The sequence below is a fragment of the Ornithorhynchus anatinus genome, chromosome 5 (assembly GCF_004115215.2).
Source record: "Ornithorhynchus anatinus isolate Pmale09 chromosome 5, mOrnAna1.pri.v4, whole genome shotgun sequence".
Classification (NCBI taxonomy): domain Eukaryota; kingdom Metazoa; phylum Chordata; class Mammalia; order Monotremata; family Ornithorhynchidae; genus Ornithorhynchus; species Ornithorhynchus anatinus.
In genome coordinates, this window is record NC_041732.1 from 66434131 (window position 1) to 66573373 (window position 139243).

Below are 139243 nucleotides of genomic sequence, written 5' to 3' on the forward strand. Positions count from 1 at the left end.
ACTCCCAAGCCCGGGCTCTTTCCACTGAGCCACGCTGCTTCGTGGCTTTGCTCGCCAAGTAACCAGGACAAAGTCACTTCGATCTTTTCCTCTGCCTCCTCACTGGGTGGGTGCAGTGACCCAGATGGGGATTGGGAGAGAAACGGAAGCAGTGTCTCTGGCCCCTCCACTCATTCATTCATTTATTCGATCATATTTATTGAGCATTTACTGTGTGCAGAGCACTGTACTAAGCTCTTGGGAGAGTTCAACAATAAACAGACACATTCCCTGTCCACAGTGAGCTTACACTCTGGACTCACACAACCCCTCCTGGATACAGAACACCCTCAGATGAGCTCCATGCACATGACCCTTCAATTCAATACGCGGCCACCTCTGATCCGTGTGCCCGATAAAGTGGGGCCGGGTCCTTCCTCCAAAGCTTCATGGAGAATCCCACCTTCCTCTTCCCCAGAGCTGTTCCTGGTCAGAAGATAGGGTGCAGAATGGTCTAGTGGAAAGAGCAAGGGCCTGGAAGTCAGAGAATGTGAGTTCTAGGTGTCAGAGAATGTGGGTTCTAAACCCAGCTCTGCCGCTTGTCTGCTGTGTGACCTTGGGCATATGACTTCACTTCTCTGGGCTTCAGATATCTCAGCTATAAAATGGGGATTAAGACCTTGAGTCCCGTGTGGGACAGGGATTGTTTCCAACCTGACAACCTTGTACCTACCCCAGGGCTTAGAACAGTGCTTGGCACACAGTAAGCACTTTAAAAATACCACATTTATTACTATGCGTCAAGCACTATACTACATCCCAGGGCAGGTACAAGATACTTAAGTCGGACATAGTCCCTGTCCCCCATGGTGTTCACAGTCTAAGAAGGAAGGAAGACAGGGATTTGATCCCTATTTTTCAACCGAGAAAACCGACACACATAGAGGTTAAGTGACACTTTCCCAAGATCGCGCAGCAGGGGAATGGCAGAGCCGGGATTAGCACCCAGGTCCTCTGGCTCCCACTGTGTGCTCTAGACTGTAAGCTCATTGTGGACAGAGAATGTGTTTGCTTATTGTTATGTTGTACTCTACCGTGTTTCTACTCCAAGGCTTAGAACAGTGCTTGATACATAGTAAACGCTTAACAAATACCAACATTATTATTATTATTATTACCAAGCACTTAGTACAGTGTTCTGCACATAGTAAGTTCAATAAATATGATTGAATGAATGAATCCACTAGACCACATTGCTTTTTGTGAGTCAGGCCTTCTGCAACTCACTGCCCCTTTACTTCATAACAATAATAATGATCATGTTGGTATTTGTTAAGCGCTTACTATGTGCAGAGCACTCTTCTAAGCACTGGGGGAGATACAGGGTAATCAGGTTGTCCCACGTGAGGCTCACAGTTAATCCCCATTTTACAGATGAGGGAACTGAGGCCCAGAGAAGTGAAGTGACTTGCCCACAGTCACACAGCTGACAAGTGGCAGAGCTGGGATTCGAACCTACGACCTCTGACTCCCAAGCCCGGGCTCTTTCCACTGAGCCACGCTGCTTCTCTAAGGCTAAGGCTCCCACTGATTGTCTCCCTCCCACTTTCCTCTGGGTCAAGTCGGCCCAATGAACTCTGCCATGTGTCACATGTCCGAAGCTGAGTTCAGCAGGGCCCTGCACCTGCCAATTGCAAGAGCTGGTCCAAACTGGCTGGGCCTCGAGGTGGCATTTCATTGCCCCCATGCCCAGCTGACTCAACAGTCCTGCACAAAGGCCAGGCACACACTTCGAGGTGGCCCGGCCCCCGTACACGGCATGACCACCCCGCACTCCTGCGTCTGAGCCCGGCCAGATAGTAGTGCGTCGACTCCCGACGGCTGGTTCTGGGATTCAAATCCTTTTCCCAGTGTGCCTGCTGCCTGCCTTGCAGTCCTATTTAGGACATTCATTCAATCATATTTCAATCGCATTTTTTTGAGTGCTTACTATGTGCGGAGCACTGTACAGAGCACTTGATCATTATGGTACTTGTTAAGCCCATAGTAAGTGCCAAGCACTGTTCTAAGCACTGGGGGAGAGACAAGTTAACCAGGTTGGACACAGTCCTTGTCCCATGTGGGGCTCACAGTCTTAATCCCCATTTTACAAACGAGGTAACTGAGGCACAGAGAAGTGAAGTGGCTTGCCCAAGATCACACTGCAGACATGTGGCAGAGTCAGGATGAGAAGCCAGCTCCTTCTGACTCCGAGCCCGTGCTCTATCCACTATACCACACTGCTTCTCAGCTTTTAAGAAGACAGTTCATCTTCTTTTCCATGGAGTATCAGGTGGAAGGCTCAAGTGAGGTGCATTAGTGGGGAGCACTAGCCTTTTCGTTTGAGCTCTCACTTCCCCTGATCTCTGCAGGATCTTTTCTGCCACTTGTCAGCTGTGTGACTGTGGGCAAGTCACTTCACTTCTCTGTGCCTCAGTTACCTCATCTGTAAAATGGAGATTAAGACTGTGAGCCTCACGTGAGACAACCTGATGACCCCGTATCTACCCCAGCGCTTAGAACAGTGCTCTGCATATAGTAAGCACTTAACAAATACCAACATTATTATTATTATTCTCTATCAGTAGTATTTTTTGAACATCTAATCTCTGCAGAGCACCGTAGTAAGTATTTAGGAAAGTAAGCTCGTTGCTCGCTGGAAACGTGACTGCCAACTCTGTGTATGGTACTCTCTCAAGTGCTTAGTTCAGTGCTCTGCATATAGTAAGCACTCAATAAATATCATTGATGATGATGAGAGTAAAATAGACCAAGTCGGAGTTTTTACAGCTCTCTTCCTCCCCTCTATCCCACTAGCAATAGGAGCACTTGTCTTCTGGAGTTCATAAAGTGCTCAATTCCCATTCAGGGATAAGAGAGAGATGCTGAAGCATATCAGGTGTGACAGACCTCTTCCTGTGGCGTTACAAGCCACGGGATGAAAGACTCTTTTCCATCCCTTTCTAGCCTGAAAGCTAGAAAGCAGGAAATAGAAGCTTATGGGCAGGGAATGTTTCTGCTAACTCTGTTATACTGTACTCTCCCAAGCGCTTAGTACAGTGCTCTGCGTAGAGTAAGCACTCAATAAATACCATTGCCTGATTAAATGACTTCTTTAGGTTTCTTGCTCATCTTCCTGTTATTAATGACATCTCCTGAAGGGTACCCCCTCTCCTTCCATCCCCCATCCCACCTCCATCTGTTAGACTTTTTGCCAGGAACTTCAGCTTCCATTAGTCACAACGTATGGATTACGGAAGGGAAAGATGGGCTCTGGCTTTATCTGTGACCAATGACGGCGTGACAGACTGACTGACTCTCCACTGGGTGGCACGGTGCAAGAAATTCTGTGGGGGAGTGGGAGGAAAACAAAAAGGGCTGAGAAAGAAAATCAAACCCCAGGAAAAAAGTGAAAAAGCACTTATATTACATTTCTAAAGAATACAGATGAATTTATAAATGAAGTAGATCCAGGCAAGTGAACATTAGCAGAAACACAACTGTGGGAGTGGAGAGTGGATCTTTGCTCCCAAAATACCTATTTCATTCTCATTTCATAAATGGGGCTGGCTTAGCACAGCTCCCTACCTGTAATACCCTTTGGCTTTTTCTAGGTAGCCCCCTATCCCTCCTCTTAAGTAGCAGAGTCACAGTGACCTAACTTCCAAACACAACCACCTTCTCCTCCCCCACCCACCCATCTGGAAAATCTGTAAATAAAGCTCAGGTGTCTAAAATGCTAATCTCCATTGATAGAGCTTATTAGTTAAGCTTTTACCGCAGCCCAGAGGCCCAGAACAGAAAGGCCCTAATTACCATCTTCACCTCTCACAAGGGGACAGAGGAATCCACACTAAAGTGTGATATTTAACTCCATAAAAATAATAATTGGGGCATTTGTTAAGCACTTACTGTAGTGAGGGGTAGCTACAAGATAAACAGCCCCTGTTCCACATGGAACACTCAGTTTAAGTAGGCAGGAGAACCAGACTTTCACTGTTGTTTTACAGATAAAAAAGCTGCAGCACGGAAGTGTTCATTGACTTACCCAAACTCACACAGCATGCATGATTTAGCCCCGGCGGTCTGAGTCTGGAACCCAGGGTAGCCTAGTGGATACAGCATAGGCTTGGGAATCAGAAGGACCTGGGGGCATTTAGGTGCTGGTTACCCTCCCTTTAAAGCTGATTGGAAACCCCAACCAAGCCTTGGCAGAGATTTGGAATAGACCAGTTTGGGAATCCAGTTAAAAAAAGGGGGGTGGGGAGGGAGGGGCATTCGCTGTCCCATTTCACACAGCAGACAAGTTTCAGAGTTGGGATGAGAAACCTTCTTGTTCTCTCAGACCTGTGCTCTATTCTGTAGGCCACACTGTTTCCCTTCAGGATCCCCACCCCCACAAGGATCGATTTTAACATCAGGTCCAGATGAGTGAGTCCAGCTGGGGTTTGCCTTCATCCGCCGTGCTTTGAGGCTGCAGGTTCAGCAAGGTTTGGAATGGATTCTTGTCTAAACCTCTCATCTCTTTTCAGGGCTCCCCCGGGGGATTCTTCAGGGGACATTAAGCCCCTGAAGCAGCCTGACCGTTCAGGGTGTTGATTTTACTTTAACTTTCTCCATGGCGACAGAAAGCAGCGTGGCTCAGTGGAAAGAGCACGGGCTTGGGAGTCAGAGGTCGTGGGTTCGAATTTCGGCTCTGCCACTTGGTTGTGTGACTGTGGGCAAGTCACCTAACTTCTCTGTGCCTCAGTTACCTCATCTGTAAAATAGGGATGAAGACTGTGAGCCTCACGTGGGACAACCTGATTACCCTGTATCTACCCCTGCTCTTAGAACAGTGTTCTGCACATAGCAAATACCAACAATAGCAACAATAGCCAATACCCTTAACAAATACCAACATTATTATTATCTGCCCTACTGGAGACCGAAGGGGGTCAGAGCCTCATCTACCTTTTAGGACAGAAGGATGAGCCAAGGACTTAAACCAGTCAGCCTCTTTCCTCTTGCAAGGCCTGGCTGTCCCTCTGGAAAGAAAAAAATGATTCGAGTACCTCCCTGCCCGGAGGTATTCCATCCCCCACACTTGGATTCCCTTTTTTTAGGGTGATATTTCATTCATTCATTCATTCAATTGTACTTATTGAGCACTTAATAAAAATTCTGGTATTTGTTAAGTGTTTACTTTGTGCCAAGCACTGTTCTAAGCCCTGGGGTAGATACAAGGTAAATCAGGTTGTCCCTCGTGGGGCTCACAGTCTTATTCCCCATTTTACAGATAAGGTCACTGAGGCTCAGTGAAGTGACTTGCCCAAGGTCACACAGGTGACAAGCAGCAGAACCGAGATTAGAATCCACGACCTCTGACTCCCAAGCCTGAGCTCTTTCCACTGAGCGACGCTGCTTCTCAGTGCTTACTGTGTGCAGAGCACTGTACTTACCACTTGGGAGAGTGATATGTGTTTAGTGCTTATTATGTACCAGGCACTATAATGATTGGGGTAGATCAAAGTTAATCAGGTTGGGTACAGCCCATGTCCCACATGGGGCTCCCAGCCTTAATCCCCATTTTACCGATGAGGTAACTGAGGCACTGAGAAATTAAGCGACTGGTCCAAGATCACACAGCAGACAAGTGACAGAGTCAGGATTAGAACCCAGGTCCTTCTGACTCCCAGGCCCATGCTCTATCCGCTAGGTCATGCTGCTTCTCCACTTGTCACAGATGGGGTCCATTGAGGTTTATGTGCCGCCCAGTGGGCCTCCAGTGGCTAAGAAGATGCAGTCCTCCCGACCAAGCTCCCCATTCCGGGAAGTTCCGGCAAAAATCTCCCTCGCACACCCAACTCCCAACTTTCATGCGGTGTCTGCCCTTTGTCAAGTAAAAATATAGGGAGGCAGCAGGGCCTAGTGGACAGAGTACCGAACTGGGAGACTGGGTCACTTGGGTACTTGTCCTGTGTGTGACCCCAGTTGGCCGGGTCACCCGACTTCGCCCTTCTCTGGCTCTCGGTTTCCTCATCCGTAAAATGGGTGTGAAATACCTTTCTCCTCCCTGTTAGAGTGTCAGCTCCGTATGGGACGGGTTTGGGTTCGCTCTGATTAACTTGTGTTTGCCCAGAGCTTGGCACCTAGTAAGTTCATAGTGGAACAGTCGCCATTAGCTCCTTGTAGGTGGTCCTGGTACTTTGTCCTGAGGGAGGGGTCCTGATGAGCCCAGGTACTTCACTGTCTCCTATTAAATCTTCAGGGCCCAGCCATTCCTACCCCAACATCCTGAGCCTTCACCAAGGGTTAGAGTCTTGAGCGGAGAGGGCTCTCCACTTTGAGTCTTCCAGAAGGGATTGACCAGCGATTGGAAGTGTAGTCGATTCGACTGTAAGCCCGTCAAACGGCAGGGACTGTCTCTATCTGTTGCTGACTTGTTCATTCCAAGCGCTTAGTACAGTGCTCTGCACATAGTAAGCGCTCAATAAATACTATTGAATGAATGAAAGTGACTCCAAGAACTTGGCCAGCACTCCTTCTTATGATCCACTGAGCCCCTCTCACGATCTTTTTTATGGTATTTGTTAAGCAGGCCAACCCAATCTGCTTGTACCCACCCCAGCGCTTAGCACAGTGCCTGGCACATAGTAAGCACTTAACAAATACCATTCCCCAAAGCATTATGTACCTATCTGTAATTTTATTTATCCCTTTGCTCTTCCCTGCCTCACAGCCCCAAAGCACTTCTGTACCTATCTGAAATTTTATTTTTATTGATGTCTATCCCCCCCCCCCACTCTTGGCTGTGAGCTCATTGTGGGTAGGGAATGTCACTATTTATTGTTGTATTGTACTTTCCCAAGCGCTCAGCACAGTGCTCTTTTACAAAGTAAAAGTTAAATAAATATAATTGAATGAATGAAAAAATATGCGTCAAGTACTGTTCTAAACACTGGAGCAGATACATGTTAACTAGATCAGACAAAGTCTCTGTCCCACCTGGTGATCGCAGTCCAAGTAGAAGGAAGAACAGGTATTGAATCCCCATTTTGCAGATGAGAGAAATGAGGCACAGAGAAACAAAGTGATTTGTCCAAGGTCACAAAGGTACATGGAGGAGTCGGGATTAGAACCCAGGTCGTCTCACTCCCAAGCCTATGCTCTTTCCACTAGGTCACACTCCTTCCCATGAGCTGATAGATTGAAACTTTGGGCTCAATCAATCAACAATATTTGCAAAGAGCTTATTGTTTGTGGAACACTAATAATCGCTTTGGAGAGTACCAATATAATAGAGTTGGTAGAAACCCTCCCTGTCTAAAAGGATCTTACAGTCTATAAGGGGAGACAGACATTAAAATAAATTGCAGATAGGGGAAACAATAGAGTAATGATTTTCTCTCCTGTAAAACGGTGATTTAAAAACCTGTCCTCCTTTCTACTTAGTCTGTGAATTCCACGTGGAGCAAGTGCTGTATTTGACCTGATTAACTTGTATCTACCACACAAGTGCTGTAGGGCTGGGATGAGTAACAGAGGATTTAAAGGGTCCACAGAGAAGTGCATAATCAATGCAGAAGAGAGAGTGGATGAGAAACTGAGCAGCAAGACTTAATGGCAAAAGCACGGGCTTGGGAGTCAGAGGTCGTGAGTTCTAATCCCTGCTCTGCCACTGGTCAGCTGTGTGATTTCGGGCAAGTCACTTAATTTCTCTGCGCCTCAGTTACCTCATCTGTAAAATGGGGGTTCAGACTGTGAGCCACACGTGGGACAACCTGATAACCTTGTATTTACCCCAGCACTTAGAACAGTGTTTGGCATATAGTAAGTGCTTAACAAATACTATCATCATTACCATCATAACCAAACGAGGGCTTAGTCTGGGAAGTCCTTTTGGAGGAAATGTGATTTGGGGAGGGTTTTGAAGGTGGGGAGAGCAGTGAACTGTCAGACAAGAATGGGAGAAGGAGTTTCAGGCTGGAAGGAGGTCTTGGGTGAGGAATCAGCAGCAAGATAGACGAGACCAAGTAGAAAGAGTAGTGACACCCTGCAAGAGTGTCCTTGAATGTTAAGAGCTGTTCATGTCCAGTTTTGGAGTCTTCACAGGATCATCTACAGTCCATCTTCCCCTCTTCTTGTCAGACAAAGTTCGCCCTCATGCAAGCACTTCATTCACACACTTATTCTCCGTCAGGGCAGCCTATGCTCCTTTTCCTTCAGTCTCCGGGAGCCACATCCATAAAGGGTCAGGGGCTCTCAGTCCGGCTGAGGAACCGATTGGCCTTGTGGAAAGAGCCCGGACCTGGAAGTCAAAGGACCTCACTTCTAAACCCGGCTCTGACACTCGCCTGCTGTGTCACTTTGGACAAGTCACTTAACTTCTCGGTGCCTCAGTTTCCTCAGCTGTAAAATGGGGGCGACATTCCTGTACTCCCTAACCCTTAGACTGTGAGTCCCAAATGGGTCAAGGACTATGCTTGACATAATAAGTCCTGAACTATTATAATCATCATCATTATTATCATTATTATTATTACTATCTGTGACTGGCTTCTCTCATTTTTCCCCTTTGTTCCTTCACCAGAAGTGGCTGCTAACTCTTCGTTTGGGTGCAGTCACCCGCAGCAAACCTCACATTGTCTCTGTCAGCCTCGCAACAGTTTTGGGAAGGGTTATTGCAGCACAGAGAGGGCAAATGATTTACCTAAAGCCACAAAGGAGAGAAGAGAGTAAAAAATGAAGCTCTCCTGTCTCCATCCAGTGACCGAGGCTGCATGCTCACTTGTCCTACCAGAGTTAAAAAAGTATCTCTTTTGAAAGGGAAATTATACATCAATTATGACCCCTCTCCCATTCCATCAATCGATGGTATTTAGTGAGCACGCACTGTGTACAGAACACTGTACTAAGCGCTTGGGAAAGTACACTATAACAGAATTGGTAGGCCCGTTGGAAGTCACTTAACTTTTCTGTTCCTCAGTCACTTCATCTGTAAAATGGGGAATAAGATGATAAGCCCCATATGGGACAATGACTGTGTCTAACTTGGTTTGAAGCTACTCCAGCGCTTAGTACAGTGACTGGCACATAGTAAGCGCTTAACAAACATCATATTAAAACACACATACAAAAAAACAACACCCAAAACCCATTCCTTGTCCACAACGAGTTTACAGTCAAGAGATGAGTTTATAGTCTAGAAATGAGTTTACAGCTAGAAGATGAGTTTATGATCTAGAGATGATTTTAGGGTTAGGGTCTTATTCTTCTTCTACCTCGGATTCTGCCTCGGACTTGAAGCCCCCAATACATTTCCACATTCCCAGTGATGTTGTCTACACATACCCCATTCATCACTATGTACCAAGCACTGTGTTATGTACTGAGGGTGGATTCAGGATAATCAGATCAGGCGCAGATCAGATTCCACATGGGGCTCATAATTTAAAGGGAAGGAGAACCGGTGATTAATTCCTTGTTTTTAGAGATGAGGAAACTGAGGCATTGAAAACTTGTGACTTGTTCAAGATTATAGGTGACAATCCCTCTATACTTGAAGCCCGACTCGAGACTGTAAACTCGTAGTGGTCAGAGAACGTATCTACCAACTCCGTTGTACTGCACTCTCTCTAATAAAATATTATTGATTGATTGAATGATTGATTGAGGCGAGTGATAGAGCTGGAGTGAGAGCCCGGGTCTCTTGACTCCTAATCCTATGCTCTATCCACCAGGCCATCCTGCTTCTCATTTTCTTTAACCCTTCTTCCCCAGAACCGAATTCTGGGAAACTCTGAAACAGTATGTTTCTCCTAGATTTGGAGATTCTTTACTCTATTTCCAATAGCAGAAAGAGGAGGGGAAATTCCACACAGCCTCTATCACTTCTTGTCTGTAAGAAGGGTTTTTTTCATGGAAGGTGGTTGAAACAAAAGGCTTGAAAGGAGGCTTTGGGATTATCCAAGGATTCTGATTACCCTTGTTCTCCTGCTCCTCAGTGGAGAATCCAAAGTTAGTTATATATGTGCCCCCCACCCCTTGGAAAGCAAGGCTAAGCTGCTTTGCCTAGTGGAAAAAATACAGGCCTGGGAGGCAGAGGACCTGGGCTCTAATTCTGACTCTCCCACTTTTCTGCTATGGGACCTTGGGCAAATTACTTAACTTCTCTGTGCCTCAGTTATTCATTCATTCATTCAATTGTATTTATTGAGCACTTACTGTGCTCAGAGCACTGTACTAAGCACTTGGAATGTACAGTTCGGCAACAGATAGAGACCGTCCCTACCCAACAACGGGCTCTCGGTCTAAAAGGGGGAGACAGACAGCAGAACAAAACAAGTAGTTAGGCAGCAATATCATCAAAATAGATCAATAGAATCATAGATATATACACATCATCAATAAAATAGAGTAATAAATAAATATATACAAATATACACAAGTGCTGTGGGGAGGGGAAGGGGATAGAGCAGAGGGAGGGAAGAGGGGCAAGGGGGAGGAGGGGAGGGGCAGAGGGAAAGGGAGGGTTCAGTCTGGGAAGACCTCCTGGAGGAGGTGAGCTCTCAGTAGGGCTTTGAAGAGGGGAAGAGAGTTAGTTGTGAGGAGGGAGGGCATTCCAGGTCAGTGGTAGGGCGTGGGCCAGGGGTGGACGGCAGGACAGGGGAGAACGAGGCACAGAAAGGAGGTCAGCGGCCGAGGAGCCAGTGTACGGGGTGAGCTGGAGAAGGAGAGAAGGCAGGTGAGGTAGAAGGGGGCGAGGTGATGAAGAGCTTTGAAGTCAAGAGTCTCATCTGCAAAATGGGGATTGAATACCAGTTCTCCCTCCTACTTAGTCTGTTAGCCCCGTGTGGGGCCCTGATTATCGTGTATCTATCCCAGCGCTTAGTACAGTCCTTGGCACATAGTAAGCCACTAACAAATGCCACAATTATTGTTATTATTATTCTCTTGCTCTCTATGGGAGAAAGAAATGGGCTTGAACATAGAGAGAGACGAATTGCCCAACTCCCTCTCTGGAACCTTGGACAGAGACCTGGGCTCACCTCACCACGGCTCCTGATTTCCCAAGGGGTTCGGTGGAGAAGCAAGTCGCAGGATGCCCCGCATCCGAGGCGTCTTCTCAGATCTATCCGGCCTCCTGCCAGGACCCCCTTGGCCAACTAAAGGCCCACCTCGCCCAGACGTGCAGGTGCTCACAGCTCCAGGAGCTCCAGTGACGGGCTCGAGCAGGATGGCAGAGCCCCCGCAGCATGGAAAAGTGCAGGGTCAACCTTGCTAATAATAACCCTGTCTTTCGGGGCAGTGCCATCCGCCAAGTTCGACCTCTAGAATCATTTCCGCCTTTGGCCACCGCTCGCCAAACCTGCCACCTCTTCAGATGCCAGATCCCTGTCAGCTGGCTCAGGTCAACCACCTCAGAGTGACTGAGAAGACCATTTCTAGAGGGACACGATGGCGCCCAGTCTTCTTTTCCTCACCATATTGTGATGAGCTCAGACTTACCCTTCCCGATACGACCTCCCTCCTGCTCCCGACAACCTTAGTGGAGGGGGGAAGGGAGGGAACAAGTTGGGAAACTGAAGCACTAAGCAACAGCATGGCCCAGTGGAGAGAGCACGGACCTGGGAGTCAGAAGGACTTGGGTTCTAATCCCAGCTCCGTCACTCGTCGGCTGTGTGACAAGTCACTTCTCTCTGCTTCGGTTACCTGACCTGTAAAACGGAGACTAAGACTGTGAGCCCTATGCGGGACAGGGACTGTATCCGACCTGATTAGCTTGTATCTACCCCAGCGCTTAGGACAGTGTCTGGTACATAGTCAGCGCTTAACATATATCGTTAAAAAAACTAAGCAATGAGATTTGCTGGTAAGACTCTTTGCTAAATCCACCCCCCGCCTCTATTCCGGTCCCTCTCTCTTCCTCCACCGTGTAAAGATAATCATCCTAGATCCCTCCACTTCAATCAATCGATCATATTTATTGAGGGCTTACAGTGTGCAGAGCACTGTACTAAGCGCTTGAAAGAGTACAATTCAACAAGACATATTCCCTGCCCACAGTGAGCACACTTGCCCTTAGATTTTCACCCTTTATTTACCCCACCCTCGGCCCTACGGCATTTCTGTGCGTATCTAGAGTGTGAACTGGTTATTGGGCAGGGAATGTGTCTACTAATTTTGGGGTACAGAGCGTAGTACAGGGCTCTGCACATAGTAAATATTCAATAAATACCACTGATCGATATCCGAAAGGTATTGATTTATATCGACGCCTGTCTCCCCCACTAGACTGCAACCTTCTTGCGGTCAGGGAACGTGTCTACCGACTCTCATATCGTACTCACCCAAGAGCTTAGTACAGTGCTCCGCACAGTGTAAGCGCTCAATAAATGCGGTCGGTTGACCTATTGAACCAGAGGTGTCACCCACAGCCACGGAGAAAGCCAGAACCCGGGAGCTGGACATAACCTAGGGCGTCCGGTGCCACTCTCCCCGGCTTCCGGCCCATCTATTGCCCCAGATAACGCGGGTGGCTTCGTTCCTGCAAAGAGAGGACGGGTGGGGTCTTCATCACGCCTCAAACCTCTGCTGGCTGGGCTCCAGGACACGGCACCACAATGGAATGGCAGTTCTGGCATCCGCTGTGCTCGCCTCTCAATCGACACCTCCTGGCAGAGTCCGAGCCGGGAAGAGCATTTCTTTCCGCTGATGCTTGGAGTGGGGATGTGGGGGTGGCTCCTCCCCTCGTGCCCCTGCCCCCTCCTTGACACTCCACAGCGATGCCCCCCTTCGAGGGGCTAGTGAGGACCCTTGCTGAGGGAGGGGAGAGAGAACGGAGGGAAAGAGGGACTAGGCCTCGGGGCTAATCGGGGAAGCCTGGAGGGCCCCGCTCTCATCCTTATTTGGGTCTCTTGACCGACCGAGCCCTAAGGGCGGGGAGAGATGGGCTCTGGCCAGCCATCCTGGGCTAGCCAAATTGTTTCCACTGGAAGGAAGCGAGAGTCCAGAGGCATCTTTGCGAGATAATAGGGGATCCTTTGCTCCTTTCACACCTTGGATGTGTGAAACCTCTCAGAGCAAATCGGCAGGAATGCGCCTCCCGCAGAAAAGGGTCCCCGGGCTGGGGCAGCCAGTCAAGGGCCAAAGCTGCCCCTACGGAGCGGCCGGGACTGTCCCATAACTTTAAAAGGGCATCTTCCCCCGGCTCCCAGCAGCGGCTCCTTCATCGCCCTCGAGTGACGGAATGGGGAGGGGTCCGGTCCTTGGGCGGGCCCGGGGTGTCGCCGGGGGCATATAAAGGGGAGGCCGGGGAGCCAAGAGCCTCAAGAACTACGGGACCAGGCTCCAGGAGAGAAAGAGAGAAAAGAGAGGGAGATAGAAAGAGAGAGAAAGCCCCACTCCGGGATGGGCCTTTGCACCGCCATCTGCGCTGGCATGCTGCTCCTCCTGACCTTGCAGCTCCAAGGTCAAGGCCTGGCCAACCCCATCTACGAGGCCGTGCCCAACAGCGACCTGGTGGATTTCAAGGTAAGGCCGAGCTCCGGCAGGCCCGGGACAGGCCCTCCTGGAGGCCAGCGGGCCTTGCCCTCTCTCCTCTCTTTCTCTCTCCTTTAGGCCTTGCTGGACCGTCTGGAGGACAAGATGCCCTCGGAAGAGGCGGCCGTGCCCTCGCAAGGATTTAATGAACAGAACGACGAAATCGGGGCGGCCCTCAACCCCCTGTCGCCCTGGTCCGGGGACGTTAGTCCGGCCCAAAGGGACGGGGCCCTCGGACGGGGCCCTTGGGAGCAGCCCGAGAGAGCCGCCCTCTTGAAGAACAAACTCCGGACCCTTCTGACCGGTCCCCGCAGCCTAAGGAGATTCTCCAGCTGTTTTGGGAGTCGCATTGACAGAATTGGAGCCCAGAGCGGACTCGGTTGCAACAGCTATCGGGTAAGAGGGGTCGGAAGCTGGGGAGGGGGTGCTGGGGTGCAGAGAGGAAGGACGTATGCCCTTACTACAGTGCTCTGCGCACAGTGGGTGCTCACGGAGAAGCGGTGTGGCTCACTGAAAAGAGCGTGGGCTTCGGAATCAGAGGTCATGGATTCGACTCCCGGCTCTGCCACTTGTCAGCTGTGTGACTGTGGGCAAGTCACTTAACTTCTCTGTGCCTCAATTACCTCATCTGTAAAATGAGGATTATCTGTGAGCCTCACGTGGGACAAACTGATTACCCTGTATCTGCCCCAGCGCTTAGAACAGTGCTCTGCCCATAGTAAGCACTTAACAAATACCAACATTATTATTATATACGATGGAATGATTGAACGAATGACTACGGAGACCCTGGGGCCTCGAAGGAGGAATTTATGACCCAGAGAAGTCCGAGGGGGGTTAATGAGGCACGTTCTCCTCTGAGATTCCCTAGGTGTCCCAGGCCGGATAGATGCAGCGTGGATTAGTGGAAAGAGCCTGAGCTTGGGAGTCAGAAGTCATGGGTTCTAATCCCGGCTCTGCCACTGGTCAGTTGTGTGACTTTACCTTCCCTGTGCCTCAGATACCTCATCTGTAAAATGGGGATGAAGACTGTGAGCCCCACGAGGGACAACCTGACTACCTTGTGTCTACTCCAGTGTTTAGAACAGTGCTTGGCACATAGTAGGTGCTTAACAAATACCATTATTATTATCGCAGGCTTCCCTGCGAGGTTAACTCTCTTCCTGGGTGCATGGCTAGAGAGAATGAGGTTGCCGTCTCCAGCCCCCAAAGCTCTGGGGAATCGAACTCTTCTAGGACTGTACTTTTACCTGACTCCGGCGTGGACTCGGTTCCCACACGAGAGGCAGTGTGGCCTAGTGAACAGAGCACGGGCCTGGGAGTCAGAAGGACCCGGGTTCTAATCCCGGCTCTGCCACTTGTCTGCTCCGTGACCCGGGGGAAGCCACTTCTCTGTGCCTCAGTTAAGCCACTTCTCTGTGCCTCAGTTACCTCAAAGTAAAACGGGGACATAGGTGGCGTCCAACCTGATTAGCTCATATCTACCTAAGCGTTCAGTACAGCGCCTGGAACATAGTCAGCGAGTAACAAATACCATTCAAAATGCGGGGAGAGGTCTAGCTTCCTCCAAGGTTGCTCCCATTCTGATCATTCTGGGAAGGGTAATGATTTGGGGTGATGAGTTTTGATCCAAGGGAACAAAGTTAGCATCAGTTTGGAGATTCGGTCAGGCTGGGTTGAATGCAAAGGAAATTTGCCTCAAAGAACATTAGGGTAAAAGGAAGAGAAAGGGCCACAAACCCCTATCAACAGTTGGCCGGGCCTGGTAAGACTGAAGGATCACTAAAGGAGTAGATCCAGGACAAGTCTTTATTCACCATGGCCTTTCAAAGATTCATTTTTAACTATCAGCTCTCAGCTCACCATCCGATGTCCAAGGTTGTCAAGGTTGGGATGCTGTTGCTAGCCAATCGTATCTGTGTTTTTTTGTAGTCTCAAAGATAACTGCCCCAGAGGCGACACGGCCTGCTGATTTCGCTCAGACCCTAGAGGCTTCATATCCTCGGTCCGGCCCGAGACTTGAACCCACGGTTCCAACTGCCATCTCCCGGTGCCATTTCACGACTGATCCTTTTCAATGTAGATAGAACGATTTCACCGTGGCTTTCTGTGTTTGTTTTGTTTTCTTACATTAAATCTGACCAAGGATGACTGCTCGCCGCGGTTTGAGAATAAATATGCCTTCAGCACTCTGGACAGAAGAAGCGCTCGGGGGAGGGTGTGATTCTCTTTCTGTCTCCCGGGCGAGGAGAGCCGGATTTAGGCCAGGGATAGCCAGATTTAGGCCTCGTCCCACTTTGTCAGACTCGGGCGGGCAACGAGGTCCTGCCCCCGTTCGCCTTGGGAAGTCATTAGCCCCACGCACCGCTTCTCACGGAACGGCACAGGAAACAAATAGAAATCAGCCTGCAAGCCTCAATTCCCGTTGTTCTGACTTCAATTACCACCGACACGTTTTACAACACATCTACGTAAACACTCGGATTTTTTTTCGAGGGTTTTTCTGATATCTCGTGCATCGTATAATCTCCCCATCCCATCGGCCGTAGTTTTTTACTTTCATCTCCACTAGGAATTCATTATCTTCGAAACCAAAGTTATGCTTCTGAAATAGTAGTTTCACGGTAAATATCGAACCAGTAGTAAAGTAATAGCATTTATTAAGTGCTTGCAGTGTGCAAGACACTACTAAGAGCCAGGAGAGAATACACAGATGGGAATTAGACACAATCCCGATCCCAAACACCAATATCACAAGAACTGGGGGCTCTCCTGTTCTGTCTGTTGTATTGAAATTCCTTAGTGATATGTTGCCCTACATATGAGTCAATGGCTGGGAAAACAAAACAAAAAACCCCAAATTTTCATTCTAGTGAGATGGTGGTAATAATGAAATTGATCCATATTGGGGTTTTTTTTTTCCTGTAGGTTATACCTGAAGGAATATGTTCTCAATCAACAGTATTTATTGAGTGCTTGCTGCATGCAGACCATTGTACTAAGCAGTTGGAAGAGTACAATACAGCAGAGTTGGGAAATATGTTTCCTGCCCACAACGAGCTCACAGTCTTCAGAGGGGAGACAGACACTAAAATATATTATAGGGAGGGAAATAGCAGAATATAAGGATGCGGAAATAAGTGCCGTGAGGCTGCAGTGAGTATCGGTGCTAAAAGGGCACAAGGTCAAGTGCCTAGTGGAGCAGAAGGGAGGGTGGTTAGGGGAAAAGAGGGCTTAAGAAAGACCCTACGATTTTGAGAGGGTTTTGAAGGTGGGGAAAGTGGACTGTCGGATAGGAAGGGGAAGGGAGATGTGGCCAAGGGGTTGGCGGTGGGATAGATGAGATCAAGGTACAGAGAGCAGGTTGATGTTCGAGGACTAGACTGTGCAGTCTGGGTTGTAGCAGATCAGTGAGATGAGGAAAGAGGAAGAGGCTATTTGAGTATCTTAAAGCCAAGGGTAAGGAGTTACTGTTTGATGTAGAAGTGGATGGGCAACCATTGGAAGTGTTTGAGGAGTGGGGAGATAAAGGACTCCTACTTAGACTGTGAGCCTCACAGAGATTGCATCCAATCTACCCCAGAACTTAGAACAGTATCTGATGCATAGTAAGCGCTTAAACACCGTTAAAAAAGGACTGGTCTTTTGAGGAAAATGTTCCTAACAGCAGAGTGAAGTTTGGACACCATTAACCTGTTTTTCTGAGAAGGGACCTGGGACTCTTCACCCCTGGAGACTGTTCCTAGCCTGCAGAATCACCCTGGGGAAATCGTGGCTGCTCTGTTTCTCTCCTTCTGAGCTATGCCTCTGGCTTTTGAACAGGGAGGGGATTCTGAGGCAAGGGCAGACGACTTTAGAAACCCTCCCTGATAAAGCACAGTGCCCACTACGAGACCAAGTAAGAAGGAAGTGGCCCTGAGCCCGGAGGGGAGAGGGGAAAGTTCAGGGAGGGCCCACTGCGACTCTAGTTTTAGACTCTCGAGGGAGCACAGAAACTTTGATTAGTAAGTGGCTATAAGAGGTAGGAAGGAGTAGAAACTAAAGCAATAAAATCAGGAAGCCAGCTTTCGGCATGATCTTCAAACACACAGTAGAAAGCAAGTTAGATTCCCCCTTGATGGAAGAGACACTACTGTATGACACCACATCCTTTCCCAATTTAAAAATCCAAGCTCCTCCCCCATCTGTAAGACCCTTTCGGGAAGGATTTGGTTATACCCACTTTTTAGTATTGTTCTCTCCCAAGTGCTGTAGTACGGTGATCTGAACTAAGACAGCAAAAGATCTAATGCATGGCTATATCCACAACAGAAGCTCAGTAATTTTAACCACAGAGAGGTCCAGGTGACCCAGCGGAAGGAGCAAGAAACAGTCAGGAGGCCCAGTTTTGAGACTTAGCTCTGCCCCTTGTCTGCTGTGCAATCTTAGGCAAATCACTTCATCTCCCTGCGCCTCAGTTTCCTCATCTGTAAAGGAAGGAGGTGTGTGGGGGAGGGGAGAAGATGGATTAGGAGCCTCATACGGGACAAGGACTGTATCTGATTCCATAACCTTTTATGCACGATAGCATTCACCATGAAATAAGTCCTTAATCAATTCCATAATGATGATGAAAATCAACTCTAGCTCACTCTGACCAAGGCTTAACTGTAAAATAGCTTTTACAGTTTTTTCAGTTTTACTTCTCTTTTCTATTCCTGTGTTTGAGTGTATGGGAAAGAGTGGCTGTGGGAGACCAGGGTTTATTTGCTAAAGACAGAACTATGGTTTGGTTTTTTTTTTCGTTTTTTGGCTTAGTGAGCAGGGAGGTCTGGCCTTATCTCAGATAGATACCTTTAATAAATGTGGTTGGGATCAGAGCTAACGTTGTAGGTTACAAGTCTTCAAAAGTTGTATCGTCAGATGGAATCCACTATTGCTAATAATAATAATGGCGGTATTTTTTAAGCACTTACTAACGTTCCAAGCACTGTACTAAGTGCTGAGATACAAGAAAATTGTTGGACAGTCCCTATCCCACATGGGGCTGTCTTAATTCCCATTTGACAGTTTGAGGTTACTGAGGTACGCAGAAGTGAAGTGACTTGCCCAAGGTTACTCAGCAAATGGTAGAGCCGGAATTAGAAGCCAGGTCTGACTCCCCGGTCCTTGCTCTATCCACTAAGCCATACTGCTTCTCTCGTAACCGAAGTCTGCCTTACCTACGCCTCTTTCCGCAAAGCCTCAGTGGGAAGGAAAATAACGGGGACTGGAGCACAAGCCTGCGAGTTGGAAGGACCAGGGTTCTAATCCCAGCTCTGACACTTGCCTGTTGTGTGACTTTAGGAAAGTCATTTCACTTCTCTGTTCCTCAGGTACCTCATCGATACAATGGGGATTAAGGCCGCGAGCCACACATGGGACATAGACTGAGTCCAATCTAACTTGTATCTAGCTCAACAATTGCTACAGTGCCTGGCACATAGTAAGCGATTAAGTAGCTCAGCACTTACTACAAATACCATTAAAAAAAAAGGAGAGAGAAAGGGACTAGCCAGAGCAAAGCTACAATATATTCTTAAAGACAACCGTCATGTCTACTCACTCTATTATAATATAGGTGGGAAGCAGCGTGGCCCAGTGGAAAGAGTACGGGCCCGGGAATCAGAGCATTTGGGGTCTAACTCCAGCTCTGCCTGTTGCCTTCTGTGCGACCTTGGAAAAATAATTTACCTTCTCCGTGCCAGAGTTTCTTCAGCTGTAAACAGGGAATCAGTATTTGTTCTTCCTCCTACTTAGAATGTGAGCCCTAGGAGAGGGACTGTAGCCAACCTGATTAACTTTTACCTTTCCCCAGTGCTTAACAAGTACATAATATCATATTTATTATTATTATTCTCCCGCGTTTAGCACGGTGCTCTCCACACAGTACATGCTCACTAAATACCCTTGTCTTGGAAGTGACAGGCAGAGGTTGGGTTCCTCCCAACTGATCCTAAAATGCAGACCCAGCACTGGAGTAAACACGACAGCTAATTCGATTTAGTTCTGTAGAGATTTTTTGAAAAAAAGAGTACTGAGACTCCAAAGTTTGTTCCCGCCTTTATGCTTTGTACAGACCGTGATCGTAAGAAACAAATAAATTAACAAGTTGAAAGAGTAGGTCGCACTTGGGGGAAGAGACCGCTGCCGGCAAGCCCCCGAAGGAGGCAGCGGGGGTGTTGGACTCTTAGGCATGTTATGGCTACAGTGTGAACGTCCAAGTGCTGAAAGTTCAAATAAAAATAGATTTGTACAAATTAAAAAAATACCATTTATATACACAGTGGAATTAGCTTACATCTTTTTAGAGACAAACAGTGCAAACGGGAAATAAAAACGGGAGGTTGCTCCCGAAGGAACGGCTGAAGAGACGGAGGCGCTACTAGGCAATACTGCACGTGAAATCAGCCCGGGGTCCCAGGAGGGGTTGGTCCTGTCTCTCGCCCGGGGCCTTCCCGGCACCGCTAGCTTGGTTTGGTTCTGGGAAAGCGGCACAAGACAGCCCCGTTAGAAGGGTCACTTCCGCTCAGCAGGCGGCTCTAGGAGGAAACGGCCTGTCCAAACGAGAGCGTGGGCCAACCATACCGGGGGCTTACGTTAGAGAGCCGAGGTCCAGATTTGACGACTCCTCGGCCGCAGAGATGAGAGCCATGCCCTCTGACACGGGTCATTCTGGAATCCCACCCTGGGGAAGAAATACATCCTTAACCCCATCAATGACAAGCTGCGGCCTGCAGCGGGGAGGTACGAGGTTACCCGTCTCTGGGGTGGAGAGCGGGGTGGATCCTCAGAGGGACGGTTTCTTTAATAGAACAAGGGCGTTTGTGGTCATGAGATTTCCAGTATATTTCTTACGGGTGGAGAAGCTGAGGTCCCCAGGCCTCGGGAAGGGCAGAAGAGAGAGAGGGAACGAGCAGAGAGGCTGGAACCTAAGTCCCCAGAGAAACCTGGATCATTCTTTTGCCTGCCTGGATGCCCTCAAGAAGGGGCACTGCAGTAGGTCGGGACCTGGGTGTCCGCTTGGCATCCTGGGCCAAGTCCGCATCGGTTGGGGTATGGCGTCAGCTGGTACAGCCCACAGTAACAGCTTGGGCAGAGGAGAGAGATGATCAAAACACACTAACACGTGCGCGCACACACACAAACACAAACGATAGCCTCGGGGACAGCCAGGACACAGCCGAATGCAGACTGTCTGTGCTGAAAGGAAATGGAAGAGAGGGGCGAGAAGGACGTCTCTGGCACCTGAGCTGGGAAAAGCAGGGGCGAGGTGAAAAGTGAGTGGGAAAAGAACGGCAGGGCATGGGAGATCCTCTAAGACACCATAACAACCTTGGCCCTTCACAGTCTTTAGAGTGCGGGAGGCTTCCAAAACGCTCAGTGAAATTCCACAAAAAAATCATTATTTTTGAAAGGGTACAGGGTACTACGGCACCTGGTCTCCGGCAGGAAACAAAATGGGGACCACAGGACACAATTAGGTCTCTGGTTTTGGCTTTTTGGTCCCAAAATACTCCCAGATCCCTGGAGGTTTCTGATGGGGTGCCCAGGTTCAGGGGCTCTTCCCCCATACCCGGGAACCCTCGGGTAGGAGGGTCAAACAAGCAGCTCGATCACACCGCCGTGACTCATCCCTGAACCTTGCCGGTGGTACGAGACAATCCATCAGCAGGGACTTCATCTCTCTGACCTCCTCGGCACCGACAGCGGCGACCCCTGCCTCCAGGCCACTTATGGGGGCAAAGGAGATCCCGCCCCACCTTAACTTGAGGCTAGAGATCACACCTGTCTAAGGGGCTGGGAAACCAAGAGATGTGACAGCTGGGAGGACACAAGGAGAGAAGGAAGAGAAGACAGACAGCCACAAAAAGGAAACAGGTGGGCCGCCCCCCACACCACTAGAAACCTTTCACTCTGGAGTGTAAGGGAGGAACTAGGGCATATTGGCTGCCAGTGACAGCCTGGACCATCGGCGACCAGCTTCCTGCAGATGATTCTCGGAAAAGGGCCTCGCGTTGGCTTGGGGTCGCCCTGCGGCTGACCCTGCTTAGCGAACGTGCTCCTGATTGTTCAGAGCGCGAAACAGGTGTCTCCCCTTACCAACCTGACGACACTTCATATCATTCCAGTGTCCTCCTGCTCCATTAATGTTGGTTTTGGATGCTAGATTCTAAAGAGGCAGGGGCACCATGGAACTGATGAGCCAGCCCTTGGAAATGCTGAATCCCCTGGGGGAGGAAAGGGAGGAGAGAGCCAAGCCAAGCCTCCCAAGCCCCAGGCAATGCCAATGGCGGTGAAGACGGGAGTTTGGGGACCACTCAAGGGTTTGGGATTGAAGGACAGAGGAAAGGGGCTACATCTATCTGCACCCCAAACACTCCTGGATTCCAATGCTTTGGGGTCCTGCCTTGTGCCCCAGGCCCTAAGAATAGAGCACTTGCTGACCCCTGAAAAGAAAGTACATGCCTTTTGATTAAAAAAAAACAAAAACCCAAAAGCCCACAAAACACATGGCGGCCCCTAACCGGGAAAGGGTTTCTGGGAAGTGGATGTTTCCACTTCCTAAAATGAGTGATCCTCTTTCCTTTGGTAGTCGCCATCACCACGGCAACAGCCTTAACCACACCTCCTGCGCAGTCAGTAAGGCATCAGCTGCATTCCCCTCCAGGGAGGAAGAAAAGCTGCATGGAGGAGGACGAGAGAAATCACGCTTCAAGTTTCCTACTGCAGTGGGCTTAAGGCCTGGCTTAGGCAGGGACCGGTTCTAACCGCTGACCCTCAAGTATCGCCGCAGGCGGTACCGAGGCGGGTGTCATGCAAAGGGGAGCCAGGACAAATGAAAGAAGCTCTTCCTCAGAGGTATTCGGGGAGACCAAACCTCTCCGATGGGGCCAGATGGTATTCCTCACAGTTTCTCCCGCCTCTGACCAGCGAAACGTTTCTGAGGTCTCCAGGCTCTCGATGCGAGGGGGATGAAACCAACTGATGAATCCTCTGCGTCCTGGGATGGCCGAGGCCGGGGGCAGAGAGAGCGGGCCCCCTCTGCGCATCTTCGGGATGGGAAGGGCTGCCTTGTGGATGGGCGAGGGATGAGGGAGGTCAGATGGCGTGGTAGTGCTGCCTTAGTCTGCTCTGGAGAAACTCATGGGTCAGGTTGTGCCGGGTGATTATCCCAACAATCTGGCAGAGAGAAAAAGACCAAAGCCACTGAAGAACGTCCTTAGCTCCGAAGGAGCGGCTGGGGTTGATGGGGACTTGAAAAGAGGAAACGAGGCCAGATACTGGCCTTCGTGTTTAGCCTTGGCAACCTGAGGGGAGTCAGACTTTGTACACTCCCAGAGGCCACTGGGTGGCAAACATCACAATCATCAGTTTAGAGGAACGACCTTTATTTATGGCAGTTTCTTTATTTTATTTTTTATCTATGGCACGATTGTGAGACAAGCCTTCTTAAATAAGCTGAATGGGGTCAAGTCTCTCAAGCTTATTAATGAATAATAACAGCTGGCAACAACTCCTCTCTCTCTCTGTCTGTGCTTATAAAATTTTCTTTGAGGATGGCTGCTCATCCTTGGAGTAGTGGATAGAGCATGGACCTGGGAATCAGAAATCACTTCACTTCTCTGGGCCTCAGTTACCTCATCTGTAAAATGGGGATTGAGACTGTGAGCCCCACATGGGACAGGGACGGTGTCCAACCCAATTTGCTTGTATCCACCCCGGGGCTTAGTACAGGGCTTGGCACATAGTAAGCATTTAAATACCACAGTTATTATTCTCCGATTCACAACCATATAACTCTGAGGTGTAAAGGGGGGGAGGGGAGCGTAGAGATTCCTACGGAGGGGAAACCGAGGAGCAGGGCAAGCACCACACTTCCGGGAGACGGGGAGTCAGAAAAAATTACAGGGGGGGAAAAAGGAGGACCAAAATTTGGACTTACATTATTATGGTCTTTGTTAAGTGCTCACTACGTGACAAACACTGTTCTGAGCACTTAGGAAGTTACTAGTTAATCAGTTTGGACACAGGCCCTGTCCCACATGGGGCTCACAGCTTTATCTCCTATTTTGCAGAAGTAGTAACTGAGGCACAGGGTAGTGAAGTGACTTGGCCAAGGTTTCACAGCAGACATATGGCAGAACCAGGATTAGAATCCAGGTCCTCTGACTTCCAGGCCAGTGCTCTTTCCAATAGGCCAAACTGCTTCTGAGAGACTTGAGGACAAAGTTCCCAATTTTCACACCCTGCAGAGCGTAAGACTCTAATACAGTCGTGAGGTTTCCTGGCCCGGAACCAATGACAAATCCTTGCCCCAGCTAGACAAAGCTGAGGATACCCTCTGATCACAAGTGCTCAGTGTAGTAAATAAAATAAAAATAAATTGTGGTATTTAAGCGCTTACTATGTGCAGAGCACTGTTCTAAGCGCTGGGGGATACAAAGGTGATCCGGTTGTCCCACGTGGAGCTCACGGTTTTAATCCCTATTTGACAGATGAGGTAACTGAGACCCAGAGAAGTTAAGTGACTTGCCCAAGGTCACACAGCTGACTAGCGGCGGAGCCGGGATTAGAACCCGTGACCTCTGACTCCCAAGCCCGCGCTCCTTCCAATGAGCCACACTGGTAGAATATACGGTACACTGTCGTTGATCTAACAGGAAAGATATGGCGTGTGAGGAGATTGGGGGCAGAGCTATGGCACTCTAAACCCTCACCTGGTTCTTTCTCGAACCCAGCAGAGAGTCAAGGACTCACCTCTCCTACTGCGTTCACCACAGGTAAGTGTCGGAGGCCCATGGTTCTGAACAGGTTGAAGACTTGTGAGACGTGAGTGTTGGGGGAGACCGTGAAGGGTGAGGGGTTCATGTAAGGAGTCACGTCCTGAGGAACAAAACACACATGAGTTTCTGGTGGAGCCCTTTTCCCGTTAACGGTGAAGGCTAACTGACCGGGCCGGGGAGAGGGGAATCTGAGGGTGGGTGGTGGCGATGCTTTATGGAGTAAGTTGCCCATGGAGGTTAGGTTTCTCTCCCCGAACTACCCGTCCAGCTAGTCCAGTCGTGGGTTTACTTCCCTCCCCTTCCCCAACCCTGGGAAGGTCGCACTTCTCACCACAATCATACGGGGGTTCAGCAGTGTCAAGTCCAGGTCGTGGATGTCAGGGTACCGGGGGTAATCTTCAGCCATCTCCGCGTACGAAAGGCGAGGCTGGCTAGCACTCTGTAAGTCAAATCGACGGTATTTATTGAGCGCCCCACAGAGTAGTGCAGAGCACTGTACTAAACCCTGGAAGGACAGAACAGAGGTAAAAGGGACGACCGCCGTCTTCAAGGAGCTTGTGCTAAAGGGGCCTCCATTCAAACTAGCACTAGCAGAAACACCGAGGACCTTGACAGCAAGCCCGCAAACTTTGCTCCTCTAAAGCCAACCTAGTGACTGTACCAACTTCGTCTACCTCACCGCTGACCCCTCGACCACATCCTCCCTCTGGCCTGAAATGTCCTCTTCCAGACCGCCACTCTCCCCATCTTCAAAATGTTACCAAAACCATCTATCTCCTCGAAGAGGCTTCCTCTAAATCCTCACTTCCCCCATCCGCCCTCCCTTCTGCGTCGCCTATGCATTTGCGTCCGAACTCCTTAAGTATTTTGAAATTCAACCCACCCCTAGCCTCACTACCCTTATGGACATATCCATTATTTTTTTTTTTATGTCTGTCTCCCTCCATAGACCATAGGCTCCTTAGTGGCAGGGATCATGTCTACCTACTCTCTTGTTTTGCTCTCTCCCAAGTGTTTAGTACAGAGTTCTTGCCACCTTAAATGCTCAGTAAAAAACCACTGATTGATGGATGACTGACTGTCCCTGGAGTGGCTGACTTACTGATCTTACAGGCTGTCCGCATCAGCAACTCCCGCTCCCATCTACCCTAAACATTTAAAAGGGTAAATGGTGTCTGGAAAAGCTTCACTGAGGAGGCATTTAGAACTCATTCAAATAACTGCTTCCAGGGTTGCACGTTGCAGAAATAATAATGTTGGCATTTTTTAAGCGCTTACTATGTGCAGAGCACTGTTCTAAGCGCTGGGGAAGATACAGGGTAATCAGGTTGTCCCATGTGAGGCTCACAGTTAATCCCCATTTTATAGTTGAGGTAACTGAGGCACCGAGAAGTTGAGTGACTTGCCCACAGTCACACAGCTGACAAGTGGCAGAGCTGAGATTCGAACCCATGACCTCTGATTCCCAAGCCCGGGCTCTTTCCACTGAGCCACGCTGCTTCTCAAATAATAATAATCCTGGGGCTATCCCAAGTCACCTGGGTACTAGAACCCTAACTCTAACCCCAGTCTGGATTAAACACACTTAGACATCGGTTGTGAATAATGACTCCCTGGGGCTCTATGGAGAGGAAACTAACAAAAATAATAATAGTGGTATTTGTTAAGCACTTGCTATGTGTCAAGCACTGTACTAAGCACTACGGTAGACAAAACATAATCAGGTCAGACATGGTCCCTGTCCCGCAAGGGGTTCACAGGCTTAGGGCGGGGAGAACGGGTACTAAATCCCCATTTTACAGATAAGGAAACTGAGAAGTTAAGTGACTTGCCCAAAGTCACGCAACAGGCAAGTGGCAGAGCTGAGAGTAGAACTCAGGTCCCAACTCCCAGGCTCGTGCTCTTTCCTCTAGGCCACATGGCTTCACGGGGAAGCTCTGTCCCGAAATGCCCCCCCGCACCAGTTCCTGAACTATGACTCTTCCCTGCAACCCAGGGCGCAGGCCCGGAATCCCAAGCGAGCCCTCGAGGCGTGGGGCTCACCGATTGGCTTTCAGCGTAACAGACGCCTCGGACCAGCAAGGTGACCAGCTGGGATCGCAGGATGAGGCCGTGAAAAGTCAAAGGGCGGAAGCGCTCCTCCATGGTCCAATCTTCGCTGGGGGACTGGTCTGGGTACAGGTTGGGGTACGGCGTGTATCTGCGGGGCAAAGATCAAATGGCTCCCGGAGTTCTGCTGGTTGAGTTCTAACCCACCTTCTCCAAACCGCTTGAAATTCTCACGTCACCTCTGACGACCGCCTCCGGGGAGGAGCGAACTGGCCTCAAGCCAGGGCTGGGCCCACAAGCGGACGTCCGGCTTTACCCGGCCCAGAAGCCCCCAGAGGGTGCAGTGGACTCTGGGTCCCCCTGCCGGCAGGGGCAAACGCAGCGGCTCGGTCCCCGGCCGGGGTCACTCACCGTCTCTCCAACATCTGCTGCAACAGGTCTTCCTTCTCGGCCAGCTCCTCGGTGGCTACGTGCTCGTCACACACGTTGCGGAGCTCGCTCGACGGGTAGGACTTCATGGACTGGCTCCGTTTCCGCTGCTCGCCCGCTCGGGTCAGGATGCTCGATTTCTGCAAGCGGACAAGGGGGGACGGGGCGGGGGAGGTTCACAGTGGATTGGGAGAGATGCTGGGAGCCCGGGCTGAATGGGGGATCTGGGGGGCACTTTGCAGAGAGTGGCTTGGATTTGATGCCCCAGAGATCGCCACCCCACAGAGGCAGCTTGGCTGCCTGAGTATGTGGCAGAGGAGCTCTGTATGTACCTTGAACACCAGCTCCTCAGCCTCATCAATGGCCACTCACGGGGGGACTGGAAAAAAGGGTTAACTTTGTTCATTGGTCTTCCTGGACATTTTGAGGAGCAAGAAGAGGTGGGGATACTTATAACTCTTTGGGATACTTATAATCTGGGGGCCTTCCTGAAAGGTGGCTACGGCGGCCCCAGCATCGGTGGGGAAAAGCCTAGGGCTCGAGTGTGGGGAAGACCTAAGTATAGTCCTAGTCCTGCCGATGACCAAAGGACGTACTGGAAAAGAAGGCTGGCTCCGTCTGGCTCCCTGATGGGTTGGGGGGTGTCAGATGGGAAAAAGCTTTAAGAAACTCCTTTACCATTAGCTTGAAAGCACTCAATCACCTTGTCCCCTCCTATCGTACCTTTCTGCTCTCCTCCTCCAACCCAGCCCATACACTTTGGTCCTCTAATGCCAACCTACTCACTGTACCTCGAGCTCATCTACCTCACCGCCAACCTCTTGCTCATGTCCTGCACTTATGGCCTGTCTTCATATCTGACAGATAATTACTCTCCCCACCTTCAAAACCTTATTGAAGAGACATCTCCTCCAAGAAACCTTCCCTAAGTTCTCATTTCCTCTTTCCCCACTCCATTGTGTCACCCTGATTTGCTTCCTTTATTCACCCCTCCCTCGGCCCCACAGCACTCATGCACCTATCTGTAATTTATTTATATTAATGCCTGTCTCCCACTCTGGACTGTGAGCTCACTGTTGGCAGGGAATGCGTCTGTCGATTCTGTTGTATTGTACTCTCCCAAGCGCTTAGTACGAGGCTCTGCACACAGTAAGCGCTCAATAAATACGACTGAATGATTGATCCAAAAAAAGGGACCCAAATCCAAGGTATTAGACCTACGTGCCCAGTGTCAGAGTATTAATTTTCCACAGGTCCTGCAACTGGGCCACTGCCCTTTCACGCTGGACAGAGGGTTGAGGGGCACATAACCCTTTAAAAAAGTGACTTGTTCCTTCCCCCACCAACTCACCTTGAATTTAATGTTGTTACTAATGAGCTGGTTCCCTTTCATAAACTCCTTCTCATTCCCCCGATTCTCGGTTACTACGGGGAACGCATGGTGCACTGTGGTACGCAGGATGCTGACCAGGGACTGGATCCGGGTATGCGGGTAGACGTAGGTCAGGTTGGGCTCCATGATGTCGCCGGCTCTCAGCCTGGGGCAAGGGAGACAGGGGACAGGTGACCGGAATGAGTCGGGCTCAGAATCCGGACCCACGTGTCCAAAGGCACACAGCACAGTCCTCTAGATGCCCCTCTCTTTAAGGAGCGCTACAGTTCCTGGCTCTCGTGATGATTACGAATTGGAAAGGTATAAACTGAGAAGATACAGATGCAAATTGAGAAGCAGCAGGGCCTAATGGATGGAGCAAGGACCTGGATGTCAGAAGGACTGGGTTTTAATCCTGGTGCTGCCACTTGTCAGCTGTGTGATCTTGGGCAAGTCACTTAATTCCTCTGGACTCTGGTTACCTCATCTAGAAAATGGGGATTAAGACTGCGAGTCCCATGTGGGAAAGGGACTGTGTCCAATCCGATTAACTCGTCTCTGAACCCCAGCGCTTATTACAGTACCTGGCACGTGGTAAGTACTTCACAAGTACAATTTAAAAAGGTACCCCTTGGGCACCTGCTATTCAGCTCTACCTCAGCCCCACAGCACTTATTTTCACGTGTTACAATTTATTTATATTACTGCCTTTCTCCCCCTCCAGTTTATAAGCTCCTTGTGAGCAGGGAACGTGTCTACCAAATCTGTTGTACTTTACTTTGTACATTCCAAGCACTTAGTACACTTCTCTGCACACAGAAAGCGCTCAATAAATACGACTGAATGAATACTTTCCCAAAGGCTTAGTACAGAGCTCTGCAAACAGTAAGTGCTCAACGAGTACCATTTATTGACTGATTAACGCAAAGGTCTTCTCAGGCTTTCCAATCCGGGGGCTTCTGAGATTGGGGCAAGCTACATCCCATTCCTTCTGGCCATTTCAGGAACGTTCCCCCAACCGCTTATAGGACCAATTCTGAAACCTCTCCAAGTAGTGTTTAGTAGGAGAAAATGATATGTATTAAGCAACTACCGTGTGCAGAACGCGATACTGTGCGCTGGGGAAGACTAGACAGGTGGGAATTTAACAAGGACCCCATCCCTCAAGGGTCCTACAATCTATGCTTAATTGATATATTAGGTGGCAGCTTTAGTGTTTTAATTTTTCATTACATTTACAGGATAAACTTCAGTTCTCTGTCATGCCTTATGTCTAAGCCCCCCTAAAGGCCAGGGGTCTTGATTTCATCTTTCTGTATCTAACCCAGCACTGAGTAGTGTCCTGCCAGAATAACTTCTTAATAACCACCGCTCGGAGGGAGGAGGAGGAAGGAGGTAACGTCATCGTGGACTCACTTGTCCATCTCCACCTCGGTCTCCCAGTCCAGGAGGGGCACGCCCCGCAGGCCCACGTGGATATCATAAATGCCCTTGTTGAAAAAGTCTCCCGTCCATTTGGCCACCTGAAACACGAAAAAGAGATTTCAGAGGATCCAGTCCCACGATAACTAATTGTAATTACGGTAGCATTTATGTGTAATAACTGCTCCCTTCAGTTAGCCCCACTTGGACAGTTCCATCCTAGCTCCCGTTTGAATTTTGACTTTATTTTGACATAAGTGCAATCTAACTATATAAATAATTATATAATTATTGTTAAGCACATATTGGGTGCCAGGCACTCTACTAAGCACTGGGGTGGGATACAAGCAAATTGGGTTGGGCACAGAAACTGTCCCACATAGGGCTCAGAGCCTTCATTCCCACTTTACAGATGAGGTAACTGAGGCACAGAGGAGTGAAGTGGCTTCCCGAAGGCCACACGGCAGACAGCCGGCGGAGCTGGGATTAAAACCCACGCCGTGCCCTATCTGCTACGCCATCCTGCGAAGGGCGGGGTGACTGGGGGGAGGGGTACTCACCATCAGGGTGATCATGATGGGGAGCCCGTACGTGATCTCATTGGTGGACTCAATCAGGATGACGGTGAGGCTGATGGTCATGCGGACCACCCCGCCCAGAAACGCCGCGGCTCCGATCAGGGCAAACGTCCCCGAGTACAGGTGGTCCAGCCCGATGTAGCTAGGAAGGAAGGAGACCGAGGGCAGAGGTCAGACCTGGATGACTACGGGGGGAGGGGGGAAGGGGTCTGAGGGCAACCGTATCATCCTGAGACACAGGTCGACACACGCAGAGCGCACCTTTTGAGGACGTTGGCAACCAAGCGCCCGAAAGCAGCTCCGCAGAGCAGCGAGGGCACAAACAGGCCGCTGGGCACAGAAATGCCATAGGTCCAGCAGGAGAGTAAGAAATAGAGGACAAAGAACAAGGCCAGTGTGATGGGGCTGAAAGTACCTGCAAGACAAGAAGCGACAAGGGCCATGTCCCCGGGAGCCGGAGGGCCCACGGTGCCTGCCAGACTTTCCCAACCTCTCCCGGGTCCCTCCTCCTTTCCCGCCACACCCTGTCTCCCCATCTCAGAGAGGATCTGCTGTTTCCCCACTGGAGCAGCCCCTAAACGGGATGGGCGCCCGGCAACTATCAGGGGACAGGCGGAGGCCAAGCTTTGCCAGAAGGGCCTGGGAAGCAGCAGAAGCAGGAACCGAGCGCCCCCCGACCCTCGTGAGATCCGGCTGTTAGCAGCCGAGCCAGCTTAGAGGCAGAGGTGGGCGGCTGTCATCGAAGGGTGGGACTCGCTGAGGGTCACGGGGCAGATACTCACTGTCCTGGTGGAAAAGCTGCAGTATCGCAACCTCTTGGGGATTGAAGAAAAGGGTAGCCATATCATTGTAGGTTTCGTTGGGGCAAAAAAAGGTCTTGATGCTCGAATTCACATCTTCTGAAGGGTTCTAATGGGTGGAAATACACAGTCATTCTGAGGCAAGAGGCCCCAGGCTCCTACCAAGTCCTCCCCTGAGAGTCTTTGCTCTAAAAATCACAAGAGCAACAGAAGGGCACCAGAACATTAAACCCAAAGTGCCAAGTTGTTGTTCTGTACTCTTTTTAATGACATTTGTTAAGCACTTACCGTGTGCCAGACATGGTACGAAGCGCTGGGTACAGTCCCCCGATTAGACTGTAAGCCCGTCAAAGGGCAGGGACTGTCTCTGTTACCGATTTGTACATTCCAAGCGCTTAGTACAGTGCTCTGCACATAGTAAGCGCTCAATAAATACTATTGAATGAATGAATGAATAGAAGATAATCAGGTTGGACACAGTCCATGAACCACATGGGGCTCCCAGTCTTACTCCCCATTTTATAGATGAGTTAACTGAGGCACAGAGAAGTTAACTGACTTGCCCAAGGTCACTCGGCAGACAAGCGGCAGAGCCGGGATTAAAATTTAGGTCCTTCTGGCTCCGCAGCTCATGCGCTACCCACTAGACCACACCGCTTCTCCTGATTGGAAGTTCCCAACATGGCACACGCTCTGTTTATTTTGCTTGCAGTGGCCTTTTTCGAGGATGAGACCAACAATCTTCACGATCACAGACCCTCCCATCCCCATAAGAACGATCTATTGCTGCTCAGCTTTCTCCTGGGAGAAACCGAGGCAAAGCAGGGCAAGGGCGGCACACGCCTCACCTGTGGGTGGAAGGAGCCATTACCGCTCGGACTCGCGGACGACACCTGCCGACATTCTCCCAGGACCATCGAAGCCCCGAACACCACAACTGTGGTCACCAGTGACACCAACAGGCTCTCTAGGACCCTGGAAACACAAGAGGAGACAGGTCCTGCTCAGGGAAGACAAACCCACCTCGGGAAAAACAACAAAAAAGAAACAAAAAAACCCCCGCAAGGCCCTTCTCCAAACAGCATCGCCGCATTAACCTCATCGCCTAGCCTAGGGGTCTGCAGAACCCATCAGGTGGACTCACGGTACCACTGCAGCCAACGGCCTGAGACTGACCGGCCGGGCAATCAGGTTGCTTAATCACCATGTCCTACTACCAGTGTCCAGGGCAAACGGAGGTGAAAGCAGTTAGCTCTGAGGGGAAGATCCCGCCTGACCCTTTTACCTCTGCTATCTCATTTATACCCCCTCCCCAAATGGCAAAATCAAGGCCCCTCGCTGACTCTGTTCACCTCAGGAACCCGGCCCCCTTGGCCCGTTTGCTGTCGAAGCGGGATGGACTTTCCGCTTCTGTTTAGAGCTGTAGGCTTCTGCTCGGGGAGGAGAGTGGATGAAAGCCCCAGGGCCCAGTGGCAGCGGATCCCCTCCCCCTCCCGGGAGGGATGGATCCGAGCAAGTAATCAGATGTGCCGAGGCAGGCGGGAATCCGGCAGGGACCCGGCAGGAGCCCGGCGGGAACCCGGCGGCACGGATACCTGACAAGCTTAGGTTTCGGATGCACGTTGCGCATGCGGTACTTTGCGAGCCTCTTGTTCAGGCAGTTGAAAGTGGCTCCGAGGAGGCCCCCAATGACCCCCATCACGATGAAGAACCCCAAGTCCACAGCTGTCCAGAGGTGGCATTTTTTATCAGAGTCAGAGCACTGGGGAAGGTGAGAGAGAGAGAGGGAGGGAGGAAGAGAGAGAGAGAGAGAAAGAGAAAGACAGAAAGAGAGTGAGAGAAAGAAAGCGTGTGCCAGTGAGACCAGGAAGGGACAGCACAGGGGAAGCAGAGCGGATGCTAAAGCCCCTATAACAGAGTCACTCAACCCATGGCAATATTGAGCACTGGACACAACAGAGATTCTAGACCGTAAGCTTGTTGTGGGCAGGGAATATATCTCTTTATCACTATATTGTATTTTCTCAAGCACTTGGTAAAGTCTTTGCACACAGTAACCACTCAGTAAATACGAATGAACGACTGAATGAATGAGAGACGTGGACTGGTTGCCCAAAGAGAAGCCGAGTTTTCCCTCACGTGGCTGGAAATCTCAGCTTTTCCTCCCAGCTGGCCCTTCTCTCTTTCTTTTTTTAGAGTATTTAGGTGTTTACTATGTGCCAAGCACTGTACCAAGTCCTGGGGTATATACAGGGTTGTCAGGTTGGACACGGTCCCTGTCCACATGGGGCTGGCTCACAGTCTTAATCCCCATTCTACAGATACGGGAACTGAGTCACAGAGAAGCGAAGTGACTTGCTGAAGGTCACACAGCGGACAAGTGGTGGAGCCAAGATTAGAACTTAAATCCTTCTAACTTCCAAGCCCATACTCCATCTACTAGGCAACAACGCTTGTTCTCATCTTAGACCCAATTTTTAAGCCCACCCAAGAAATCCCAAGGGGGCAAGACAATACCCACCTTGAATTCCCCAAAGTTCAGCAGTCCAGGGAGCTGGAAGGCACCCCAACTTCCAAACTGAATCCCAGAGCGGAAGAAGTTCAGGGTGAAGGTGGCAGACATGGAGCAGAAGAGCTGGGAAGGAGGGGGGATGGGAAGAAGGAAACATTCATCAGTGACAAGATTGCTTTTCCGCCCTTTTTTCCTCCATACGAGCTTTATAATCCGGTAACCTCTAAGTTAGATTTTGGAGCTCTGGGGACTTCTAAATTCAATGCACCTACAAAACAAGAACCCTTTCACCATAGCTACTCCGGAGCAGGCGTCTTTAACAATGGCATAGGTCAGAACTCAACCACTTCACCCCATTACAGAGGTAACAAGGTGTGAGAGACTTTCAAAATCTGAAGTGCTTTAAGAGGGGGTTTGAGGGAAAGTTGGAGATTAGATGGAATGCCCAAAAATCCAAGAAGGTCCATTCCTAGCCATTAGGCTGGATGCCAAGGGAGGTAGCCATTCTTCGTTCCTCCAAGCATCCTATTTCCCCTGACAGAAACAGAGTTGGGTTGAATGGACCATTGGTTTAACCCAACCTAAGTCTGTTCTCAGTCAAATCCATGAACCTGGGTGTTTTCTAAGTGTTTAAGTCTCCAGCCCACCATCTTCCTAGCCATCCCAGAAACAATGCATGTTCCATTCAATACTCCAAGCTGCTTCTCACCACTTTCCAGGTGAGTCCCTGGTTCCAGAAGGACGAACCCTCTTCCAAGCTGAACAGAGTGCCCCCGATTGGGGCCCCAAAAGCTGCAGCAACACCCGCGGCGGCACCTGCCGACACAAAGTCTCGCTTGTCCCTAAACGGAGAGGAGAGAGACAAGGTATAGGAGTCATAGAGAGGCGGACAGGCAGGACGATAAGGGAAATTCCCAGATCGGAGCTAGAAGGGAGGGAACTTGGGATAGACTCGGCCACGCATTCCTAGATCAGTTACTCCCCTCGGATGAAATGTTGCTTGCGGGAGTTAGGCCTCCGTAGGAAAAACGTGGGAGACAAAAACCGGTCTGGGAAGTCGCAGCTGAAGACTTGGCAGGGAAAAGGGAAACTTCTATGACGTGCATTATGATTATTATGGTATTCGTTAAGCGCTTACTAAATGTCAAATATTGTACTAAGCATTGGGGTAGATGCAAATCAATCAGGTTGGACCCAAACCCTGTCCCACGTGGGGCTCCCAATCTAAATCGAGGGAAGAACAGGCATTTAATCCCCATTTTACAGTTGAAGGAACAGAGGCCCAAAGTTAAGTGACTTGCCCAAGGTCACTCAGCAACCAATTGTCAGAGCTGGGATTACAACCCAACTCCTCTGACTCCCAGACCCATGCTCTTTCCACTAGGCCATGCTGGTTCTGCTTCTAATTCCATATCCTCCTCTAGACTGAACTACAGAGACAGAGAACAAGACTATCAACTCTGTTATACTGTACTCTCCCAAGAGCCGAACACGGTGTCCTGCATGCAGTAAGCCTTCGATAAATACCACTGATCGAACCTTTAACTCTCCAGAGGCCAATCAAGGATTCTCTGAGGCACTACCCAACCCGTCCACCCCAGGTCTGCCTCTCAGAAAACCACAGCATCAATAGTAGCTAAATGAAGATGTCAAAAGCCCTAAGCTCTTCTCAGGGGAACTGCCAATTAGAAGGACTCTCATTGAATGTGGAAAAGAGATAGGGTACAGTGCCTCTAAACCCGGAAGTTGCTGAATAATTATTATTATTAATAATAATGATAGTATTTGTTAGTATTTGTAGGCAGGGAACATGCCTACCAAATCTATTATACTCTTCTCTTCCAAATGCTTGGTACAGCGTTCTGTACATAATAAGAGCACATATGACTGATCAGGTCACACACAACCCTTGTCCCACAAGGGGCTCATGGTTTAGCAGGGAGGGAGAACAGGAATTGAATCACCATTTTACAGATGAGGAGGAAACTGAAGCACAGAGAAGTTAGATGACTGGCTCGAAGTCACACAGCAGGCAAGTGATGGAACCCGGACTGGAGCCGGATTAGAACCCAGGTACCTTGACTCCCAGGACGGTGTCCAATCCACTAGGCCACACTGCATGGGAAGCAGCATGGCATTGTGGATAGACCACGGGGCTGGAAGTCAGAAGGTCGTCGGTTCTAATCCCTGCTCCGCCACTTGCCTGCTGTGTGACCTTGGGCAAGTCACTTCACTTCTCTGTGCCTCAGTTCCCTCATCTGTAAAACGGGGATTAAGACGATGAGTCTAACGTGGGACAGGGACTGTGTCCATCCCAATTTGTTTGTATCCACTCCAGTGCTTAGTACAGTGCCTGGCACACAATAAGTGCTTAACAAACACCAGAATTATTATTATTAAGCCGCTTCTCGTGCTTCTCTGCATGAGCGACTAAGTGAGAATGAAAGAAAAGTTGGAACAGGATCCTTATTGAAAAACTTCACTGAGAATGACACCCTCTCTAGATTTAGAAGCTGGATCTGGCAGAGAAGGAGTGGAGTCAGGTGAGCACTTTGAGATCCAGTTCATCCTGGCCCTCCGCAGGGTGGAACAGAAATCGGACTGGCACAGCTGAACTGATTTCTCATGTCTAGAATGGCTTCTTAAAAGACCACCCTCCACCTCCGACCCCTTCTTACCGGTCACTGCGGAAATAGGGGAAGTTGAACTGGATCTTCCGGAAGGAGATGCTCTGGAACTGAAAGGGAGAAGAAAGCAAACAAAGTGAGGCCTTTGGGATCTGGGATCAGGGATCAGGATCAGTAATGAACAAAACGACTTAAGGAAGAGGGAGACACTTGCTTTGACAATTAAAATCTCTTTTATACCCACAACGTCCCAGGGGCTTTACCAATGGTGCTAGGGCGAACTTCCACCATGGAGGGGACAAACAGTTCTACCATCAGGCGGGGGGGCTCGATGAGATGCTCAAGAATCCTCTCAGGGAGGGACCGACCTCTCCAGGGAACTGATGGGCTCGAATTCCTAGGTTGCATCCCATTTCAGAGTTCGGGAATTTCCCTTCTAGCCTCTCAGTGGAAAGGGCTGGGTTCTTGGCCAAATACGCTGTGGTGGGAATGGGAGCGAAACCTTTGGGTGTTAAATGTGATTGAGAGCATGCATGCAAGAATGGGATTCTTTCCCAGTTGGGGATACCAGTTCAGGAGCTGGAAAGGGGACAGGGACCCAGGACCGCTCAGAACCACACCCTGGGAAGGTGCTTCGGGGTGAGATGGGCACCCCAAACCTCCTTAGTGATCACCTCTGCCTTGGCAAGTTCAGCTCCGGCGCTTTAATTTACTGGTTGTCCCAGTAAGCCAGTTAAACAAGTTCCCGAGGTGCCCATCAGTAATTACTCAGAATACAAGATTTCCTTTCACCTACGGGAAGCTCAACAGGTTTCTAGGATTCTGGGGTTTCAGCATAAAGCGGCTTTCTATAACTAAAGGGCTCTGCCAGGCCCTGGAGACTGGTTGTTCTAGAAAGCTGCAGAGCTTCAATTCTCAACATCCCCAAATCCGAGCAGGATCTGGGAACAAGAATTCTTCCCAGCCTATCCCAGGCCAACACCAGGAAACCCAAATCCTGGGGCAGTGTTTCAATCAGTGCCCCAGATCTCTCTCCTGTTTGACAAGTGCTACCATCAGCTTGGCCCTTAATAACAATAACGTGACATTTGTCGAGTGTTTACTATGTAACAAACGCTATACTAAGCAGTGGGGTGGACACATGACGATCAGGTCGGACACCGGTCCTGTCCCAAACGTGGGTTCACGGTCCGTAGGGGGGTGAGAACAGGTATTGAAGCCCCATTTTACAGATGAGGAAACAGTCACATTAGAAGGTTCACCGCAGGCAAGCTGAGATTAGAATCCAGGTGCTCTGCCTCTTTCCACCAGGCCACAAGCCTCTCCCTTCTATTAAGAGGCAGAGCCCACTTTCCAAGGAGACAGTCACCTCTTACCTGGGGCAATCCAGCACCTACAACTGCACCACTGTGGATCATGGGTCCCTCCTTCCCAACGAAGAGACCTGAATATAAGTCAGTGAGGGAACAGATCAAATAATAGAAGGCTTTCATTCATAAAAACCAACTTAGTTCACCCCTTCTAAAAACCCTGAACCCTAGCCATGAGAATCTGCAAGTGACGACCACCTTAACAGGGGACCGAGAGTGGTCCATATAAACCAGATCCCGTTTAAAGTCATCTCAGAGGTTTTAGGAGAAAATTCCTTTTATACTTCAACGCCTCCCCCGGGGCACTCTTGAAAAACTCTACCCATCTGGCTCCCGGCTAGAGTCCGAGTGATCACCCTGGCCCTCCTCCCCTCCTATCTGTGGGTGGAGAAAGTTGGTGAGCGAGCGGGGAGCCTTTCTTACCGCCTGCCACGCTGAAGAGCACGCCCAACACTTTGCACACCAGGGTACGGAGGCGGACGATCCCGGGCACTTTGACGCCGTTCAGGTAACACTTGATCTCGGGAATCCCAGAGCCCGCTGCCACTGGCTGATGGGGAGAAGACACACAATGCGGACTCACACTCCCACCCGTTGCTGGTCGACCCTCCGCGACAGCTTGGGCTGGGGGGGTGGGATGGAAAGGAGAAGCAGCCTCCTGGGCCGGCCCTGTAGTCTCCAGGTCCCTTTCCCAGGCCAAAGAAACAGACGCAGGCACGATGACCCCTTGGTTGATGACTCCCCCCACGAGAAAGGCTAAAGAGAGAGAACTTAAGCACACAGGTACTTGTCCCCAACTCTCCCAGTACTCGTGTACCTAGCAAGCTGTGTACTACGTTGCCTCCCCTATCAGTAATTGCTTTGAAGTCAGAGGTCATGGGTTCGAATCCCGGCTCTGCCACTTGTCGGCTGTGACTGTGGGCAAGTCACTTAACTTCTCTGGGCCTCAGTTACCTCGCCTGTAAAATGGGGATTGACTGTGAGCCTCACGTGGGACAACCCGATTACCCTGTACCTACCCCAGCGTTGCGCTTAACAAATACCAACATCATTATTATTTTCAAGTCTGTCTAGATCGTAAGCTCCTTGAGGGCAGGGATCGAGTCTACCAACTCTATTGTACTGTACTTTCCCAAACACTCAGTACAGTGCCCTGCACCAAAAAGTGCTCAATAAATACCACTAATTTTTCTTTTGAAATGGTATTTGTTAGGCAACTACTATGTGACAAGGGACTGTACTAAGCACTGGAGTAGATACAAACTAATCAGACTGTACAGGCCATACTCCACATAGGCGCACAGTCTTAACCCCCATTTTACATTGAGGTAACTGAGACACAGAGAAGTTACGTGACTTGCCCAACGTCACATAGCAGACACATGGAAGAGCTGGGATTAGAATCCAGGTCCTTCTGACTCCCAGGAGAAAGGCTGATCCTGCCAGAACTGATTGACAGAATAAGAGATTTTCAACATGCAGGGATTCCTGAAATCCCCTTTCACTTGTATGGGAGAAGAAACTTTGGATGGACTCAAAATCAGCTAGAAATTTCCATCCAGTGCAACTCACCTGAATCAGGACGAGCAAGCTGGCCAAGAAGATGAATGTCAGGTTAAAACCCAAGAGCTCGAGGAGAGACAAGGCCAGGCAGCCCTTTTCACTGCACTCTTCCACCGCTGCGGGAACCGCGTCAAGGAAAACGTGGGCCCGCAGGCTGGGACCTGAGGCTGCGGTTCTTTCCTCTCCTAACACGCACAGGGTCTGGTTGCTTCACATCCTGATCCCGACCGTGACCTCTGCCGGAGACTCCATTTCCAGCAAAGACCTGAGGTGCTGCATGGCTCTTTCAGAAACTGAGACCAATTCCTGCAAACCATCGACCAGAGGGCTCCGTTGCCATTCTAATTTCATGCCGAATGTGTACCGTGCTCCAGTGCAGCCCTACCCTAAGGGCTCTGCACTCAAAGCTGCTGCATAATGGCTGCACCGCGGTTGCTCTGGACCATCCAACTGGACACAGGGCAATGCCTTGCAACAGGCGCGGACAAAGGAAAAATGGCTCCAAAATGTCGGTACTTTTGGGAGCCACAGGAATCCTGTGGAGAAGCTGAAAGCCAGGGGACTACAGTCTGGAGCACATGAGCAGTGCAAAAAACAATTAAGGACAGCAGAGCTAAAAGGGTCAAGATTCAGGGAGTGTCGAAGCTGACCCTCAGGTTTTCTTAAGCTCTTGTCAACCTGCCTGGCTGGCAAGAGAAAAGGCTGATTAATGCCCCTGGAGTGTTTCCATCTCCTCAAATCACCCTGAAGGTGCCGATGTTGGGAATCTATTGGTTGCCAGATGGGTCAGATGGTTACCCTTTAGGAAATTAGTTCTCCACTCTTCAACTTTCAATCCCTGATGCATCCCATCACCCCCTAGTTGTTTTCTAGTCTCCCCCTAGGATTCTTTTTTTTAAAAAAAATGGTATTTTGTTAAGCTCTATGTGCCAGGCACCGTACTAAGCACTGGGATCATCGTCAAATGCTACCGAGTTGTTTCCGATTCACAGGGACTTTATGAATTTTTATCCACAGAGTTTTCTTGGTCAGAAATACCAAAGTGGCTTACCATTGCCTTCTTCTGCACAGTAAAAACTGAAGTCTCTGGCACTGTCTTGGATCAAAATTTTGATCATTTGTTCAACTGCCTTTGACTCTTTCCCAGGCGCTGCTGACCAACACAGGTGAAGCTACTTTGTCTGACGCGTCAGCTTAAAGCTGTTCATTACGGGTAACCCTGATGAGAGAATATTTCTCAAAGGAATGGTTGTAAGCTTCATTGGCATATGCAAACTCTCTTGCTACGATGAGTCATTGATTCATAAGAGAGAAGCAATGGGGAAGATACAAACTAATCAGGTTGGACTCAGTCCTTTCCCCACACCCCATATTAATGTCTGTCTCCCCCTCTAGACTGTAAACTCCTAATGGACTGGGAATGTGTCTGTTATATTGGACTCTCCCTAGCACTATAGTGCAGCACTCAATAGGTACCACTGACTGATTTTATAGATGAGGGAACGGAGGCACAGAGAAGCAAAGAGACTTGCCCAAGTTTGCGCAGCAAACGAGTAGTGGAGCTGGGATTAGAACCCAGATCTTTTTGACTCCCAGGGCCCTGCTCGATCCACAGGACCATGCTGCTTCTCTCTGCTGATTCTGCTGAGAAACCGGTGAGGGGCCCATAACTGAGTGATTGGTTAACAAGCACTCCTTTCCACCAAAGGTGTGTGCTTTTCCTATTTAGCCTGATCACAACAGAGAAGCACCTGGATGGCTCCAGGAAACACCAAGAACAATGGAAAGGATACAAGACTGCACCACCCGGAACTTGAGTTGCGAGAACAGTCGTACGAAGAAGTCAACCAACAGACCCACCTGGGGAAGGAAAGGATGGGAGAATCTTGCATCAAACAATTTCACTCATAGAGGCAAATCGCTCACTTTGGAGCCAGCCCTACTGAACTGGTAGTTGGAGTTCCTGAATCCCCCCAACTAAAGTCCTATGGAATGAAAACAATCTGCTCATTGAAATGACCATGGGGTAGCAATTTTATCATCCATCCATTTTTCTTTTTTTTTTTTTAAGGTATTTAAGCGCTTTCTATAGGCCAGGCACTGTACTAATCGCTGGGGTAGATACAAGTATTAATCTCCATTTTACAGATGAGGTAACTGAGGTACCAAGAAAGGAAGTGACTTGCCCAAGGTCACACGGCTGGTAAGCAGCAGAGCCGGGATTAGAACCTAGGTCCTTCTGACCCCAGGCCTGTGCTCTATCCACTAGGTCATGCTGCTTCTGTATCTCTACCCGAAGAGTAGGAATTCTCTGCTCGGTAAGACTGTCTGGACGATGCAACCACACCGCTTCAAAGGGCTGCCTCATCACACACGGGGCTACGGCCAAAGGGAAACAGAGAATTCAGGCCGATCACGCTGTAGTACCGCAGAGAGGGGCAATATTTTTAACTGGTGAGTCAACCCATCCCCCATGCCATCCAGCCCACGGAACATGGCAAAGTCACTTTCTAGTAAACTCGTTCTGAGACGGGAATGTGTGTTACAATGGACTCTCCCAAGTGTTAGTACAGTGCTCTGCATATAATAAGTGCTCGGTAAGTATAACTGATTGACTGACTAGTAGACAGCCCTAATAGAAGTCTTTCACTTATGACCATTTTTCAAAGTCCCTGAAGAAATCCAGTCACCGTAGTGGATTTGATGTTCAAAATAAACTCACGAAAAATTACCACCACATTAGATTTCTCATTACAGAGAACTTCTGATAAGACTTTAAATCGGTCCTTCTGCCACTTAAGACTCGGGGATCTTGCTCCCTCCATCCGGCCCTCCTGAGGCTTCAGCTGCCCGCCTCAGGTGACAAGGAAGGGAAGACAAGCTTGGGCACACCCTCACTCCAGGGGTTCCCAAGGATTTTTCTCCGTCTTTCCTTCTGGGTGCTGGAGTTCCAAGCTCTGCTGGTGGTACCCGAGGCCAACGGGCACAGCCGGGCTGGGGGCTCCTCCCACCGGAAGAACTCCTGGTGATTCCCTCCCCTCTCTTCCTGTTCAGTGGAAGTTCAAAATCCCAATGCCCAGGCCGGTCCAACTGAATGGCAGCCTGCATGGGGCAAAATTCTGGGGCACCCATCTGAACCACAAAACGTCTGAGGTGGGGTGGACCTCACAAGATTTGGGGAACAATTTCACATCCCTAAGCTCAGCAGTCCCCAAACCAACTCCAACAGGGAAACCAAAAAGTGAAAACCACTTTACAGGAAGTGTAGCAAAACCACTCTGGATGGGTTGCACAGCTGTAGGCAGCTGTGCTGAAGCTCAGAAGCAGGTAACTGCTCTGTGTGTGTGGGTGCGTGTGGGTAAGCATGCACTCGTGGATCTAGGGTATGTTCAAATACAACTGGGGCTCATCCCTGTTGCCACTTCAGTATTAACACCTCTGTAAAAAGCAGATTTCTGGGGAGACTTGGGATTGGTTACGAGAATCTACTACGCAGCCATAGTGCAGTTCCCCCAAGGCACTTTGCAGGAACACAAACTAATTCAGGATTCAGAGGAGAAACAGAGACAGGATATAGGAGGGAAAGAGGGAAAGACACACACTCTCTGTTTGGCCAACCCCTCTCCTTTAGCCCACTTTGCTCCCTCTCCCCATGCTCAGTCTCCTTACCAGTCCTGTGCAGACTCCAATGGCAAACACCATCATCCACTTCACCGCCTCATACCGTCGACCTTTCTGGGTGGTCGGGAGAAGAGCAAGATATTTTTGAGACAGAGTCAAGGTGACAGAGGCAAGAGAAACGAGGCTCGCCCAACCAGACCGGACCGGGGAAGATCGACGTCCATTTTAAAGACGGGAATGGCCGACCTGATGTGAGAGGATCATGGGGGCACTGGGGAGGCCACTAAAATAAAAGGCTGGATGATTGTGAGGTTCTGGATCAGGCAGAGCAGCAGGGGGGCCATGAGAGAAACAAGCAGATATGCAACTAGTAATCTCTCAGCTCGGGGCGGGGAGATGGAGGATACTTTTTTAACAGTCAAAGGAACAGCAAAGTTCTAAATACAGAAAGCTTCTGTAGACCTCTTAATCCCTGAAGGAAATGGGTCCCACCTTGTTATCCATGCTCTCCAACACTTCCAGGTAGGGATCGTTGATACAGCGATCATAATCCAAACTCTAGAAGAGAATCACATGGGGGACACATTGCGGTCAGGTTTAAACCAAAACTACAAAGAGCATACGAAGAACTAGACAATCAATCGACCAATAGTATCTGCTAAGCACTTACAATGTGTAGAGCACTGTACTAAATGCTCAGCGGAAAAAAAAAAGCCCATTCAGGAAATTCTGGTTTGCGGGGGGGGCAGTCTCTCACTGTTTGGCTTCAGAGAGAATTTAAGAATGGGGGTGGGTTGTCAAACCGCCCTTGAAGCTATAATCTAATAGTTGGGCTTTGAAAATTACCAGCTATCATGACCATCGCCAAACCTGGTTTGACTGGTTGATCCTGAAATCAAAGATATTTACTCAGTGCTTACAGTGTTCAGGGGACGGTACTAAGCACTTGGGAGAGTACAGTAGATACATTCCCAGCCATTTCCAGAGCCACTCTAGGCATTTCTCCTGAAACTGGGAATAAAGACCCCAGAAAGGTTGGATGGGTTGGATGAGTGTAGTGTAAGAACTACACTCCCTATAGCCCATGGGCCTGGGGAACTGGAGTTGCTCCTGTCGCTGTGAAGTTCCACCCCCGCATGATCCAGTGATTTAAAAATACGCATTTTCCCAAAAGTGAGTTATCAACAGTGCTCTGCACACAGTAAGCACTCAAATACGAATGAATGAACTCTCAGAATTCCCACCTGAGTTTAGTTTACCAGACTGTATCACGCTCACCCAACGGCAGTCATCCAATTTTTCTTTTTTGTTTATTAATGATATTTGTTAAGCGCTTACTTTGTGCCAGGCTCTGTACTACGCACTGGGGTAGATACAAGATTGGACGCAGTCCACCTTGGGGCTCTCGGTCTTAAGCCCCATTTTACAGATGAGATAAATGAGACCCAGAGAAATTAAGTGACTTATTCAAGAGACAGAGCAGACAAGTGGAGGAACCAGGATTAAAGACCAAGTCTGCTGACTCCCAGGCCCATGCTTTTCCCACTAGGCTCTGTTGCTTCTCCAGTTGCATATGGTACAGTGCTGAACAATGTTAGAATAAGTTTTAAAAAGTCACCTCTCCTTTTAGGAGCTTACAGTCTGCCCTACGGACTCAATAGGTATCAATCAATGGCATTTGAGGGCTTACTATGTGCAGAGCACTATACTAAGCACTTGGAAGAGCACAATACAGCAGAATTAGCAGCCACATTCCCTGCCCATATTGAGCTTACAGTCTAGAGGAGACAGGCATTAATATGAATAAGCAATTTATACTATATAATTCAAAGATATGCACATAAGTGCTGCAGGGTTGGGATCTAGTAAGCACTTAAGTGCTATCATCACTATTCTATCATCATCATCCTATCACTATATTCTGACAGTCAATCAATCCATCATATTTATTGAGTGCTTACTGTGTGCAGGATGTTGTACTAAGCATTTGGGAGAGTACTAATTTAAATAACTATTTACATTATGTGGAAACAGATGGGCAAACGCAAGGGGTGATGAATGACGAGAGACATGGGATTGGATGTCCAGAATGGGTTCATGGAGGCAGTGGAATTTCCTATAGGCTGTAAGCTCCATTGGGTCTGACAACTCAACTGTTTGGCACTTTCCCAAACTGAACACTTTCCCAGATGCTCAGAACAGTTTAAGTGCTCAATAAATAACTAGTCATGGTCTAAACATGTCTTAAACAAGACTCATCTTCACACCCGAACTCTGTCCTCCCCATGTCTTTCCCATGACTGGAGACAACATCACTACCCTTCCGGTCTCACAAGCCTGTGATCTTGGCATTTTCCTCGTCTCACCTCTCTCATTCAACCTACATATTCAGTCAGTCCCTAAATCTTGTCGGTTCTACTTCACAATATCTTCCCTATCTTCTCTGTCAAAACTGCTACTGTGCTGATCCTAATTCATCATATCCTAACTTGGCTACTGCCACCAGCCTCCTTGCTGACCTTCCAGCCTCCTGCCTCTCCCCACTCCAGTGCATACTTTACTCTGCTGCCCGGATCATTTCACTTTAAAAAACATTAAGTCCATGTCTCCCCAGTCTTAAAGAACCTCCAGGGGTTGCCCAACTACTTCCGCAACAACCAGAAACTCCTTACCATTGGCTTTAGAGCACACAATCATCTTGCTCCCATTTACCTTACTTCCCTAATTTCCTTCTAGACTGTAAACCCATTGGGTAGGGATTGCCTCTGCTGACGAGTTGCACTTTCCAACCGCTTAGTATAGTGCTCTGCACAAAGTAAGCACTCGATAAATATGATTTAATGAATGAAGGCACACTTTGCCAACCTACTCACCATACCTTGATCTTGTCTATCTCACTGCCAATCCCTTGCCTATCTGTCTTACCTCTGTCCTGGAACTCCCTCCACACTCATATACCCCAGACCAGCACTCTCCCCGACCTTCAGAGTCTTATTTTTAAAAATCACATCTCCTCGGAGGTATTCCCTGACTAAACTCTCATTTCCCCTACTGTCTCTCCCTCCTGTGCCACCTATCTACTTGAATCTCTACCCTTTAAGCACTTGATATTCACTCCACCCTCAGCCCCACAGCACTTATGTACATGTCCACCTTCTTTTAATGTCTGCCTCCCCCTCTAGACTGTAAATTCCTAATGGACAGGGAACGTTGTCTACCAACCTTGTTTTACTGTACTCTCTCAAGCACTTAGTACAGTGCTCTGCACCCAATGAGTGGTCAATAAATACTGTTGATTGATAAATACCACTGACTGACTAATTCCCAAGCCGTTTTACACATCAGGAATTGGGCAGAGGAGGGTATTTCAGGCTGAGGATGTCACTTGAAATGTTTAAGAACAAGAATAGGGGGACTGGATAAAAAGGAGAGAAGGGAGTGGCAGAGATGGTAAGGATAGCCAAAAAAAAATGAGGTAGTCCTGGACTCTTTACTGTCTTTAAGAAAAGCAGGGTGGCCTAGTGGAAAGAGCACAGGCCTGGGAGTCAGAGGACTTGTTTTCTAATCCCTAATCTGCCCACTGCCTGCTGTGTGACCATAGCGAATCACTTCATCTCTCTGTGCCTCAGTTTTCTTATCTGTAAAATAGGGATTCAATACCTGTCCTCTCTCCTACTCAGACTGTGATCAAGGTGATAAACTTGTATTTACCCCAGCGCTCTGAACAGTGTTTGACATCCAGTAAGGGCTTAACAAACACCATTATTGTTTTTACTATAACTATTATTGTTCTAACTCTGACTGAAAATTCTCCAGAATAGGGTCCCGTCATCTACAGTAGCGAGGGGATTGGCAAACTCTATTGAACAATGTCAGTCAATCTGTGGAATTTTAGAGTGCCTTTGGGGAGTACAAAAACAGCAAGACATGTTCCCTGGCCTCAAGGTACTTAGAGTCAGTAGCATTTACTGAGTGCTCACTGTGTGCAGGTCACTGTACTCTGCGTTTGGCAGGGACCCAATCCCCGCCTTCAAGAAGCTTACAGTCTAGAAGGGGAGACCAACACAAGTTACAGAGAGAGGGAAGCAACGGAATTTGAAGATAAGTACAAAGATGCTCCCAAGGGGAGTTTCCCAGGGCTTTCCGGGTGAGCGCCCTACGGAGTCGGTGATGGAAAAATGGCAGTAGTGGGTAAGAAATGAGAATCCAATGAGGGAAGACAAAAACCACTTACAAATAATGAAAGCTGGTGGGAGAACGAGTACAGAGGAGGAAGCAGTACAAACCCAGTCAAACATCTTAATATACAGGGAAGTAGGTAAACTACACACACACAAAAAATAACACAAAAAACCTACAACTGTACACAAGTGCTGAGGACAGACTTTCATATCCCCAAGCTGGAGAATCCCAACCACACCAAAAAGTAAAAGTACTTACAGGAAGTGGAACAGAAACAAACAAAAAGTCAGCCTGGATGTACTACCTCACCCAAATGGAACTCGAAAATTCTTCCTTTAGTGCTTCCGGTCTCTACTACAGTAGTAACTCTGTTTTTAAATCAGCTATTTTTATCTTTTAGCAGTGGAATCACCACCATTTCTAAAACACAGCTCCAGCCCACAGGCAACCCCGCTCTCGCACAAACCATTCCCCGTTCCGGAGTCCTTCAAATTTTCAGGTGCAAACCCTTCTCTGCAACCAGACAAGAATTCAGTCGCTCCACAATCACTCGAACTAATTGGGAGTGAGGCTCATGGGATAAGATGAGAACGTGGCCAACTCAGGAAATCTGAGTGTGCACAGGTCAACTGACAGGGGACAGGGGTTCGGAAGTCCCCTCTTGACCCAAGCTGAGCAGTGGCCCACCCAAACAAAGAAATGGCCACAGCCTGGGTCACTTGGACAGGCCCCCGCCTCTGGACTGAGTGGACAGGGGTCATTCCCTCTGGTCTACAGCACAGAGGCAGAATCTTGCTTGGTTCGGACACCTATTTGTTCGGATTTGTTCCACGTCGTCCCTAACAGCCTACAATAAAGGCCTCCAAATCTACAATCTGGCAAAGGTGTTATGGTGACAAAGTGTTCATGGTTGATAGGCATCAATATCTACAGAACATCCTTTCTTCTTCAAGCTTTGAGAGAATTATGCATTTACAGAGGCCAGCTCAAAGCTTCCTCCTTCAATCAATAGGATTTAATAATAATGTTGGTATTTGTTAAGCACTTACTATGTGCAGAGCACTGTTCTAAGCGCTGGTGTAGACACAAGGGAATCAGGCTGTCCCACGTGGGGCTCACAGTCTTAATCCCCATTTTACAGATGAGGTAACTGAGGCACAGAGAAGTTAAGTGACTCGCCCAAAGTCACACAGCTGACAAGTGGCAGAGCCGGGATTCGAACCCATGATCTCTGACTCCTAAGCCCGTGCTCTTTCCACTGAGCCACGCTGTTTCTCATACTCTGAGCTCATACTCTGTGCTGAACACTGTACTGCTGTAAACTTCTTGAGGGCAGGCATCATAACTGTTAAATCTAGTGTACTCTCTTAGCGATGATGATGATAATAATAATAATAATAATAATAAAGCTTGCTATTTGCCAAGCACGGTGCGTAGTGCTCGGGCAGACATAAAACATATTGGACACGGACTCACAAGGGCCTCAGCGCTTACTACAGTGCTCAGCACGGAATAAGAACTCAATATAACTGATTGATTTGTCTTAATAGAGTTAAAAGGCACAATCCCTGATCTCAAAAAGGCTTAGAAATAGCATCTGGAACTCTGCGATCATTAGGCACTACCTGGAGATCATTCCCACCCTTAGCTAACTGCAGCAATGCTTTTGATTCTCACCTCATAGTCCTTGCGTGGAAGGATCTCATCATCTTCCTCCTGTGTTTCTCCGAGGATAGTCTAATGAAACAGATGAAGGGTGGGAAAGAAGATAACTTTCAGGTGACTCCACGAGGACCAAAAGACACCAAGCTTCAGCACAATGGGCTGTTCTCACCATTAGTAAATAGGAATTATCTAGCAGAAGGGTCTTAAAGCGATGGGAAACATTTTGCAGACTAAAAAAATACATCCACCCAACAAGCTCCGTGTCCGAGCCTGGGATCGGACACATTCTTGGACTGTCACGTTTATTTGCAGGGAATGGAAAAGGCGTCCAATCACAGCTGACGGATGGACACGGCGTCTGGCCGCGGGCTGACAATGAGACTTAAAGTCACCCCATCTCAAATCAGAAAATATGCAATCTACCTTTATCGATGAAGTGTATCTGCCCTCCATTTTCCAGACATATTTAGAAGGCGAAGGGACCGAATTATTAGCGAGCCGGAAAGAGCCACGGGAAGCGGTTCGGAATGAGTAAATCCGGAGAGACTCGACAGGATGCGGGCATGACATGCAAAACGCCGCTGCCGACTAGATCGCCCACAACCAAAGGAGGAGCCCAGGGCGCCTGCAATCCTAAACTCTTGTCTGGTTTAAAAACTCCTTTCCCGCTGCAGAGAAGGACGGTGGGAGGACCGTCTACAAAGCATCCGGCCGGGACACAGGGCAGGCGGGAGGCAGCGTCTCCACAAGCTTCGGGGGGAAATGAGGAGAGACGGGGGGGGGGGGGGGGGGGAAGGCCAGAGGCCAAAGAGGAGGTGACGATGGCAAGCGTCGACTGTACCCTCCCAGGCCCTTAGTACAGTGCTCCGCACGCAGTAAGTGTTCGATAAATACGACTGATTGATGACAGGGAATAAGGAGGGAAGAGGGGAAGAGAGAGGGGTGTGGGCCCGCCACAGGTTGGTGAGCCCTGAGAGGTGGCTCGGCTCCGTCCTCCCTCGGGCCCTGCATCTTGACGCACGGGCTGGGCCCCAGCTCCGGCCCCGGCTCCGGCCCCAAACCCGGCTCTGGGTCTAGCTGCAGCTCCGGCCCCAACCCCAGCTCCAGTTCCAGCTCCAGCCCCAACCCCACCCCCAAGTCCAGCTTCGGCTCCAACCCCAGGTCTAACTCCGGCTCCAGCCCCTGCCCCAGCTCCGGCTGCAGTCCCCGGTCTAGCTCCGGCTCCGGCCCCAACCCCAGCTCCAGTTCCAGCTCCAGCCCCAGGTATAGCTCCAGCTGCAGTCCCAGGTCTAACTCCAGCCCTAGCTCCAGTCCCAGCTCCGGCCCTAGCTCCACCTCCAGCTCCAACCCTACCTCCAACCCCAGGTCTAGCTCCAGCCCTAGCTCCAACCCCGGCTCCAGCCTCAGGTCTAGCTCCAGCTCCAGCTCCAACCCCAGCTCCAGCTCCAACCCCAGCTCCAGCCCTAGCTCCAGCCCCAGATCTAGCTCTAGCTCTAGCTCCAGCTCCAACCCCAGCTCCAGCTCCAAGCCCAGCCCCAGCTCCAAGCCCAGCCCTAGCTCCGGCTCCGAGCCCAGCTCCAGCCCCAGGACTAGGCTGCGGCTCCGGCCGCAGGTGCAGGCCCATCCGCCGCCCCGGGCCCCGCCCCCGGCCCCCGCGCATCTCCGGGGCTCCCCGGGCCCCTACCAGCTCCTCCGGGGTGCGGCTCTCCCTCTCCCCGCAGCAACAGCAGCAGCCGGCGCAGCAGCAGAGGGGGCCCCCGCACCCCGCCATCTTCCCCCGCCGCCCGGCCCTGGCCCTGGCCCTGGCCCGCGCGGGGTCACGTGCCCCTCCCGCCTCCCTCCGCTAGGGGGCGCGAGGCCGCCCCCGGGAACGGGGCGTGGGGAAAGAAAGGGAGTCCGGCGTCACGTGACGGAGGCGTCGGCCCCCTCGGGCGCAGCCATGTTGGCAGCGGGAGGCCCCGATCACGTGGCCGGCCCTTGGCCGCCCCCCCCTCCCCCCCCATCCCCCCCATCCGTCCATGCCTTCTCCTCCGAGCCCCTCCCCCCCTCCCCCTCCCCCTCCCCGAGGAGCCCCTCCGCTCCGCGCGCGGCCCCGGAGGCGGCGTGCGCGCGCCCGCCCGCTGGCCCCGGCGGAGGAGGCTGCAGGGGGCTGCCGGAGGGAGGGGTGAGTGGCCACGGGGACGGGGGGCGGACGGGGGGGATCCCCCACCGGGCCCGGCTCAGCCTCCCCCGGCACACCCCCAGGACCCCCACCGTCCTCCAGGACCCCTCCAAAGGTCCCCCAGGACCCCCCAAGGATTCCCCCAGGACCCCCCCCCCAAGGATCCCCCACTCTCCCCCAGGACCCTCCAAGGGTCCCCCACTCTCCTCCGGGACCCCCCCGAGCCTCCCCACCGTCCTCCGGGATCCCTCCAAAGGTCCCCCAGGACCCCCCAAGGGTCCCCCCCTCTCCCCCAGGACCCTCCAAGGGGCCCCTACTCTCCCCAGGACCCCCCCGAGTTCCCCCACCCTCCCCCAGGACCCCCCAAGGGGCCCCCACTGTTCCCCAGGACACCTCCAAAGGTCCCCCAAGACCCGCCAAGGGTCCCCCACTCGCCCCCAGGACCCCCCAAGGATCCCCCAATCTCCCCCAGGACCCCCCCCCCGAGTGACCACGGGTGACCGAGTGACCCCCCCCAGGAGTCAGTGACCCAGGACCCCCCCCCGAGTGACCGAGTTCCCGCGGTCCTGGAACGCCCTCCCTCCTCATCTCCGCCAAACTGATTCTCTTTCCCTCTTCAAAACCCTACTTAAAAATCACCTCCTCCAAGAGGCCTTCCCAGACTGAGCTCCTCTTCCCCCTCTACTCCCTCTGCCATCCCCCCTTTACGTCTCCGCAGCTAAAGCCTCACTTTCCCCTTTTCCCTCCGCTCCTCCACCTCTCCCTTCCCATCCCCACAGCACCGTACTCGTCCGCTCAACTGTATATATTTTCGTTACCCTATTTATTTTGTTAATGAATTGTACATCACCTCGATTCTATTTAGTTGCCATCGGTTTTTACGAGATGTTCTTCCCCTTGACGCTGTTTAGTGCCATTGTTCTCGTCTGTCCGTCTCCCCCGATTAGACCGTAAGCCCGTCAAACGGCAGGGACCGTCTCTATCTGTTGCCGACTTGTTCATCCCAAGCGCTTAGTACAGTGCTCTGCACATAGTAAGCGCTCAATAAATACTATTGAATGAGTGCCCCCACCCTCCCCCTGGAGCCTCCAAGGGTCCCTCACTGTCCTCCAGGACCCCCAAAGGGTCTCCCACTCTCCCCCAGGACCCCCCCAAGGGTTCCTCCACTCTCCCCCGGGACCCCCCAAGGATCCCCCACGACCCCCCAAGGGCCCCCCACTCTTCCCCAGGACCCCCCAAGAGTACCCCACTCTTCCCCAGGACCCCCCCAAGGGTCCCCCACTCTCCCCCAGGACCCCCCCCCAAGGGTCCCCCACTCTCCCCCAAGATCCCTCCCTGAGTACCCCCAGGACCCTCAAGGATTACCCACCCTCCCCCAGGACCCCTCCAAGAGTACCCCCAGTCTTCTCTAGGCCCCCCAAGGATCTCCTACACTCCCCCAGGACCCCTTCCAAGGGTCCCTCACTCTTCCCCAGGACCCCCCCCCCCCCGAGTACTCTCAGTCTTCCCCAGGACCCCCCCAAGGGTCCCCCACTCTCCCCAGGACCCCAAGGTCCCCCACTGTCCTCCAGGACCCCCCCCAGAGTACCACCAGTCTTCCCCAGGACCCCCCCAAGGGTCCCCCAAGAGTACCCCCAGTCTTCTCCAGGCCCCCCAGGATCGCCTACTCTCCCCCAGGACCCCACCCAGAGCACCCCCAGGACTCCCCCAGAGTACCCCCACTCTTCCCCAGGACCCCCCACAAGGGTCCCCCACTCTCCCCCAGTCCCCCCAAGGATCGCCCACTCTCCTCCAGGTCCCCCCAAGGATCGCCCACTCTCCCCCACGCCCCCCAAGGATCATCCACTCTCCCCCAGGCTCCCCCAAGGGTCCCCCGGTCTCCACCAGGCCCCCCTCAGGGTCCCCCCCATCTCCCCCAGGTCCCCCCCCCCAAGGTCCCCCAGTCTTCCCCACGGGTCCCCCCCAGTCTCCCCTAGGCCCTCCAAGGGTGCCCCAGTTTCCCCAAGGCCCCCCCCCCCCCAAGGCCTACCAGCCCCAAAGTTCCACATGTCCAGCCTGGGTAGCCAGTGGCAAGGAGCTCACTTGGGGAAAAGATGAAGCTTTCCGTCTTGACCGGAGCCCCTGGAGCAGCAGGAGGAATGGCTCCCGCCTGGCTCAGAACTCCCCCCAGCCCCATATCCCTGTCCCTCATTGAGAAGCCTGGGACTGGGTCGGGGGTGGGGAGTCGGAAGGCGAGGGGATGGGCAGGGAGATCCAAGGTGAGACGTCTCAAGAGGCGAGTCGGGTGAGAAGGGGCATCGGAGTGTCAGCGTCCGACCGGGGCCTTCCCCTCTGGACCGTGAGCTCGCTGTGGGCAGGGATCGTCACTCTTTATTACTGTACTTTACTTTCCGGAGTGCTTAGTACAGTGCTCTGCGTACAGTAAGAGCTCAGTTGAATGAGTGAATGACCAGGGGAATGAGCCAGTTCTTCCCGCGGTGAGTGTCTGGTAGCGCCCGGTGGCTGCGACAAGCCTGGCATTACTGCCGGGCGGAGAAGGTAGCCCAGCCGGACCCAGGGGCTGCCGGCATCGCCACTGGCTCCTCTTCAACTAGTGGAAAGGGCAGCCTGGGCTGGCACCGTCCCAGACTCGGGGCATCGTGTGTGGATCCAGCGAAGCCTTTATTTACCAACAGTTCTGGCAGGCAGCTGCCTCTCGCTGAGTTTCCGGCACACAAAGTTAATTAAAATCTACAGGTTTACAGCCTCATAAACCGCCGCCCGGGTTGGCACCTTGGAGGAATCAGATGTGAGGTGGCTGCCAGGGCTCCCGGGGCAGTAGTCTAGTCCCCGCTGTCTGCCCCTTTCTGCTCTTCTGGAAAACTGGGGAATCTCAGAGGCCCCCGCCATCCTGATGTGGGTAGATGCCTGGCAGCGCGCTGGGCCTGGAAAGGGAAGAAAAGCTTTGAGCGTGAGTCAGGAGAACGTTCGCCCGTTTCTTCTTCTGCCCCCGGGGAGCAGGTGGAAGTTCAGAGCGTGATGGGGTTTGGTCTTAGCCTTGCTCCTCGGCTGGGAAACTTGGAATCGTTCTTGTGGAGATTCCCCAGCCAGGCTGAGGCATGGCGGGAATGGCTCCATTCTCCCTGCACTCTGGGAGGGCAGGTCCGGATTAACCCACCCTGATAGCCACAGGTGACCACTCCCAGCTCCAGAAAGACGAGAGCCCCACTCTGCTCAGCTAGAACCGAACTCCTCCCCTCTTCCCCCACCCCTTCCCGGAGGCTGCTGACTGTGCTCTGACCCGGAAAACCCCATGGACTGAAGCAGACTGGAAGTACTCTGGCCTGCCGAGAGGCCAGAGTGGGTGGATACAGGTTGCCTTAGGGGAAGGCGGCCTGCGGTGTAGACCGGCCCTCATCTGTGGAGTGGCCTCGGGAAGCATTTGACTCCCTGGGAAGCCTTTGACTCCCTCTGCCAGTGTAAACATAAACCAAACTACAGATAAAAGGTTCTGCCTCAGGTAGGGCGGTCCTTCCTCTTACTCCAGATTCCTCTGCCGGATGAGGTTTTCAAAGCTGCCATGAGGTCGTTGCCAGGGCCGAGATCCAGCCCGCTGTCGGTCCTTGCAAGAAAATCCTGAGGAACGGAGGCTACCGAGGGCAGGGGAGCTGTAGGAGTCAGCCTGGGCGATGGGAAGGGCTCTTTGAGGTCCCCCCTCCTCCCCCGACCCCAACTCGCTGGCCGATCGGGATTCCTCGGCCAAGGCTGCCCTTCGAGGTGCCAGGAGAGGTTTGGGGACTCTGAGAACCTCTCATCTTTCCTCCCGTCCTTTCTTCCTCTCTCCCCTTCCCTCCCCAGCCCCGGGACGACAGGCATCCCGCCATGGTGAACGAGGCGGCCTCCTCCGGGAGCCGGCGCTCCAGCAGCAGCAGCAGCGGCAGCGAGGGCTCCAAGGACAGCTCGCGGTGTTCCACGCCCGGGACGGACGCCGAGAGGCACGAGCGGCTGCGGGACAAAATGCGCAGGCGGATGGACTCCGGGGACAAATGGTTCTCCTTGGAGTTCTTCCCGCCCCGCACGGCTCAGGGAGCTGTCAATCTCATCTCCAGGTAGGCGGGGCGGGGAGACCGGCCGGCCCCGGGAGGCACCGGGGAGCCAGCCGATGGAAAGGCAGGCGGCCCCGAGCTGGGGCCCCGGACCACATCTTCCCAGATGGAGAAGACTCCCACTTTGGCCTGGAAGGGATGGGACCGAAGGTCAGCGTGAGGAGACCTTTAGGAGGGGACAGGAAAGGGAGCAAGAGGGGTTGTTTGAACTGTAACTTAGGGTAAAGGCAAAAGTAATGCAAGAGTGGGCCTGGGGGGTTTGAGTCAGCAGTTCAGACGCTTTCGGAAACAGGTTGGCGGCCCTGCTTGCTCCAGGTGAAGCAGAGGGGCAGAGGGCTGGATGTGGGGGGTGAGGGTTGGGAAGGTGCTTCTCTGATCTGCTTCTCTCTCTCTTTCTCCCTGCCCCCCAGTGAGCCCCTTGTTCTCTCCCCAAGGGGATTGCCCACTCTGGGGGCTGCAGTCCTGCCACTGCTTGCATCTCTTCTCCCCTTCCCCCACCCCTGTCGGACCTGCCCGGAGCAAGGGGCGAGGGACCTCCCTGTATGACTTTCCCCACCTCCCTGGCCCCCCACAGGTTTGACCAGATGGGGGCGGGAGGGCCCCTCTTTGTGGATGTGACCTGGCACCCAGCGGGCGACCCCGGCTCGGACAAGGAGACCTCGTCCATGATCATCGCCAACACGGCCGTGGACTACTGCGGCCTGGAGACGGTGCTGCACATGACCTGCTGTCACCAGACCAGGGACGAGATCACCCGCCACCTGCACAAAGCCAAGCGGCTGGGGCTCAAGAACATCATGGCCCTGAGGGGTGGTAAGGACACTGTCTCACCCTGGACCTCCGGCTCCTGACCCAGCCCCTCCCCGTCTGCTCCCCGGACTGGGTGGGGCACTAAAGTTTCACCCTCAGAGCACTTTCCAGGTCAGAATCGTTGTTTTTAAGAGTCCCAGAGCCCCCCAGGGTTGACCCAGGACACTGCTCCTGTCCTCGGGCAGCTCGTCTTCCCAGAACCCACCAGAGCTGGGTGACCCGGGCTCTCCCTAGGGCTCCACGCGGAAGGTACTTACAGGGCCCGGCTGAGTCAGGGATTTGGAGTGGGGGGAGGTCATAGGGGGAACGCTGGCTGCAGAGATGTTTCCTCAACTTGTACACCAAGCGCACAAGATCCCGGGCTTGGAACTCAAAGCTCCAGAAAGGAGGGGGAGACCCCGGGGTCATGGTCCTCTTCCTCCCCTCAGACCCCATAGGTGACGAGTGGGAGGAGGAGGAGGGTGGCTTCAATCACGCCGTGGACTTGGTGAAGCACATCCGCAGCGAGTTTGGCGATTACTTTGATGTCTGCGTGGCAGGTGAGCGCCCCCTCCCACTCCCCACCCCCTGCCCCAGCCAGGGGAGGGGAAGAGAAAAGACCCCCACTGGCATTACTGAGGCGGGCACCACCTGGGGGCACCTGGGACGCCCAACGGTCTGGAATTGACGTGAGCCGTGCCCCCCCGGTACCCACCTGCTTCTTCCAAACTACACTTCTTTGTAACCCTCGCCCCGATCTCGCTCTGCCCCGCCCCTCCAGACCTGCCCCCTTCCCATCCAGACCCTGGGTCTCCCGCACGGGCGGCTCTCGCCCTGCCCCCGGAGGATTGGGTAGCACTGCTCTTCCCCACGTTAGGTTGTAATCTGAAGAACTTCACTCCCTTCTTGGGGTTTCACCAGGACCTCTGGCCCCCATTGTCTCCAGTCCACCATCCACCCTCCCCGGTTGTTGTTTGTTATTTTTTTTCATCGATGTTAAGCTTCTACTATGTGCCTGGCACCGTACTAAGCGCTGAGGTAGATACAAGCTCATCGGGTTGGATGCATTCCACGTCCCCCATGGGACTCGCAGTCTTAATCCCCATTTTATAGATGAGGTAACTGAGACCCAGAGAAGATAGGTGACTTGCCCAGGGTCATAGAGCAGTCAAGTGGTAGAGCTGGGATTAGAACCCAGGTCCTTCTGACTCCCAGCCTCATACTTTATCCACTAGGTCATGCTGCTGCCCCCACAGAGACACCTGCGTTACAGGGGGTGAGGTGGGGATCCATCCTGGATCTCTGGGGCCCGGTCCTCTCCCTCCCCTAAACTGGGGGGTGGAGCACCTTCCCCTCCTCGCGGTACACCCCCGCCCTTCCCCCGGCAGGTTACCCCAAAGGCCACCCCGAGGCCGAGAGCTTCGAGGCTGACCTGCAGCACCTGAAGGAGAAGGTGGTGGCCGGAGCAGACTTCATCATCACGCAGCTCTTCTTCCAGGCCGAGACCTTCATCCGCTTCACCAAAGCCTGCGCCGCCGTCGGCATCACCTGCCCCATCCTCCCCGGCATCTTCCCCATCCAGGTGAGTGGCCCGCAGAGGCCGGGATCCCACCTCGGGGCTCCAGGACCAGAGGGGGTCTTCGGTCTGGACGGGGAGCCTCGGATCCCGCCCCAAGGCTCTGAGCCGGTTGAAGGTCTTTGGTCCAGAAGGGAACGGTCCGAACAGGCTGAGTTCCCACCCCGAGGGCTCTGAGACGGGAGGAGGTCGTCGGTCGGGAGGGGAGCGGCCCACTCACTATCAGCAGAACGAAGCGGGCCTCGGCTTCTGGCTGGGATCGGCCCACCCAGTTTCCCTGAGACCCTGGAAGACTGGATCGGTTCTCAGCCCTTCTCCTGGGATCCCTTCTGGACTGCTCAACTGGGACCTGAACTCCCAGGGGCTTCGGGAACTAGGCTAGTTCCCTTGGGGCTTGAGGGGGGTGCGGTAGGTCGAAGAGTTGTTTGGCTACATTCAGTCTTGTAGCCTTCCTCATCTTCCTAGCTGGGCCCTGACTCTCCAACTCTTGCTAGCCTCCTCCAGCGCTGAGTTTGATAGGACTCCTAGCTTTGCTCCCACTGGATGCTTTTCTGGCTCTGGGCCCCAGTTTTCCCCTGTCTGTAGAGTGGACAGAAAGACTGACTGAACTCGACTCTTGATTTTAGCTAAATGGGCCACTCTGAGCTCTCTGCCAGGGGATGAGGGGACAGAATGGAGAGGTGGGGATTGTTCGCAACCCGTGGGGATGGCCGTCGAGGGAGCCAGTGCCCATCTTCCCCATCCTGTATCCTGGGCAGGGCTACCACTCCCTCAGGCAGCTGGTGAAGCTGTCCAAGCTGGAGGTGCCGCAGGAGATCACAGCCGTGATCGAGCCCATCAAAGACAACGACGCCGCCATCCGCAACTACGGCATCGAGTTGGCCGTGACCATGTGCCGGGAGCTGTTGGTCAGCGGCGTGGTCTCCGGCCTCCACTTCTACACTCTGAACCGCGAGGTGGCCACGGTGGAGGTGCTGAAGCGTCTGGGCATCTGGAATGAGGATCCCAGGTAAGAACGGGGACTGACCCTCCAGCTTCCAGCCACGCTAAGGTGAGCTGTATGAAAAGGAAATGGCCAGAGTCTCTGGAATCAATCACACGGTTTTCAGAGGCTCTGAATGCGGCCGGGTCTGGGAAGGAGTGAAGAAACCTCCAGGTCAAGGGACGTGGCTGCCCGTGCTGCCCGTAGGAGGAGATTTAGGCTCCCACCCAACTTGGCCCCAGCCCAGTACCCCAAGCTTGCTTTCCATGGTATCCCTCTCCCATCCCCCAGCTCGATCTGCTTCTTGTGGGACGAACAGGCTGGCCCTGCTCAGGTCCCTGAACTGACTCACCGAAAACAGAGCAGGAGGAGGAGTTCCAAGCATGCCCTGCTCTGCCGGTCCCCCGCAGAGCCGTGTCCCTCTCTGCCCTTCTCCCTCAGACGCCCCCTGCCCTGGGCCGTCAGCGCGCACCCCAAGCGCCGGGTGGAGGACGTGCGGCCCATCTTCTGGGCCTCCAGACCCAAGAGCTACATCTACCGCACCCAGGACTGGGACGAGTTCCCCAACGGCCGCTGGTGAGTCACCGGGAGGGTGGGGCTAACGCAGTCCCTGCCCCCCACCACCGGGTCAAGTCATGTCCCCGGGTTGCCCACTCTGAAGCCTCCCGTCCCACTGGACAGGCAGCAGGTAGGGAGGGACTTCAAGGAACCTCGGGCCAGACGTCCGGGGGGCCCCGTGGACTCCTGAGGGGGTGAATGGGATGACCCCCGCCTCCCTTCTTTCCCCAGGAGTCAGGGTTCGTGGTAGCCCTTGACCCCTCCCCTCAACCCTCCAGGGGGAACTCCTCCTCCCCAGCCTTTGGCGAGCTGAAGAACTATTACCTCTTCTGCCTGAAGAGCAAGTCCCCCAGGGAGGAGCTGCTGAAGATGTGGGGCCAGGAGCTGACCAGCGAAGAGAGCGTGTTTGAGGTCTTTGCCTACTATCTCTCTGGGGAGCCCAACCAGAATGGCTACAAAGTAAGCGGCAGCCTCAGCCCCGGGGGGGAGGTGAGGGGGACCCCGGGGCTCCCACCGGGCTCAAGCCCTGAGCCAGGAGTTGCAAGTCCCACTGTCTAGGCTCCGGACAGATCCTGGCCTACTCTGGGCCTCCTCCTCTTCCCAGGGAAATGAGCGTCTTTTGCCCCACTTGTGCCTCTTCCTTTAGTGAGCATGGACTTGGGATGGGAACAGGACGGCAAGCTGCCGGGTGGGAGAGTTGGGGGAAGACGGGCCCCGGGCCCAACCCACCTCTCTCCCCCGCCCTCAGGTGACCTGCCTGCCCTGGAACGATGAGCCGCTGGCGGCCGAGACGAGCCTGTTGAAGGAGGAGCTGCAGAAGGTGAACCGCCGGGGCATCCTCACCATCAACTCACAGCCCAACATCAACGGAAAGCCATCGGCTGACCCCGTGGTGGGCTGGGGGCCCAGCGGTGGCTACGTCTTCCAGAAGGTACCGCTGGGGATCGGCCCGGACCCTGGACGAGCTCGGTGCGGGGCAGAGTGCTGATGAAGTCTAACAGCCTTCCTCCCCTGATGTCTTGGAGTTAGAAATTGGTTCTTCAGGCGGGGCTTCTCTGGCCCGAGGCCATCCCGCTCCTATTGCTTCCCAAGGATTTGGGGAGGACAGGGAGCATGGGACTAGGGGAAATGTTTTAGAAGAAAAGCTCTATTGAGGCAAAGATGGGAAGACTAGTACTAGCCACCAGAAAGCATTGGGAAGCTACTGGACAGAGGTGCTGAGGGCGTTACAAATGAAAAAGTTAAACCTACTCCTGCCCTCAGAGAGCTTACAGTCAAATGGAGCAGACAGACGCCGAAGCACGAGCACAAATCACAGTGAAACAGAACGACACAGCAGAAAATTACAAAAATGCAACAGCAGAAGAAGCTTCTTGTCCAGAGCTGTCCCTCGGGGCCAGCGACCCCTGAGTAGTTGAGGCAACTGCAGGCACGTGGGCTGAGCTGGGAAGACTTCGAGGAGGAGGGGGAATTTTTGAAGATCTTGGAGGGTGGGGTAGGAACTGGTTTGACAGAGGGCGGTGATTCTAGGCGGCAGCGATGGCGGGTGCTGGGGATATTGGGGACTGGGACGAGGACATCGCACGAGAATAAACTCCATCCTGTACAGGCCTACCTGGAGTTCTTCACCTCCAGCGAGACCGTGGCAGCCCTTCTCAAAGTACTGAAGAAGTACGAGCTGCGAGTCAACTACCACATCGTCAACGTCAAGGTAGGATGGGACGTGGGCTTGGTCCAGGTTCACCTGAGGGAAGGATGTCTAAAGCAGGAGTCGCTGGGATTTGGTTTGTGGCAGGGGATTTGCTCTCCCCTCACCTCAACTCTGCCTCAGTCCTAGTACCCACCTGCTCGGGCAGGTCGGCTATGCAGGGCATATTAGGAAAGAGTCTTTCCCAGGAGAGGATACTTCCCCGGGAGTCGGGGGTGGGGGGTGTTCACCCTACCCCTCTCCCCTCATCCCCGCCGCCTTCCTTCCAGGGCGAGAATATCACCAACGCCCCTGACATGCAGCCCAATGCGGTGACCTGGGGCATCTTCCCGGGGCGAGAGATCATCCAGCCGACGGTGGTGGATCCTGTCAGTTTCATGTCCTGGAAGGTAAGAGACCCTCGTTCCTACTGCTGACTCCTCCCCGGGCACCCAAGGATCAGTACTGTTTTCACAGTACAAATCTTCTTAATCTGCTAAATCAGCCACTCACACAGGGGGAGTAAAGACTCCGGCCAGGCATTTGGCTAAATAATTATAATAAACATTGTGGTATTTGTAAAGCGCTTGGTCTTTGCCAAGCATTCGACTCGAGAAACAGCATGTTAAAGTGGATAGAGCGCGGGCCTGGGAGTCAGAAGGTCATGGATTCTAATCCCGGCTCCGTCACTTGTCGGCTGTGTGACTCTGAGCAAGTCATTTCACTTCTCTGTGCCCCAGTTACCTCATCTGTAAAATGGGAATTGAGACTTTGCCCTACGTGGGACTGGGACTGTCTGACCCAATTTCCTTATATCCACTCCAGCGCTGAGTACATAGTAAGCGCTTAAATTCCAAAATTATCATCATTATTACCAGGCTCCGGGTCAGATTTAGCGTAGGTAGATTGGACACGGTCCCCGGTCTCAACCGGAGACAGCTGACGTAATTTCATCCCCATTTTACAGACGAGCAAACAATCACAGAGGAATTAAGTGACTTATCCAAGGTCCCACAGCGGGCAAGTGGCAGAACTGGGATTGGAATCCAGGTCTCTTGAGTCCCAAGCCCTGCGCCCTGTCCCCTAGTTCACACTGGAGTTCTCGATCCATGCCGCATGTGGTTAAAACAATTCTGAGTTACCCTTCTTGTACTTCCTTGGAGGGCAGTCTGGCGAAGTACGTTCTTTGCTAGGCTGCTTTAAATGGTGGTGGGTGCGCAGGGGATTTTAGACCATGCACCCCCCCCCCAGCTGTAGTGTGGAAGAAGCAACCCCTTCTCCTTTTTGCCCCACCCTCAGACTGGGAGGCCCTGGGATCCCCACCCCGAGACCGAGGCCCCTCGGGCAGGCTGTGACGTGGGATTGTACCTGTCTCTTTTGGGGCAGGACGAGGCCTTTGCCCTGTGGATTGAACAGTGGGGAAAGCTGTACGAAGAGGAGTCCCCGTCCCGAATGATCATCCAGTACATCCACGACAACTACCACCTCGTCAACCTGGTAGACAACGAGTTTCCCCTGGACAACTGCCTGTGGCAGGTGGTAGAAGACACGTTTAAGCTTCTCAACGAGCCGGCCCGGCAGTGAGCAGCCTGGGCTTTGCGGGGAGAGAAAGGGAGAAGCAGCTCAGGGAGCCGGGTCTCCATCCCCTAGGTGGAAGTGAGCCAAACCCTTCCCCCCACCTCCCCCAAGGGCTTCATCCTTCCCTTCGCCCTCTCTGGGGGTCACCGAAGGCTCCGCCAGGGCAGTGCGCAGCCGTCTCTCCCCTGCCGGCCCTGTCCGGCCCCCTACGGCAGCTACAACCTGTATCCGTCCTCTCCGCTCCTGCCCAACCTACATCCCTCCAGTGGGAAGGGCCCCGGGTTTGGGGGGATGTCCTGGCTTGATTTTTCTCTCCCTCTTCCCGTGGAAGGAAATGAGCCAGAGCCCCAGACCTCAGTAGCACGGGAGTCGGTTCTCCACCAGCTAGCTCCTGGGGTTGGAGGGAATCGACGGAAAAACCGAGCCAGGCCCGGTGAGTAAGTAGCATCCTCTTCCCCGGCCCCGGCACCCGGCTGGGACCGTGCGGATGGACGGTCCGCCTACTCTCGGGTGCACGGCGGCCTCCTCTGGGTTCCAAGCACGGCCAGAAGAAAGATGGGAGGACAGAAGGGGAGCCAGAACTCCCGGCTCCTTTCCCAGCCCCATCTCTGTCCGCGTTCCCCGACCAGTAACGGAGAGCCCAGCATCGGTCTTTCCCTCCCCAACTCCCGGGCCGGAGAGGCCGGTAGAGGGGTTCGAACGTTAACGTAGCAAGGCGAGCGCCTCGCTCCTGGGGTGCCCGGCACTTACACCCGGCGGTGGGTGCTTTTATTTGTCCTAACTTAAGCTGTTGGTCTGGGATCTTTCTGACTCCACAGATAACAGGTGGGGGGGGGGGGGGGCGGGGGAGAAAACAGCCCGCACGTGGTTGGAAGCGTCTCTCCAGCCCTTCTGCGGGGCCTGGCTCTTTGTTGCCAGCCAGGGGGGCGTGGAAAAGCACCGAACGTCTTCTTTTCGAGGGCAGACACGAAGCTCAGCACACGGACACATTGCCTCAGGGGCCTCGGCCCCACCCCTCTCTGCCTCCCGCCAGGCGGCCTTCCCCCTCCCCCCTCCCTGGCCCGCGTAGCCGAGCCGGGTCACTTCTCAAACCTCCATTGAAACCACACTACCGTCCTGGAGAGACTCATAGGAGTCACCCGCCTTCCCCTAGGTCTAACGCTTTCTCTGTTCGGCCACCAGCACTCAACGTTTCAGAGGCGGTGGGGGCGGCCGCAGCGGCAGGGAGCTTGCCCCGGTGGTCCCGGGGCAGGCGTGGGTTAAAGGGAAACGGTCAGTGGGGGCCTCTCTCCCCCCCCCCCCACCCCAGGCCGTCCAGCTCAGTTGGCAATTCCAGCTGGTGCCGGGTGAGCGGCTCGGGTCAAAGGACGGCCACGCGTGCACGACTCGGACTCGACGAGGTGCCGATGGACGGAGGCAGCTGCAAGCAGGGAGGACTCGGGCTAAAAACGGCGTGTCCCCCCCCCCCCCGTCCTTCCCACCCCAGCCGGTTGCCATCCGGCCCTCCGCTGCCCAGAGTGGGGGGACTGGAGGGTTAAGGGGAAACCGAAGCCAGGGAAGAGCTTGGGTAAGGAGGGGATTTTATTGTCAACGACAGGTCATGGGGTCTGCACCCTGAATGCTGCTCATTCTATTAAAGTGCACTTGGACAAGATGGCACCGGCCTCTCCAGGAATTGCCTTGGGGAGGGAGAGGGAGCCCAGAGGGGACAGGTGCCTTTTCCCCTGGGGACCAGGGCTGGAGCGGGAGCTGCCCCAGCACCTCTGACCCGGCCACCCCAGCCCACACACCTCTGCTGTACCTCTACCCTGCCCCGCTCTGGTTACGTCCTCCAGGCCTGGGCCGGTCCTGCTCCTTCCAGCTGGGCGGGGGCCGGGAAGCGATCCCCCCTCGCCTTCCCTCCGTCCCGGAGCCGGGCTGCCGTGCGCTGATACCACCCCCCGAAGACCTGTAACCAAAAAACATGAGCTGCGGGCCAGTGGGAGGGAAGGGGCTTCCTGGTGCTCTCCCTCCTGGGGTGGGGGGCGTGGGGGTGGCTAGGGCACCTGAGGGGGAGCGGGAAACACACCCTCCCTCCCTCTTCGATTCCACAGAAAGAAGACGGGCTATGGTGCCTCCCCGCCTCCCACCCCTTGCTTGAGGAAGCTGCCCAAGATGGCCCGAGGGGGACCTGGGTCTGCTGCCCTGGGTGGGGTGGAAGAAGTGAACCCAAGTCTGCAAGAAGGAAGGAGGGGAGTGGGCCCGTTTAGCCCATCGGGTCTGACCAGTCTAGCTGTTTCTCCCACCCAGATTTGGCTCTACCTGTGCCGGGAGGGAAGCTTGGGAGGGTGGGGGAGGGGGAGCGGGCCCTACCTGAGACAGGAGTCGCCCATCTTCCTGCTGCTGGAAATGCCGTGCCACCCTGAGCTGCACCAGCCGCCGGCGCCAGGTGCCCCAAGCCCATTCCAGTTGCCGCTGCCCAAACTGCCGGGAGACCCGAGGCCGGAAGGGGTGAATGGGGGTCCTTTCCACTCCCTGCCAGCGGCCAGCACTTTCACTCATCCTCCCTGCGGGGCGGACCTCCCGCGGGCCACCCTGATTCATGTCGGGGTGGGGAAAAGGCGGGAGGGGCTTGAAAGGTCTCCGGGCGAGGAGGAGTTGGCAGAACCTGGCCCTACTGCCCAAGGGATCCTGCCTCATCTCCAAGGCTCGGGAGAATCCCGGGGAGGGATAAGCAGGGCGATGGGGGAGATGACCTCCACGGGCCGTTCCAGCCCGAGGAATCTAAGAGCCTGGGTCTCTGGTTCTCACGGTGGGCAGGAAGGGTGTGGTGAAAGGAAAGGAAATGCTATTGCTCACCAGAGCCTGTGCCAGCTGCTCTGCCTCGCTGGCAACCTTCCAGCACTGCCAGGCTCCGGCCAGCTGCTTCACCCTCCGGAGACCAAGGAATTTCTGGAGCAGCACGGCATGTCTCCACCGTTGCAGATACTTCCTTCTGGGGAATAGAGGGCCTTCTGCGGGGGCGGGAGGGGGACTGACCCCGTGGGGGCTCTTCCTGACCTCCGCTTAGGGGCCGGAACTGCCGCGGATGGCACGAGGCTCCAGAATAGTGATATGGGAGAAGGGGGCCCCATCAAGGGTGGAAATACCACGGAGTCCTAGAGTCGGGGGACAAGTGGCCGGCACTCTGACCCTAGCCGCGTCCCAGGAGGGAGTGTCCCCCAAAACCAGGCAAGGGTCGGCTGGGCTGGGAGCCAGGCACCTAGGGCCAAGTCCCAGTGAAGATTTTGCCAAGTGTGGACCAAGTCCCGGCTCTCCAACTCTCTCTTTCCCCACAGTCCAGTCCTGGCTGCCCTTACCCTAAGCGTATCCCATCCTGTGCTGCTGCTCCCAGATGGTCTCCGCTCCTCTGGGTTTGGGGGGCACCGGCATGGTCATCCCACTGCTGGCCTGTAGCGGGTTTCTCGTGCCCAGGCTGGCTGGGCAGCTGCAGAACCCCGGCCTGGTTCCGGTCCGCCGGCAGCCAGCGGCCGACGGAGCTGCAGAGGAGAGGCTGGCGGGGGGACCGGCTTGACAAGTTGACCCCCTTTCTGGATCCTAGTGAGGAGAGGAAGAGAATTGAGGTCACAGGTGGATTGGATTGACAGCGCCTCGAGGGCGGGGCGGACAGTTTAAACCCACTGTACAGTGCCCAGCCTTGAGCTGAGTGCAGGTGGTTATTTAATGGGCTCCCCACTGAACAAACACTAAGCCAAAGTCAGGGCTACCCCCTCCCGCGCAGCTCTCCTTACTCCAACGCAGCGGCATCTTCCTGAGCTTCCTCTTTCCGACAGGGCCGCCGAGGGAGGCCGGGGACAGGCCCGCTGCTCTAGTCCCGTAGCTGCAGGCCTGAGGGTAGAGAGAGGCAAAAGTTCACCCATTCGGCCCATGGTGTTCTAACGGATAGCTGACATGGAGCCAGGGGGCAGAACCCTCTCTCAACCCACATGCCCATCTACACAGGTCGCATTTCTGATAAACTCTCGCAGCAGCGGGGTGAAGTCCATAGCAGATTTGGCAAACCTATAAAGATCTGTGCCCTCCTGCCTACCTCCTACAGAAGGCCCAGCTGTGGGTGGCGGAGGGGAGGAGGGGTGAGGGGACCCTTTTATGCAGCTGTGCAAACGGACTGGGCAGCGGGAGAGGCAAAGAATGCTGACTCCATTGATCTGCCTCTCTACGGGGGTGGGGGGTTGAGGGCAGGCAGGTAAAATGTTTGGGCTGGTGGAGCCCTGGGATTTATTTGCGAGGCAAATTTAGGGATGGCAGTTTGGGTCAGGGGCTGAAGAGATTCCCACTGAAACAGCTAATCTGGTCCCAGTTGGCGAACACTTCCCTATATGTATAGGGACCCGGGGAAGGAGGCAAGAGGTTTTACGATGCTATAGGTTTCCCATTCACCTGAACTTTCAGTGTCTCCTCACCTGCTTTTCCAGAGTTGAGGAGCCTGAGTGCCAGGCCCGACGACTTCTGATGGCTGCTCTCCAGCGGTGCAGGGCACACCCTCCCACAGGCCTTTGCTGGAGACAGGTGGAGCCCTTCTCCTCCTCCTCCTCCTCCAGCTGCCCCCTGCTCACTCTCAGCAGCTCTAGTCTCCACCGAGCCCAGTGGGATCGCAAGAGCCGTCTCTGCCCGGTAGACAAGAACTGGGCCTCAGCGTCCTGCTGGGCAGATTTACGGACACTAATCTGGACCCAGGCGATGAAGATCCTGGGAGAGAGAGAGACAGGACAGCTTATTCCGCCATCCTGTCCCGGTTCCCTTCCTTATGAATGCTGCGTAGAGCCGGGGGGCTAGACCGGTTGACTGCTCCGGGACCCTTTCAGTCCAGGGATTCTGATTTCTCTCTTCCCCACTTGCTCAGGTGGGCAAAGCCCCGTCTCCTGATTCCCTGACCCTTGGCTCTGAGTTTCCCATTAGACAGATACCAACTTGCCTCCAATCAATCAATTTCATTCATTGAGCACTTAATGTGTGCAGAGCATTGTACTAAGCGCTTGGGAGAGTACAATGTAACCGAGAACTGTGTGGATGTTTTCAGGTAAACTGAGGTCGTGTGATACCCCAGCAGCCAGAAAACATTTTGGTTTCTATTGATCTCCCTTGGAGTAGAGAAACAGAATGGCCCAGTGGAAAGCACACAGGATGAGGAGGTTAGAGAAATAATAATAATAATTGTGGTATTTGGTAAGCACTTACTGTGTGCCAAGCCCCGTTCTAAGCACTGAAGTAGATACAAGATAATAAAGTCCCACTTGGGGCTCACAGTTTAAGTAGGAGGGAGAACAGGCATTGAATCCTCATTTTGCATATGAGGGAACCGAGGCAGAGAAGTTAAAGGACTTGTCTAAGGTCACACAGCCAGTAAATGACAGAACCGAGGATAGAACCCACGCCCTCTGACTTCCAGGCCTGTGCTCTGAGTCCTAATTCCTAATCCACTTACCTGCTGTGAGATCTTGGGCAAGTCTTGCCCAAGATCAAGTCACTTAACTTCTCTGTGCCTTAGTTTCTTTACCTGGTAAATGGGGTTTAAATACCTTATCTCCCTCCTCCTTAGACTGTGAGCCCAATGTGGGATAGGGATTATTTGATCTGACTTTATTGTTTCTACCCCAACACTTGATACATAATTAGTACTTAACAGTGACCACACTTGCTATTATTCTTATTATTCACAAGCTCCATATCCAGTGGGTTTTAGGTTGGATCCAGAAGCCTTTAAAATCAATACTAGTGGGGACAGGGCGGGAGGAGAGAGGATAGACAGGGGATGGGCTAAGAGGCAAAACCCTGCTCTGGAACAGCTAAGCACATCTCTGACAGTCCCCCAGAAGGCCCACCTCTAAAGTTATACTAAAACAAATGGGGAGCAGGGGATGTTGGCGAAGGGCAGAACACCCAGCTCTAATTCCTAGTGCCAGTGAATTTCTGTATGATCTTGGGAAAATTGCATTCCCTCTCTGGGCCTTGCTTTCCCCATTGAAAAAACAAGGGAGCATTGTCTCTCCCCGCTTCTGGAGTTCTTAGATGCTTTGAAAGATGAAAGAGATGTCTGTTTCTGCCCTCTAGGGCTACAGAAAGAGACCTGAGGGGTAAAAACTGCCAGACCCATCTTGAAACTGGGTCGCGGTCATTGGTTCTCCAGGAGATGGGTTTGGAACGGCTGTTCCGGGCTCACCTGGCATTCAGCCTACGGACGTAGAGAGCGCGGCTGGCCACGGACAGCCGGAACAGCCGCCGCCAGACCTTCCGGCTGGCCAGTATGTGGCCCCGGTCCCGGGCCTGCCGGTACACTCGCGCCACCTCTTCCCTCCGCCTCTGCTGCCGACTCTGCCCCAGCCAGGCCAGAGCCAAAGGGCGGAGCCACCGGTAAGTGGCCAGTCTCAGTCGGAATGCCACCCGCCAGGTCTGGAGGGCCCTCAGCGCTCGGGCCCGGGCCAGGTGCCCATCTGCTCTGCTCCGCTGCACCACCCGCCTCCACCGACCGACGGCAGCCCGGGCCACTTGCTTCTCCCGAGCCCGGGCAGCGGCAAGACAGGCTCCATGGACTCTCCTCCAAGTGGTAAAGGCCACCTGCGGCCGCCTCCTCCTCTGGCTGGCTTGGAAGGCCCGCGGCCCGCGTCTGAAGTCCAAGGCGGTCACCACCACGCGGTGCCGAGCCTGGAGGTATCTGGAGAACGAAGAATGGCCACTAGTCTTGACTTCCTCCTGCATTGGGAACCCTGGCACTGAGATGGTGGGGGGAGGGAACTGGAGAGAGGGAGGTCAGCTAAGACACACTTTCCTTACCTCCAGGCAGCAAGAACAGGGAGTGGATCTTTTCACTTCAAAATTTCTAGTCAACACACAGAATCCATACTGGTCCCTTCCGCGTCTCCCACCAGCCCCCACTTCCTCCCTGACCGTTCCCACCCGTCCCCAATTCTCCCTGATCCTGGGGCAGATTCCTAAGGGAGCCAACCCCAAGGGCCTAACCGGCTGTATTCAATTCAGGCAGGCTGCCTAATTCACATTATGCTGACTGCCTAATTTCCTTTTCTGCTCGTCCTGGTTTCTTTGAAGTCCTGGACCTTGCAGGTGGAGGGTGGTCTCTGTTCCAGAAAGGATAATATCCACCCCAGTCCAGAAGCGTGAAGTTACTCACTGGCTACAGATTTGTTCTCCTCTTCTGGGGAGACTGGACAGTGCTAGACACATTTCCCAGAAGGACTCCTCTCCAAGGGTTTCCCCGAGGACCAAGGTTGGGGAATTCCTGGGTTGCCCACGGTCCCCAATGGACTGCAAACCTGTGCAAGAGGTATCGCTCCTGCCGGGAGGCCGCGCTTCTCTTCTGCACAACCTGGCGGTGCCGGCTGTAGAATGCCGCCCTCACCACCTTCAGGGAGTGACCCTGCATCCAGCGCCAGTGCAGGATCTGCGCCCCTGAAACCGAGGAACCAGAACAGGGCACCTCAGTGGGGGAACCCAACCCAGTAGGGTCCCAAGCTCTGCATCCGTGGATGCAAACTACCTGCCCCATGCCTAACTTTAATTATGCCCGCGGCCTGATCTCCTGTAGGTCGGCTTGGATTTCTTCATTGGTTTTTTTCCCCCTCCAGGTCCCCGGTCAGCCGACGCTCTACCTCGCGGGCTCCTTGAGTCAGACCTGCCCTGCCCAGGACCGCTGTGCCTCAGTTTTCGGGCCCAAGAAATGTGGGGGCTGTCGCCGAGACAGAGGGAGTGCACAGATTTTCCTAATATTGGGGATCAAGCATCAAGGCAGATTTGGCCCTTCCGAAACAGTGCTTTCATCCATCCATTCATTCATTCATTCATTCATTCATTCACATTTATTGAGCACTTACCGTGTGCAGAGCACCGTATCAAGAGCTTCGGAGAGTACAGTACAACAATAAACAGTCACATTCCCTGCCTACAATGAGCGTACAGTCTAGAGTAAGGGAGACAGACATCTATACAAATAAACAAAATTACGGCTATGTACATAAGTGCTGTGGGGCTGGGAAGGGGGAAGAAAAATCCGGAATGCTTCATGAATTTGCATCGTCCTTGTGCAGGGGTCATGTTAATCTACTCTGTTTCATTCCAATTTTAGTACATGTGCCGCAGAAACTAGCATTCCATAGTATTGAGTCCCTACCGTTTTCAATAGTATTTGAGCATCTACTGTGTGCAAAACATTGTACTAAGCTTTTGGAGACCTGATCCCTGCCCTCGAAGAGCTTACGTTTGGTTTAGAGAGGGGTGCTCAGTCTGTCCAGTCAACCTCTCTGAGCATCCAGCAAGTCCAGAGACCTGACTTGGTCCAGGGAGGAGAAACGAGACCTGATCTCCGGCGGAAGATTACAGTACAGTGGTACAGCCGGGACAAATCCGGATAAGAAGCAACAAAGAAACAGACACCAGTGGCACGCAAAGAACAGATAAAGGAAACCCAGGAAAAGGATGGCTTTCCCTGACCTTGACTAAACCCTTATTTCCCCTACTCCCTCTCCCTTCCGTGTCACCCTTCTACTTAGATCTGTGCCCTTTATTCACCCCAACCTCAGTCCCGCAGCATTTATGGACAGAGCCGTGCTTTATTTTAATTCCTCTAGGTTGTAACTCTTTGTGGGGAGGGAACACGTCTACCAACTCCGTTATATTGGACTCTCCCAAGTGCTTAGTGCTGTGCCCCGCACACGGTAATTGCTCAGTAAATACGATCGATTAACGTATTGTTAGCTTCTCCCTCCTTGTGGACAGGGAATGCGTCTGCTAACTCTGGTGTCTCGTATTGTATCTCCCAAGCACTTAGTACAGGGCTCTGCACACAGGAAGGGGCTCAATAAATACCTAAGGCTAACTCTGCCACTTGCCAGCTGTGGGACTGTGGGCAAGTCACTTAACTTCTCTGCGCCTCAGTTTCCTCATCTGCAAAATGGGGACGAAGACTGCGAGCCTCGCATGGGACAACCTGATTACCCCGTATCTACTCCCGGCTCTGCCACTTGTCAGCTGTGTGACCGTGGGCAAGTCACTTAACTTCTCTGTGCCTCAGTTACCTCATCTGTAAAATGGGGATTATCTGTGAGCCTCACGTGGGACAAACTGATTACCCTGTATCTGCCCCAGCGCTTAGAACAGTGCTCTGCACATAGTAAGCGCTTAACAAATACCAACATTATTATTATTACCCCAGCGCTTAGAACAGTGCTCTGCACATAGTAAGTGCTTAACAAATACCAACGTTATTATTATTATTATTAACAAATACCAATAGTATTATTATTATTATTGATTCACAGAGAAGTGCTAAATGTTTCTGGTGAGGCCAGAGTGGTCTTGGAGTTTGGTAGCAGAAAGGGGTGAGGATTCATTTGGGAAAGTTTCCACATAATAATGATAATAATAACGACACTTGTGAAGCATTTAATGTGAGCCGAACACTGTTCTAAGAGCTGGGAGAGGTATGGGTTCATAACGTTGGACACAGTCCCTGTCCCATGTGGGGCTCACAGACCTAATCCCAGATGAGGTAACCGAGGCCCAGAGAAGTGAAGTGACTTGTCCAAGGTCACACAGCAGACATGTGGCAGAGCTGGGATTAGAACCCAGGTCCTTCAGACTTCCAGGCCCCGTGCTCTATCCGTTAATCTGCTTCTCACAAGACACAGGCCCTAAGGTTTACACATGAGTGATGGACTCTGGGGATATTCGGGTTCTGGGCCCCAGGTCCCTGCCTTCCTCCCCTCCCCATCCTCCAGCATCCCCCATCCCTCCTTCCCTCAGCCCGGATCAAGGACTCACTCTGCCAGCAGCTGTGCCAGATTTGCAGAACCCATCGCGCCCGTCTCCAGGCCCGCTCTTGATCCCGCCGCTCCACCTCCCGCTTCTGTGCCAGCCGCAGCCGCCAGAGGCCGAGTGCCACCCGGCACCGACGCTCCCCGACCTGGCGGAGAGCCGGCTCTTTCCGGGCACGGTGGGTGGCTGCCCGGCGGCTCCAGCCCCGGAACACGCTGCAGAGTGCGGGCAGGAAAGCGGGTCGGGGGGGCTGCCCTGGGGGTGCACCCCAGCTCTCCCCAGTATCTCCCACAGCGTTCCTAGAAAGAGGGATGGGCCGGAAATGATGTGCCTTCCCATCGCGCAGTGGGCAAAGTGGAAGCCCAGAATGGTTGAGTAACTTGCCCCCAGCAAACACACCAAGTCAGCAGGGCAGCGAGGAGAACCACCCAGATAACTGGATCCCCTTCTCCTGTCTGCCCCGGCCTCCGTTTGCAAATATTAAACAAAAATTCCTCTCCCTTAGGTCTTCTGGGGAGGAAACACGCAGAAAGGGGCTGGGGATTCCCAGCCTGAGTCCCGCTCGGCTTTAAGACTCCTTAAGGACTAAGACCACGGAACTGCTCACTGCGGGCAGGGAACGTGTCTGTTCTACTCTCCCAGGTGCTTCGTACAGTGCTTCGCACACAGTGAGCATTCAATAAATATGATCGAGTGAATGAACGAATGGTTATATTGTCCCCTCCCAAGCACTTAATACGGTGCCGTGCACACAGTAAGCACTCAGTAGATACTACTGACTGACTGACCGGCCCACCTTCCCCAACCGGAGGCCCTCAGGGAGGAGGCCCAACACCTTCGGCCTTAACGGGGCCAGAGGGTCCTTACCGCATCTGCAGGGAGATCCCGTGATGGCAGTCGGCCTCCCAAGCCCGCTGGGCGCGAGCCAACCACAGCAGAAGGTAACGCCTCCGCTGCCTGGCCTCCGGCGAGAATCGAGCACGCGGGGTCTCCAGTTGGGCCTCCCCAGGAGCCTGCGAGGGCAGGTCATGGAGGTGTTGGGGCGGGGGTCGCCCGGCCCTCCTTGTCGCCCCACCCCCCCGCCAGTGGTCTTCCCTACCTGGGGATAGCAGGAGGAACAGTGAAAGGAGGGGAACAAGCAGGCAGCATGGCCTAGTGAGAAGAGCTCGGGCCCGAGAGTCAGACAACCTGGGTTCTGATCCCGTCGGTCTGCTGTATGACCTTTAGCAAGTCGCTTCGTTTCTTGAAGATTCAGTTCTGCAAAATGGAGATTCGGTACCCATGCTCCCTCCTACTTAGACTGTGAGCCCCGTGCAGGATAATAGTGTTGGTATTTGTTAAGCGCTTACTATGTGCGGAGCATTGTTCTGAGCGCTGGGCCAGATGCAGGGTAATCGGGTTGTCCCACGTGAGGCTCACAGTCTTCATCCCCATTGTACAGATGAGGGAACTGAGGCACAGTCAAGTCACTTACCCACAGTCACACAGCTGACAAGCGGCGGAGCCGGGATTCGAACCCATGACCTCCGACTCCCAAACCCCTGCTCTTTCCACTGAGCCACACAGGATCTGATTAGGGAACATGTCTACCAATCTGGTTATAGTGTACTGAGAAGCAGCGTGGCTCAGTGGAAAGAGCAGGGGCTTGGGAGTCAGAGGTCATGGGTTCGAATCCCGGCTCCGCCGCTTGTCAGCTGGGTGACTGTGGGTTAGTCACTTCACTTCTCTGTGCCTCAGTTCCCTCATCTGTAAAATGGGGATTAAGACTGTGCGCCTCACGTAGGACAACCCGATTACCCTGTATCTGCCCCAGCGCTTAGAACAGTGCTCTGCCCACAGTAAGCGCTTAACAAAAACCAACATTATTTCCCGATTAGACTGTAAGCCCATCACTGGGCAGGGACTGTCTCTATCTGTTGCTGATCTGTACATTCCAAGCGCTTAATACAGTGCTCTGCACATAGTAAGCGCTCAATAAATACTATTGAATGAATGAACAAATACCAACATTATTAGTACTATTACTCTCCCAAGTGTTTAGTACAGTACTCTGCACACAGTCGTTGCTCATAAATACCACTGATTATCTTGTATCTACCCCAGCGCTTAGTACAGTGTTTGACACATAGGAAGTGCTTAAATATAATTAATAATTATTATATCAATATGCTTATAATTAGTAATTTTAATAATAACTTGGCTCCACAGAGTTGTACTTTCCAAACGGTTAGCCCAGTGCTCCGCACACAGTAAGCACTCAATAAATACGATTGATTGAATGAATGAATGAATTGCAGCAGCAGCCCCAGGAAGAGAACCAGGGCCATTTCCCTCACCCTGGGTACGGGGGAAATACGCAGTAGAAGCAGCGTGGCCTAGTGGAAAGAGCACGGGCCAGGGACTCAGAGGAGCCGGTTTCTAATTCCTACTCTGCTGCTTGTTTGCCGTGCGACCTTGAGCAAGCCATTTAACTTCTCCGGACTTCAGTCACCTGACCCGTAAAAGGGGGATTAGATCAGCTTGGATCTACCCCAGCACTTAGTACAGTGCCTGGCACCTAGTTGGGGCTTAACACGTACCATTTAAAAACCAAACCAAACAAAATTTCAGATCTAGAATGGCTGCCTGCACAGCTTCCCTTGAGCAGCTCTGCATGACGCTCCCAAGACAATGCAGGGAGAGCGAATCGCTACGGCTGCTTCTCTCTAAGGACTCGGGGCTCGGTCCAAGAGGGAGGGGTCTGGTCCAAGAGACCCCCAGATCTAAGCCCCCAAAGGGATTGTTCAGTTCAGGGTTTCCCAACTGAGTCCGGCGCCCGGGCCTGAAAGACCGGGCGCTTGGTTCAGGCCGGGACCCCCTTCGCTCCCACCCACCTGGGACTGGAGCCCGGCCCCCCGGGGGTCCGGAACTGACGGCTCAACCCTCGGGTGCTCAAGCCTGGGATGGCCCCGTGGGGCTTTTCCTCCTCCTTTAGTGTTTGTTAAGCGCTTACTGTGTGCCAAGCACTGTAGTAATTTGTGGGGTGGGTGCAGTGAGATCAGACACAGTCCCTGTCCCACAGAGGCTCAAAGTCTGGGGAGAACAGGTATTGAATCCGCATTTTACAGATGAGGACACTGAAGCCCAGCAAAATAAGTGATTTGCCCAAGGTGACACATCAGAAAAGTAACTAATAAATAATGTTGGTATTTGTTAAGCGCTTACTATGTGCAGAGCACTGTTCTAAGCGCTGGGGTGGATACAGGGTCGTCAGATTGTCCCACGTGAGGCTCACAGTTAATTCGCATTTTACAGACGAGGTAAAATGAGGCCCAGAGAAGTTAAGTGACTTGCCCACAGTCACACAGCTGACAAGTGGCAGAGCTGGGATTCGAACCCATGACCTCTGAGTCCCAAGCCCGTGCTCTTTTCACTGAGTCACGCTGCTGGGATTAGAACCCAGGTTCTCTGCCTCTTAGGCTCATGCTCCTTCCATTAGTCCACACCGCTCCTCAACCCAAGACGGTCGAGCCTTGGATGATCCGGACCTGTGTGTAGACCTGGAAGTTCCGGGCCCCACCGGAGAAGCGGTGTGGCCTAATGGATAAAGCACGGGTCTGGGAGTCAGGAGGACTTGGTTTCTAATCCCCGCTCTGCCATTCACCTGCTGTGGGACCTTGGGAAAGTCGCTTCATTTCTCTGTGCCTCAGTAACCTCATCTGTAAAATGGGGATTAAGACTGTGAGACCATGTGGGGCATGAACTGTGTTCAACCTAATTAGCTTGTAATTATCCCCGTGCTCAGTACAGTGCCTGGCATATAATAATAATGATGATGATGATGGTATTTGTTAAGTACTTGTTATGTGCCAAGCACTGTCCTAAGTGCTGGGGTAGATACAAAGTTGCCCACGTAGGGCTCACAGTCTCAAGCCCCATTTTGCAGATGAGGTAACTGAGGCCCAGAGGAGTGAAATAACTTGCCCAAGGTCACTCAGCAGACAAATGGCAGAGACAGGATTAGAACCCATGACCTCTGACTCCCAAGCCCGTGCTCTTGCCACTAAGCCACACTGATTCCCTATATGCTAAGCAGTTAACAGATACCATTAAAGAAATTAAAAAACCCTAGGTGGAACCTGCCCCCGGCTTCTTTCCAGGAGGGAAATGTTCCCCAGACACTGCTCTCCCCACCCTCCTCCTCCTTCCCCTCCTCCTTCTCCTCCTGGCTCCGGGGATCTGGTTGCCAGCTGCCCAGCTTCCCTCTGGAATAATAACGTTGGTATTTGTTAAGCGCTTACTATGTGCAGAGCACCGTTCTAAGCGCTGGGGTAGATACAGGATAATCAGGTCGCCCCACGTGAGGCTCGCAGTTAATCCCCATTTTCCAGACGAGGTAACTGAGGCACGGAGAAGTGAAGTGACTTGCCCACAGTCACACAGCTGACAAGTGGCAGAGCTGGGAGTCGAGCCCGTGACCTCCGACTCCCAAGCCCGGGCTCTTTCCACTGAGCCACGCTGCGAACCCCACGGCCCAGACCTCACCACCAAGCCCAGTCAGGAGACATTTCGGCGGCCACTCCCAGAAGTCCCCGAGCTCCTTTGGTCCAGTGACCACTGGGCAGGGGGGAGGCAAGGGATGGCACAGGGTGGGGAATGGGGAGCCAACACCAACTCGCCACGTCGAAGAGGAGTTGCTCACTCCCCCCGGGCCTGCCGGGCCTAGGGTAGGGCAGAGCCGGGCCGGGAGGAGAGTGGGTTGGGCATGTGCTCTCGGTGAGGTCTCTGGGCAGGTGGCATGTCTGCGGGGACTTTGGCGGCCTAGTGGTCCAGGGGTGCCAGACATGAGGATCACCTCCGGGGACGGCTTCGGGGCCCGGGGCAGCCTTAGCCTGGGTCCTCAGAGACCCTCGGGCAGAAACAGAAAGAGGCCCCAGCCCTCCCACCCCTCCCTCCTTCCCTTCCTCCCCCGGCCATGGCCGGGACCAGTGGGAGAGCAAGGACGTTTATCCCAGAGAAAGCCTTCCCCGCCCCTTAAAAAGGTCAGCGGGACACAACAGATTTCAGCATCCCCAAGTCTTACCAGTTGGGCAAATGTGATAATAATGTCGGTATCTGTTAAGCGCTTACTATGTGCCGAGCACTGTTCTGAGCGCTGGGGTAGACGCAGGGTAATCAGGTCCCATGCAGGGCTCACAGTCTTAATCCCCATTTTCCAGATGAGGTAACTGAGGCACAGAGAAGTTCAGTGACTTGCCCAAAGTCACACAGCTGACAAGCGGCGGAGCCGGGATTAGAACCCATGACCTCTGACTCCTAAGCCCGTGCTCTTTCCACTGAGCCACGTGTGATCTGGAGCCTAAGCAATCTGTTGACTGAGGAGGGTCTCGGGGAGAAGGCATTCGGTACAACTTTTTTTTTATGGTATCTGTTAAGTGCTTACTATGTGCCAGACACTGTTCTAAATGTTGCGGTAATGAATTAATTAATGATGGCATTTAAGCGTTCACTATGTGCAAAGCACTGTTCTAAGCGCTGGGGGGGAATACAAGGTGATCAAGTTGTCTCACGTGGGGCTCACAGTCTTCATCCATTTTACAGATGAGGTAACTGAGGCCCAGAGAAGTGACCTGCCCAAAGTCACACAGCTGACAGGCGGCGGAGCCAGGATCTGAACCCATGACCTCTGCCGCCCCAGCCCGGGCTCTTTCCACCGAGCCACGCTGCTTCTCAAGGTAATCGGGTTGGTCAAGGTCCCTACCTCACATGGGGCTCACGGTCTTAATCCCCGCTTTACAGCTCAGTAAATGAGGCACAGAGATATAAAGTGACTTGCCAAAGTCACATAGCAGGAAAGCGGCAGAGCAGGGATTAGAACCCAGGTCCCTGTGACTCCCAGGCCTGTGCTCTATCCACTAGGCCACACTGCTTCTCTGAACTTGCAGTGGGGATCTCAGGCCTTCAGCAAACCCAGAACCAGATGCCCCAGCATCTAGCATCCTCCCTCCAAGAAGTGAGCGGAGAAGTGTTGAGCCCCAGGAGATTCCCCATTTTTTGTCCCGACTCTGATAGAGCTGGATTTTCCCCTGTGGCTGTTTGGGTCTCTCCAGAGTCCCTGGCTCAGGACTGTCAGAGCATCATCCCCCTGTGCCCCCTCACCTTGTCCGCTGAGCTGCAGGGAGCACTGGTGTCCGGCCTGGCCGGGAGGCCGTTGGGGAACCTGGGCAAGCCGGAGTCCTCTGCCGAGTCCGGTAGGATGCCCAACGGCTCCGGGACGGAGACCCCGGAGCTGGCAGGGAGGGGCCCCGGAGGCCGGGCCCTCCTCCGCCACCGGTGCAGAACCCACGTCAGGCTCCGCTGTTTCACCCCCTGGTAGAAGGCGCTGGAAATAAGAGGTCGAGGTCAGGCATCATGAGCGGCGGACTCCGGCAGGGTAGGGAAGTGCTCAGCTGCTAGACTGGCGGCGAGGTGGCCCGCAGGGCAGAGGCCCACAGGGGGTGGACTGGCTAAGGCACAGGAAGTCGCTACGGATCTGAGAATTAGTGAAATCTCGAGGGAGATTTCCGTGCAGCAGGAGGGACGTGGGTGAGACGTAAGGAAAGGCCTGCAGCCAAAGCGGGCTATGACCACTGGAACAGTCACTAGGGAAGGCTGTGGAGTCTCCTGTCTGAAGATCTTAAGATTAGGGCAAACCTGCTTGAAACGATGAAGGTTTAGGTGAAAGTTGCACGGAGACGGGCGGGGGGGGGGGGGGGGGCGGGGTGGACTGATTGACTTCTAGGCAATCCTTCCTGCTGGGAGAGCTTAATATTTTGTGCCCATCCAATTTGCTCGTCACCAGAGGTGGTCTCAATCAGCATGGCCCCTTCTTACCTTACCTCACTGATTTCCTCCTACAATCCAGCCTGCACGTTTCACTCCTCTAACGCCGATCTACCTACTGTTCTGCGATCTCATGTAACTCGCCATCCACTGCTAGCCCGTGTCCTGCCTCTGGCCTGGAACTCCCTCTCCCTGCTTTTACAACAGACCTTCACTCTCTCCTCCTTCAAAGCCTTATTAAAGTCACATCTCTTCCAGGTTTTCCCCCCTCATTTTCCCTACTCCCTCTCCTTTCTGCTTCGTCTACACCCTTGGATCTGTACCCTTTAAGCGCTTGATATTCACCCCACCCTCGGCCGCCAATCCCTTATGTACGGATCTGTAATTTATTTTATTGTCTGTCTCCTCCTCTAGACTGTAAGCTCCTCTGGGCGGGGAACACGTCTACCAACTCTGGTACTGTACTATCCCAAGAACTTAATAGAGTACTCTGCCCGCTCTCCCAAGAACTTAATAGAGTGCTTGACCCACGGTAAATTCTTAATGAATATCACCCGTTGATTAATCGATTGGTCTTGAGAGAGATTCTGTGGGAAGAGGGTGATCGTGTGGGAGATCACTTCTCTGTACCTCCGTTTCCCCCTCTTTAAAATGAGATAGTAGTCCCTTTCACCTCCCTCACTCTTTCGAAGAAGAAGAGGGAGGGTCTCAGAGGTTTAGGAAAGGGGGTGTCTGCAAATCCAGGTTCACATTTGAGATCTCCAGGGCTCCCGAGGCACCGCCACCAACCCGACCTGTTCCAACGCGGCGCTCTGGCAACGCTGGGGAGAGGTCAGCCCTGGCCTCTTGGATCCATACTCCGCCTGCTGATGCTGGAGGAGTCTCCCGTGCCAAAGCAGAAACGTCCTGTGCAGCTTCAGCCTCCGACACGTCTCTTCCGGAGAGATGCACCCTTGCCCCGGCGACCCGATCGTTAGTCTCCGGCAGAGCTGGGCCTGGCCCCCCGCCCCCGGGAGGGCCCCAGACACCCTCCCTCCACTTAATCCATTGTAGGTCCTGGCCCCTGGGGAAAGATAATAATAATAATAATTATGGCATTTGTTAAGTGCTTACTGTGTGCCAAGCACTGTTCTAAGGTCTGGGTAGATACAGGGCAATGAGGTTGTCCCACGTTGGCCTCACACTTTTAATCCCCATTTTACAGGTGAGGTAACTGAGGCGCAGAGAAGTCAAGTGACTTGCTCAAGGTCACACAGCAGACAAGTGGCGGGGCCCGGATTAGAACCCACGTCTTCTGACTCCCAAGCCCGTGCTCTTGCCACTAAGCCACGCTGCTTCTCGAGGTTCCGCTCGACTGTCAGCTCCTCGAGGGAGACAGTCATGACTACCTACTCTATTGTACTCTCCCAAATGCTTAGTGCAGGGCTCTGCACACGGTAAGTGCTCAATAAATACCGCTGATTGACTGTCTGAATGTAACTCCCTCCCCCATCGTATCCTATTTATTACTATTGTTTTTGTCTGTCTGTCTCCCCCGATTAGACTGTAAGCCCGTCAATGGGCAGGGATTGTCTCTATCTGTTGCCGCTTTGTACATTCCAAGCGCTTAGTACAGAGCTCTGCACATAGTAAGCGCTCAATAAATACTATTGAATGAATGAATGAATATCTGGCAGACACCATTCTCCCCCTCTTCAAAGCCCAACTAAAATGATATCTCCTCCAGGAAGCCTTCCCTGATTAATCTCTCCCTCCCCCCGGGTCACCTATGCACTTGAGTCTGAACTTTCTTAGGGTATTCGCCCCACTCTCGTAGCACTTATGTACACATCCTCATGCTCTGTTGGCTCCCTTACCTGTCATTTGTTTTACTATCTGTCTCCCCCACTAGGTTGTGAGCTCGTTGAGGTAACTGAGGCCCAGAGAAGTTAAGTGACTTGCCCAAAGTCACACAGCTGATAAGCGGCAGAGCCGGGATTTGAACCCATGACCTCTGACTCCCCAGCCCGTGCTCTTTCCGCTGAGCCACGGTGCTTCTCAAGGTCAAGATCATGCCTACTGACTCTACCCTGCTCTTCCAAGCACGTAGTCCAGTGCTCTGCCCACAGTCGGCACTCAATAAATACCACAGATTGATTAATTAATGTATCTGGTCACTGTTAGCAGGTTGGTTGATGCCCTGTGTCTCACCCAACAACTTTTTGTGTTTGTGGAGAGTCCCGGGGGAGAGGGTGCTTTGGTGAGGGTTGAGGGGGCGGGGGAGTCGTGGATTTGTTGTCAGAGGAGCTGGGTTCGAATGCCATCTTTATGTGTGTTCTTGGGCAAATCCCCTAACACCTCTGTCTCACCTCTCCCAGCTGCAAAATGGGGATAATACTCCCTCTCCCTCCCTAATGCTCGCACATTTCAAATGAGAAAATGGGTGAAGGCATTTGCTGTCGAAGGATGAAGCACCACAGAAATTAAACTAGTTATTACTAGTGTCTCCCCGACCCGCACTGTGTCCCCCAAGTGGATCCCTGGTACCAGCCATGCCCTGCTTGTTAGTGCCTTGCCCCACCTCGGCACAGCTTACCCTCCCCACTCTCGATAAGGGGCCATGCCCAGTTGGGCTGCAGAGATGCACTGACAGATTGCAGGGGGGCAAGCCCAGCCTTCTCAACCCACTGATTCATTCATTCCTTCATTCAGTAGTATTTATTGAGCGCTTACTCTGTGCAGAGCACTGTACTAAGCACTTGGAATGTACAATTCGGCAACAGATCGAGACCATCCCCGCCCATCGACGGGCTTACCACGTCAAAGGAGCCCAGAGCCCGTGGGCAAAGTCCCCACCTCTGCTCCCCGAAGAGCTGAGACCCCAGAGCAACTCTACATAGGATAGAGTGACCGGCTCCACTCAGCGGGCCCGAGGTCGGACTACTGGATTCCATGGGTCACGTGGAGCGAGGAGAAACAGGAGACGGGATGAGGTTTTGGGAGAAGATGATGGGGTCAAGAGGGTTAGTAGGGTGTGGGGATCTGGGAGAGAAGAGGCAGCCCCGCGGCTGGTAATGACCTAGGGCATGACTAAGGGCCCACGAAAACCATGGCCTAGTGGATCGAGTAGGAGTCAGAAGGACCTGGGTTCTGATCCCGGCTCTGCCGCTTGTCTGCTGTGTGACTTCGGATAAGTCGTTCATTTCTCCCTGCCTCAGTTACGCCATCTTGTAAAATGCTCATTAAGACCGTGAGCCTCATGTGGGATAGAGACTGTCCAACCTGATTACATTGTATAATAATAGTAACGTTGGCATTTGTTAAGCGCTTACTATGTACAGAGCACTGTACTAAGTGCTGGGGTAGTTACAGGATAATCAGGTTGACCCAAGTGAGGCTCTCAGTTAATCCCCATTTTTAAGATGAGGTAACTGAGGCCCAGAGAAGTTAAGTGACTTGCCCACAGTCACACAGCTGAGAAGTGGCAGAGTCGGAGTTCGAACCCATGGCCTCTAACTCCCAAGCCCGGGCTCTTTCCACTGAGCCACGCTGCTTCTATCTACCCCACAGCTTAGGACAGTGTGTGACACGTAGTAAGAGCTTAACAAATCCCATCATTATACCATCATTATTAATGCCCACCAAGGACAGGGTCTAATTCCCATCTTCTCTTACCGTCTCTGGGCCAGATCCTTTGCCGGCAGAGATAAAACTGGGCCATGAGGTTGCCGTCCACGTCTCTGAGCCGCAGCATCCGGGCCCACTGCCGCAGGCCCCTTCTCAGGCTCTCGACCCTCCGCTGGGCCAGAGTGGCTTGGCACAGAGCCGTCCTCTGAGTCTGGCACCGCCAGGCCCCAAAGCACCCGTGAGGGGGTCGGGGGGAGAGATCCCAGAGATTCGAGGGCCAAGATTCTGCTCCTCAGCTCTGCTCTTCATATCACGCACAGCAGAAGCAGCATGTCCTAGTGACGGGCCTGAGAGTCAGAGATCCTGAGTTCTAATTCCAGCTCCGCCATTTGCTTCCTGCGTGTCTTTGGACAAGTCATTTGACTTCTATGTGCCTCAGTTCCCTCATCTGTAAAATGGATATGTAATACCTTTTCTCCCTCCCCCTTAGATTATGAGCCTCCTGTGAGACAGGAACTGTGTCCGACCTGATTAATTTGTATCTGCCCCAGATCTTAGCTCAGTGTTCGGCCATAATCATTTTAATAAATACCACAATTATCATAATTATTATTATTATGATCTAATCCCGGCTCTGCCACTTGTCTTCCGTGTGACCTTGAGCAAGCCACTTAATTTCTCTGTGCCTCAGTTACGTCATCTGTAAAATGGGATTAAGAATGTGAGCCCCATGTGGGACAACCTGATTACCTTGTATCTACCCCAGGGCTTATAACAGTGCTCAGCACATGCTTAACAAATACCACAATTATTATTATTATTATTAGAGTGACTCAGTTCTCCTCGAACCTAGGGACTGCATTCCTGACAAAGCTCAGATAAAGAAAACATGAGACAGCTTCTTCTGACATCGCCCTGTGTTCTAGCTAGACAGATGTGCATGGTTGAAAGATAGTTCCCTAATTCTCCAGCAGCCAACTATTCCTTCATTCAGTCGTATTTACTGAGCGCTTACTGGGTGCAGAGCACTGTACTAAGCACTTGGAAAGTACAATTCAGCAGCAGAGACGATCACTGCCCGACAACGGGCTCAGAGTCCAGAAGGGAGGAGACGGACAACAAAACAAAACAAGTAAACAGGCATCAATAGCATCAATATAAATGTATAGAATTATAGATATATGCACATCATTAATAAAATAAATAGAATAATAAATACATATATAGAGATAGATAGATATATCTATATATGTGTGTATATATATACACACACACAAGTGCTGTGGGGCGGGGAGGGGGTAGAGCAGAGGGAGTGAGTAGAGGTGATGGAGAGGGGAAGAGGAGCAGAGGAAAAGGGGGGCTCAGTCTGGGAAGGCCTCCTGGAGGAGGTGAGCTCTCAGTAGGGGTTCGAAGAGGGGAAGAGAGCTAGTTTGGCAGCTGGGAGGAGGGAGGGTATTCCAGGCCAGAGGTAGGACGTGAGCCAGGGGTCGACGGCGGGACCGGTGAGAACGAGGCCCAGTGAGGAGGTTATTAGCGGCAGAGGAGCGGAGTGTGCGGGCTGGGCGGCAGAAGGAGAGAACAGTAGGAGGGGGCAAGGTGAAGGACACCTTTGAAGCCAAGAGTGAGGAGTTTGCTTAGCGAAAGCGGGCAGTATGGAAGAGCTGATATGGGATCCTCCTCTAAGAAGCAGGATCCATTCCTTTGTTGGTGAGTCCTCTATCAGCATTTCCATCATCAAATAAAGCATTTATTATCCTTTAAAGGTTGGAACCCCAGAGAAAGGGCACTAGCCCTTGTAATAGCATTTCTTTTGAAGTGAAGATGCACCCCTTGGGTGTGTAGTAGAGTGGAGTCGTGGGGACATCTTTGAAAGAAAGCCTTAAATGTCCACTTTTATGGGATACCTGAAAATTCTCCTGAAATCACACTTTTTCTCACATTACTATTTCTTAGCATTAAAAACGAAGCCTTCCAACAGCAAAGTCTTCCTGAAAGATGCTTATAAGAAGTCTTGCACTTAGACCATTGTTCAGCTATCATACAACGAAATTTATTTGATTCACTGATTGATTGACTGACTGTGCAAATACTGTAGGGAAGAGAATGAGGAGAATCACATGAGTTGAGTATGCAGGCAGAATGGGTTTGGGGTAGAGTAGATGTCCGGCCACTAATTAAATATCTGCCCATCAATTAAATAGTCAATCAATGGTATTTATAGAGTGCCTTACTGTGGACCAAACACTATACTAAAAACTCTTCAGAGAGTACACTTAAAAGGTAAGGACATTTGATATTTGACATTTTTAATGGCATTTGTTAAATACTTACTATGTGCCAGACACTGTTCTAATCACTGGGGTAGCTACAAGGTAATCAGATTGGACACAGTTCATGTCCCACATGGGGCTCACAGTCTTAATCCCCATTTTACAGATGAGGTAACTGAGGCACAGAGAAGGTAAATCACTTGCTCAAGGTCACACAGCAGACAAGTGGCAGAGCCAGGACTAGAACCCAGATCCTTCTGACTCCCAGGCCCATGCTCTCTCTACTAGACCATGCTACTTCTCTGCATTTACGTTTATATCTCTAAATTATATGTTATAAATTATTCATTCATTCACTCAATAGTATTTATTGTGCGCTTACTACGTGCAGAGCACTGTACTAAGCGTTTGGAATGTACAAATCGGTAACAGATAGAGACAGTCCCTGTCCTTTGACAGGCTTACAGTCTAATCGGGGGAGACGGACAGACGAGAACAATGTCGATAAATAGAATCGAGGGGAAGAGCATCTCATTAAAACAATAGCAAATAAATAAAATCAGGGTGATGTACATCTCATTAACAAAATAAATAGGGTAATGAAGATATATACAGTTGAGCGGACGAGTACGGTGCTGAGGGGATGGGACGGGAGAGGGGGAGGAGCAGAGGGAAATAGGGGGAGAAGAGGGTTTAGCTGTGGAGAGGTGAAGGGGGGGTAGAGGGAGCAGAGGGAAAAGGGGAGCTCAGTCTGGGAAGGCCTCTTGGAGGAGGTGTTCAGATTAATGTCTGTCTCCCCCTCTAGAGTGTAAGCTCCTTATGGGAAGGGAATATGCCTGATAACTCTGTTGTATTGTGCTCTCTCAAGTGCTCAGTCCAGAGGTCTGCACAAAGTAAGTGCTCAATAAATGTCATGGATCGATTGGTTGATTGATTGATTGATTAAGGACAGAATCCCTGCCATCATGGGGCTTACAGTCCAAAGGAGGAAACAGGAGAGATGGTGAGAAAGGTTCCGAGGAGGAGCTGGGCCTTGAGGCTCTTTGGAGCTCACAAACCATACTGTCCTGGCCCTGATGCATCTGGCAGGCCTCTGGAGAATTATTTGGCCAATTCCCACCTACACCTACTAGATGTATTACTGTGTTAATACAATCACTCATCCTATCCCACCTGGGTTACTGTATCAACCCCCTTGTTGACCTCCCAACCTTCTGCCTCTCCCACTCCAGTCCATACATCACTCTGCTGCCCGGATTATCTTTCTACAGAAACGTTCAGCGCGTATCACCACCCCCCGCCAAAAATCTCCAGTGGTTGTCTATCCACCTCCGTATCAGACAAAAATTCCTCACCATTGGCTTTAAATCACTCTATCACCTTGCCCCCACTCAACTAACTTCACTTCTCTCCTTCTACAACCCAGCCCGCACACTTGGTTCCACTGATGCTAACCTCTCTGTGCCTCAATCTTGCCTGCCTTGCCACCAACCCCTGGCTCATGTCCTGCCTCTGGCCCGGATTGCCCTCCCTCCTCAAATCTGCCAGACAATTATTCTCCCCGCATTCAAAGCCTTAATGAAGGCACATCTCCTCCAAGAGGCCTTCCCAGGCTAAGCCCCACTTTTCCTCATCTCCCACTCCCTTCAGCGTCACCCTGACTTGCTCCCTTTGCCCTTCCCCCTGTCCCTGCGCCACAGCGCTTATGTATATAACTGTAATTTTATTTATTTATATCCGTGACTCTTTATTTGTATTGATGTCTGTCTCCCCCTTAGACTGTGAGCTAGTTGTGGGCAGGGATTGTCACTCTTTATTGCTGTAGCGTACTTTCCAAACACTTAGTACAGTGCTCTGCACACAGTAAACACTTAATAAATATGATTGAATGAATAGAATACAAAGTGATACCTGGGGATAATTGTACTGGAACCATTTCATTAGGCATTAAATACTCCTAGGATCTATGGTTATTTAGTAAATTTCTGCTTCAGCTTACTAAAGAGTTGCCAAGGAAACTGAAAGCTCATGCTGTAACCATAAGGTCCAAAGATAGAATTAGAGGTGCTCTGGCAGGGAGAAGCAGCATGGCCTAGTGGATAGAGTATGGGCTTGGAAGTCAGAAGGACCTGGGTTTTAATCCTGGCTCTTCTGCTTGTCTGCTGTGTGATCTTGGGCAAGTCACTTAACTTCTCGGTGCCTCAGTCACCTCATCTGTAGAATAGGGATTAAGACTGTGAGTCCCATTCGGGATATGGACATTGTCCAACCTGATTAGCTTGTATCTACCCCAGTGCTTAGTGCAGTGCCCGGTATATAATAAGCACTTAACAAATACCATTTTTTAAAAAAAATCAGTTTATGGAAGTAATTTGAGCTCCTTCAGGGTGCTTTCTACTGGTAGCACAGAGCAGAGAGCAACAGGTGGAAGGGAGGGAACCTTAACTGAGCATACCAGACCTGAAGCCTTTTAATAATAATAATAATAATAATAATAATAACGTTGATATTTGTTAAGCGCTTACTATGTGCAGAGCACTGTTCTAAGCGTTGGGGTAGATACAGGGTCACCAGGTTGTCCGACGTGAGGCTCACAGACTTCATTCCCATTTTACAGATGAGGGAACTGAGGCCCAGAGAAGTGAAGTGACTCGCCCACAGTCACACGGCTGACAAGCGGCACAGCCGGGATTCGAACCCATGACCTCTGACTCCCAAGCCCGGGCTCTTTCCACTGAGCCACGCTGTTTTAGAGCTCTGAGCAAATCAAGCAGACCCGGGGAGTGGCGGGAGGTGGTGGTGGGGCGTCTAAGAAAGGGCCAGGGAGTAGGAGAGGTGTCCGAGGGGTCGGGAAGGCCAAAGACCAGCGGGGTAGAACTTAATGGCAGCAGAAAGCAGAGGGCAGATGGTCAGAGCGGGAGGAAGAGAGGAGAGAAAGCTGAGATCTCAATTTCCCGGCAAATTTAACGTGGGTTTCGATTAGCATTAAATACCGCCCCGTCAGCCACTCACCGGCCAAGCTGGTCTCTCTGGCTCTGGGCCACCAGAGGGGAAATCCGGGCCGTCTCCACGGAGCGGCAGTGCCAGGCCTGGAACGCTCTCCGCAGCCTCTTCCTCGCCAGCACGGCCCGGGCTTCCTCCAGCCGGGCCTCCGCTCTGGCCGTCCGTTCCTTCTGCGGATGCCACAGTCTGAAAGCTGCCGCCAAGCACGGCCAAGCAGCGAGGAGTGGGGCAACAGGTAAGGCGATAATCTTGGTCTCTCAGGACCTTCAACCAATTAACCAATCAGTAGCATTTCTTGAGCGCTTCCTGGGTGCAGAGCACTGTACTAAGCGGTTGGGAGAGTACCATACAATAATAATATTTATTATGGTATTTATTAAGCGCTTACTATGGGCCGGACACTGTACTAAGCGCTGGGGTGGATCCAAGTCCCTGTTCCACATGGGGCTCACATTCTTAATCCCCATCTTACAGATGGGGGAACTGAGGCCCAGAGAAGTGAACTGACTTGCCCAAGGTCACACAGAAGACAAGCAGGGAGCCGGGATTAAAACCCATGACCTTCTGACTCCCAGACCCATGTTCTATTCACTATGCCATGCTGCTTCTCTTTGACGTAGAGAACCAATAGACACGTTTCCTGCCCACGAGGAGCTTAATAATAATAATAATAATAATAATAATGTTGGTATTTGTTAAGCGCTTACTATGTGCCGAGCACTGTTCTAAGCGCTGGGGTAGACATAGGGGAATCAGGTTGTCCCACGTGGGGCTCACAGTCTTAACCCCCATTTTACAGATGAGGGAACCGAGGCACAGAGAAGTGAAGTGACTTGCCCACAGTCACACAGCCGACAAGTGGCAGAGCTGGGATTCGAACTCATGAGCCCTGACTCCAAAGCCCCTGCTCTTTCCACTGAGCCACGCTGCTTCTGGTCTAGAGGGAGGAATAATAATGTTGATATTTGTTAAGCGCTTACTATGCGCAGAACACTGTTCTAAGCGCTGGGGTAGTTACAGGGTAATCATGTCCCACGTGAGGCTCACGGTCTTCATCCCCATTTTACAGATGAGGTAACTGAGGCACCGAGGAGTTAAGTGATTTGCCCACAGTCGCCCAGCTGACAAGTGGCAGAGCCGGGACTCGAACCCATGACCTCTGACTCCCAAGCCCGTGCTCTTTCCACTGAGCCACGCTGCTTCTCAACTTCCAAGCTTCCTCCTCTAGACTGCGGGCTCGCTGTGGGTAGGGAACGTGTCTGTTTCCTGTTACACTGTAGTCTCCCAAATGTTTAGGCGCAGTGCTTCGTACACAGTAAGCACTCAATAAATGCGAATGAATGATGAATGGACAAGGGTGTGCCTTGCAAGCCTCTTCTGTAAAGATTCCCTTTCAATTCGCACTGATCTCACCCCCTTCTTCCTGGTCCTTCACGTCCCGTGTCACTAAGCTCAGCTGTGGGAGAGAAAGGGAGGGGAACGAGACCGCAAACTCTTTGAGGACAGGACCTGTGTCTACCAACTCTATAGTAATACGTTCTCCCGAACGCTTACTGCTAATGTTCTGCACCCAGTAAGCGCTCGGTAACCAACCCTGATTGACTGGGAGCACCTTCCCTCTTCCGCGTAAGCGTATGCCGGCCAGCCGTCGCAGATCCCGATTGACCAGCATCTTCGGATCCAGGCCTTCCACGGTCCACCTGGGTGGAAGCTGGGTCCGCAGCTCCGTCTGCTCCCTGCAATGTCCCCCCGAAGTCACGTTGACCTAGGAGAGAGGGAGCTCGCATCCCCCCAGCCCGGGCTGGCCCCACCCCACAAGCTCCACACGGATGTCAGACTGGGCTGAGCCAATCCGGGTTCTCCGGTGGCCTCAACTCGTCTCCGTAAACTGACCTCATCTATCGCTCTCCCTTCCGAGCCAGCCCTGCTGCTCCAGATGGGGAGACCGGCCGGTGTGGGGGTGGGGGTGAGGGGTGGGGAAGAGGTTGCCTACATCGAAGTCGCTCCATGAGACCCTTCTGATTCCCAGCTCGGGACGTTGCAGAGTTGAGAGTGGGACATGGGCCCCCTTCCCTCCCCACCTCCCCTCCTCCCCTCCTCCTTAGGACTGTCACTTCTCAGGAAGGAGACAGCCCTCAACCTGTCCCCTATCAAAGTGAATGTCACATTTCCTGTCCCCTTCGGTCCTTTTGCAGGTCACCGCCCAATACAGTTAGGTGCAGAACAGTCAGCCGAGAGGCAGTTGGATCGACGGTTAATGTGCATTCCCACAGTCGTGAAGGCTGAGGCAGCAGAGGATTTTGGGGTACGTGTCAGGGACTATCTATTCTCTGTTTACTAAGAAGGCAGGACTGACACTGCAGCAGGAGACATTTGAGGTTAGCGATCAAGAAAAACTACCTGGCTGCAGGTTGGAAGACACTGACGCGTGCTTCCGAGAAAGATGGGAGATTTTTAAGAAAACGGGATGTGCTTCCAAGAAAGTTGGGAGATTTTGAAGAAAAAGGGATGCTGCTAATATTCTGAGAGTGCAGTACTGCCTGGAGGTTGGGGGGTGGTTGAGATGACCTCTCACATCATATTCCCAGGAACCTCTGAATCTTCAAAATCCTCGAGCCAACTCGTGATGAGAAAAACAGCTCCCCTCTTCCCCAAACCATGACCACTCCTCCGCCCAACTCCGTTGCAAGTGCAACGACTGAGGAGGGGGACTCCCGCAGGTCAACGGGAAATGTGGGGAAGCCGAGGTGGAGCCCCAGCTCACCGACTAGCCCGGCTCGTGGCCCTGGCTACCTTCCCGTGCGGGCCTCTCCTCCCTCCTCCCTCGGCGGTCAGGGAATCCGCAGGAGGAGGCGATGGCTTGGCCAGAACCAGCTGCTTCCTCTCCTGCTTTACTGAAGTCTCTTTCCACCGCACCAGGAGAGAAAGGGTGAGACGTTACTGCAGCCCCTGGCCCCGGTCCGCCCAGTGAGACCCCTGGAAAGACAGCATAGGAGCCAGAGATCTGGAGCTACGGTCACTCCAGATTCAGATTCCCTAGACATCATGTAGGGCAGATATTTTCCACCTTTGCCCAGTCCACAGTAGAAGCAGCAATAGTATTTAGGAAGCACTCACAGTACAAAGTACTGGGCAACAAATATTAGATGCCTAAGACATATTCCCTGCACACGAGAAATTTATACTCTGATGGGGTGGAGAGAAGCAACAGATGATGAATGAGCCAGTGGGAGAGGAGAATTTAATGCAAGGACTCAGAAAAATGGTGGTTTTAGTCCTGGCTCTGACCCCGTCATAAATCTACTGTGTGACCTGGGACCAGTCTCTTACCCTCTCTGGAGCTCTGTTTCTTCATCTGCACATGAGGATAATTATACCTGCCTCCCCCTTCCTTAAAGATGTGAGGATAAAGTGGGATAAGACCGATGTTAAAGAACTTTGGAAAAGTATAAAGTAGTCTTTATGTTTTTGAACACTCCTTTCTTTACCTTACACGATTGTTTAAATTGATCTCGCTGCATAAAGCTGTGCATCATTTTCAGCTCCTTTTAAACCGGTTGCAATGTTTTTGGGGTGAGTTTTTCCTGACATTTTCTGTTTGTCCCACCTTCCGTCCCAGTGCTCAGACTTCTGGCCTCACTTTAACCTTGAGGGGGAGAGCACTTTTCCAAGGCTGCTGAGCACCGTGGTGCTCTAGAGGAACAGGTCGAAAACACATTTCTCGCTGGAGGATTCCATCTCGACCTCTCTCTCCCGGCCTGCGTCCTCCCCAGAGCCGGCCTCCTCCATCCCCTCCGTATCCCAGGGCCGTGGGGCCTCCCCCACTCCACCCGACCGCCCCGGCTTGCCTCGCGGAAGCTCCCGAACAGGACACCTTGTGAGTGTGTCCTCCGAGCACCGTCCAGCTCTCCACCCGACTGCTTCTGCTGACCTTGCGGAAGCTCCTGATCAGGACGCCTCGTGAGTGTGTCCTCCGTGCGCTGTCCAGCTGCATGTCCCTCAGCTGCACTGCCCACCACAGGGCCCTGATCCCCTTTCGCAGCAGCTGCTGCCTGTACAGATGCTGGGCCGCCACCCTCTTCCCCAGCACGAGGCATCGCCAGGCCCCAAAGCTCTGGGAGAGTCGGCTCCTGGCTTGATCCCTGCAAGAGAACCAGGAGCTCAGCTCAGCAGGGCATCCGGGAATAGCAGCCAACACCTCCCGGGGAAGTTCATTCATTCATTCAATAGTATTTATTGAGCGCTTACTATGTGCAGAGCACTGTACTAAGCGCTTGGAACGGACAAATCGGTAACAGATAGAGACGGTCCCTGCCCTTTGACGGGCTCACGGTCTAATCGGGGGAGACGGGCAGACGAGAACAGTGGCGATAAATAGAATCGAGGGGAAGAGCATCTCATTAAAGCAATAGCAAATAAAGAGAATCAGGGTGATGTACATCTCATTAACAAAACAAATAGGGTGATGAAGATATATACAGTTGAGCGGACGAGTACGGCGCTGAGGGGATGGGACGGGAGAGGGGGAGGAGAAGAGGGAGGGGGGGGAGAAGAGGGTTTAGCTGCGGAGAGGTGAAGGGGAGGGTAGAGGGAGCAGAGGGAAAAGGGGAGCTCAGTCTGGGAAGGCCTCTCGGAGGAGGTGAGCTTTAAGTAGGGTTTCGAAGAGGGGAAGAGAATCAGTTTGGCGGAGGTGAGGAGGGAGGGCGTTCCGGGACCGCGGGAGGACGCGGCCCGGGGGTCGACGAGGGCGGGATGGGTGAGAACGGGGGCCGGTGAGGAGGTGGGCGACGGAGGAGCGGAGCGTGCGGGGTGGGCGGTGGAAAGAGAGAAGGGAGGAGAGGTAGGAAGGGGCAAGGGGATGGACAGCCTCGAAGCCTAGAGTGAGGAGTTTCTGTTTTGTGCGGAGGTCGACAGGCAACCACTGGAGTTGTTTAAGAAGGGGAGTGACATGCCCAGAGCGTTTCTGCAGGAAATATTTGTTAAGCGCTTACTATGTGCAGAGCACTGCTCTAAGCGCTGGGTTAGACCCAGGGGATTCAGGTTGTTCCACGTGGGACTCACCGTCTTAATCCCCATTTTGCAGATGAGGTCACTGAGGCCCAGAGAAGTTAAGTGACTCGCCCACAGTCACACAACTGACAAGTGGCAGAGCCGGGATTCGAACTCATGACCTCTGACTCCAAAGCCCGTGCTCTTTCCACTGAGCCGCGCTGCTGTGCAGAACCCCCTTCGGAGGGCCGGTGAGATGATCGGGGTTCAAGTAAATGATCAGTGTTCTTGCCTGAGTTCTGGGCGCTGCCTCCAAACCAGGGAGCGCACGAGTGACGTCGGTGTGCTTGACTAGGCAACCGGAGCGGTATTGGCCACAGGCCAGCGAGCCGGCGACTCTCTGCCCAGAGGGTGCCGGTGCCTAAGAATGGAGCCAAAAGCTTGGTGCTCAAAGGGTAGTCTCCCCTACCGGGGTGAAGCCAGAGGCAAGTTATCACCTCCCCTTCTCCCCCATAAAGACCTTGCCCCTCACCTTGTCAGCCTGTTCTTCAGAGATACAGCACCCTCAGCAGAAATCTAGGAAGTGAAGAGGACAGAGTAAATCTCCAGGAGGGGGACAGAATCAGCACCCAGAACAGAAATGGAACCCAGGACACAAAGAAAGGAAGTGGGGGTGCAAGCTGGGCCCCTATACCTATCCCCACCCCTACGCCCCAGCCTGTCCCACAGACAGCACGGGTATGTGCAGAAGCACTTAGGAGTCATAGGTTCTGATCCAGTTCCGCCACTTATCCGCTGTGTGACTTTGGTCAAGTCACTTCACTTCTCTGTGCCTCAGTTACCTCATCTGTAAAATGGGGATTAAGATTGTGAGCCCCATGGGGGACAAGCTGATTACCTTGTATCTACCCCAGCGCTTAGAACACTGCTTGGCACATAATAAGCACTTAACAAATACCATGATAGTCATCACCTGGCGTCCCTCCTCCTGCCCAGAACCTCCCTCTCACCTCCCCCTGTAGTGCATCCTGCAGCCGGTCCCCATCTTCCTGGACCAGATATCGATCCTCCTGGCTCTGCGTCGTCAAAAGGGTCTCCTCAGCTGGGTTCTTCTCAGCTGGGTCCGGCTCCAATCTGGCTCCGTCCCGTCCCCAGGGGATCCCAAAGCAAAAGGCTGCAACTCCCTGAGCCCCAGCAAGGTGCAATTCGTGGAGGTTCACGGAGTCTGAATCGCAGTCTCTCCGGTCCTCTCTGCCCTCTTCCCCACAGGTGCAGAGCCCAGGATTGGGATCCCTGCTCTCTGGGTCCTTCTGCCCGGCAGCGGCATGGCTGGCCTCTCCTCTCCTCGCTGGAGCTCCACCGCCCTTGCCGCCTTGAGAGATGCCACTTTCACCTAGACTGAACTGCTGAGCCGAAACGGCGTCCACTTGTAGGACAGCACCTCTGCCAGAGAAACCGAGAGGACGCAGACCTCCCCTTGGCCACATCTCCCAAGACGCTTGCGCTCCATCTGCACAGGGGTCAGGGGGGCAGTCTTCCCCAGTGGGCATGAGAGGGGGAAACGGTCCAAACGGGAGCCCGGTTTGGGCCTCTCCCTTCTTGGACTGCCGCCGTATCCTCTTGGTCCCGAGGAACAGAGAAGCTTTCGAGGGGTGCTCTTTCGTTTCACGGTCGGTGAAGGAGCTAGCACTGACGGTGGAGAAGGGATCGGTCCAGCTTCCCTCAGAGAGGCTGTGTCTTCCGGTTCCAGCTCTGCGTACACACTGCGTGACACGCTCGTCCCTAGTGGGGGAGTCGGAGGATTCAGCGGCACCCAGGTCCCTGGTCTCCAGCCCCTGGCCTGTGGCCATAGCTGAGTCCACTTTCCAAGGGATGTCTCTGATGTGGTTCTGTCCCACCATCGGCAGTCCCCTTCCCCTCGGCATCCCCGGGAGACAATCGTCTGGGGCAGCCCCTTCCAGGAGGACCTCACTGTCGCCCTGAGAGCCAACCATTTCAATCAGAGCCACTTCCTGCCTGAATCTCTGCATGCAGGAGGGCAGGAGGGCAGAAGTGTGGGTTGCCTGGAAGGGAGCCTGCGGGGCCTGAGAGCCGGCAGAAGGGTCGGGAGGCTTGCAAGAGGGACCCAAAACTTCCAAAGAGAAGGGCCCTCTAAGGTGGTGGCTAGAGTCCCTGCTCCCGCTGCCTGAAGAACAATGGCACTGGGAGGGAAATAATGGGACCCTATCAAGACCCACCAGGGAGGTGCTCCGGTCAGAAGTAGGAGGTGCTGTCCGGTGGCTCTGAAATGGCTGCCCTCTGGGTGGGTTGGACCTGCCTAGAACATGGTGTCTGCCCCCCGGGCATTGGGGCCCTGGCCCCTCTTCGGGCTTCCACGTTAGGATTTTCTTAGGCTGCTCCTCCAGCTGGAGGCTCTGGTTTCTCTGCCACAGGATCTTCTCTTGGGGTTTCCCAAGCAAGTTGGGTGCCCTGCGAGGTCTCCAGGGGCAGGGCTGAAGGTTACTTTGCTGTTGGAAACAGGAGTTGGGCCGCTGGCTAGGGGCCTCCTTCAAAGGCTGGCATGAACCCAGTAGGTTGGTCTGGATCGGGCTGGGGTCGCTCTTCCAGAAGACTTTGCCGCAGGGGATGAGCAAACCTCCAGCTTGAACCCCGCTTTGCTCCACCGCCTGCCCAGCTGCCCTATCTGCCCAGCACGGGGGCATCATAGCATCACCTCTGTCTCCCACGTACAGACTGACACCCACATTCTTCTGAACTCTCCTTTCTGTTTAAAAAGAACAGAAAAAGATTGCGGCTGAAGAAAACAAACATTCATAGCTGCCCTCTTCAGCTCTGATAGGACTGATTTCAGCTTCTCAGGACAGTTAGCAGGATGTCTTTGTTCTAACAGGCTTTTCCCCTGAGTTCACCCGAGTGTGGAAGAAATCAAAACTTCTTTACTAGTCCAGATATTGCTTAGCTGCAAGGTTATGGCAGGTCACTTTGCCTCTCTGGGCCTATGTTTCTCACTCTGTAAACAGGAGATAGCAGTTCTCACCCTCCCCAGGTTTTTGGGAATGTTGAGAAGGCAATTGAGAGAACAAATGCTAAAGTGCTCTGCGCTCTTAGAAGAAAAAAACAGGATACAGATTTGAGGCACTTTTGCCAGAGACCGGTGGTGGTCAATTCCAGAATTGCTGGCCTCTGTGATCTTAAAAACTTTGATGAAGTTTTTTTTTTTCCCTGACAGCCAAGGGCATAAAATGAAAATCTCCCCGGGTCCTCCGTTTCTGCCTTCGTGTCCAACCCCATTTGAGTAAACCCATTGGCAGGTCGTCCTGATGCCCCTTCCCCAGCTGTTGGGTGGTTGGAAGGGGGAGGCCTCAGAGACTCAGTGAGTTATCCCCCACCCTCCTATTTGACTCTCACCCCAACCTGAGAGGGAAATCTCCCCTTCTGCCCCGTGGGAGGACTGGCACAGTGACTGAGCTAAATGGGGAAACAAGGATGAGGAGGGAGAGACAGGGGAGACTAGCCCTTTGTCTGGAGAACTCTGCAGAGATCAGAGACACTAAACCTCCTCTGTGCTCCCAGATCCATAAAAAGGCAGCTAGATGATGCTCTAAAACTGAAGAAAATGATTTCCAGGCCCCCACAGGTATTGACAGGGCAATCCACCAGGGCAGCCCACCCCAGCTGTTTGACTCCAGATGCTGCAGGTTTTGATTTTCTTTTATTCTCACCCTGAAGATCACAGGAGGGAGGGTGGGGAGGGGGCGAGAGAGACAGGAGAAAAGAAGTGGAAGCACACAACCAGGCTGGGACTAAACCCAGTTCTTCCCTGCAGGCAGGCTACAAGATCCTGCTGACTCCCTCTACTAATCTGATCAAAGACCTCGGAGCAGACTTTATCGGGAAACTGACAGCACAGTCATTCACCATCCCCGCCTCAGGCTTCAAGACAGGCTGTTACCACCTCCCTGCTCCTCACCAACATATTTCTTAGGGGCAGGGGGTTCGGTTTTAATTAATTTAGCACCCACTCTTTCCAGCATCTCCTTCACCACCGTCGTCCGGCCCCCTGCTCAGAGGCACTCAGAATAATCCTTTACTCTGGTTGGGTCTCTGAAACCCAGGAGAAGTGGATGACCGAGAAGCTATCTGGCGGAGAGGCTTCATGTAGACAGCCCAGCTTGGAAATTATGGGCAAAACAACTTTACACTGAGGTCCAAATTCTCCATTTGGACTGTCCAAGTGGAGTACTAGTAATAGTATTTATTAAGCACTTGCTGTGTGCAATGCACCGACTAAGTGCTGGGAAGAGTGTACAAGTGGGAATTAGACACAGGCCCTGTCCTCAGAGGAGCCTCCACTCTGTAAATTCAGGTCGGGGGAGGACTGGATAAGTGACTTGTTCAAAGTCACATATCAGGCCAGTGGTAGAACTGGGCCCAGTACCCGGGCCTCTTGACTCCTGGTCCCGGACTCCTTCCACCAGGCCACGCTGCCTCCCCAGCTCCCGTGACCCCCTGCAGAAGGATGAGCTGACGGCGCATTTTCCGGGCCCGGAGGAGCCCAACTATTCCATTTCCACTCCCCCTGGGCGATCCAGACTCCAATTCTGCCTTGCCCACAGAGGTAGGTTAACAGGAGGCATTTACCAATGGAGGGAAAGTAGATTTTTTTCTCCTGTCATAGAACAGATCTCCCTCTAAGACCATCTTCCCACAAACATACCTCTCACCAGTATCCCCACCCAGTGAATTCCCTCCAGGCCACTGGCTGAGGTTGCAATCACCCTCTTCGGTCTGGGTGATGTCATCCAGCAGCCAGCAGGGTCAACCCTGGACGGACGCTGAGGCGCAGTTAACCGGGCACATTAGAGGGAAATCCAATGGCCGGTCAGCTTCTTCATGAGATGAGTTGGAACTGTCCAAAGAGACCAGACTTCCCCCCTCTCTCTGTCGGGGTGTCTCCCCTCCCACCTCAGACAGGCCCAGCGGTCAGGGCCCCCCAGTCCCTCCATTACAGGAGTTCAAAGGATCTTTCCCCAACTGTTCCCAGCCGGAGGCCCCAAATCACCTCCACCCTGGCCCTCTGGCTCCTTCAGGAGCCCCGGGAGCCCAGATCCCGCCAAGCCTGAGCGACCCCCTCCAGCCCCGGGTTACTCACTCCGATGGCCAACGCAGGACATGCTGCTCCTTCCGGCAGGACCGGTGGCAAGATCAAACGTCCCTTTGTGTGGGAGCGTCTGAACTCCCCGCTGCCTGGCAGCTTTGTCCGCCTCCACCCGCCTCAAATCCCAGCAGCAAGCGGGCCCAGCTGAGACCCTAAGAGGCTTAGCACCGGTGATTAGTGCTGCTGCCTTGTCCCGCTACTGCAGATGGCTTCCGGAAGGGGACTCTGACCCACAGTTAATTAGCTGCCACCAGGAGATGGCAGATGAAGGAGGGGAGGGCCAGTAGGGAGAGTGGACTAGCCGTCCCTCCCCTGCAAGCCCGACCACATTGCCTCTGGCATCCTGGAGGTGCTTGCCAACCCAGCGGGAGATGCTCATTATGGGCAGGGATTGTTTCTGCGAATTCGGTTGCATTGTATCCTCCTGGGTGCTTAATACAGTGCTCTGCACATACTAAGCACTCAATAAATACCACTGATTGGCTGAGAAGGGTTTCCGACCTGATCTCCGTGGAGCTCGTGGGCCAGGGGCCCTGTTCTCCTTTCGACTGGAGGCTGAGACCTTCTTCTCCATGGTGACTCTCGCTTCATCAGTCAGCTCCCTTGAGGGAGGGATATGTTTGACACTGCCTCAGTTGCCCTTCTGAAGATCCACAACAAGAGGAAACGAGGCTCCTGGACTCTGGAAGGGGTGGGAGATGAGGGTAAGCGGTCAATATGTCAAGAATATCACTCCCAAAAGAAAATCCAATGTATTTTAGATTCAAATCTTAGGTTCTTCCAAAATAACATCCTCTTGCGGTTATTTAAAGAAACATGGATGTCTCCATTTTACATCAACTCCAAAAATCGTTATTTAATAATATTTTGAGTAGAAATGCACTATATACTAAAAGCTGAGAAGCAGCGTGGCTCAGTGGAAAGAGCCTGGGCTTGGGAGTCAGAGGTCATGGGTTCAAATCCCAGCTCTGCCGCTTGTCAGCTGTGTGACTTTGGGCAAGTCACTCCACTTCTCTGGGCCTCAGTTCCCTCATTTGCAAAATGGGGATGAAGACTGTGAGCCCCATGTGGGACAACCTGATCACCTTGTATCACCCCCAGCGCTTACAACAGTGCTTGGCACATAGTAAGCGCTTAACAAATGCCAACATTATTATTATTATTACAGTAGAAAAAGAAGGTATTACTCCCTGCCCACAAGGTAGAAGGAATCTAATAGGGGAGACCAGCGGAATTATTTATAAATCACTGGAGCAGTAGAAAGAACAAGTAGCAGATTGCAAGTCGAATGAATATCTCAAGATGAAACAGCAGAATGAATAATTGAATGTACAGCTGAATACATATACATACCTAAGTGCCGAGGATAAAGAGAAATACACAAGAGGACTGACCGCTTATTTAATTTCTGCTTACAGTGGCTCTGTCTGCAAAGGGAAAGTCCGTTTTTTGAAGAGAAATGTGTCCGAATCCACAGAGAAAGCCTAACATTTGGCTCCAACTTAATGTTTATGGGGATCCTACCATGCGCACGGGGGATCAGGGTTTTTGCATCTGTAGAAATGGCGCTGACGATGGTGGAAACTGGGTGCTGTTAGTCTTGCCTCTGAACCCATCCCACTATCCCGATTTCTGCACATTCACTTGATTGCCTGACTTCATTCGGGACTCAGGTGGGGCTTTTCCATCAATCCAACAGTGCTACTTATCAAGGGTACTTACCGTGTGGAGAGCACTGAATTAAGTAACTGGGAAGAGAACAAAAAGAGTCCCAGAGACAAACACTAAAATAATTTACAGACAAGAAAGAGAAGTGGATCTATATAAGAGTTAGTGCTTAAGTAATAAGGTATATAAAATATATACACATATATCAGGTGTATATGAGCGTGAGCCTCAGCTAAGCCCCCTTTCCCTCTGCTCCTCCCCCACTCCCTTCCCCTCCCCTCAGCACTGTGCTCGTTTGTATATATTTTTATTCCCCTGTTTATTCTGTTAATGGGGCGTACATCCCCTTGATTCTATTTATCGTGATTATGTTGTCTTGTTTTTGTCCATTGGTCTACCCCGATCAGACTGAAATCCCATCATTATGCAGGGATTGTTTCTATCTGTTGCCGAATTGTACATTCCAAGCGGTTAGTACAGTGCTCTGCACATAGTAAGCGCTCAATAAATGCTATTGAATGAATGAATGGAGTGCTATGAGGGACTGTGAATCCACAAAGTGCATAGGTAGCCCAGAAGTTATGAAGTGGGAGTTGGAGGCAGGGAGAGAGATTATAAATTCACTGGGGATTGCCAAATTGAGAAGAGGTAATTGCAGAAGGAATTTGAAGGTAGGGAAACCTCTGGTCTGTAGGATTCGAAGGGCGAAGGCAAGGGTTGACAGTGGGAGAGATGAGGAGGAGTTTCAGATTTTAGTTTGAGAAGAACAGAGTGCGAGCTGGGGTATAGGAAGGGCAGAGCTGACTTGAACGCCTTAATGCTGAGGGTCTGGAGTTTCTGACCGGCGAGGAAAGAACGGACAACCATTGGAGATTCCTGAGGATCGGAGAGATGAGTGCAGAATGACATTTTCGAAAAACGATCTAGTCAGCAGACTGAAGCGTGTTCTGGAGAGGCGAGAGACTGAAGGCAGGGAGACCAGTGAGGAAGCTGATGCAGGAGTCAAGCCAGACAGAAGACAAGGGCTTGGACCAAAGAGAGTAGCCATGATTCCCCTGTGTCTACCCCAGCGCTTAGAACAGTGCTCTGCACAGAGTAAGCGCTTAACAAATACCAACATTATTATTATTATTTGGACGGGGAGGAGGTGGATCCTTGATATACTTTTCCCCTCTCCCGGGCTAGCCCGCAGGAGGGACTTTTATGACCGTCTCAGGTGCTGAGGCGGGATTTGGAGGAATAGTGTAGAGCAGTCCGGTGGGAACACAGTCTTCCTCAGCACTCGTGCGCACATCGATCGACACACTCTATTATTTTATGTATCCGTCTTCCTTCTCTTGTTCTAGCCAGTTGTACTAATTGTAAATAATTTTGTGCCTGCTCGCTTCCCTGTTAGATAAAAACTCCATCCGACTCCATCCATTAGGCCACGAGAAGCAGAGTGGCCTAATGGAAAGAGCATGGGCCTGGGAGGCAGAAGACTCGGGTTCTAATCCCACATCTGCTACTTGTCTGCTCCGTGACCTCAGGCAAGTCGTCTGTGACTCAGTTACCGAAGCAGCGTGGCTCGTTGGAAAGAGCCCGGGCTTGGGAGTCAGAGGTAATGGGTTCGAATCCCAGATCTGCCACTTGGCAGCTGGGTGACTGTGGGCGAGTCACTTCACTTCTCGTGCCGCAGTTACCTCATCTGTAAAATGGGGATTAAGACTGTGAGCCCCATGTGGGACGACCTGATTCCCCTGTGTCTACCCCAGCGCTTAGAACAGTGCTCTGCACATAGTAAGCGCTTGACAAATACCAACATTATTATTATTATTATTATTATTAAAATGGGGATTAACTGTGAGCCTCACGTGGGACGACCTGATGACCCTGTATCTACCCCAGCGCTTAGAACAGTGCTCCGCACATAGTAAGCGCTTAACAAATACCAACATTATTATTATTATTATTATTATCTGTAAAATAAGGATTGACTCTGAGCCCCATGTGGGACAGGGACTATGTCCAACCTGATTATCTTGGTGCAGCGCTTAGAACAGTGCCTGGCACACAGTAAATGCTTAACAAATACCATTAAAAAAAAGAGATCTCCCAGAGGGCAATTACTTCTACCAGCCTCTCCCTAGTACTTAGTATTATGCTCTAAATGCTGGAGGAGGTGCTTGATAAATTACTATTGATTGATTTCAAGAGTCTGATATTCCCCTTCATCATATCCATTTGCCTAGCAGAACTGAATAGCTTCCTAGGCCAGTGGGGGTCCTGATCCCATCCACCCATTAGCCCACATCTTGGCCCCTCTCTGACCCCCTCCCAGCCCCCACCGGGAGGTTGAGGGTAGCCAGGCAGGGGTAGGTATCCCATTTAATACTTACAATTGTAATTGTGTGTTAATAATGTGCAAAGCATCATGCTAAGCAGAGGGTGATAATAATAATGAATAATTATAGTATTTAAGTGCTTACAGATGAAGCACTTAAGGACTGTTAACTTAAGGACTGAACAGCAAGGACTGTTCTAAGCGCCGGGCGGGGGAAGGGTAGATACAAGGTAACCAGGTCGGACACAGTCCCAGTCCCACATGGGGCTCACAGTCTTAATTCCCATTTAACGTATGAGGTAACCGAGGCACAGAGAAGTCAAGTGACTTGCACAAGGTCACACGGCAGACAAGTGGCAGAGGCAGGGGTAGATACAGAATTATCAGAGCAGATCAATCCCGGGCCCAGACGGGGCTCACAGTCTAAGGGGGAGGGAGAGCACGTATTGAATCTCCATTTTCATAGATGAAGAAATTGAGACACAAAGACTTGACCAGCAGAGAAGCAGTGTGGTTTAGCGGAAAGAGCACGGGCTTGGGAGTCAGAGGTCATGGGTTCTAATCCCCGTTCCGCCACTTATCAGCTGTGGGACTTTGGGCAAATCACTTCTCTGTGCCTCAGTTCTTTCATGTGTAAAATGGGGAATAAGACTGTGAGCCCCACGTGGGACAACCTGGATTACCTTATATCTACCCCAGTGCTTAGAAGAGTGCTCGGTACATAGTCAGCGCTTAACAAATACCATCACCATCGCTGTTCTATTTTACTTTGCTGTCTGTCTCCCCCGTTCAGATGTTTAGATGTGAGCCCCATCCGGAACGGGGATTGATCTGATCTGATAATTCCGTATCTATCTGTATCTCTATCTGTTGCCGGATTGTCCATTCCAAGCGCTTGGTACAGTGCTCTGCACATAGTAAGTGCTCAATAAGTACGCGTGGCTCAGTGGAAAGAGCACGGGCTTAAGAGTCAGAGGTCATGGGTTCTAATCCCAGCTCCGCCACCTGTCATCCGCGTGACTTTGGGCAAGTCACTTCCCTTCTCGGTGCCTCAGTCACCCCATCTGTAAAATGGGGACGAAGACTGCGAGCCTCACACGGAACAGCCCGATTACCCCGTCTCTCCCCCAGTGCTTAGAAGAGCGCTCGGCACACAGTAAGCGCTTAACAAATACCAACGTTATTATTATTATCATTAAGTACGATGGAATGAATGAATCATCACCCCGAGCAGGGGGCAGAGGCCGGATTAGAACCCAGCTCCTCTGCCTCCCAGTCCCCTGATCTTTCCCCTAGGCCACGCTGCTTCTGGGCAGTCTGGGTCTGCTTGCAGGGTCCTCTCCTGGGCAGCAGTCCCGGATCCTGCCCCTTTCCCTAGGGCTGGGGTCATTTATTCGTTCATTCAATCATTCATTCATTCAATAGTATCTATTGAGCGCTTACTATGTGCAGAGCACCGTACTAAGCGCTTGGAATGGACAATCGGGCAACAGATGGAGACTATCCCTGCCCATTGACGGGCTTACAGTCTAATCGGGGGAGACAGACAAAAACTATAGTAAAAAATAGAATCGAGGTGATATACATCTCATTAACAAAATAAACGGGGTAATAAAAATATATACAAATGAGCACGGTGCTGAGGGAAGGGGGAGAGAGAGGGAGAGGAGCAGAGGGAAAGGGGGGGGAAAGGGGCTTAGCTGAGGGGAGGTGAAGGGGGGGGGCAGAGAGGCAGCAGAGGGAGCAGAGGGCAAAGGGGAAGCTCAGTGTGGGAAGGCCTCCCGGAGGAGGCGAGCTCTCAGTAGGGCTTGGAAGAGGGGAAGAGAGTGAGTTTGGCGGAGGTGAGGAGGCAGGGCGTTCCAGGCCAGAGAGAGGCCTCTCCCCCTCCGACCTTCCCCCCAAGGGTCTTCGGGGGCTTCTCCGCTGGGAGCTGAGCCCCCCGCCCTCCCACAGCGGCCTGCCCACATTACCCTCCTTTGGGCTGGTGGGCGAGCGGGCGATCGATCCCGCTGGCCACACCTAACGTTTCATCAGCTCCCACCCGCTCCAAACGGCCACCCAGCGCGGCCTTCTAAACGGGGGCGGGGCCTGGGCATAATAATAATAATAATAACGTTGGTATCTGTTAAGCGCTTACTGTGTGCAGAGCACTGTTCTAAGCGCTGGGGGAGACACAGGGGAATCCGGTTGTCCCACGTGGGGCTCACCGTCCTAATCCCCATTCTGCGGATGAGGGAAGTGAGGCACAGAGCAGTGAAGTGACTCGCCCACAGTCACACAGCTGACAGGTCGCAGAGCCGGGATTCGAACCCCTGACCTCTGACTCCAAAGCCCGGGCTCTTTCCACTGAGCCACGCTAATAATAGTGGTGTTTGTTAAGCGCTTACTATGTGCAGAGCACTGTTCTAAGCGCTGAGTTAGACACAGGGGAATCAGGTGGTCCCCCGTGGGGCTCACAGTCTTAATCCCCATTTTACACATGAGGTCAGTGAGGCCCAGGGAAGTGAAGTGACTTGCCCACAGTCACACAGCGGAGCAGGTATTCGAACCCATGACCTCTGACTCCCAAGTCCGTGCTCTTTCCACTGAGCCACGCTGCGTGTTGGTATTTGTTAAGCGCTGACTGTGTGCAGAGCTCTGGGGCAGATACAGGGTCATCGGGTCGTCCCACGTGAGGCTCACAGCTAATCCCCATTTTCCAGATGAGGTCACTGAGGCCCAGAGACGTGAAGTGACTTGCCCACAGTCACACAGCTGACAAATGGCAGGGCCGGGATTCGAACCCCTGACCTCTGACTCCCAAGCCCGGGCTCTTTCCACTGAGATGTCGGTATTTGCTAAGCGCCTACTCTGTGCAGAGCGCTGTTCTCAGCGCTGGGGGGAGATCCAGGGTCATCAGGTTGTCCCTCCTGAGGCTCCCAGTCTCCATCCCCATTTTCCAGATGAGGTCACTGAGGCACCGAGAAGGGAAGTGACTTGCCACGGTCACCCAGCTGACAACGGGCAGAGGCGGCATTCGAACCCATGACCTCTGATTCCCAAGCCCGGGCTCTTGCCACTGAACCACGCCGCTTCCCTATAATACTATTGGTATCTGTTAAGCGCTTACTATGTGCAAAGCACTGCTCTAAGCGCTGGGGATTGGTCCGAGGCGTCGTTTGGGGGCGTGGCCTGGGGATAATAATAATAATATTGGTATTTGTTAAGCGCTTACTATGTGCACAGCACTGCTCTAAACGCTGGGGATTGGTCCGAGGTGTCGTCTGGGGGCGAGGCCTGGGGGTTGGGCGGTGGTGGGGGCGAGGCCTGCGCCGGGGCCGGGCCGGGGGCCGGGGCGGCGGGGCTCAGTGGCAAGAGCCCGGGCTGGGGAGTCAGAGGTCATGAGTTCGAATCCCGCCGCTGCCACCTGTCAGCTGGGTGACTGTGGGCAAGTCACTTCACTTCTCTGGGCCTCGGTGACCTCATCTGTCAAATGGGGATGAAGACTGTGAGCCTCACGTGGGACAACCTGATTACCCTGTATCTCCCCCAGCGCTCAGAACAGTGCTCTTAGAGAAGCAGCGTGGCTCAGTGGAAAGAGCACGGGCTTGGGAGTCATAGGTCATGAGTTCGAATCCCGGCTCCTCCACGTGTCAGCTGTGTGACTGTGGGCAAGTTACTGACTTCTCTGTGCCTCAGTTCCCTCATCTGTAAAATGGGGATTAACTGTGAGCCTCACGTGGGACGACCTGATTACCCTGTATCTCTCCCAGCGCTTAGAACAGTGCTCGGCACATAGTAAGCGCTTAACAAATACCAACATTATTATTACTAAGCGCTGGGGTGGATACAAGCAAATCGGGTTGGACACAGTCCCTGTCCCACGTGGGGCTCACGGCCTCAATCCCCATTTTACAGATGAGGTCACTGAGGCACAGAGAAGGGAAATGACTTGCTCAAGGTCCCACAGCAGAGTGGCAGAGCGGGGATTCGAACCCATGACCTTCTGGCGCATGCGGTGGGCAGAGATGGACCAAGAGCATCAGGAGGGACTGTGGAAAATTCACTCATTCATTCATTCAATAGCATTTATGGAGCGCTTACTATGTGCAGAGCACTGGACTAAGCGCTTGGAATGGACAAATCGGTAACAGATAGAGACGGTCCCTGCCCTCTGACGGGCTTACGGTCTAATCGGGGGAGACGGGCAGACGAGAACAATGGCAATAAATAGAATCAAGGGGAATCGGTCCTATTTATTGAGTGCTTACTGTGTGCAGAACACTATACTAGGCGCTTGGGAAGTACAATTCAGCAACAGACAAACAATCCCTGCCCACAACGGGCTCACAGTCTAGAAGGAGGGGAGACAGACGTCAGAACAAGTAAACAAGCGCCAGTAGCAAGGAATGGAATGGAATTATAGATATATACCCCTCATTAATAAAAATAAATAGAATTATGATGGTCAATAGGTACATATAGAGAGAAGCAGCGTGGCTCAGTGGAAAGAGCCCGGGCTTGGGAGTCAGAGGTCATGGGTTCGAATCCCGGCTCTGCCACTTTTCAGCTGTGTGACTGTGGGCGAGTCGCTTAACTTCTCTGTGCCTCAGTTCCCTCGTCTGTAAAATGGGGATTAAAACTGTGAGCCCCACGTGGGACAACCTGATCACCCTGTATCTACCCAGGCGCTTAGAACAGTGCTCTGTACATAGTAAGCGCTTAAAAATACCAACACTAGGCCTGGAGGGTTGGGCAGAGGGCGTCAGGAGGAGGGATTGGTAGGAGGGTACCAGGGGGTGCTCGGCGGGCAGGGATGGTTGATAGGATGCATTGTGGCCTGGGGCTCAGCCCCCCTGCAGAGTGTGGGCATCAGTTTGGCGTGCCAGCTTGTCCCCATACGCCCATTACCGAAAGGTCACAAGTAGGACTAAGAATGCAGATTCCTATCAGCCCGTACTAGAGAGGACCGCAGTCCATACAAGCATTTCGGGCAGCAGCCACCTGAACTAGTGAGGAGGAAAAAGTAAATATCATCTTCTAATGCACAGAGCAAGGCAGTCAGCAGTGAGCTCAATTATCCAGTCTAGATGCCTACCAGCCCAGAAGACGCCTCATCTAGAGGCTAATGATAATAATGTTGGTATTTGTTAAGTGCCTACTATGTGCAGAGCACTGTTCTAAGCGCTGGGGGAGATGCAGGGTAATCAGGTTGTCCCACGTGAGGCTCACAGTTAATCCCCATTTGACAGATGAGGTCACTGAGGCACAGAGAAGTGAAGTGACTTGCCCACCGTCACACAGCTGACAAGTGGCAGAGCCGGGCTAAACACGATAAGGTAATGGTCATGTCCAGCTGGCAGGAATTGAGTCAAAAGGCTCCATGCTCAGGGAAGACCAAAAGAGTTGCTTTCTGACGATAAAATCTACATTTTCTAAAGATATCTATCTATATATCTATAGATAGATATATCGTACAGTGCTATCATCTTCATCTCAAAGCCGGATGGATATACTAAAATAAAAATGACCTACACAAATCACATTTTATAGATCCTCCAAAAATAATGGGTTGTCTTGGAATATTTGTTTTCCCTCAAAAATTCAGCAGGTACCTACCATACGTAAGTCTTCCAGGTTTTTACGTGGCTGGTGCTGGAGGCAGAAATCTAACATTTATTTGTGAGGAGGGTTTATATGTAAAACCCCAGATAACTCTTCTGATTGTTTTAAGAATCCTCTTCCCTCCAATTGGACCACCGCCAGGGAAAAACCCTTCATCTCTGCATTTTCTACCCCTCAGTACAGAGAAAACCCCTTTGCTTTTCACTCCTCAGTCTTTTCTTCTTCCTTAGCTCTGTTGCTACCTTTAAACCTGAAAGATCTTGCGCAGGGTCAGTGGGATTTAGCTCTCTTCAAAGCCCTACTGAGAGCTCACTTCTTCCAAGAGGCCTTCCCAGACTGAGCTTCCCCTTTTCCTTCTGCTCCCTCTGCTCCCCCTCTGCTCCCTCCCCCTTCCACCTCCCCTCAGCTAAGCCTCCTTTCTCTCTGCTCCTCCCCCTCTCCCTTCCCCTCAGCACTGTGCTCATTTGTATATATTATTTATTACCGTCTTTCTTTTGTTAATGAGGTGTCCATCCCCTGGTTTCTATTTATCGTGATGATGTTGTCTTGTTTTTGTCCGTCTGTCTCCCTCGATTAGGCAGTGAGCCCGTCACCGATCAGGGATTATCTCTATCTGTTGCCAAATTGTATATTCCAAGCGCTTAGTACAGTGCTCTGCACATAGTAAGCGCTCAATAAATACTATTGAATGAACGAGCTTCTCCTGTTGGACCTACTAATGAGCACCACGCAGACCCTGGCTGGCCTCCCGACTCATCTTGGAACCCGGCCATCCTGTGAGACGGACAGCTCTGTCTTCGCCTCAGTGAAATACCCCCAGTTTCCCTTCTTCTCCGGAAACAGCTCTGCTGGAAGTGGCGCAAGAAACAGGAGGTCATTTAAAACCTCGACACCAATCTAGGCGACAGTCCTACAATAGCTCGGTGCTGATTCTAGCTTTTTGGTTTAAGTGTTGGGAATGCAGCGAAAGGGGCAGAGTTGATTGGATTTCCCTGTGCACCATTCAAAGGGGGTTCCAATCAATTAATGGTATTTACTGAGCGGAGCACCGTTCTAAGCACTTGAGAGAGTATAATAGAGTTGCTCACATTGGCCACAGTGATAATAATAATCATAATAATAGTGATAATCGTGGTATTTTTGAACTCTTACTATGTGCCAAGCATTGTACCAAGTGATGGGGTAGATGCATAATAATCATGTCGGACACGGTCCCTGTTCCACACGGAGTTCACAGTCTAAGACTGTCCTCGAAAAATAACCCGAAAGTGTCAGAGTGAAGATCGGCGATTCCGATCATAGGGTTCGATTACCCCAGGTGGTGATATAGATAGAAAGACTCGGAGACGGGAGGCGGGATAGCGCAGAAAGGAGCAAAGTGGCTACACGTCCTTTCATCCCGGTGGGATACGAGTGGCGTGTAGCCCCGACCCTCCCTCAGAACATTGCCTTTACTGAAGCATACGGCCAATCAGTGAGGAAGGGAGGAATGGGGGAGTTCGCCATCAGTTCCTGGGTTCAGTTCCTATTTTCCGGAGATAAAGGGATGTGCAGTCGACAATTAGCAGCTGCAGTCGGGGGTTAACGACATGAAGTGATCACGGATTCTTGACGCGGGAGTCAAAAGAATGTCGTGGTTATCTTTCGTGTCTGGGGGTCGACGATTTCACAGACCGGAGGGGATCGTAAAACAAACTGGAGGGCATCATAAAATAAACTGGAGGGGATCATAAAATGGAAGGAAGTCCTGGACTCACTAAAATGGAGTCACTCTTGTCCTCTCAGTTCCGCTCCATAGGCCTAGCTGCCTGTCGGTTCTTGTGGACAACAAAGACGTGCCATTTTGCCCCCACGTTACAATTTCAAGGATCTCTGCGATCTTTGGGGTGCCAAACTGATCCTCATCAGCCCCTAGGTAATCTCACAGGCCTCAGCTGGAAGCTGCTTGCCCTCTCCCCTTTCCTCTTAGGGGCCCCGCCACTCTGCTACACCTCCCTTCAACCACCCCATTCCGGAAAGTCCACGTGCCCGAATTCTGGTAATCCACTCTTTAATTGAGCTACTGCAAGGACAAATCCAACTAATCTTCAAAGCCCTAAAAAAAAAAAAAAAAAAATTGCAGCTCAGTGGCTAAAACAACAAAGTGGAGCTGGAGATTCTATCTAATCCGGCTGGGCCCCTCACACGCTGTGTGATCCGGAGTAAGTCATTTTCCTTCTCGGTTATCTCAACTGAAAACCACCTCTCTCACCAGGAAACAGGAAGGGAGACAGCTCGTGAGATGAGTAACCAGCCCTGGGCAAATATCAGGGGCTGAAAAAGTATTCATCCCTTCTAGAGTATGTTCATTTGACTCCTTCACAGTCACTCTCTTTTGGGTAGAAGAATCTTGCAACGCCACTGCAAGCTGTTTCAAAATGCTCCTCCGATGGCCTTGCAGGACAGAAGGGAGGGGAGAGAAGAGGGAGAGAGGGAGTGAAGTGATAAACGATCAGGGAGGAAGAAGCATCGCTGTCTCAAGTTTTCATTCCGCTTTTGGATTTCTCAGCCACATCCCCACCCGCGTAAAGCGAAAGTCTTCCTAGTTGCCTTTAAGGCCCTCCACCACTCTCTCTCATGGGGCTCAGAGTCTAAGTAGGAGGAGGTGGGATTTAACCATTTTACAGTTGAGGAAACTGAGGCATGGGGGACTGAAGTGTCTTGTCCAAGGTGACACGGCAAGCAACTGGCAGAGCCAGAATTAGAATGCAGGTCTCTGACTCCCGGGCCCGCGCTCTTCGTGTGACTGTGGGCAAGTCACTTAACTTCTCTGTGCCTCAGGTACCTCATCTGTAAAATGGAGATTAAGATGGTGAGCCTCATTTGGGACAACCTGATTACCCTGTATCTACCCCAGTGCTTAGAACAGTGCTGTGCACATAGTAAGTGCTTAATAAATACCAACATTAATATTATTTTTCCATTAAGCCATGCTGTTTCTCCACTGGGTCATCCAACACCCATGAGAGCCCCCTCTTCCCCAACTCCACCTTCCTCCTTTTTGGGGCAGTCATAGAGTCTGCTGCCACTGCTCTGCACATAGTCACAGACCTGCATTTCCTCCTCCTCCTCCCCCTCCTCCCAACTCCCTCCAGTGGTCCCAGCTGGCCAGGGGGAGGGGATAGGAAAGAGGGACAGGAAAGAAACTTTTTCCCACCCCACGCCCTCCCCCGTAACTCTCCCACCTTGTCCTCTTTCAGCAGCTAGGAGTGACTTCCCCAGGGAGGGCACCTTTCCTGAGGCAGAGGCTACACTGACCACCCCCTCGGTACGTAAGCCTCCTGTGTGGCCTGGCGGTACTGGACAGCAGAAAGGCCCAAACTTCTGGGTCATTTATTCAATTCATTCAATCGTATTTATTGAGCGCTCTACTGTGTGCAGAGCACTGTACTAAGCGCTTGGGAGAATACAATATAGCGGGCTCAATGGAAAGAGCCCGGGCTCGGGAGTCAGGGGTCACGGCTTCTAATCCCGGCTCCGCCGCTTGTCAGCCGTGTGACCTTGGGCAAGTCATTTCACTTCTCTGTACCTCAGTTACCTCATCTGTAAAATGGGGATGAAGACTGTGAGCCCTATGGGGGACAACACGATACCTTGTATCTACCCCAGCACTTGGAACAGTGCTTAAGAAATACCAACATTATTATTCCAGCGCTTAGAACAGTGCTTTGCACATATTAAACAAGTAACAAATACCATCATTAAAATAAACAGAATTCCCTGCCCACAATGAGCTTACAGTCTAGATGGGGTGCCAGAGGAATAATAACAGTAGAATTAAAGCACTTTTTTGCCAAGCACTATAGAAGATACAAGATAATTAGTCCGGCCAATCTCTATCCCACCTGGGACTCACAGATTAAGTATGAGGGAGAATGAATATTGAATCCCCGCTTCAGAGAGTACAGAATTTAGGGAGAGAAAAGTTTAGTGACTTGTCCAAGGTCACACAGCAGGCAAGTGGCAGAACCTGGATTAGTACCCAGGTCCCCTGACTTCTACGCTCTTTCCACTAAGGCATGCGGTGCGTGTCCAGCCTGTGTCGAGGGGCTTCCACCTCAGGATCGTCCTTCCACTTCCAAGCTGGGGCAGGCTCACTGGCTCATTTGTGATGATTACAGACTCTCTGGGTGGGTTAAAAGCAGCTCTAAAAACACTTTCTCTCCCTTCAGATTTACACTGGATACGTCCAATCTCCTTTAGCGTAATCATCAGAAAATAAGCCAAAGTCAATCCCACCAGCCCTGAAGCAAATACGGTTAAACCAAGAGACTGGAGCTGGTTTCAAGATAGAGAAATCACAGGAATTTTATTTCCAAAACTTTAATGCTATAATTCTCTGCCGGAAGGCAAAGGCAGTGTTTCGCAGGTACTGAATATTTACAACTGGTGGAGGGGGAGTGGTCGGGGGTGGGGTGGGGGGGGCACGGGGGAGGGAGAAGAACAGGGGTGGGGGCAGACTTTCTGCTCCCCCCTGAGGCCCGTAAACGTAAATCTGCCTAAAAAACCAGCAAAAAGCAAGCTTCTTCCATCCCCTCCCCTCTCTGGTCCTCCTTCCTGGTCAGCAGGAAAGCACCCTCCCACCTCCCACAGTGGAGGGATTAAAAAGCATCCTCTCTGGAGCAGCCATGATTGAATAATGTCCAGAGGATCACGGAGGCTCTAGAAAGCCCCTAGCTCAGCCTGGTTGGGGGAGGCTTGGTTCCCTGTGGCTAAAGTGCAGCGTGACAGTGGTTCTTGGCAAGATGGGCTGGGGAGAGGCCAGAGAAAGACCAAGGAGATGAGACAGACGGCCCTGGAAATGGGCCTAGGGTGTTGAGGAACTGATGTCGGCACAGGGAGGGACAAAGGTTTCGTCCTCCTGGGTGGCGCGTGGGCTACAAGGCATCACTGGGACCTCAAAGGTGCCTCCTCTCTCTGGCTGGTGCCTGAGACCGGGGGAGGCCGGCGGGGGAGGGGTCTGGTGCAGTGGAGAGAAAGCAGTGTACGGGGTAGGACGAGTGCAGCTCGCAGCGCTGCGGGCAGGCGGTGACGCGGGGAGGAGTTCGGTCAGGCCGCAGCGGTGGCTCGCTCTCCGCCTCCACGAAGAGGCGCGGTGGTGGGGAGAAGATGGGTGGGGTTGCAGCAGTGGCTCGCTCTCCAGGTCCGTGTAGGGTGCGATGGTGAGGAGCGGGGAGCTCAGTAAGACCGCAGGGGTGCCTTGCTCTCCAGGTCGGCGTAGGGGTGCGATGGCGGGGAGGAGGAGGAGTCCTGGGGATCGATCGGCTGGTACGCGCCGCGGTCCTGGGCAGGGCCTAAGAAACCTGCACGGAGAGGCGGGGGGTTGGGGCCTCCAGCCGGCCCTGTCCGACCTGACCCGGGAAACGGGCCCTGCCGGGGGTGGTCTCCGCAGGCGAGACTCGCTACCTCTCTCCGTCCCCGCTGGCCCCGGCTGCCTTGGGGAAAGAAAGCCGAAGAACGGAATGGCAGAGACAGCCGGAATTTAATTAGGTGGCTCCTTCTCAGGTGGACCAGCAGCAGGGAGAAGGGGAAGGGAGCGGATGAAGGAAAGCTGCACGGGGGAAAGAAAGCAAGGTGTTCGACCCACCCCCTGCTTAGGGAGGAACTTGGGGGTGCAGGGTCAGGATGGGCACTAGAGGCATCCCTAAGCCACCCTCCCCTTCCTCCCCAAATATTCAGGATTTAGCTGCAGGGGGACAGAGGCAGGTGCTGCAGCAGTGCACGCATTAGGTAAGCAGGGAGTGATCCACGGCCGCTAACAGCTCCTTCCAGCTGGGAACAAGCCCCTGGACAAGTCTGGTCCTACAGAAACCCATTCTATCCTTTGGATCTGTGCAGGTTGCAGGTTCCGACCTTCCACGCTCAGCAGAGCCCAGGGCTCAGGCGGGATCGCTGTTCCACTAAGGCTCCTTCCAATCAACATCTCCCCTCTGGGCTCAGACCTAAAGGGAGACATCCAAACACCCTGCACCAAACAGCAGAACAACTCTTTTGGAGGGACTCTAGGCTGATCTACTTGATTCTGGGAGAAGGGATGGTGGGAGGACTTGAAAGCACAGGCCCACGGAGGGAGAAGCCACGTCGCCCTTTGGGAGGCCTTTTCAGGTCTGTTGTCCTGTCAGTCCCGATAACCGGGGGCCAAGTGACCGACGGTTCAATTTGAAACTATCGTTGGCTTGGCACCTCTGGGGGAACGCCACCCAGGTGCCGGCAGTAGGCGGACGTCCCCTGGATCCCTGCTCTCTCTCGCTAGGTCCCCTCTTTCTCCACCCAGCAGGATAGCTGGGGAGGGGGAGGTTAGCAGCCGGAGGGCAGGAGGGGAGAAGACAAACAGGTTGGAGGCTGGCATTCCCACAGACCAACCTCCGGTGAGCAGAGAGGCTTTGAGGAGAAACGGAGATGACAAACGGAGAAGCAAGGGGAGCGGCAGCGGTGGACAGGCGGGAGCCGGGGGCGAGATTATAAGATCCTTGCGGGCGGGGAACGTGTCTACCGACTCTGGCTTACTGTACTCTCCCAAGCGCTCATTACAGTGCTCTGCACACCGCGAGCTCTCAATAAACAGCACTGACGGCGCCGCCGCCGATGGCAGGGCCAAGAGGAGAAGCCAAAGACTCCACCCTCACCACCCCCTCCGGACAGCAAGGGGTGCCCCTCCTCACCGATATTGAGGACCAGTTCTCCTCCACGCTCCCGGTACATGTGGTAGACGAACAAGCAGGACAAGGGCTTGAGGAGGAGGCTGAAGATGGCCATCCCTGTGCTAAAGCGCATGGTGTCAGTCAGCTGGGTAGTGTTCCGGGGGTAGAAAATGCTGATGTGAATGATGTCCAAGAAGATCGTGATCGCCAGCCCTCCGAGAAACTGAAACACAGAGCCAGACTTTCCTGGGGGCGGGCAAGGGCTGATGGTGGGGCCTGGGGGTGTCTGAAGCCAGCGCACAACTTCCTCTGGCTTGAAGGGAGAGTGCTCGGGGATAGACCGGGCTGAATCCCCGGGAGCAGGGCAGACATCCCGTCCACAAGAAGCTTCCAGTGTAGAAGAAGTACTCAATAAATACCTCTGATTTGGAGGGAGATACAGTCAGAAAGGGAGGTGCGAGTCACGATTTGGGAGAAGCAAGTAACAACAATAACGATCAGATTTGTTAAGCGCATAATTTGTGCCAAGCACTGTTCTGAGCACTGGGGTGTATACCAGTTAATTAGGTTGGGCACAGTCCCTGTCCCCCATGGGGCTCATAGTCTCAACCCCCATTTTACAGATGAGGTAAATGAAGCCCAGAGAAGTGAAGTGAGTTGCCCAAGGCCACACAGCAGACACGTGGCGCAGCTGGGATTAGAACCCAGCTCCTTCTGACTCCCAGGTAAGTGCTCTTTCCACTAAGCCACACTGGAAGGAGGCCCAGGGAAAAAGTGAGCTTCGGGTCTTCTCTTCGGGGTCTACTCCTGAACCTCTCCTCCTGATGACAGAAACCCTGAGGACCACTTATTTTTTTGCCTACTCGTTTTGTTTTGCTGTCTATCTCCCCCTTTTAGACTGTGAGCCCGTCGTTGGGCAGGGATTGTCTCTGTCTGCTGCCGAATTGTACATGCCAAGCGCTTAGTACAGTGCTCTGCACACAGAAAGCGCTCAATAAATACGACTGAATGAAAGGATCCACCCAAAGCAAATATTGCAACTTTCACCCCCAGAGACTCTCTGGAAGAGGACCTTGTTCCCCTCTCTGGGTTACCCCAGTAGAGACTTCCCAAAGGGCTTTAGCTGTCTCTCCTCCAAGCTGTAGGGCAAGGAAGCGAGGAGAGGGCAATTCTCCTAAGACAAGTCACATGTGAATAAGACGAGTAAATAAATGTTCTTGGCATCCATTTTCCGACTGAGGATAAGGTCAGGTCAATAATAATAATAATAATAATAATAATAATGTTGGTATTTGTTAAGCGCTTACTATGTGCAGAGCACTGTTCTAAGCGCTGGGGTAAACACAGGGGAATCAGGTTGTCCCATGTGGGGCTCACAGTCTTAATCCCCATTTTACAGATGAGGGAACTGAGGCCCAGAGAAGTGAAGTGACTTGCCCACAGTCACACAGCCGACAAGTGGCAGAGCTGGGATTCGAACTCATGAGCCCTGACTCCAAAGCCCATGCTCTTTCCACTGCGCCTCGCTGCTTCTCATGCTGAGAGGTAGCGTGGACTAGTGGATACAGCACGGGCCTGGGGGTCAGAAGGACCTGGGTCCTAATCCTGGCTCTGCCACTCGTCTGCTGTGTGACCTTGGGCAATCCACTTAGTTTCTCAGTGCCTCAGTTACCTCATCTGTAAAATGGGGATTAAGACTGCGAGCCCCATGTGCGACATGGACTGTGTCCAATCTGATTACGCTGTGTGTACTAAAGTGTTTAGTACAGTGCCTGGCATAAAAAACAACCGGTAAGAATGTTCCTAGGTGGAGAGCCTTTTAAAAGAAATGCCGCGTCTACATTATATTTTGTAAGAAGAGGACAGTTGATTCGTAAATAAAAATAATAAAATTTTGGTAGTTGTTAAGTGCTCTGTGGCAAGCACTGCTAAACAACTGAGGTAGATTCAAGAACATCAGATCAAAGACAGCCCCTGTCCCACATGACGGTTACAGTCAAATGGTTGCAGGGGAGAACGGGCATTTTACTGTCATTTTAAAGATGCAAAATCTGAGGCACAGAGAAGATCGCACCCGCCCAAGGTCACACAGCAGGTTTCTTCTCTGGCTCTATAAAAAGCAGTAAGGAAAGCAGCGGGGGAACCGGGGACTGTCTCAGCCTGGGCCCCCCCCCCGCCCCTGTTCCCAGTTAAGACTCACCATGATGATAGCGTCGATAGAATCTCTCTGAGCGATCGCCCACACACCCAGGGCCAAGACGGTGAAGTTGCTCCAGGCGTAGGAGCTGGGGAATGAAAAAGCCAAGCAGCCCCTGGTGGAAGGAGACACAAGTCATTCCTGAATCCATACAGACAGGTCATACAGTGTGGAGTTTTGAAAATCCCTTCCCGCCCCCGGACTCCAGACTCATCTCGGAGCACGTAAGGGTCTCCGCCGTCCCAAGAGAATGTGGAAGATGGGGACAAAGCACAGCCGTGGGTGTCGGTACGCCGGGGTCTAACCTCATCACTTTGGGTGAGCACTTAGCTCTGAGCCCACCTCCTACAAATAATCCTGGGTTAGGGCCGTTTAGGGCGCTGGGCACACCCAGATCAAATCTGACCATACACTTCTCTCCTGGATGCGTGTGCACATCTTGAACTTGGATTTGAACACTGGCGACTTCCAACTATTTATTCCAACAGAAGGGATCAGAAATGCAGAGAACCCAAAATGGTGGATAACCCGAAACCAGGGTGGGCGGGGAGCTTGGCTGCCCAAGGGACGGCAGAATGAGGTTCCCGCCTGGAGAGGCTGATTTAAACATCGATACGCCTGGAGGTGTCCTGGACTCAAAAGCAGTCTGGAAGAGCTTCTGCTGCAGACTGCTGGAGGGAGGAAAACGAAGGCAAAACAGCTTCGCCGCTAGTGACGGCTTAGAAATTCGCTGTGGATAATCCACCAAGCAGATGATCGAGAGTGACCGTACGCTGAACCGCCTTCCCTTTGTTGCTGAGCTAGAAAGTCTTGAACGCCACAAGGGCAAGAAAGCGCCAATTCCATAGGCATCTGGGAATCATTTCCAGAGTCCCAGGTTCTCAATCGCAGCTCCCGAAGGATAACAAGCCTTCTCCCAAAAGAATCCAGCCGAGTCCTGCTGAACCCCGCCAGCCCCACTTTGGGGAAGTGGCGGGGGTTGGGGGAAGGATGTTGCTGAATTGTACATTCCAAGCACTAAGTACAGTGCTCTGCACACAGGAAGCGCTCAATAAATACAACTGAATGAATGAATTCTCCCCTCCATCCAAGTCAGAAGGCCCAGCAAGGCCCCAACCCGTTCCGCCTGCTCGAGCAGCGAGCTCTCACCTGTGGCCCCACTTTCACGAGATCACTCACCATGTTGTCAGCAGCCAGTGCAAGAAAATGATCGCCTGGTGGCAGAGGAGAAGGATGAGGCGGCGGGGGAAGCGGGAAGAGAAGAGAAACAGGTCAGCGAGTTAGAAAATCAGGGCAAACGGGAGGGAAATTGGAATCACGAGCTCTCTTGGGGGTGACTGGATAATGAGCAGTCCAATCACTGCCACAGCGGGGCGCGGCGAACGAAGAAAAAGCACGCTGAGCAATGGCAGGAAGACCCCTCAGCAGGTCTGGCCAACCTCCAGTCATCCCCGGCCTCTCTCACTCGCTGCCTTCCCGGGCAGGCGGGGGGCTCTGATCTGCGACTGCTCTTACCACTTTGAACAGCTCACCTGGGGGCTGGAGGGGATTTGCAAGATGGATCATCGATTCGGGGATTAGAGGGCAGGCGGAGGAGCAATTGTTCCCAAACCAATCTGGATTTAATTGGCAATTTCTGCGCCCCTCTCCCCCACCCCGCCCCACCAAAGAAGTCCCTGTCGTGGAGGCCAGAGCCTGTAGCTGGGTCCCAGCAACCGAGTGCCCGGGGCGGGTGTCCTTGGCTAGGTCCTTCCCGAGGGCTATCAGAAAAAAGAAACGGCGCCATGGCTTCCAGCCTGCTCCATTGTCCTCCCAGCAGCCTGAAGGTGGAAGGGGAGGCAGGGCGAGGCCATGGACCCCACCCTGGCACAGCTCGGGCTCTCCCCACTCCAGATGCACCCACAGCTCTGGCTCTTAGGATTCCAGGGGCACCCGTGCTTCTCAGGTTGGCCTCGGAAACCAGAGCAGCAGATCTCTGATCAGCTGTCGGCGGTGGAAGGTCTACGAACGGTGACCTGCTCCCTCGGCCTCGTTCTCGTCTCTTGCCGTGACCTCCTGCTCAAGCCCTCCTTCCTGCCTGGCACGCCCACCCTCGTCACGTGAGAGAGACCATTGCTCTCCCCCATCCTCACGGCCCTTCTGAGGCCTTCCTCGATTAACCTCATCTCCCATCCTATTCTTTTTTTTAATGGTATTTGTTGAACGCTTACTATATGCCAGGCACTGCACTGCATAGTACTGGGGTAGATCCAAGGTAATCAGGCTGGCCCCAGTTCATGTCTCACATGGGGCTCAAGTCTTAATCCCCATTTTACAGTGGAGGTAACTGAGGCACAGAGAAGGTAAGGGACTTGTCCAAGGTCACACAGCAGACAAGTGGCAGAGCTGGGATTAGGACTCAGGTCCTTCTGACTCCCAGGCCCGTGCTCTATCCACTAGACCATGTTGCCTATTTCACCCACTGCCACTTCAGCACTCTGCATCCCCTAAGCACGTGGGTCCTCCCTCCCCTCACCCACCCGTAGCACTTACAATCACATCTTTACCTCTTTTGCATTTCTCTACTTGTAATATATTTTTGTGTCTGTCTCCCCTGCTGGACTGTAAGTTCCTTGAGGGAGTCACGTCTACCGTACTCTCCTGAGCGTTTAAATAAATGGTGGTATTTGTTAAGCGCTTACTCTGTGCAAAGCACTGTTCTAAGCGCTGGGGGATACAAGGTAATCAGGCTGTGCCACGTGGGGCTCACAGTTTTAATCCCCATTTTACAGATGAGGTAACTGAGGCACAGAGAAATTAAGTGACTTGCCCAAAGTCACACAGCTGGCAAGTGGCGGAGCCGGGATTCGAACCCATGAACTCTGACTCCCAAGCCCGCGCTCCTTCTACTGTACCATGCTGTTTAGTGGTCTACATAGACTAGGTGCTCCATAAATACTCTTCCCTGATTGAGAACCAACCGCTTTCACTTTCTGAGCCCCTGACTGAACTTCACCCAGGTTTAGCAACCTGCTGCCATCTGACTGGGATGTGAACTCCAAGTGGGAAGGCAGGGCACATATGTCCCAAATCTGTTATACTGCGAGCGCTCAGTATGATGTGCTGCACACAGTAAGCGCTCAGTAAATACCATTGATTGGTCTAAGGTCGAGAGCAACTGAGGGAGGGGGCAACAAGAGGTTGGGGAAGCATTTAGATTTTGAGAACACGAGGAGAGAGCGCTTTTACTGGACCTTTTATCCAGGGTGTCGCTCTCTTGGATACTGCAAGAAGCATAGATTTAGCATCTGGATGGGGTCCCTTTGGATCCCTCCAAAACAGGCCATGTGGATTTCAGAAAAAGAGTTTTATATAGATCCAAGGAGCTCTTCACTGTCCTTATTTTGATCAGTTTATTTCTAATAATGAAGATAATGGTACTTGTTAAGTGCTTTTTATGCGCCCAGCGTTGTTCTAAGTGCTGGGGCAGATACAAGTTAATCAGGATGGACACAGTCCCTCTCCCACCTGGGGCTCACACTCTTAACTTCCATTTTATAGATTAGGTAACTGAGGTCCAGAGAAGTGAAGTGACTTGCCCAGGGTCACACAGCAGGCAAATGGCAGAGCTGGGATGAGAACCCAGGTCCTTCTGACTCCCAAGTCCGTGCTCTATCCACTAAGCCATGCTGTTGCCCACAGTTCTAATGGTATTTGTTTTATGATATTTGTTAAGCGCTTACTCTGTGCTAGGCACTCTACTAAGTTCTGGGCTAAATACAAGTTAATCAGGTTGAACACAGTCCCTGTTCCACAAAAAGCTCACAGGCTTAATCCCCATTTTACAGAGAAAGTAACTGAGGCACAAAGTAATTAAGTGACTTGCCTGAGGTCACACAGCAGAGAAGGGGCGGAGCCAGCATTAGAACCCAGGGCCTTCTGACTTCCAGGCCTATGCTCTATCCACTAGACAACACTGCTTCTCTAATGCTCGGATTAATCTGGTTTAATAATAATAATAATGTTGGTATTTGTTAAGCGCTTACTATGTGCAGAGCACTGTTCTAAGCGCTGGGGTAGACACAGGGGAATCAGGTTGTCCCACGTGGGGCTCACAGTCTTAATCCCCATTTTACAGATGAGGGAACTGAGGCCCAGAGAAGTGAAGTGACTCGCCCACAGTCACAGAGCCGACAAGTGGCAGAGACGGCATTCGAACCCATGACCTCTGACTCCAAAGCCCGTGCTCTCTCCACTGAGCCACGTTAATCTGGTGTTCGGCCATAACAACATTGTAGGCATTAGTCCAGTACATTAAAGTTACTGGGATTTTAAAATACTACTACTACAAATAATTAATAATCAATGGTGGTATTTGTTAAGTGCTTACTAGGTGCCGGGCCCAGTTTTAAGTCCCGGGGAAGATACAAGACAATCAGGTCAGATACAGTCCCTATCCTAAATAGGGTTCACAATCTAAGTGGGAAGGCGAACAGGTAGTGAATCCCCACCGTACAGATGAGGTAACTGAGGCACAGAGAGGTTGTGACTTGTCCAAGGTCACCCAGCAGGCCCATGGTGGAGGCGGAATTAGAACCCAGGTGCTCTAACTCCCAGAGACTCTTTCCACTAGGCATGCGGCTCCTCTATACTTATTGCATTATTAATTATTATTATTATGATCCTGGTTCCGTGATGAGTATACAGGAATACCAGCCTCTGAACTCTTGCTGGGGTAGAATGAATCCCCATTACCTTGATGTTTCAAGTAGTGTATATGGAACTTCCCCAGGGCCCTATTATCAGAGGGGATCCTGGATTTTAATTGGGCTGAGTTCACTTAAACGTCGGGGAAAAGAGAGAGCAGGTTCTGATTTGTGCTTCTGAAACATTTCTTAGTTCTGCCAACCCAGGCCTTGGTCTCCTCATCTCTCAAATGGGACCAGTGACACCTCCCGGGAAGAGAGAGAGGACGAAAGAGCGACAGCTCCCTCAGCAGCATCTGGAGAGATAACCAGGAGGATGGAGACAGCGTCTCATTGTTCCAGAAAAGAGGCATAATAATAATTATTATTATAATTATATATATTATATATATTGATTTTAAAGTTAGTGGCTACTGCGGCACCACTCAGATTATTTTGTCCTTTCCAGTCGTGTTCCGAATATACATATATATGTATTATATTTATAATTATTATAATAATCGGAGGGTCTAGTGGTTCAATATCAGTAGCACGCAGGCAGTTCAACCAGCATCTTCCCCGGACCGTAACCAAGGAGATCTTCATTTGCCATATATTCCCCTTTTTCTTTATTTCTTTTCGATTTGCGGTTGATGGGGAAGGACATGGATAGAATCCAGCCTGATTCCTCTGAGGGAAGACACGGCCTGCTCAGAACCAAAAGCCTCGAGTGAGAAGCAGGGTGGCCTAATGGAGAGAGCACGGGCCTGGGGGTCAGCAGGACCTGGGTTCTAATTCTGACTCTGCCACTTGCCTGCTGCGTGACCCCAGGCAAGTCACTTAATTTCTCTATCCTAGAATGCACCATTTAGTACTGCCCTGGGAATTAAGAGACCTGGGTTCTAGTCTCAGTTCTACCTATAGCTGGCTAATGTGGGAAAGACCACAGATGCATTTGGCAGTATCGCAGCATCGCATCCTTCCCCGCCTGCTCCCTCATTTCGCTACGTGCCTAGCGGAACACGACTGGAAGGGACAAAATAATCTGAGTGGTGCCGCGGTAGCCGCTAACTTTAAAATCAACCATTGTTCTCTACGCCTCGATCACGTCCAACTCACCACTGTTCTCTGCCCACGTCATGGCTCTGGCCTGGAACGTTCTCCCTTTTCATATCTGACAAACGATTACCCTTCCCACCTTCAAATCCTTATTCATTCATTCATTCATTCTTTCAATCGTATTTATTGAGCACAGTGTGCAGAGGACTGTGCTAAGCGCTTGGGAGAATACAACAATAAACATACACATTTCCTTCACGCAATGAGCTTACAGACTGGGCGGGAGGCAATGGGAAACAGACATCAATATAAATAAATTACAGATTGTACATAAGTGCTGTGGGGATGGGAGTGGGGGAAGAACAAAGGGAGGCAGGTCAGGGTGATGCAAAGGGAACAGAAAAGGAAAGGTGGAGCTCAGTCTGGGAAGGCCTCTTGGAGGAGATGTGCCTTTAATAAGGCTTTAAAGGGGGAAGAGTAATTGTCAGATTTGAGGAGGGCGGGCAATCCAGGCCAGAGGCAAAATGTGGGCTAGGGCTCGGCGGCGAGACGGGCAAGATCGAGGCAGAGTGAGAAGGTTAGCATTAGAGGAGCGAAGTGAGCAGGCTGGATTGCTGTCTACCTGTTCTGTTTTGCTGTCTGTCTCCCCCTTTTAGACTGTACGCCCGTTGTTGGGCGGGGACTGTATCTGTGGCCAAATTATACATTCCAAGCGCTTAGTACAGAGCTCTGCACACAGTAAGCGCTCAATAAATACAATCAAATAAATGGATGAAAGGAGAGTAGAGAGGTGAGGTGGGAGAAGGCAAGGTGGTGGAGTGCTTTAAAGCCAATGGTGATGAGTTTTTGTTTGATGCGGAGGTGGATGGGCAACCACTGGAGTTTTTTGAGGAGTGGGGTGACGTGTCCTAAATGGTTTTGTAGAAAAATGGTCCTAGCAGCAGAGTGAAGTATGGACTGGAGTGGGGACAGGCAGGAGGCTGATGTAGTTATCCAGGCAGGATGGGATTAGTGATTGTATTAACGAGGCAGCAGTTTGGATGGAGAGGAAAGGGCGGATTTTGGCAATGTGGTGAAGGTGGGACAGACAGGATTTAGTGATGGATTGAATCTTGTTGAAGACACATCTCCGAAAGACCCTAACAAAGCCCTCCTTTCCTCTTCTCCTACCACCTTCTGTGTCGCCCTGATTTGCTCCCTTTAGTCACCTCTGCCCCACCCAGACGCTCAGCACTTATGTATATAGCTGTAATTTATTTATATTAATGTCTGTCTCCCCTTTGAGACTGTCAGCTCATTGTTGGCAGGGAATGTGTCTGTTACAAGTGTTGCGTTGTACTCTCCCAAGTGCTTAGTACAGTGCTCTGCACACAGTAAGTGTTCAATAAATATGACCGAACTCCTCTGGGCAGACTTCAGGACGGAGGCTCTTCCTCTGTTCCTGATTGGAGACGCCATCATCGCTGTCATAAATGATTACTCTTAACAACGATCTGCACAGCATCAGCTTCTTGCCCTTCTGATCAAACTTTTCCTAATTCCCCCCCATATTATCCTCCTCCTTAGACCAAAACTCATAATTTGATTCCAAAGTGATGAAACTTCTGACACTCCGCTGACTACTTGTTTTGTTCTGTTGTCTGTCTCCCCCTTTTAGACTGTGAGCCTGTTGTTGGGGGGGGGGCGGTCTCTATCTGTTGCCAAATTGTACATTCCAAGCGCTCAGTAAAATGCTCTGCACGTAGTAAGCGCTCTAATAAATACGACTGAATGAACGAATGAAAATAAAACTGGGGTGAGCCTCCCATTTGGTTTACAAAGACATTCCGGTCCTTTCCTTATTTAAACTGAAGAACTTTTTCCTCATTCAAACGTCACTCCCCCTTTCTTCTGCCCGAGAAACCGGAGGTGCTGGTGGAACTGAAATCGGATCCCCTTTCTCCTTGAAGCTGAAAAGGAACCTAGATCCGGGAGCACGTAGTGTCGTCATCGTTCCCATCAGGGGTTACCCAGCGTAAAAGGGTAGGGTGTGTGGCTGTGGGCGGAACAGGAGGGCGAGTGCCCTCCCCAGAGACTCCCGCAAACCCCAAACCTCGACTCCTCGGTACACTGGGCTTTTGGAGACGGGTCTCGGCCAGTCGGCCTGGTCATCTCCTGCCTCCACTGCCGATATCTAAATCCTCGCCGCAGCTCTGAAATTCCAGTCACGAATGTGGCTGCCACTTTCTGGATGCTCCCCGGGAGCTCTCGCTGGGCCCCGGGCAGGTACTTCAGGCCACAGACTGGGCTTCTCTTTCCCTCACCACATGGCACATCTGATGGGTGAGATATGGTATCACAGCGAGCGCTCAGTCTCTGAAATACATTCCCTAGTGCAAGGACCCGTTAGGAGGTACTGGGTGTGGTGTATATCGCAAGAAACTATATTGGGCAGGATCGCTACGGGATAAGAGACTGATGGAAAGATGGATTTGTTGTGGGTTCAAAAATTTCAACCCACAACGAGAGCTCTGCTAGGAATATTACCAGAAAAGCAGCATGGCCCAGCGGAAAGAGCACGGGACTGGGAGTCAGAAGACCTCAGTTCTAACGCTCGTTCTGCCACTTTTCTGCTACGTGGCCTTGGGAGTGTCACAACTCCACGTCTCGGTGACTCATCTGTAAAATGGGCGTCCTCTGTAGAAGGGGGACTATGACAAACCTGATTTTCCTCTATCTACCCCAGCGCTCAGTACAGTGCCTGGCATAGGAAGTGCTTAATAGATACCACACAAAGAAAAAGCAGTGCTTCCTTCCCTGACCCCCGTGGCAGAAATCTGGAAACAGGGACGGGAGACCTGCGGGGCCCCAGATGAAGCGGAGGTGGGGCTGTTGCTGCCCTACTTTCTAAGCCAAGTCAATCGCCAATCCCACCGCCCACCCTCGGAGACAGATACTCTAGAAAAAGACTGTAGATATCACCCCCAGTTCGGCCGCCCCTCTACCGCTAACCTCCTCACGGTCCCTCGTTCTCGCCTGTCCCGCCGTCGACCCCTGGCCCACGTCCTCCCGCTGTCCCGGAATGCCCTCCCTCCTCACCTCCACCAAACTCTCTTCCCCTCTTCAAAGCCCTACTGAGAGCTCACCTCCTCCAGGAGGCCTTCCCACACTGAGCCCTCCCTTTCCCTCTGCTCCTCCTCCCCTCCCTATTCCCCCTACTCCCTCCCACTGCTCTTTCCCCTTCCCCTCCCCACAGCGCTTGCGCATATTTGTATACATTTATTTATTTTGTTTATGATGTGCATATATCTATGATTCTATTTATCTTGATGGTATTTGCCACCTATTTGTTTTGTTATCTGTCTCCCCCGTGTAGACCGCGAGCCCGTTTTTGGGCAGGGATGGTCTCTGTTGTCGAACTGTCCATTCCAAGCACTTAGTACAGTGCTCTGCACATAGTAAGCGCTCAATAAATACGATTGAATGAATCAGGTCTAAGCACTTTTGAAAGCAGCGGCAGGACTGTGGCGCTTAGCCAACCCCACCCCCATCATCAAACTCCTCCCTGGCCCAATTCAGCCCCATCGGGACCTAAACACTTTCATTCGTTCAATAGCATTTATTGAGTGCTTACTATGTGCACAGCACTGTACTAAGCGCTTGGAATGTACAATTCGGCAACAGAGAGAGACAATCCCTGCCCGATGACGGGCTCACAGTCTAATCGGGGGAGACAGACGGACAAAAACAAGGCAATGTAATCACGATAAATAGAATCAAGGGGACGGACACCTCATTAGCCAAATGAATGGGCAATAAAAATATATACAGATATATACACTTGGGAAGGGGATGTGGTTTGAAAATGACTTTCATGTGACTGGCTCAGATTCCTTATCCATTTTAAGGGTTCCCACGTGAGTGGCCAACAAAACCCCAGCTGTATCAATAGGCGCTGTCACCCCTTGGTGAAATGATTTTACCTGTTCATAATGCCAGGTATGGTATCTTTCACCCCAATTTCAAACAGGGAGGTTAATCCCTAGGAAAGACGGCCTGCGCTGCCCTTTCCTTCCTCCCAGTGAAGAAAGGGAGAAGACGGCCAGAGGAGGAAGTTTAAGGAAGGAAACCGGCAGTCAGTTAGACAGGAAATGAAGACACCCCTCTTGCTGGCCCTCGGACCGAATTTCTCTAGACACTTTCTGCACTAACTCGGAAAAGGCATTTTCTTTCTTTCATCGGCTTTTCCTCACCTCGTCGAAGGACACGGTCGTCTCAATCGCTAAGGAGGTCAGGAATTCAACCCTAACTGAAAGGACGACGGGAAGGGGAGGGGGGAATGAAAGGGGTGGGGGAAGGATGGAACTGAATTGGGTAATTATTCTCCGGTTGCGACAAGCGGTACTGAAAGTTGCAAAATGGGGCCCTGTTGAGAGGCAGAGCCATTCATTCAATCATATTTATTGAGCGTTTACTGTGTTCAGGGCACTGTACTAGGCACTTGGGAAGTACAATTATGCAACAAAAAGAGATAATCCCTGCCCACAGCGGACTCACAGTCTTGGGGGGGGGGGGACGCGGAGGAGGTGCTCAAGGAGCTCCCTCCCCCCCTGCTTGTACCACCATTTCAATCGTATTTATTGAACGCTTACTATGTGCACAGCACCGTACTAAGCACTTGGAAGGTACAATTCGGCAACAGAAAGAAACAATCCAGGCTCTTTCCTCCCTCTGGAAGGTGGACCCGCGGCAAGTCCGGCCGGAGGGACCCTTTGGGGGAAGCTGAGCGAGGAAACCATTCGTTCATTCATTCTGTCGTATTTATTGAGCGCTTACTGCGGGCAGAGCACTGTACTATGCGCTTGGAATGGACAATTCGGCAACAGGTAGAGACCATCCCTGCCCAATAAGGGGCTCGCGGTCTAAACAGGGGAGACAGACAACAAAACAGGTAGTCGGGCGTCAATACCATCAAGATCAATAGAATCACAGCTATCTAGAAGGATCGTGGCTCGGTGGAAAGAGCCCGGGCTTGGGAATCACAGAGGTCACGGGTTCTCCTCCCGGCTCCGCCACTTATCGGCTGTGTGACTTTGGGCACGTCACTTCACTGTGCCTCAGTTCCCTCATCTGTAAAATGGGGATTAAAACTGTGAGCCCCATGTGGGACGGCCTGATTACCTTATATTTACCCCAGTGCTTAGAAGAGTGCTTGGCACATAGCAAGCGCTTAATAATAGGAGTAATAAATAATATATGGAAATCTGCACAAGTGATGTGAGGAGGGGGAACCCTATATCTACTCCAGTGCTTAGAATGGTGCTTGGCACACAGGAAGCGCTTAACAAATATTAATAGAGTAATAAATAATATTTAGGAAATCTGCACAAGTGATGTGAGGAGGGGGAACCCTATATCTACCCCAGGGCTTAGAAGAGTGCTTGGCACAGAGCAAGCACTTAACAAATATTAATAGGGTAAGGAATAATATATAGAAATATGCACAAGTGATGTGAGAAGGGGGAACCCTATATCTACCCCAATGCTTAGAACGGTGCTTGGCACAGAGCAAGCGCTTAACAAACATGAATAAAATAGAGTCATGAATAATATATAGAAATGTGTACAAGTGATGTGAGGAGGCGGGAACCCTCTATCTACCCCAGTGCTTAGAGGTGTGCTTGGCACATAGCAAGAGTTTAACAAATATTAATAGGGTAATGAATAATATATAGAAATATGCACAAATGATGTGAGGAGGGGGAACCCTATATCTACCCCAGTGCTTAGAAGTGTGCTTGGCACATAGCAAGCGCTTAACAACATTAATAGAGTGCGCTTAGTACAGTGCTCTGCACATAGTAAGCGCTCAACAAATACTCTTGAAATATGCACAGGTGATGTGAGGAGGGGGAACCCTATATCTACCCCAGTGCTTAGAAGTGTGCTTGGCACAGAGCAAGCGCTTAACAAACCTTAACAGAGTGCGCTTAGTACAGTGCTCTGCACATAGTAAGCGCTCAATAAATACTCTTGAAATATGCACAAGTGCTGTGAGGAGGGGGAACCCTATATCTACCCCAGTGCTTAGAACGGCCCTTGGCACACAGCAAGAGCTTAGGAAATCCCACCCCATTTCCTAAGGCTCTTTGGGGAAGCAGCGTCAAGAGCCGGGGCTGGGGACTCACAGGTCAGGGGTTCGAATCCCGTCTCCAGCCTCGGTAGCTGTGGGACGGTGGGCAAGTCACTTCCCTTCTCGGGGCCTCAGGGCCCTCATCTGTCAAATGGGGATAATAATGTTGGTATTTGTTAAGCGCTTATTGTGTGCCGAGCACTGTTCTAAGCGCTGGGGTAGACACAGGGGAATCAGGTTGTCCCACACGGGGCTCAGAGTCTTAATCCCCATTTTACAGATGAGGTAACTGAGGCACCGAGAAGTTAAGTGACTTGCCCAAAGTCACACAGCTGACAAGTGGCCGGGCTGGGATTTGACCCCATGACCTCTGACTCCAAAGCCCGTGCTCTTTCCACTGAGCCACGCTGCTTCTCTAATAATAATGTTGATATTTGTTAAGTGCTTACTGTGTGCCGAGCACTGTTCTAAACGCTGGGGTAGACACAGGGGAATCAAGTTGTCCCACGTGGGGCTCCCAGTCTTAATCCCCATTTTACAGATGAGGGAACTGAGGCCCAGAGAAGTGACTTGCCCACAGTCCCCCAGCTGACAAGTGGCCGAGCCGGGATTCGAACCCATGACCTCTGACTCCAAAGCCCATGCTCTTTCCACTGAGCCACGCTGTTGAAGGCTGGGACCCCTCCCTGAGGTCCCTGTAGCTCGCCCCAGCGCTTAGAGCAGTGCTGGGCACATCGGAAGCGCTTAAGAGAAGCAGCGTGGTTCAGTGGAAAGAGCCCGGGCTTTGGAGTCAGAGGTCATGAGTTCGAATCCCGGCTCGGCCACTTGTCGGCTGGGGGACTGTGGGCAAGTCACTTCACTTCTCTGGGCCTCAGTTGTCTCATCTGTAAAATGGGGATGAAGACTGTGAGCCCCATGGGGAAGCGGCGTGGCGCAGTGGAAAGAGCACGGGCTTTGGAGTCAGGGCTCATGAGTTCGAATCCCAGCTCTTCCACTTGTCGGCCGTGTGACTGTGGGCCAGTCACTTCACTTCTCTGGGCCTCAGTTCCCTCCTCTGTAAAATGGGGATGAAGACGGTGAGCCCCACGGGGGACCACCCGATTCCCCCGTGTCTACCCCAGCGCTTAGAACAGTGCTCGGCACATAGTAAGCGCTTAACAAATACCAACATTATGAGGTGGGACAACCTGATTCCCCCGTGTCTACCCCAGCGCTTAGAACAGTGCTCTGCACATAGTAAGCGCTTAACAAATACCAACATTATTATTATTATTAAGAAAGAGCAACCTGATGCGGAGGAGTCTTAGGAGTGTCCGGCTGCCTGCCAGGGCCTTACCTTCAGGTTGACGGCCGGCAGGTCCATGGTCCGCTCGCCACCTCGGTCGGACAACTCCGACAACTCCGCCCCCCCCCCCGCCGATCACGTGACTCCGGGGAGGGGGGGGGCCCTGTTCACGTGACCCGGTTGCTAGGCGACGGCGTGGCCTGCGGCCTAACTTTTACCTCCAGCCCCGACTCATTCATTCATTCATTCCATAGTATTTATTGAGCGCTTACTAGGTGCACAGCACTGGACTAAGCGCTTGGAATGAACAAGTCGGCAACAGATAGAGACGGTCCCTGCCCTTTGACGGGCTTACGGTCTAATCGGGGGAGACGGACAGACGAGAACGATGGCGATAAATAGAGTCGAGGGGAAGAACATCTTGTAGAAACAATGGCAACTAAATAGAATCAAGGCAATGTACAATTCATTAACAAAATAAATAGGGTACCCTACATTCAATCCTAGGGACTGAGTCACCCCGACTGTGCAAAGCACGGGGCTGAGCGCTTCGAAGGGCCTCAGATACGGTCCCTAAAACGTGGATCGTTGGTTCATTCATTCAGTCGTGTTTAATAATAATAATGTTGGTATTTGTTAAGCGCTGACTCTGGGCAGAGCGCTGCGCTAAGCGCCGGGGCAGATACAGGGTCATCAGTTTGTCCCACGTGAGGATCACAGATAATCCCCGTTTTACAGATGAGGGAACTGAGGCGCAGAGAAGTGAAGTGACTTGCCCACAGTCACACAGCTAAGTGGCAGAGCCGGGAGTCGAACCCATGACCTCTGATTCCGAGGCCCACGCTCTTTTCACTGAGCCACACTGAGCCCTGACTCTGGGCAGGGCACTGGGCTAAGCGCTGGGAATGGACAATTGGGCCACAGATACAGTTCCTGCCCAACAAGGGGCTCACGGCCTGTGTGGATTGTTCGTTCACTCATTCAGTCGTATTTATTGAGGGCTGACTCTGGGCAGAGCACTGGGCTAAGCGCCTGGAAGGGACAACTGGGCCACAGATACTGTCCCTGCCCAACGACGGGCGCACGGCCTACGAGGATTCTTTGTTTATTCATTCAGTCGTATTTATTGAGCACTTCCTCTGTGCAGAGCACTGGACTAAGCGATTGGAATGGACAGTTGGGCCATAGATACAGTCCCTGCTCCACAACAGGCTCACGGCCTACGAGGATTGTTTGTTCATTCCTTCGATCGTATTTAGTGAGCGCTGACTCTGGGCAGAGCACTGGGCCAAGCGCTTGCAAGGGACAATTCGGCCACAGATACAGTCCCTGCTCCACAACAGGCTCACGGCCTACGAGGATTATTTGTTCATTCCTTCGATCGTATTTATTGAGCGCTGACTCTGGGCAGAGCACTGGGCTAAGCGCTTGGAAGGGACAACTGGGCCACAGATATTGTGTTTCTCTTTCGCACCAATTTCACACAAATTGCCCAACAAGGGGCTCACAGCCTATGAGGATCGTTTGTTCGTTCATTCAGTAGTATTTATTGATCGCTTGCTCTGGGCAGAGCACTGGGCTAAGCACTTGGAAAGGACAACTGGGCAACAGAGAGAGACTGTCGCTGCCCCACGACGGGCTCACTCGTTCAGCTTCTCATTCATCCATTCAGTTGTATTTATTGAGCACTGACTCTGGGCAGAGCACTGGGCTAAGCACTTGGAAGGGACAATTGGGCCACAGATATTGTGTTTCTCTTTCACATAAATGTCACACGAATTGCCCAACAAGGGGTTCACGACCTACGAGGATCGTTTGTTCGTTCCTTCAGTCGTATTTATTGAGCGCTGACTCTGGGCAGAGCACTGGGCTAAGCACTTGGAATGGACAACTGGGCCACAGATATTGTGTTTCTCTTTCACACAGTGGCACACAATTTCACACAAATTGCCCAACAAGGGGTTCACAGCCTACGAGGATTGTTTGTTCGTTCCTTCAGTCGTATTTATTGAGCGCTTGCTCTGGGCAGAGCACTGGGCTAAGCGCTTGGAAGGGACAATTGGGCAACAGAGAGGGACCGTCCCTGCCCCACGACGGGCTCACTCACCCAGCTTCTCATTCATTCATTCAGTTGTATTTATTGAGCGCTTACTCTGTGCAGAGCACTGGGCTAAGCGCTTGGAAGGGACAACCGGTCCACGGATACTGTGTTTCTCTTTCACACAAATTTCACACAATTTCACACAAATTGTCCAACAAGGGGTTCACAGCCTACGAGGATTGTTCACTCATTCAGTCATATTTATTGAGCGCTTACTCTGTGCAGAGCACTGGGCTAAGCGCTTGGAAGGGACAATTGGGCAACAGAGAGAGACCATCCCTGCCCCACGACGGGCTCACTCGTCCAGCTTCTCATTCATTCATTCAGTTGTATTGACTGAGCACTTACTCTGTGCAGAGCACTGGACTAAGCACTTGGAATGGACAATTGGGTCACAGATATAGTCCCTGCCCAACAAGGGGCTCAAGGCCTATGAGGATTCTTTGTTCATTCCTTCAATCGTATTTATTGAGTGCTTACTCTGGGCAGAGCACTGGGCTAAGTGCTTGGAATGGACAACTGGGCAAGAGGGAGAGACCATCCCTGCCCCACAACGGGCTCACGGCCTACGAGGATTGTTCATTCCTTCAATCATATTTATTGAGTGCTTACTATGTACAGAGCACTGGACTAAACGCTTGGAATGGACAATTGGAGAACAGATATAGTCCCTGCCCAACAACAGGCTCACAGCCTACGTGAGTTGTTTGTTCATTCATTCAGTCATATTTATTGAGCGCTTACTATGTGCAGAGCACTGGGCTAAGCGCTTGGAATGGACAATGTGGCAACAGAGAGAGACCATCCCTGCCCCACGACGGGCTCACGGCCTATGAGGATTGTTTGTTCATTCATTCAGTCATATTTATTGAGTGCTTACTCTGTGCAGAGCACTGTACTAAGCGCTTGGAATGGACAATTGGGCAACAGATAGAGACCATCCCTGCCCATTGACGGGCTCACTCCCCCCCTCAGAATGAGGCGACGTGTTCATTCTTTCAGTCGTCTTTATTGAGCGCTTACTACTACTAGTGATAATTTTGGTATTGCTGAAGCACTTACTGTGTGCTGAGCACTATTCTGAGCACTGGGGTAATAATAATGATGATGGCATTTGTTAAGCCCTTACTATGTGCAAAGCACTGTTCTAAGCCCTGGGATAGATAGAGGGTAATCGGGTTGTCCCACGTGGGGCTCACAGTCTTCATCCCCATTTTGCAGATGAGGGAACTGAGGCACAGAGAAGTGAAGTGACTTGCCCAAGGTCACACCAGCTGACAAGTGGCAGAGGAGGAATTAGAACCCACGACCTCTGACATTAATTCATGCGATAGTATTTATTGAGCGCTTACTATGTGCAGAGCACTGTACGAAGCGCTTGGAATGGACAATTTGGCAACAGAGAGAGACAATCCCTGCCCCAACAGCAGGTTCACAGTCTAAACAGGGGAGATGGACAGCAAAGCAAAACAGAACAAAACAAAACAACATCATCAAGATAAGTAGAATCAAGGAGATATACACCTCAGTAACAAAATAAATAGGGTAATAAATAATATATACAAATGAGCACAGTGCTGAGGGGAGGAGAAGGGGGAAGAGCAGAAGGTGGGGCGAGGGGAGGGGAGCAGAGGGAAAGGGGTGGGGCTCAGTCTGGGAAGGCCTCCTGGAGGAGGTGAGCTCTCAGTAGGGCTTTGAAGAGGGGAAGAGAATCAGTTTGGTGGAGGTGAGGAGGGAGGGCATTCCAGGACAGTAGCAGGACGTGGGCCAGGAGTCGACGGCGGGATAGGCGCAAACGGGAGACAGTGGGGAGGTGAGCAGCAGAGGAGCGGAGTGTACGGGGTGGGCAGTAGAAAGAGAGAAGGGAGGAGAGGTAGGAGGGGGCAAGGTGATGCTTACTGTGTGCAAAGCACTGTACTAAGCGCTTGGAGCGTACAATTCAGCAACAGATAGAAACAATCCCTGTCCAACAACGGGCTCACAGTCTACACGGGAGAGAAGGACAACAAAGCAAAACAAGTAGTCTGGAGACAAAACAAGTAGTCGACAGGCATCACTACCCTCAAAATAGATGAATAGAACCATAGATAAATGCACATCATCAGTAAAATAAATAGAGCAATAAATATGTACGAATTTATACAAGTGCCATGGGCCCTTGTCTTCCCCATTTTTTCCGGAATTGCTTGACACAGGCTGGAGGAAGGGTCATGGTGGGGTCATGATAGAATGTCCCAGCTGTGCACTGAGCAAAGGTTGACCGTGATATGAGGCAGGATATGAGAAGCAACTTGGCCTAGAGGATAGAGCACTGGCCTGGGAGTCAGACGACCTGGGCTCTAATGCTGGTTCCAACACGTCTGCTGTGAGACCGTGAGAGAATAGGTATTAAATCCCCACTTTGTGGATAAGGAAATGAGCACAGAGAAGGAGCGTGGCTCAGTGGAAAGAGCAGGGCCTGGAGAGTTGGAGGTCATGGGTTCAACTCCCAGCTCTGCCACTTGTCAGCTGTGTGACTGTGGGCAAGTCACTTAACTTGTCTGTGCCTCAGTTGCCTCATCTATAAAATGGGGATGAAGACCGTGAGCCTCGCGTGGGACAATCTGATTACCTTGTATCTACCCCAGCGCTTAGAACAGTGCTCTGCACGTAGTAAGCACTTAACAAATACCAATATTATTATTACCTAACTTCTCTGCACCGCAGTTTCCTCATCGGAAAAATGGAGATTGAGACTGTGAGCCCCTGCTCGATGTGAACGGTGTCCAACCTGATGGTCTTGTATCTACCCCAGGGCTCAGTTCGACCCCTGGTACATAATAAGTGCTTAACAAATAACCTCTGATTTAAAAAAAAGTCATCCCTCAGGGCAAAACCCCATGCATCGGGTTCGTGTGGGGATCCTGACCTAAGGGGTCATAATCACGATAATAGGTCCTAAAATGATATTGATTGACTAATTGATTGCTATCTCATCAGTATACAGCACTTTACTGAGCTCCTGGGAAAATGCAATGCAATTGAGTTGGTAGACATGATCCCTGCTTACAGTGTATTGGGGGAGAGAACTATTAAAATAAATTATAGATAAGAGAAGTAGAAAAGTATAAAGATATGAACATAAGTTCTGTGGGACTGAGGGCAGGGCATCAGAGCACTTAGGAAGTATAGACTCGAGTCCATAGGTGACACAGAGAGGAGTGTGATTAGGGAAATAAAGGGCTAGGGAGGGAAGGCTTCTCTAGACTGTAGGCTCATTGTGGGTAGGGGCTGTGTCTACCAACTCCGTTGTAGTGTACGCTCCCAAGCTCTTAATATAGTGCTCTGCTCACGGGAAGCACTCAATAATTGACTGATTAGAAGGGTTATGATTTTGCAGACAGTAAAGCGCTCAATAAATATGACCGAATTGAATTAAAGTATAGCTATGAAGATGGGGAGAGTGATAAGCCTGAAAGCTCCTCTATAGACCATAAGGTCCTTGAGGGCAAGGAACATGTCTACTAACTCTGTTATATTGTACTCTCCCAAGCATTTAATACAGTGCTCTGCACACAGTAAACACTCAATAAATAGCACTGGAAAGCACTGGGTCAGATGGGGTTATATATGTTGGCTGGGTGTGCAGCATATGTATTGACATTATTCATGCTCTTTTGAGTTTTCCCGAGCATCAAGCATTTCTCCTGGGGGACACCTTAATCCTCTCATTTGCTCCAGAGCCTTTGAATTCCCTTTCCAGATCCCTATCAACAGAGAAACAGTGCCTAAACTGTAGAATCTGGTGGTCAGATCCCCGGGGGAGGGAGGCTGGGGACTGAAAATCAAAATATCGGACATAAAGGCATCCGGAGCCAGAGCCGAATTGGATGGGGGACAGGCCGCCTGAAAACTGAATGAATGGTCCTTCGCTCCAAGGGTTGAATTCATCTTTAGAGAGAAGAATAACATTTACAGAAAACTATAAGGAAAAGAATCCTTTTCTAGGAGAATATGAGTGAGTTTGAATGTGTTGGTGTATGTTGGTGTATATTTGTGTGTAGAGAGCACAACTCGGTTTTCCAAAGAAAGAAGGACTCTGCCTGCCTGACAGAGTAATCTACAACCATGGCTCACAAAGGGTTAGTGTACAACAATCCAAGGTCACAGTCAGGCCCCCAGTGTAACAGAAGATAGCACTGGGAATCAAAAAAGCTCAGCATTTTGGCTCAGTCAGTCCTGGGAATAGCAGTGATCTTGGTGTGGCAGATAAGGGGCAGGGGAGGGCAGTTCAGGAGCAGAATTAACAGCAAGGATGGCAACAAGGAAAGATCTGTGGAACTCACAGATCTTAATTCCCAGAACTGACAGAGCATTTATCCCCAAACAGCTGGTGTGGAGAGAACAAGCCAGAACCGGTTCACAGGCTGCAGGAGTGTGTGATCAACTCATGATAGCAAAGGAAATGAAACTTTCTCTTTGTTCTGGAACCAGAGGGTGGGATCTGCCTACGGCGCTGCCTTCTCCCAGCTCCTGGGTAGGGAAGAAAAGATCATTGCCAAAGGAATTCGAATTTGTAGAGCTCTTTTTATTTTTCCAAACTACCTATTAATCAGTTATTTCATTTTCTCCTCACAAACATCAATAAATCAGTCAATCAGTGGTATTTATTGAGCTCTTGCTGTTTACAAAGTAGTGGACTAAGTGTATAACATCTGGCAGGGAGGGAAGGAGGAAGAGGCAGGCATAATAAACCCCATTTTTCTCCTCCACCCAAATTATTACCACCCTGGCACAAGATCTGGTGAAATTCTCAGCTAGATTTTTTCATCAGTCTTCTTGCTGGTCTTTCTGCATCCAGCCTCTCCTCTTCTAATCTATAGTTCACACTGCTGCATAGATCATCTTTTTGAAGAGTCACTTGATCAATCGATCAATCAGTGGCATTTATTGAGTGCTTACTATAAACAGAACATGGAACTAAGCACTTGGGAGTGTGGGCAGAGAAGATGTCAGTCAACTGTTTTATTGTTCTCCCCCAAATGCTTAGTTAGCAGGAATTAGCACTCAGTAAATACCATTGACGATGACAAAATACAAAAGTCAGTAGACACAATCTCTAACCGCAAGGAGTTTACAATCCTCCTGAAAACCCTCCTCTGGGTTTTCTCTCTTCAGGAACAAAGTTTCAAAGCTCTCCACCAACCCTCCCCTACATTTTCCATACCTTCTCTCTTTACCCAACATTCCTCCAACTCACTCTTTCCAATTCTCCCAGCTTCTGTTACGCTCTAATCTCTCACCTCCTTCCCCTCACTGGTCCCCCTGCTTGAAACCCCGTCCTGTCCCATGTTCGACAGACCACAGCTCTCCCCATGTTCAAAGCTCTCCTAAAATCACATCCCTTCCAAAGGTCTTCCCCAGTAATCTCTCAGAACCCTAAACCATTATAAACCCACCAGTCAACTCTAGTACTTAGAGCCTTTTTTTATAACCACCCTCCGCATTTTTGCATATATGCTTGCTCACTTGTGTATCTATTCTGATCACTCTAGTTGTGCATATTTTTATTTCTGTCTCCCCTCTTAGGATATAAACTCCTTGTGAGCAGAGAGCGTGGCACTTCTTTATTTTGTATTTCCTAAGCCCCCAGTACAGTGCCCTGCATCAAACAGGCACTCACTAACTACTAAAACTACTATTGCCGCTGATGAGAGAGAATCGGCCTCCTGATTTTCAGCCGTCTGCTTTTTCTTTAGACTATCCTTCCTCCCTTGAGTGGATCAGAGTTGTGGGCGGGGCGAGTATGCAAAAACTAACCAACAAAGGATATTTTTTCTTAGAGTCTTCTGGTCAATTGGATTGTTTCAGCTCCACGACTTTCTTCTGAAGAAACTAGAAACCTTAGCTGTTTCTTTGATGGGGTCACCCAGAACCTGGGTATTTGGCATTTTCTGGAGATATCTCGAACTTTTTAGATTAGTCCCATAGAACAGGCATCCAGTACAGTGCTAGAGACCGCTTGGAAAAATTCAGTCAATCGATGGTATTTATTGAGAGGTTACTATGTGCAGAGCACTCTACTAAAGTGCTTGGGAGAGCATAATACAACAGAATTAGCAGATGCGTTCCATGTCCATAACGAGCATAACGAGCTTACAACCTGGGGGAATGCATATTTGGTTGATAAGTATGGGTGAGCTTGCTTTTTCCTTTTGTAATAATAATAATATTACATTTGTAAAGTGTTTACTGTGTGCTAGACATGGTACTAAGCTCTGGGGTGGATAACAGCAAAATAGGGGTGGACACAGTCCCTCCCCCGCATAGGACTCTCAGTGTCCATCTCCATTTTACAGATAAGGTAACTGAGGCACAGAGAAGTGAAGTGACTTGCCTAAGGTCACACGGCAGACAAGTGGCGGAGCCAGGATTAGAACCTATGACCTTCTGATTCCCAGGCCTGTGCTCTATCCACGGCACCATGCTGATTCCCCTCCTAACTAGGGCTTTTAAGTGGTTAATATGTGCCAAGGTGTGTAAGCGCTGGGGTATATACAAGATAATCAGCTCAGTCACAGTGTCTGTCCCATATGATGCTCACAGTCTAGGAGAGAGGGTATCAGCTAACACCCCCACTTTACAGATGAAAAAACTGAGATCCAGAGAGGTTGAGTGACCTGACCAAGGCCATACAGGAGGCGGGTGGCATAATTGGGACCAAAATCCAACTAGAGAAGCAGCGTGGCTCAGTGGAAAGAGCACGGGCGTGGGAGTCAGAGGCCATGGGTTCTAATTCCGGCTCTACCACTTGTCAGCTGTGTGACTTTGGGCAACTCACTCAACTTCTCTGAGCTTCAGTTACCTCATCTGTAGAATGGGGATGAAGACTTTGAGCCTCAGCTGGGACAAGCTGATCACCTTGTATCCCCCCAGAGCTTAGAACAGTGCTTTGCACGTAGTAAGTGCTTAACAAATGCCATCATTATTAAAGCCTGGTCCACTCACTCCCAGACCTTGGTTCTGTCCACTGAGCCCTGCTGCCCTTTTGTTGGGCTAAAGTCCTGCACTTGGGTCTATACCCTTTAAGTACTTGAATACTCACCCCACCCTCAGGTCCACACTACTTATTAGAGATCCTTATATTCTCCCCTTTCCCTTATCTGCAATTTATCTTCAAGTCTGTCTCTCCGTTAGACTGTAAGCTTCTTGAAGGCAGGGATTACCAACTCTATTATTTTGTACTCTCCCAGCATGGATGATGGGATTTTCATCCAAAGGCAGGAAATAGGATGTCCTGGGGGGAGAGTACGTTAAATATAGTAGACTGATCCCTGCCCACAGGAATTTATAATCGAAAGGGAAACAGATATGGAGTAATTTATAGTTTAGAGGAGGAAGTACTTAAATAGAAGAGTTTTTAAATCCTCCTAAACAATCCATCATTTGCTGTACTACAAGCAATCAATTGTATTTATTGAGTGCTGACTGCAGAGCACTGTACTAAGCGCTTGGGAGAGTGCAATATAACAGACACGTGGTAGACACGATTCTGCCCACAGCAAGCTTACAGTTTAGGGGGTGAGACAGACATTAATATAAATAAATACATTATGGGTATGTACATTAGTGCCCTTGGGCCGAGTGAGGGTGAATCAAGGATGCAAAGCCAAGTGTGAGGATAATTCATTCAATAGTATTTATTGAGCGCTTACTATGTGCAGAGCACTGTACTAAGCGCTTGGGATGGACAAGTCGGCAACAGATAGAGACAGTCCCTGCCGTTTGACGGGCTTACGGTCTAATCGGGGGATAAGGCAGAAGGGAGTGGGAGAAGAGGAAATGAGGGCTTAGTGGGGAAGGCCTTTTGGAGGAAATGTGATTTTAATAAGATTCTGAAGGTAGCTAGAGCGATCATCTATCGCATATGAAGAGGGAAAGAGTTCCAGGCCAGCGACAGGATGTGAGCAAGGGGTTGGCAGTGAGA

The 139243-nt window shown here is 51.8% G+C and overlaps 7 protein-coding genes, 1 long non-coding RNA gene and 1 other non-coding gene across 14 annotated transcripts; 2 read left to right on the forward strand and 7 right to left on the reverse strand.

Annotated features, from left to right (window-relative positions):
• The first annotated feature begins 13336 nt into the window (after positions 1 to 13336).
• On the forward strand, positions 13337 to 15699 carry NPPA (natriuretic peptide A). Its single transcript, XM_007659403.2, has 3 exons — positions 13337 to 13533; positions 13621 to 13938; positions 15475 to 15699. Exons 1-3 carry the CDS (start codon positions 13411 to 13413, stop codon positions 15484 to 15486), a joined length of 453 nt encoding a protein of 150 aa, XP_007657593.1. The 5' UTR covers positions 13337 to 13410; the 3' UTR covers positions 15487 to 15699.
• A 3909-nt stretch (positions 15700 to 19608) lies between these two features.
• CLCN6 (chloride voltage-gated channel 6) lies at positions 19609 to 50313 on the reverse strand. The gene is made up of 23 exons (XM_029065661.1): positions 50222 to 50313; positions 48550 to 48609; positions 43183 to 43248; positions 42739 to 42804; positions 40863 to 40929; positions 39079 to 39185; positions 37930 to 38056; positions 37513 to 37580; positions 36188 to 36246; positions 34219 to 34351; positions 33519 to 33632; positions 32593 to 32759; positions 31846 to 31972; positions 30980 to 31106; positions 30459 to 30612; positions 30180 to 30339; positions 29614 to 29720; positions 28177 to 28363; positions 26808 to 26965; positions 26391 to 26547; positions 24679 to 24786; positions 24322 to 24447; positions 19609 to 22743 (listed from the first exon to the last, which is right to left on the reverse strand). The coding sequence occupies exons 1-23, from the start codon at positions 50306 to 50308 to the stop codon at positions 22663 to 22665; spliced, it is 2613 nt and encodes an 870-aa protein (XP_028921494.1). The 5' UTR covers positions 50309 to 50313; the 3' UTR covers positions 19609 to 22662.
• Positions 50314 to 50629: 316 nt separating this feature from the next.
• On the forward strand, positions 50630 to 62780 carry MTHFR (methylenetetrahydrofolate reductase). Of its 3 annotated transcripts, XM_029066059.2 has the most exons (12): positions 50630 to 50701; positions 54536 to 54786; positions 55358 to 55596; positions 56022 to 56132; positions 56961 to 57154; positions 57907 to 58157; positions 58572 to 58706; positions 58967 to 59147; positions 59437 to 59619; positions 60298 to 60399; positions 60666 to 60785; positions 61762 to 62780. In XM_029066059.2, the coding sequence occupies exons 2-12, from the start codon at positions 54560 to 54562 to the stop codon at positions 61957 to 61959; spliced, it is 1941 nt and encodes a 646-aa protein (XP_028921892.1). In that variant the 5' UTR covers positions 50630 to 50701; positions 54536 to 54559; the 3' UTR covers positions 61960 to 62780. The 3 variants fall into 3 exon arrangements, with proteins under 3 accessions (XP_028921892.1, XP_039768002.1, XP_007657596.1); XM_007659406.3 differs by lacking the exon at positions 50630 to 50701 and having other exon boundaries at positions 54704 to 54786; positions 55194 to 55596; XM_039912068.1 differs by lacking the exons at positions 60298 to 60399; positions 60666 to 60785; positions 61762 to 62780 and adding an exon at positions 59952 to 60141.
• On the reverse strand, positions 53336 to 54422 carry LOC120638384. Its single transcript, XR_005660025.1, has 2 exons — positions 54220 to 54422; positions 53336 to 53622 (listed from the first exon to the last, which is right to left on the reverse strand). It is a non-coding gene; the product is annotated as an uncharacterized LOC120638384 (long non-coding RNA).
• Positions 60693 to 68747, reverse strand: LOC103166613. 2 transcript variants are annotated; one of them, XM_039912069.1, is made up of 8 exons: positions 68153 to 68747; positions 66396 to 66681; positions 65724 to 65820; positions 65292 to 65529; positions 64792 to 64924; positions 64306 to 64416; positions 63744 to 63901; positions 60693 to 60778 (listed from the first exon to the last, which is right to left on the reverse strand). In XM_039912069.1, the coding sequence occupies exons 1-7, from the start codon at positions 68686 to 68688 to the stop codon at positions 63776 to 63778; spliced, it is 1527 nt and encodes a 508-aa protein (XP_039768003.1). In that variant the 5' UTR covers positions 68689 to 68747; the 3' UTR covers positions 60693 to 60778; positions 63744 to 63775. The 2 variants fall into 2 exon arrangements, with proteins under 2 accessions (XP_039768003.1, XP_028921895.2); XM_029066062.2 differs by having other exon boundaries at positions 64792 to 64927.
• Positions 68748 to 68809: 62 nt separating this feature from the next.
• LOC120638404 (uncharacterized protein C1orf167-like) lies at positions 68810 to 78468 on the reverse strand. Its single transcript, XM_039912218.1, has 5 exons — positions 77896 to 78468; positions 72625 to 72770; positions 71764 to 71972; positions 69261 to 69396; positions 68810 to 68921 (listed from the first exon to the last, which is right to left on the reverse strand). The coding sequence occupies exons 2-5, from the start codon at positions 72627 to 72629 to the stop codon at positions 68810 to 68812; spliced, it is 462 nt and encodes a 153-aa protein (XP_039768152.1). The 5' UTR covers positions 72630 to 72770; positions 77896 to 78468.
• Positions 69989 to 70093, reverse strand: LOC114812459. Its single transcript, XR_003760111.1, has one exon. It is a non-coding gene; the product is annotated as a U6 spliceosomal RNA (small nuclear RNA).
• Positions 78469 to 90900: 12432 nt separating the features above from the next.
• Positions 90901 to 98456, reverse strand: LOC114812041. Of its 3 annotated transcripts, XM_039912071.1 has the most exons (5): positions 98086 to 98456; positions 93437 to 95190; positions 92959 to 93002; positions 91369 to 91579; positions 90901 to 91130 (listed from the first exon to the last, which is right to left on the reverse strand). In XM_039912071.1, the coding sequence occupies exons 1-5, from the start codon at positions 98156 to 98158 to the stop codon at positions 91074 to 91076; spliced, it is 2139 nt and encodes a 712-aa protein (XP_039768005.1). In that variant the 5' UTR covers positions 98159 to 98456; the 3' UTR covers positions 90901 to 91073. The 3 variants fall into 3 exon arrangements, with proteins under 3 accessions (XP_039768005.1, XP_028920509.1, XP_028920511.1); XM_029064676.2 differs by having other exon boundaries at positions 90901 to 91579; XM_029064678.2 differs by lacking the exons at positions 90901 to 91130; positions 91369 to 91579 and adding an exon at positions 92729 to 92847.
• Positions 98457 to 111500: 13044 nt separating this feature from the next.
• LOC103168612 (angiotensin II receptor associated protein) lies at positions 111501 to 129299 on the reverse strand. The gene is made up of 5 exons (XM_029064494.1): positions 129228 to 129299; positions 117236 to 117270; positions 116060 to 116171; positions 113881 to 114082; positions 111501 to 112521 (listed from the first exon to the last, which is right to left on the reverse strand). Exons 1-5 carry the CDS (start codon positions 129252 to 129254, stop codon positions 112397 to 112399), a joined length of 501 nt encoding a protein of 166 aa, XP_028920327.1. The 5' UTR covers positions 129255 to 129299; the 3' UTR covers positions 111501 to 112396.
• Positions 129300 to 139243: the final 9944 nt, after the last annotated feature.

Coding starts and splice junctions, on each gene's coding strand:
- NPPA (XM_007659403.2), top strand. CDS start 13,411: ATGGGCCTTTGCACCGCCATCTGCGCTGGCATGCTGCTCCTCCTGACC. Junction 13,534..13,620: donor GCGACCTGGTGGATTTCAAG/GTAAGGCCGAGC, acceptor TCTCTCCTTTAG/GCCTTGCTGGACCGTCTGGA.
- CLCN6 (XM_029065661.1), bottom strand. CDS start 50,308: ATGGCGGGGTGCGGGGGCCCCCTCTGCTGCTGCGCCGGCTGCTGCTGT. Junction 30,613..30,979: donor GCAGCTTTTCCACCAGGACA/GTGAGTATCTGC, acceptor CTTGTCTTGCAG/GTACTTTCAGCCCCATCACA. Junction 30,340..30,458: donor GTTGCCAACGTCCTCAAAAG/GTGCGCTCTGCG, acceptor CTTCCTTCCTAG/CTACATCGGGCTGGACCACC.
- MTHFR (XM_029066059.2), top strand. CDS start 54,560: ATGGTGAACGAGGCGGCCTCCTCCGGGAGCCGGCGCTCCAGCAGCAGC. Junction 57,155..57,906: donor CCGGCATCTTCCCCATCCAG/GTGAGTGGCCCG, acceptor TATCCTGGGCAG/GGCTACCACTCCCTCAGGCA. Junction 60,786..61,761: donor TCAGTTTCATGTCCTGGAAG/GTAAGAGACCCT, acceptor CTTTTGGGGCAG/GACGAGGCCTTTGCCCTGTG.
- LOC103166613 (XM_029066062.2), bottom strand. CDS start 68,688: ATGCAGGAGGAAGTCAAGACTAGTGGCCATTCTTCGTTCTCCAGATAC. Junction 65,530..65,723: donor GAAGATGCCGCTGCGTTGGA/GTAAGGAGAGCT, acceptor TCTCCTCACTAG/GATCCAGAAAGGGGGTCAAC. Junction 64,417..64,791: donor AGCAGCTGGCACAGGCTCTG/GTGAGCAATAGC, acceptor GTCTCCCGGCAG/TTTGGGCAGCGGCAACTGGA.
- LOC120638404 (XM_039912218.1), bottom strand. Junction 69,397..71,763: donor CTGGCACAGCTGCTGGCAGA/GTGAGTCCTTGA, acceptor CCTCGGTTTCAG/GGGCGCAGATCCTGCACTGG. Junction 68,922..69,260: donor GAGCGATACCTCTTGCACAG/GTTTGCAGTCCA, acceptor TGGCTCCCTTAG/GAATCTGCCCCAGGATCAGG.
- LOC114812041 (XM_029064676.2), bottom strand. CDS start 98,158: ATGGAGAAGAAGGTCTCAGCCTCCAGTCGAAAGGAGAACAGGGCCCCT. Junction 95,191..98,085: donor ACGAGCTCCACGGAGATCAG/GTCGGAAACCCT, acceptor CTTTTTAAACAG/AAAGGAGAGTTCAGAAGAAT. Junction 91,580..92,958: donor CTGAAGAACAGGCTGACAAG/GTGAGGGGCAAG, acceptor GTTCTCTTGCAG/GGATCAAGCCAGGAGCCGAC.
- LOC103168612 (XM_029064494.1), bottom strand. CDS start 129,254: ATGGACCTGCCGGCCGTCAACCTGAAG. Junction 117,271..129,227: donor TGCCGGCCGTCAACCTGAAG/GTAAGGCCCTGG, acceptor CTCTGCCACCAG/GCGATCATTTTCTTGCACTG. Junction 114,083..116,059: donor CTATCGACGCTATCATCATG/GTGAGTCTTAAC, acceptor TCTGTGTTTCAG/TTTCTCGGAGGGCTGGCGAT.